This window comes from Anthonomus grandis, chromosome 8 (assembly GCF_022605725.1).
Source record: "Anthonomus grandis grandis chromosome 8, icAntGran1.3, whole genome shotgun sequence".
In the NCBI taxonomy this organism is placed as follows: Eukaryota; Metazoa; Arthropoda; class Insecta; order Coleoptera; family Curculionidae; genus Anthonomus; species Anthonomus grandis.
Window position 1 is genome coordinate 4,626,805 of NC_065553.1, and position 110,087 is coordinate 4,736,891.

General features: G+C 32.5%; 6 protein-coding genes across 10 annotated transcripts; 3 read left to right on the forward strand and 3 right to left on the reverse strand.

The window, feature by feature from the left end:
- The first annotated feature begins 8,969 nt into the window (after nt 1-8,969).
- LOC126739199 (uncharacterized) lies at nt 8,970-43,593 on the forward strand. Of its 4 annotated transcripts, none has more exons than XM_050444763.1 (17): nt 8,970-9,273; nt 10,064-10,181; nt 10,364-10,560; nt 11,060-11,253; nt 13,719-13,892; nt 14,215-14,398; nt 14,456-14,573; nt 14,759-14,917; nt 14,980-15,237; nt 19,781-19,936; nt 19,991-20,257; nt 20,317-20,449; nt 23,742-24,051; nt 24,113-24,242; nt 37,349-37,537; nt 37,603-37,784; nt 42,929-43,593. In XM_050444763.1, exons 1-17 carry the CDS (start codon nt 9,124-9,126, stop codon nt 43,100-43,102), a joined length of 3,093 nt encoding a protein of 1,030 aa, XP_050300720.1. In that variant the 5' UTR covers nt 8,970-9,123; the 3' UTR covers nt 43,103-43,593. The 4 variants fall into 4 exon arrangements, with proteins under 4 accessions (XP_050300720.1, XP_050300723.1, XP_050300722.1 ...); XM_050444766.1 differs by having other exon boundaries at nt 37,603-37,682; XM_050444765.1 differs by having other exon boundaries at nt 37,361-37,537.
- A 5,722-nt stretch (nt 43,594-49,315) lies between these two features.
- On the forward strand, nt 49,316-53,458 carry LOC126739655 (uncharacterized). The gene is made up of 3 exons (XM_050445430.1): nt 49,316-49,463; nt 52,536-52,657; nt 52,807-53,458. Exons 1-3 carry the CDS (start codon nt 49,395-49,397, stop codon nt 53,165-53,167), a joined length of 552 nt encoding a protein of 183 aa, XP_050301387.1. The 5' UTR covers nt 49,316-49,394; the 3' UTR covers nt 53,168-53,458.
- LOC126739656 (60S ribosomal protein L28) lies at nt 49,675-52,161 on the reverse strand. Its single transcript, XM_050445432.1, has 5 exons — nt 52,100-52,161; nt 51,611-51,705; nt 50,286-50,414; nt 49,940-50,053; nt 49,675-49,882 (listed from the first exon to the last, which is right to left on the reverse strand). The coding sequence occupies exons 2-5, from the start codon at nt 51,695-51,697 to the stop codon at nt 49,799-49,801; spliced, it is 414 nt and encodes a 137-aa protein (XP_050301389.1). The 5' UTR covers nt 51,698-51,705; nt 52,100-52,161; the 3' UTR covers nt 49,675-49,798.
- A 4,887-nt stretch (nt 53,459-58,345) lies between the features above and the next one.
- On the reverse strand, nt 58,346-63,164 carry LOC126739155 (beta-parvin). Its single transcript, XM_050444698.1, has 7 exons — nt 62,979-63,164; nt 62,788-62,877; nt 62,430-62,701; nt 62,251-62,366; nt 59,022-59,211; nt 58,722-58,965; nt 58,346-58,662 (listed from the first exon to the last, which is right to left on the reverse strand). Exons 1-7 carry the CDS (start codon nt 63,091-63,093, stop codon nt 58,586-58,588), a joined length of 1,104 nt encoding a protein of 367 aa, XP_050300655.1. The 5' UTR covers nt 63,094-63,164; the 3' UTR covers nt 58,346-58,585.
- Nucleotides 63,165-64,331: 1,167 nt separating this feature from the next.
- Nucleotides 64,332-89,808, forward strand: LOC126739153 (ubiquitin carboxyl-terminal hydrolase 36). Of its 2 annotated transcripts, none has more exons than XM_050444695.1 (11): nt 64,332-64,982; nt 67,758-68,002; nt 68,061-68,290; nt 68,344-68,556; nt 68,616-68,761; nt 68,819-68,948; nt 75,300-75,749; nt 81,748-82,025; nt 84,110-84,307; nt 89,165-89,322; nt 89,398-89,808. In XM_050444695.1, the coding sequence occupies exons 1-11, from the start codon at nt 64,756-64,758 to the stop codon at nt 89,430-89,432; spliced, it is 2,310 nt and encodes a 769-aa protein (XP_050300652.1). In that variant the 5' UTR covers nt 64,332-64,755; the 3' UTR covers nt 89,433-89,808. The 2 variants fall into 2 exon arrangements, with proteins under 2 accessions (XP_050300652.1, XP_050300651.1); XM_050444694.1 differs by having other exon boundaries at nt 89,165-89,318.
- Nucleotides 89,809-90,493: 685 nt separating this feature from the next.
- On the reverse strand, nt 90,494-102,777 carry LOC126739154 (protein ecdysoneless). Its single transcript, XM_050444696.1, has 5 exons — nt 102,353-102,777; nt 98,688-98,893; nt 96,069-96,433; nt 95,656-96,016; nt 90,494-94,685 (listed from the first exon to the last, which is right to left on the reverse strand). Exons 1-5 carry the CDS (start codon nt 102,585-102,587, stop codon nt 93,939-93,941), a joined length of 1,914 nt encoding a protein of 637 aa, XP_050300653.1. The 5' UTR covers nt 102,588-102,777; the 3' UTR covers nt 90,494-93,938.
- Between the last annotated feature and the right edge of the window lie 7,310 nt (nt 102,778-110,087).

Genomic DNA, 110,087 nt, shown 5'->3' on the forward strand with positions numbered 1-110,087 from the left:
TTTTAGTAAGAGCGCCCAAGAAATATGTGTAGCGGCAGCTGATGGTTTATTTTAGATTAAGGTGGAAGGAGAAATTTGTAAATGGTAAAAACACATAATCCGATTTATCAAAAGTTTTTTACCATCTTGAAGACAATTTTTATATATCCTAGACCTTGGATTAATTTTTTATTTTATTACAGGATTTTGATGCATGCGGGATCAACCCTAAGAAAATTAGCTAATTAAATGACGGGTCAGCAATTAACTTCTTTTTATCAATGTGACTGCTCAGCAATCTGGTGTGAGATGCAAGACTATTCTACCACCTACTATGATCCATGAGTTCGCAATCACCAAATAAAAACTCAGCTGACTCCTTTTTTAGACAGGGATATAAGATACTGTTTTTTACCTCTTATCTAGGTGGAGCTAAAGTTTTGTTTTGTGGTGACAACTGTTCTATATTGAAACCCTATTTCTACTTCCATTATACCACAGATCTTTTAAGTTTTATGGGTAATAACGATAGAGGTAATAAGGATAGAGGATTGAGCCTTATAGACTGGAGATCAAAGGGAGCATTGAGGCATTGAGCATTGAGGGGAAGGAAATTTCTCTGATTTGGATGAATTTTCTCCAGATCAAGCCATTGATAAGGTTTTGACTGAATGTATCAATAATTCTTTTTCTATTGGACTATTTCCCAAATGCCTTAAAACTGCTCTAGTAATTCTGCTTCACAAGGGAGGGGACCTTGATATCCCTCATAATTTTAGACCAATTTCTCTTCTATCGAGACTCTCAAAGGAAGAGTTCAAAAAGTGGTAAAATTCAGTTTGGATTTCGATTAAACAAAAATACTATTGATGCTATATATTATTTTTTGGAAAACTGTATGAAAATTTGGATTGTGGAACGGCTTCAGCGGCGGTATTTTGTGACTTAACTAATTCATTCGATTGCGTTAGTCATGAGGTACTGCTTAGGAAACTGGAGCATTGTGGATTTAAGGGGCGTGACCGTTGACTGGCCTTGTTCATACACCTATCTGGGAAATCCCAAATTGTGTCTGCTCAAGGAAAAGTATAAGAAAAATATATAGCTTCCAATATTAAACATGATATGCCTCAGGGGTCCATCTTATTCCTCCTGTATATAAATGACATGGCCAGACTGAGTATCCGTGGTAAATACACGATCTTTTGCGAATGATACCACAATCACACTAATGTAATGGAGTTTCGTTGCTTCCTGAATAATATCTGCTTAGGAAGTGATCTGATAAGATAGAGTGGTGGCAGGTTTTTGGGAGTACATGCTCCAAGAAGCTTGTCTCAGCTTTTTTTTACTATGGTGCTAATTTCTGGAGTTTTTGTAGCCAGTATTTGTTTCATATGTTGTTTTTTTGCAAAAGAGGGCAGTAAGATATTTGTCTAGAATGAGGCCAAGAAAACACTGTAAACCATTGCTTATTTCTCATGGAATTTTAAATTTGCCTTCAATCATAATTTTAGAATCTGTGTGCTTAACTCATAAACAAAACAAATATTTGTTATCGTCTATTTCAAATCCTTACCATAACAACACAAAGTATACAAATTATAAAATTATATAAATCAGTGGATCAGCTTTATACATAACAATATTCTTAGGGTAAAGTTTTGATTTATGTATTTGTGTATAAAACTGAAAATTATTGTTCATATATTGTTGTTAGGGTAGATAGATAATAATACATATTTCACTTATAATATACATTATACACTTTAAAACAACTCATGTCAACCAGATGTAAAAATCTTGCAAAAAACTTGACTAAAAAAAAAATTGTTTTGGTTTTGCATTCGAATGGTTATGATAAACTTACTGCCTTGTTAACCTTTTTTATAATAGCCTCTACTTTTTTATATTAGCGACAACAAGATTCTCGTGATTATATTATCCTTTTTAATTATCCAGTACAGCAGTACATGCATAATTTAAGACAAATAACATAGCATTTCGACGATACGCCATTAGTGGATTCCGCGTGGTGATCACTTGGCTTCAAAAGATGAGACAAGTATGAGTAGTGCGTGTATATCGGCCCTTAACGGAGACATATGACATATCTGACAGGCAGCAATCCCCACGTGATATGAGTCAGCTGATTTATCAAATTCAATTTTTTTAAATAATAAATAGTAAATACTAAATAGTTCATTATGGCTGGCTGTGTTCCTTGTTTCGTGATACCTCTGCTGCTCTTTATATTTCACCGTTATATACAGCCAATCCTTCTACGCATTTGGAACCCTTGGGAAAAACGAGAAACCAAAGAACCTTATGAGTTTTCATGTAAATGTCCTATGGGAAGCAAGAAAGGAGAAGGGGGCACCTGTCCAGTGTCCAGTAAATCTGACGACCAGTCCAAAAGTCAACTGGATGAGCAACAATCCTTATTGACAACTGAAGAGAAAAAAGATCTTTAGCATGTCTAATTTGCATTTAAAGTAAATGTCTTTCTTTTTCTGGATTTTATTTCGAGTAAATGTATGTCAGGAGCCTCTGTAACTTAGTGTTAAAAGTGCAATAAATAAAAAAAGGTTATAGCATAAGTTTTAAGACTATGCCTATATCACTTAATATACAAACTCTATGAGCACAGTTTCCAATTGTGATTGTTGATTAAACTTTAAACATGCATTTTTTTGCAGGCTATTTTGTTGATGTAAGTAGATCATAATTTGTTTTTTCCTAAATGAGACAATAGTAAATAGTATACTAATAAATTCTGACTAGGTGTATTTTTTAAATTTATAAAATTTTTGAGGTCCCTTATATTCATCTTGATATCTACATAATCCCATTATATTAAGAGTTTGGAAGACAATTATGGTTGAGAGCAGTGAACAATTGATTTTCAAATAAAGCATGTATTCCATCATTTAAAGAAAGTAAATAAATATCAATGGTTTATTTCATGTAGAAAGGCTTTTAATTTTTTCAGAATTTATTGAGCAAATTATAAAGTAAATTGTGTTTTATTCTATTTGCACAGTACAAAATAATAAAATCAGCAAATTCTGTGAATTTTCATTAGAATGAGCAATGTTGCCTATACCTGTTTCCTTCCTCTGCCATAAGAATATGCCTTAGTGTTTGGTATTACTTACCAAACACTACTGGGTAATTTTTTATTGATCAATTAAAATGCAATCAAACTTTAAGTGTGTTAAACCTTAAAACCAAAATGCTTGTTTCAAAATTATATTCAAAAACATCATTACATGCAGAGATCTATAAATAATGAATATTCTAGTATCATTAAAATCACAAAAAATTGGAACTTTCTAGGAATTCACCAGAGTCTTGTTTTCACCAGAGTGTACATGTTTGACACTTTTTTCAACAACATTTAATGGATAAATAAATGCTATTCAACCATAAACAAAAAAATAAATAAATTATACAGTGTTAATTAATTGAGAGTGTTACAAATTTCAGTGCAAATATTTTAAGAGAGTATTTTTGGAATTAAAATAAGACTTTTTTTCCTATAAACATGTGTACTAAACTTTTAGATTTTTAAACCGGTCTCCATATAACTCACTTATTAAGTAAATTTAGTTCTAGAAGTTTATAGCATTAGGATTAATATAGTAAGTATATGAATCAACAAACTGTAAATATTAGGTACTCTGCTAATTTTGAAGCTGTTTCCAAGTATGGTATTATATTCTCAAGAAATTGATTTGGAAGGAAATTGAAATTGTGGGAATTTGAAAATGTACTATCTCAAAAGCATAAGTATCGAGAGATTAAATATATAGAATTCTGTAAATTGGTCTTTAAGGAACTAAAAATAATGTTGCAATAATTAGGTTAATAATTCTAATTAAAAATTGAAATCTGTTGGTATTTTCTATGATGTTACTAAAGCATTTGGTGCTGTAAACCACACTATATGCTTCTAATGTAAGTTTTTTCATTAAGGTGTAAGAGGATCTGCAAATTAAATGCCTTCAATCACATTTGTCAAATCGGATCCAGGCTGTAAAGATGAGGGCAAATGGTCAGGTGGCATTTTCTGACAGGGTAGAGGTAGAAATTGCAGCACTCCAAAAGAAGGTGTTCTGTTGTGATATCACCTTATTTGCTGATGATACATCGGCAATTGTATCAGGTCACCACCAGTCTTTTCATATGCGAACTATCAAATTCATAGCCCATCTTTGTTACTGGTGTCAACAAAATAATGCTCTTTATCTTAACAGTTCAAAGACCAGTTTTATCCTTTTTACAGTCATTTGAGTTGTCCAAGATGGAAGCTTATGGCTCAGGGAGGGTTTAAATACCATAATTCAATAAGACTCATCTAAATTTTTTGGCATTATCATTGATAAGCATTTGTTTTTGAATGAGCAAGTGGACTAGCTTAGTATGTAGCAAATTAGCTTGTAGCAACTATACAATTTTTGAGCTCAGAGATTTTATAGATACTTAGACACTTTAAGACCTTTAATTATGCTGCAGGCTGCAGTACATTCAACTTTGGCTTATAGTTTGCTTGCTATTATGGCCCGTTTTAACGCTCATGCAATTTGCGCCAATTGACTTGTGCATGCCCAATTTGCGCAAGTAAACTGTTGCATGAAAAGCAAAATCGTTCACTTGCACAAGCCAAAAAGCTTGACTTGAGTGAATCTAGCGCGATCAGATATTTTGCATGTGGTTGGCACAAATGAATGAGCGTATAAACGACACTCCAACTTTTTAAACACAGTTTTCGATGCGCGCATGCACTTGGACGCCTTTTTCTTGTTTTGACAGGTTTCCGGCGGGTTTTAATTTTCGGTATTGTTTTATTGTTTTTGCTCTGTGTTATCCAAAATATCCGAAAAACCTCGCTGGGGTTTTCGGATATTTTGGGTAAATTTATGATGTCAACTAAAGAGAGAGAGTTTATGGGGGAGTTTATTGAGCTTTATAAATCGTTTCCATGTCTTTGGCAAGTAAAATCAAAAGAAAATCACAGGCATATGAAATTCTTGTTGAAAAAATGCAAACGGTTGATAGAAAGGCAACCAGGGATACGGTAGTTAAGAAAATGAATTCAATGAGAACCACATATAGAAAAGAACTAAAAAAGGTTCTTGAATCTGAGAGTGTCGGAACAGAAGAAATATATGTTCCAGTTGTTCCACATTTATGGTACTACGAGTTATTGAGCTTCCTACAGGACCAGGAAACTCCAAGAGACACTTTATCAAATATAGACGAAGAAAATGAAACTCAGGTAAAAACACATTCGTTTATTAATTTTTTTTAACGTTTTTTTTTTTAAGAACATTTACAATTTATTGTTAGTTATAGTATACTCGTATAAGTATATAGGGCTGCCGTATTTACCTATATAATATGTACTTATACCTATACCTAATTAATTTGCGTTATTATTTTGATTATATATCATTTTATGTTGCCACGATACACTACCATAACTACTATTAAAATAGTTTTTAAAACTTGTCCTCACATCTTTTGCTTCGGCACTGTGATGGCGACTGTGACTGCCCGCGAGATTTAATAAATTCTCAGGTTGTGTCCAGGGGTAGTGGTATTATACCAGTTGAAATATCTTCAAAGTCAAAGACGTCATTAGGTGTATATGAGTTAGCCGAATTTCTCCTTAAAAAATTGTGAAGAGCACAACATGCCAGAACAACTTTGTCGATATTCACCAGTTTCAAATTAATGGATGTATGGAATATTCTAAAACGGTTAGCCAAAATTCCAAAGGTGTATTTTATAATGCGTCTAGCTCTAGATAAACGGTAGTTGAATATTCTTTTTTCATTGTCAAGCTCTCTTTGATTATATGGCTTCAAAAAGTCGGGTCTCATTGCAAAAGCTTCGTCTCCCACAAAAACATAATTTAAAGGAGCTTGACCTGGTACAACTACTTCTAAAGCTGGTAAATTTAGTTTATTCCCGATTAAACCTTTAATAAATTTAGTATTTTCAATGATTGAATTCATAGTTAGCATTTGCAATGCCCATCAAAACAATACTAAAAGTTTTTTTATAATTATAAAGTAATGTGAGCCACTTCCAGGGGGCGCTGTAATTTGTACGTGCTTTCCGTCTACAGCACCTAAACAATGTGGAAAATTCCATTTCTCTTGAAAGTCCAACGCAATATTCTTCCATTCGGCTGTAGTTTTACGAAACTACAAAAAAGAGCATAATATTATTTATAATGTTGCGTGCTTCTAACTATAGCGTAATAAAACAAGTTAGAAGCTAATATAATAATTATTATAATATACATATAGGTAATCTGTACTTTTTTTGGTTTTAGGTTTCTAAAATACATGAAACTAATGAAACTCAACAGGACTTTATTGATGATCATCTATCCGAACCACACACGCCCATGCCAGTATCTGAATATTCTGAACCAAGTACACCTCGTCCAGCATCACAAGCGTCATCATCAAGAGCAGCAAAAAGGCGCAACCAAAAATATGATGACGTTTTGGATACCATTCAGAAACGTTTTGCAGTGCCTTCAAATATTGATGATAAGTTCAATCATATTGGATTGGCATGGGCATCAAAATTAAAAGAACTTTCTCATGAGCAACGCATTCACGCTGAGAAATTAATTAATGATGTTTTTTATGAGGCTCAGTTAGGAACTCTAAATCGCCACCGTGCCATAAATACACAACTGCAACAACAATCACAGGTGTCAAGACAATATTTTCACCAAATGCAACCTGCATCATCATATCAGCCACCTTCACCAGTGACATGGCATCCTCAGCAACAAATTCCACAACCAGTGTCTCATCAGAATCAAACAGGATTTAATTATCGTCAGCAACCTAAAGCTCCAAGAAATTCTGAATTAACTCTTCCTGAACAAGACGAAGACAGTGAATCGCAAACTGCTGCACAATTTTTAGCGAATTTTACTAATTCTAGCGTATAGTAGATATAATAATAATATGTTAATAATAAGTTTTACATACCTTTAAATATTCTTGTTTTAATACTGTGTAAACCTCGCACGTCTTAGGAATTATCTTGCTGAGGGCGGATTTAGAAATACACGTAGAAAACTTGAGACCCTCATCGGTTCTACCAGTTGCCAAAAACCTTAAAGTCGCCGTTAATCTTTCATGTGGCGTGATAGAACTTTTCATAATAGTATTAGTTTTTTGTATTATTGGTGTAACTAAATGTAATAAATTTCGATAAATCGTCTCGTCCATGCGCAACTAATTACGAAAATCGTCTGACTGATTAACTAATTCTCGAATTAAATTAATATGAGAGTAAGTTGCTCTCTTTTCAATCCAAGATTTATTTGGTCTCCGCTTTTTTGGCCTCCTCAACTTCTTGATTATTAAAACGGCAGCTACTGCAAGTACTAAGTACTTCGTCTTCCCGATTCATAGCTTTACTTTATTTTTATGTTTCTATGCTCACAAACTCACACCCTAATCACTGGTCACTACACATCAGAATACAACTGTTGTAACTACTTGTGCAATTTAAAATGAACGAAAATGAATACACCAAAGTTTTATTTGCGCATGAACGTGAAAACGGACCATTAGGGTAACTTACAATGTGTTATTGAAAGGGCATTGATCTGTCAAAAACGCATTATCCGCACCCTATTTAGAATTCCTTATAGATCTATAGAGAGTCTCTGAGGATTTTTAACCTACTGCCACACCATCTTAAAAGTCTTTTAAATTTTAAAAGGTCATTAACGACTACGCTGGCTGAATTTTTGATTCTGAAGATTTTTTCTTTTTGGTACCTACTTTGTATACTTTTAGTTGTACTACTATATAATTGCCAATCCTGATTCATTTAATTATGTCTATGGAAATAAATAAATAGAAATGCAACCTCATTACATGAGTTATGCAATAAATTAATTTTGAATATTCAATTCAAACACTAGAAACTATGGAGTCATTTACAACGGACATCAAAAACCTACTAGTTCAACTAGAGCCTTATAATTTAAATGAATATTTTAGATATGTAATTAAATGTTAAGGTAGATAGTTAATAATGGTAGAATATATTATATTGCTAAAGTTTTGTTGGTGGTGGTACCTATATTAAACACACTTTTTCTTTTTGCTATTTTTTGTAAGTATTATGAAATAAATTTGTTTACTATTATCATTATTATTGAAGGTGGTAGACAATGGTACAGTGAAAACATCTGAGGAAAACATCATGAGACAGAGAAGGACTCAGCTCTACCTTTCCTAGATGTCCTCGTTAAAAAGGTCGGCGGAAATCTACGAACTTCAGTTTATAGAAAACCAACACACACGGGCCAGTATCTGCACTATGAGTCCAACCATCCTGCAACCACCAAAGTAGGCATCATAAGATCCCTCTACAATAGAGCTCGAACCATCTGTAGAAACGACGAGGATCTCAAGACTGAAGTGGATACCATTTACAAAGACCTACAACAGAATGGATATCCAAAGAAGCTGCTAATAAGTAGGACCATCCAAAGGACGCGTCCAAATCAAATCAGAGACGAGGCCACCCAATAACACCTCTACACCTCTGTCTTTGAGTGGGTGTTGCTTCTACCCATACCTTACATTAGGGGTACATAGTATATAAGCCTATATAATAGTAGTTTGCTGTCAGTTTACACTTGATAACGGTTGGAGATACTTACCAACCGAAACGTCGTGTTACATTAAATAAATAAGACAATGCAAGTTCGACAAGATGTTTTTCATCATTATTATTATTAAAGAGTCACCAAGCCTGCTGAATTTGCAGTAGACCTGACAACGTTGCATGTATTTCAATTTTGCTTTCCTTTCTCAGCTTACTACAAAACAAAGATTACTGCGTAATTTCTGCAACGCATGCGCATTATTTTACCGTTTCCCATTGGTGGATCGATAACTTTTGACAGCGACGAACTGATTGTAGTGTTTTGATTGGTCAACGGTAAAAATCCCCTAGAGCCCAAATCCGCTGATCAAAATAAACATTAATTTGGTACTTAAAGTGAGTTTAAAATCTGCAGTGGTTATTATCGAAAGGAAAATCGTATTAATTGCATCGAACGAGAGTGAAATTTCTTGATTCGTTAAGATGAGCTTAGTAAAGAAAGACTTGGAAATCGTGTATAGTTTGCGGTGGAAAAACGGCCCGAAAAGGGAACACAAAAAGCAAGCATCCATTGTGGCCGTATACGACATACCTGCGACTACATTGAATTTCTCCGATTTTAAGAGTTATCTGGTAAATATCGTCAATTTTATCGTGTTTAAAACTCCTAAATTTCGTTATTGCTTCAATTTTTAGTCTGGTTAGCATTTATCTTTGTTTTGCTAGGCAATGTAAATATGGAATTTTTCCCTAGGGCGATTTCCGCCATATTTTTGTTTTTATTTTTACAGCTGATCGCGTTATGATATTTGTGTTTTTATTTTGATAAATCATTTCCTTCTAAATATTGGTATGTATAAACGTATTCATAGCCCGGTTCACCATGGCAAATGATTATTGTGAAATAGGCACTTTTACATTTACTTTGGAGAATGACTAATAATGATTTGAGATTAATTGTTACTTAATCTATATTTCATTTTGTGATAAATTGTTTTGTTATTATAATTGTGACTCATAAATAAAGGTATGTCATCATATTTGTTTTTTGCATTTTAATCACATGTCACTTGTAATTAAATGCCTTATGCAGTCTTATTGTGGGCCATAATGATGGTCCAAAGTCTAGGTTTTTGCAAACTCTAGGCCAGTCTCTACAACCAGATATCCTGAACTAGTTCGGTGTTGGGTTCATCCTATAGAAGTCAGAATATGTCTGTGATAGTCCTATCGATTCTTTTAAATTTATTAAAATGAGCATGAAACCTTATAAAACCTTAACCTCAGGCAGGCAACCAGACATTGAGATTTTCTTCACTTATCAACTGGGTGGTTTCTACATACACAATAGACTTTTAAATTAAATTAATACTTAAATGAAACATAAATGTTAAGAAATATATACTATATCTATTCAATATAGCTGAAAAATTCGGGAACTGCTGAACAGGATGTCACTGTATACTACATAACAGACCAAGGCAAAGAGTACCCCATTCAATCCCAAGTTGATTTTCAAGTGGTACTGTATGCATTCAGACGTAAGTATTTTTTGAATACTTAACACCTCAAAATATCTAATTAAAGGAACTTTTTTTAAAGATATTTCTTAAACTTAAGAGCAATATTAATAATATAATTTTTCTTAATTCTACAATTCTATTTCAATTTCACTATTTGATAAACCTGTCTTATTTACATAAAAAATTATTTCGAACACCAGGCAAAGCTAGAGCAAATGAGGTAATAAACCTCCTACTTGAAAGAAAAGAAGACCCATCAGTACATAAAAATTCCCGTATCTCCAACGACGTTGAGACCCAGTTTGACAGCATGGAGCCTCCCTCAGTCAGTGGGGCTTCCTCAATGTGTGGCCATCTAGAGACTCCACCTGAATGGTTTATTGCGGCACTGGCACAAGTAAGCCTCTTTATGTTTAAATATTCATTAGTTAAATGCACTTCTATATTGCAACTTTTGCCTATAATTAAAAACACTTATACCATATTGTTATAAACCATTCTAGCATTTACATGCATATTGATAAGAAATACAGTGTGGTGATTTGATTTTTTGCAAGTTTAAGTAAAATATGTCTCATCCACAAAGAAGTTTTTCTGACCCTTCGGTTTTGTTTAGTATAATTAATAAAATCTGAAGAGTGGGGAATAAGAAATGTAGGACTTTTTGTCATTTTGATTTAAGATGTTATAAAACAAAGATCTTTTGGGAATAACCAGATAGCACAAATCAATTTGTTGGAATCCAGTGCATGTTTATGAGTGCTAGCAATTATCCAGTTAATACATGACACATATACATGAACAGCATATAGCATTTGATCATTTTGTGGATATATGATAGATTTTTTTTTTATTGAAATTATAGTCATGGTTAAAAAGATATGAATTTCTTGTAGCTTAAAAGGGACATAAAGGAAGAGGTGACTGCCAATATTTCTGGCATCGTTGCCAGCGCCGTTGCCGAAATTAAGACACCACAGACCACTTTGCCTGTGTTGCCACAGCTTAATTTGGTTTATCCCCACAGATCTTTGAAGAAGCCAGAAAAACGCTTGAAGAAACATGGTTCTCATGGTGCCGAACATCATGAGTAAGTTTTTCATAATTCATTTTCTTATGTTTTTAACCTATTGACATACACTGGTGGCCAAAAGTAGATTGACAAATTCCATTTTTATGGATATATTTTATCTGAAGCAAAGGAAAAAAAAGTTTTATGCATTGGTTTCTGTTGATTTGACTTTCCTTACTATTAGTTTTGAAAAATATTCACAATGCCACGTGGTATAACTTTATCGATCGATATTAAGATGCGAATAATCGAAGATTACCGGAAAGGGGTTACACAGACGGATATTGCTCGAAAATTTTCTCTTTTGAGGGCAACAGTAAGTCAAATAATAAAAAAATTTAATCTCTGTGGAAGTGTTGTTCCTCTAAAAAAAACTGGCCGGCCAAAGAAGACCACTAGTCGTGTTGACAAATTAATTTTGAAAAAAGCATAACTTGACCCATTTGCAACTTCAAAAGAAATCAAGCTGCATTTGGAAGAAGAAGGTGTGGGTTCGAAGGTGTGGGTTCAGTTAGTTGTTGTACCATTAGAAGGAGACTTCAATATAGTGACTTAAAAACAAGGCGCCCTGCAAAGAAACCACTGCTAAGTTTAAAAAACGTACGGGGCGATTGAGCTTTGCTCGAGAACATAGTCACTGGACAGTCTCCGAACGGAAAAAGGTTATTTTTAGTGATGAATCAATGTTCAATTTGATTAATTCGGATGGCAAAAGATATGTTAGGCGTCCTGTGAATCAAAGGTATGATCCCAAATATACGGTGTCCACAGTCAAGCATGGAGGTGTTTCCGTGATGGTGTGATGGTGTTTTTCGGGCTATGGGATGGGTCCACTACACTTGATAGAAGGCACGATGGATCGTTTGATGTATAAAGACATGCTGCAGGATGTTATGGTACCTTACGCTGATGAAGTTATGCCACTCAATCACTACTTTCAACATGATAACGATCCGAAACACGCATCCGAGGTCGTTAAGCAATGGGTGACCTAAGAAAAAAAAAGTTATCAAATGGCCGTCACAGTCACCGGACGTAAATCCGATCGAGAACATTTGGGATTACATTGATCGTCACATCCGATGTAAAAATTTCAAAAATAAACAAGAACTTTTTGAAGCTTTGAAGGCATGCTGGATATCCATTGACACGTCCTATATTGACAATTTAATTAGGTCAATGCCCAAAAGGTTGGTGAAAATGAGAAGAAATAGAGACTATGCAACGCATTATTGAATAAAACCCTTTAAATTTTCTATACTTATTTTTATTGTAGTAAGCTTTGAATTTGTCAATTTAATTTTGGCCACTTGAAAATTGTTTAGTTTTTTAATTTTTTTTTAATAAAATTGGGTATTACTAATAAATAGTTTAAATATAATTAAACATTACAAATAGGCTCCATTGTTTTTTAATCAGGTACTGCCCCACCTAATTTATCATTTCCTAAACCGTGATATAAACAAATTTGAAAAATAAGTAGTTGTCAATCTACTTTTGGCCACCAGTGTAATTATTGATTAATAGTATATAATCTGTATATTTCTAATTAATAATTCTGATAATACCAGAAATTGCATAAACAAACACTTTACGTTTAGTTACTCCAAAAATTAAAACAAATTTGAGCAAGAGATCTTTTAACTATCTTGCACCAAAAATTTGTAATTTAATTCCAAACAACATTAAAAGAGTTTATAGTTTCAAAACATTTAAAAAATTAAATAAAAACTTTATTTTCGAAAATAGCATAAAACTTAAAGAACTCTTCCCGAGGTCAGATTTTTGTGTCAGTGAATTAGGGCTAGGGGCAGGATGATGTATATTTTGTTATTATGGTTCTTTTTTTTGTAAAAACAACTAGGAGCACATGCACATATTTGGTTATCTAGGTGATAATTTACAATTTTGTATGTCTATGTTATGCATTATATTTATGTATCTGGCTATATGAAGTAAGTATATAAATAAATACATTAATTAATTATCAACAAACATTCTTGAAAAACAGTTCCTTAATCCATTGGAAAAAGCTTATCTAAAGAATTCCCATCACAGGGGAGTAATGTTAGACCCTTTTTTTTGCAGTTTTTATAAATGATCTACTATAAGATTTAAAATATTCAGAATGTTGTTTGTTCAATAATGACCTCAGTTTAAACATATTAATTTTGTCTAATAACTTCAAAGTAAATTTAAGTTTAGCATTGCAGTAGTTTAATTCTAACAGGATGTCTTTGAATATTAGTAAATGCAATAATTTTAAATCAATAATCTAAGTATAAGTATACTTAGTGTTCTAGTCTAACCTGAAATTCCATTAGCACTATGAAAATATTGTAAATAAATCATCTAGGGTTTGTCAAAATGTTAGGTATAGCCTAAATTCCCTGTAAAGAAATAATCTTTTTATGCAGGATTGCCTAGACAGAATTGCCACATTTTTTATAATTAATTTCAGTTGTACTATTTCTCTTTTACAGTGCCAAAGAAATCCACAAAAAATCCATAAGATTGGAAAATAAACTGGAAAAACTGGAACTGAAAGCCTCCAAGTATCGCGAGAAACGCTTCGCATTACAACACGGTCTTAAATTGAGCGATCACGCCACAAAATCCAGCGATAGCGATACGGGACATACCAGCAGTGGAAGCCGGTATTAAACCGAATAATGTTCCCTTTGAAAACATCTTGTCGGACTTGCATTGTCTTATTTATTTAATGTAACACGACGTTTCGGTTGGTAAGTATCTCCAACCGTTATCAAGTGTAAACTGACCGTCAGTTATCAAGTGTAAACTGACCGTCAGTTTACACTTGATAACGGTTGGAGATACTTACCAACCGAAACGTCGTGTTACATTAAATAAATAAGACAATGCAAGTCCGACAAGATGTTTTCACTGTACCATTGTCTACCACCTTCAAAAACACAATGTTCCCTTTAGTGCTGAAAATTAAATTTATTCAAATTTTAGTTGCAAAAGTAAGAAAGAAAAGCCTAAAAAAGAGGAACGTCCTCAACAAATATCCGATGAAGGGCTGAAAATGGACGCTCAACCGATTGACGTACAGAAATCGGTTCCGCACATGTTAGGGGGCGAGATTTATTTGCATCAATGGGACGTACAGAATACCGGAGAGGTCGCTTGGACCAATTTGGTTTGTTTGCCTCGTTTTTAATTGTTGTATAATGTTTTTATTTTATATTACTTGTAGACACAACTGAACTATGCTTGGGGTTCCAAGCATTTGGTGCCTATGGATAAAGAAATTAAAGTTCCATTCTTGAAGCCTAGGGAGGTTGGAACTATTTCTGTTCGTTTCCAAATCCCAAGTAAGTGTAACAGTAAACAATTATTTTTCAGTTAATAGTATAATCAGTATAATAGTGTTTTTTCACTTTCAAGCTATTCTACAAAATTATTTAATTCTGGTTATTTTTAACTTTTATTTTTACGTATACAGAGCCTTAAAGCTAACTTTTTATTAATTCATTGATTGATTTTTTAAACATTTTAGCCCAACCTGGAACATACGAGTGTTACTGGCAATTCACCCACAACGGACGTCGTTTCGGCCATTGGCTCGGCGTTCAAGTTATTGTCGACCCTTTCGACTTAAAAGGACACGCCTCAGTTCTTACAAAATCCAATCCACTTGATATGACCCTACCATCAGGTAAAATACAACCCTCGATTTGAATGTTAAAACAATTTAAGAAAAATCAATTTTGTTTCCAGGTTCTCGGGCTATGAAAAGAGAATCATCTGAAAATCCAAATTCCGCAGAGGCTTTAGCTTCGATCTATAAATCGTTGCAAGGGGATAAAGAGGCAGAAGAGGCAAGTACCTCGGCGGTAAAAGCGATCACCGAAGAGTTAGTGCGTGAGGTGTCAAATGGAGTGACCGAGTTGCGTCTTTCGCCATTGTCACAGTCAGAATCTGCCGATGAAATGAATAAATGGCCGGTCGGATTGAAATATCACGCTAGCAGTTTGAGTAAGTGTGGACCGCAAACGATTTTTGTTATTTTAAATTTAAACGCCACTGATTAAAATTTTTCGTATATACAGTATTGGCCATAAAAGTTGGAACTTTTAAAAATTTTAAATTTTTCCAATGTTTTAAATTTATATTTTATTTTTGTACATCCAATCAATAAACATATTTATAAGTAAACAAAAAAGCATACCAGAATTCCAACCTTATTTTGTTTCAGACAATAAGAAATACTTTAAATTTTTGTGCTGGACAAAATGCTTGGAACTTTTTATAAAAGATGTATTTTACAGGCAGTTTTTGACACACCAGTGTGAAAGTGGGTTCTTTTTATTTTGTGTTACCATGGGAAAAGGCAAGGCCTATTCCAGCAACATTCGCCAAAGAATTTTAGATTTTTACAATCAGGGTGTTAGCAAAGAAAATAATAATTTGTATTACTTTTGCTATGGACATAATTTGTTATCTGATAAGTTTGTTTCATAGTATGTAACACGTGTTGTTATAGTTTTAATAACACAAAACTTGTATTTTCTAAATGGCTTTATTCATTTCCAGTTCTTTTCAAAATATAAAAGAAAAAAAACAGCAAAGAAACTCGCTGCTTTAAAATGAAATTGAAATAAACAGCAGTTAACTTTGAGGACCTTTAGCAATCAAGCTAATAATGTGGCTGAAGCCAATCTTGTTGCTCGTGCAAAACGTTCGTGTGGAGAGGAAGAGTTTATTTAAAAAAAAAATTGGACGATGTACTTAAAGCTTTAGATACAAATAGTGCAGCGTTGCACAAAGTTGTTTCGCAAATTCCGATCACGAGGCACACAACTGAACAACGCATAAGTGCAATTAATACATTTCTTGAATAAAATTTAAAAATAATGATTTGCAGATTTTAGCTTAGCTCTTGAAGATTCGACAGATATCACAGACCTTTCACAATTTTTTTTAATACGTTTTGTTTCACCTGACTTCGTTGTTAAAGAAAAATTATTAGATTTTGTAGCATTTCAAGTTCAATCTCGTCTCGTTACAAAATATTTAAAATAACCTGATGTTATGAAATACGTTGTAAATTACAGTCGCACCAATGCAAAAAATCATCGACAATTCATAAATTTCCTAAAGGACGAAGGGGTTCCAAATGACATTAATTTCTTTTGCATTGTTAGATGGTTATTTAGTTACAGCGTATTAAATCGTTTTGTAGATTTGTTAGATACGAAAACTGCATTAAAAAAAAGGAAATATATAGATACTATACTCTGAATTAGACGAGTAGTTACAAGATTTAATGTTTATTGATGTCATGGAACATTTGCTGAACACTGAATTTCCAATTTTAAGGGAAAGATAAAATACTATCTGATCTCTCACAGTGTATATTTCGTTTGCAAACCTGTACTTGCAACTTTTTCAAGAGGCATTAAAAATAAAAAAAATTGTCATTTTCCTTGAATTAAATCTCCAATACTAAACAAGAAAAACTTAACTAGTATATAAAAAAGTTAGAAGGAATATTAACGCAATTTCAGTAAAGAATTGAAACATTTTAAAAAGGAATCCATTTGAAATTACCATAATTCAAGGGGAGTTTTCCATTTCCAGTATATTTATAACCCAAAAAGAATGGGAAAATTTAAATTAATACAGGTGCAAGAAGATTAAGCTCTATAATTAAAATGTAAGTCGACGTCGGTTATCGAATTTTGGAAATATGTACCAAAATCGAAATATCCTGAATAAAAAAAGGCTGCTTGTCAAATATTTCAATATTCGGAACAGCGTACTTATGTCAATTATTTTATTCCATTTTATAATTCCGTGAAATCGAAACACCGATTAGTATTATCTCAAAAAAGTGCCATCACCAATTATTCACTAAATTTTAAATTATTAACAGAATTGGAGTAAATCTGTTTAATTTCTGGGGGTCTACTTTGACTCACTACTAAATTTTAAATATCATATCACATACACAAAACGAAAATGCAAAAAAGACTTGCAAGTTATGCGCATGCTATCACATACAAAGTGGGAAGCTGATCTATCTTCACTACTCATCATCTACAAAGCTTTAATAAAATCTAAAATAGACTACGGATCTATCGCCTATTCATCTGCTCCACAAAGTTATATTCAATCACTTAGATCTATAGAGAATGCAGCACTCAGAATAGCTCTTGGAGCTTTTCATACAATACTTATTTTGAAAAAACTTTCTCACTGACTAAATCATCAGAGATTCTTACAGCAGAACTATTCGCAATACATAAAGCAATTGAACATCTATTTACTTTAAAAACCCCAAATGGGTTAATAGCCACTGATTTCATGGGCGCATTACAATGTCTCAAATCATATCTTCCAAAACACCCACTTGCTCTTGAAATTAAGCACCAATTAGAAAACGCACATTCACATAAATATAATATCATGTTCATCTGGGTCCCCAGTCACATTAGAATAAAGGGAAATGAAAAAGCCGACTTACTCGCTAAAGAACAACTTAATGCAATTCCCATACATAAACATCTTTATGCAAAAGATACTAACTCGATTGGGACCTTCAAGACGAGAACAATAAACTATATAGAATCAAAGACAAATTTTTCTTGGGAAATAAAATATCAAACCTCACAAGAAAAGGCAGAGTAGTAATAACTAGACTTAGAATAGACCACACAAAAATCACCCACGAATATCTAATACAAAAAGGTAACCAGCCAAAGTGTGAAACATGCAATCTACCTCTGTCAGTCCAGCATATACTAATTGAATGTATTAAGTATAAAGACTCTAGGCTAAAATATAACTTAACTAACAATATCAAAACCCTACTCAGCCCTAAATACAATGAATTAATTATCTCATTTCTAAAAGAGACAAAAATATACTCAAGATTTGAAAACAAATTAAAGAAGGCACATTTTTTATTATTCAGATCATTGTACATAGATATTCTAGATTTATTTATTTGTTTTGTTGTATTTATCTGTCTGTCCACATACTCTTATATTGTACATAGACATTTTATAGATGTATTAACTTGCTTATTTATATAACTATTAAAAATTCTGATAGACGCCAAAAGGTCTAAGTTACCGGTACGTCTATAATAAATATCTCTCTCTCTCTGTTTAATTTTTAATACCTTTTTTGCATACATTATTTATTGTTTTAAAAATATTTGTTGCTCCCTTATAAAATAACTTTCGAAGTATGGAGCTAACATTTGATTTTTCCTACAATAAAGATCAGTCAAACAGGGTTCGACAAGTTCATTGTACCAATTTTAAGTGAAGACATTAGGTTTTCTTAATTTACCACTGGAAGAAATAAGTTTATTGGTTGATATACAGGGCTGTGATTTAATAACGCATAAATTCAATAAAAGGAGGGTATTTTTATATTATTTTTTTAAATCCTCATACACGTCGATACAGGTAAATTTAAAACCTAATAATTTAGTTTAGCCAAGGTTTAAGGATGATGAAAGGTTAGCATTGCACCACTGCTTAATCTTTATTAAATCTTCGCACCTATTTCTCATCAGTGATTGCTGATCAGTATCAAATGACAAAATTGTTTTATCGTCAGCAAATACTGTAAAGTATCCATTAATGTCCAGAGATGTCAAGCTATTGATATATAGCAAAAATATTATAGGGCCAAGCACAGAACCCTGTGGAACTTACTATGGAAAAGGCCGTGATAGGGACTGTATAATTTATAGAGAGCACTGCTTCAATTCAATTCGCTTGGCAAATCCTATAGTTTGAGTTCCAACCCCCAATGAGGGAAAATAATAAATCGCATATGTATATGCTAAGCAACGTAAAATGGATATTTAGCAATGAGAAGTATCTCGGCTTATCTTAAAATCCGAGGGAAGGAAATCACGTGTCTCTTTCAGACATGCAGTTGATTATTAGTGCACTCACTCCGGTTCTTTGTTAATTATTGATTTACAATTTGCCGCTACCGCAAAGCGTTGTAGTAGCTAGACAGCGCGACGTGAGGTCAATTTGGTACTATCTACTTTCGATTCTCTCGATGGAGTATGTAAGGGTAGGATTGGAAAGGGGTTTGTCGGTAATAAAAAGAGAATCGTCAAGCTTCTATTGACTTAAATAGTAAATTGCATTAGTTTTAATTTTCTTTAAATAGCAAGTAAACTAATTTTAATATGCAATATCGGTGGATCATTAATAAAAAATAAAATTGCATATTTTCCACTTGCATAGGGGCCAAAAAAAAATGTTAATTCTAGGAATACCCCAAATCATACTTAAAAAAGGGGTGAAAACAAACCACAATATTATATGGAGCATACATCAGAAACATTACCCAAGGATCTAACAATTTGTTTTCTATCATGATAAGAAAGATCCAAACCATTCCAGAGCAAGACTTTTAAAATCATAGTTAAAGAATTTGCCGAGCATTACCTCATGATTAACGCAATCGAATGCTTTCGAAAAATCACAAAGACTGCGACATAAAAAACTTTTATTTCATTAATTTATGAAAATTTATTTTATAGATTCAAGTTCCTTATCGTTAAAGAGCAACGTCGATGAAAACGGAGAACCTTTCGTTGTACCCAGATGCTTTATCGTGGACGACAATACCAAAAAATCGGACGGTATTCCTTTAGCCAATTGCTTTGGCCTGGAGGAAACTAAACTAGAAAGAAAAGGTACATTCAATGGTGTCACAATTCTTCAAATCATTTAATTTCTTTATAAATCAGAATCGATTCCCACGTCTGATCAAACCGACTTTGTGTTTGTTCCCATACCGTCAAAAGTACCCGAGGAAGACAAACAACCTGAACAACAAAATGCCGCTTCTACCGTGCAGAGGTCCGAAAGCAACGCTGTTAATTTTGATAGCAACAATAATAATAATAATAATGCTGAAAGCGGTGCGGCGAGCAATAATTCTTTCAAGCTGAGAGACGAGGAGCTGGATAATATTGTGGTTATTACTGTTCCCAAAGATGAGCAAATTAAAGAAGGTAAATGACATTGCTTATATATAGGAATCTTGAATTTATGTTTTTTTTTTGTTATATAGGATTTATTTATGTACACGTTGATGGCCAAAAAGTTCTTATCCCGAAGAACATCTTAAAATCAGAAGTGGTATCCGCAGCCCAAGAGCTTGAGAGGAGTCCTGATGCCCCTAATAGTGTTGGAGTCATTATTGAGTAAGAACTTTATTTTTTATTTTTTGTAATTCAAATATACTTTACAATAAGTCAAAAGATATCAAAATAGGTGCACAATGAATTCATAGAATTTGTGTGTGTCTCTATATTCATCGATGTTTAGCAAAAACTAATTAACCTATTTAGACAGTAACAAAAATTAGTAATAATTGTAAATACCAAGCTTAATATAATATGTTGGGTTATAATTTCTAATATATTTTCATTAAGATTTAATAACCAAAGGTATAAAGTTTTTTTTACCCTAGTAATTTTTAGGCTTCTTTGAACCATTAATTTGAGCTAACAATTCAATAGTCTTTATTTTGAACCCAATTTTAGTCTGAGTTCCATTCTACTAAAAATCTATTCAAATAGAGACTTTTAAACGGGGCAACTGTACTATAAAAATTGCAATCTTAGAACATTGAATACACTAGAATAAACATTGGCTGTTTTGGATTGAGCGCAACATCTTCACTACCGCTAAAAATTATTTGCCCACATATTACTGTTTTAAAAGTTATAACTAAAAATAATAAACCCCTCGGTTATTCTTATGAAACGGTTTATTTATAACAAAATGAATATAAACAATACATTTTTCAATTTATTAAATTTAAGAAAATCAAATTTTGGATTCATCTACATGTCTCGATTTTTAATAACAGCTTCACAGAGTTTCGGTAGTCTTCTAATTAATTTGTCCAAAATTTCCTGAGGTATCTTGTGCCACTCTTCTTGGATGATCCTCCACAAGTTTTCTTTTGATGTCAGGCATGATTTTCGCACTTGTCGATCCAGTTCATCCCACAGTAATTCGATAGGATTGAGGTCCGGTGATTGTGGGGGCCATACCATAACTTTCAGAAGATGTTGCCTTTGTAATTGACCTAAATATTGCTTGAACAATTTCGACGTGTGCATGGGGTCATTGTCATGTTGAAAGATGAAGTTTTCCCCAAGTATTCGAGTACCAGAAGGAAGTACATTGTTACTTAAAATTGTTTTGTAACCCTCTTTTAGAAGAACTCCCTCTTTTCTAATTAGATCGCCCACTGCAGATCCTCTGAAACAACCCCACACCGTCACCGAACCACCACCGTGTTTAACTGAGGCCACCGTACAGTTCTCAGCGACCCTTTCATTGGCATAACCGCGAACAAAAACTCGCCTCTTCGTTCCAAAATCCTCGAATTTCGACTCGTCACTTTAGAGAACTTTCTTCCAGTCATCAATGGTCCATTCTTTGTGTGATTGGGCCCACTCAAGTATTTTCTTTTTATTTACATCCTTCAGTAGCGCTTTTGATACAGCTAAACGTCCTTTAAGACCAGCATTATAAAGTCGCCATTTAATTGTCGAAACACTGACCGCTTTTTTACGCGCCTTGTTGATTTTTGCTGTGATTTCAGGGGCGGTAAGGCGTCTATTGCGTTTGCTTGTAATTATAATATTTAAATCCTCCTTTGAACTTTTTGCCTTTGGCCTTCCCGATCGAGGTTTGTTGCTAATAGTCCCTTCTCTGGTGAATTTCCTAACATTATAATCGACAGTCCGCCTTGGAATTCCCAAATCCGTCGAAATTTGACGGTTAGTCTTTCCAGCCTTATGAAGTCCAACGATAATACTTTTTGTTTCTTCCGATAACTCTTTTGTTTTAGCCATTTTAAAGAATGTTGAAAAACCAGAAAAGAAACGGTGACAATCGTCAATAAGCAAGCGAAATTATTTACTAATGTTACACAAAATCAATTCTTGAAGACTTAAACACCTTTAAATGTTTCAAATTTCATCGGAAACGTACTGTAAGCACATTACTGTAAACACATTAGTTTTTTAGAAGAAGTGCATATTTTCACTATATTGTTTGTTATTTGCAAGACTATTTTTAAATACTCAGTATTTTTCAACGAACCATAGTTGATATGTATGCAATTTACAAAAGAGATACAATCTAAATATAGGTATAAAGATATGATTTTTGTAACTAATTTAAAATATTAAAAAGAATACATGATGGGCAAATACTTTTGAGCGGTAGTGTACACAGGGGGAAGAATAAAGTAATATAATAAATTATTGTAATTAGTAGAAACTCAAATGCATTCTTTATTATAAAGCAAAAGAAAGAGTGAAATTCGTTTAATAACTAACACTATTAACATGTGGTTCTCCAATAGGTCCTTACTAATTTTAAAAATCAATTTTATTTTGTCGTTGTTATACATTATAATTACGTAATAACGACGTAAATTTTCAGACCATGTTTTCCACCCAAAAGTTTTGAATTTATCTAACTGTCAATTTTCTTCAATGGAGTTAAAATTATAGTCTTAAATATAGCCCAAAAATATGTTATGATGAAAAAAGCATTACTTCATTATTGGCTGACATAAAAGTAGCTTTAGTTTCTGATACGTTTGAATGAACAAATTCCATAAAAGGTTATTGTAGACAATTGATTAGCAAGATAGGCATGTCAGATAAGAGACACGCAGAAAATTGCAATGAAGATTCAAAAACACTTTTTTCAATTAAACGAAAGATTAAAACTCATGACTTAGTTTTAGGAAAAGCAGATAAGGGCAATTGTTTGGTTATTCTAGATAAAAAGGATTATCAAAATAAAGTATTAGATTTTATTTTATCTAGCAAAAATTGAGGGGTTAATTAAAGATCCTAACACGGCATATATTACCAATCTGAAAAAACTATAATTTCTGAAAACAACATCTTTCAAGAATTAATGGAAAATAAACCTTTAATTCCCATGGATTCAAAAACTCCTTTATTATATGGTGTAGTAAAAATTCACAAAAATAAGTTTCCAATTAGACCAGTTAGGTTTATAAACTCAGCTGTCTATTATTTAGCTATATGGCTAAAAGATTGCTTAAAAAATATATCGTCGTTTTCTAGTAAATTTAGCATTTAAAACACTTTTGAACTAATTGACGATCTTAAAACAATTTCTTTGCCAGACAGTTATCTTCTTGTCTCCTTTGACATAGTTAACCTTTTTCCCAGCATAGCTAGAAACGAAATAATAGCTATAATATAAAATGGCTTATATAAACATCAAAATCTAACAACCAGAACTAAAACAGCAATTATTTCTTTAATCTGTTTTGTTTGAATAAATAAATATAATTTTGTTGATTGGTTCATTGTTGAATCAGTCTTCTTGATAGGACGATTCTAAAAACACTGTATTAAATTTATGTTATTAATTTTTTTTATTGTATCTTTTATGTTGATTGTCCTATTATATAAAAATATCTCTCTATAGGTCCAACGATGGACCAAACAAATCTCCAAGTCCAGTTTCCTCCGCTTCAACCTCGAGCCTCAAACCGAAACCAAAAACCGATGAAGAACATCTCGGTAATACATTGGATTCCGTGCCGCCTAAAAACCTCGCCGAACCGATAATTCCCCTTCCAGCTAACTTACCGGATAATAAACCGGTTGATTTATCCACAAATATGCCCAAAGAAATGGCCGATTTCTTACATGAAGATGGGGCCGACAGAAGCAACTATTTCGAGGCGAATAATTTTATGTCGCATTGTTCCGCTGCCGGATCTTGTTTCTCTGAGGTATCCGAACTTTTATTGGTAGCTTATAACGATGTATTTACTCGTAAATAAATTATTTTAGGTAAACAGTCAAGCTGAAAAGCAAAGCCGTGTGTTTGTTTTTCCCCGCGACGTACCCGGATATGAAGTTGTTTACCCAGTTTTGAACATTGATGACCCTCAAGATCCTAATTTAACTACAGAAACCTATGGTAAGTAAAAGTCTCTTATTTCATAACAATGGCAATCAAAAGTATCCCTATTCAATTATTTTGGTTATTGATTTGATTAGTTATTATTGACAAGAAGAGCATTAAAATGAACAAATTACTTCAGACCCGCACTATTAATTTAAAAGAGAATTGCTCATTAATTTTTTTTTTAATTTTCAACGTCATTTCTTAGTCATTTTGTTCAAGGGTTTTAGAGCCACTTTTTAATCGTTTTAACAATTAAAATAAAGAAAGTAAAGTAAACAATTTTTTGTTACATTAAACAAATTTAATACAACGGTGGAATTTACTCACCAGTATATTTTAATAACCCCCTACATAAATACAATAATAATTTATGATTAAAATGCAAAAAGCAATAAATAATATTAAATACTTTAATTGCTTAAAAGTCTTTTCCAAAATTTTTTAAATGTTTTCTAGATAATTAGTTGCGGTAATTTTTTGATGTCTTCCAGGGATTTGAAGTTATTTTTCGGACTTTTGTATTGCAGACAATGATTTTTTTTCTTCATTTGTCATATGCTCCAGTGGCGAAGCGTGAACTTTTTTTTCGGGTAGACAAACAATAAAAATCGTTAATTAGAAAAAAATGTGTATTCAATATTATTCACTTTAATGAAACACAGAATGAAAGCGCATGAAATATTAACTCAAAGAGAAAAATTATGTAGTGATATAAAAAAGAAATAAATAATTACTACTAGCATAAAAAGATAGATAGATAAAAATAAATACTACTTACAAAAAAACACAACTAAAATACAATTGCCAATATCGAACAATCGTTCATAAATAACCAATAAAAAAACCTTTTCTATACACCCAAAAATAAAAATACTAATTATTAAATTACTATAGCACGCCCCCTACCAAATGCAGATTCATCAAAACAAAACAAAACTGAAGATGTATTGCGGCCGACCAGATCAAGCGTGTCCATAAACAATAACCCTCAACAGCATAATAAAATAGCTGGTCGACTTCGATAGACAAAAGCTCGAATGTCTTCCCCGCCAGTAAATTTTGCATACGTAATAGGCTGAATGCGGCCGGACCTCTGTAGCCTGCTTGATGCGTATTTGATTCGATATGCTCCAAATTTCGGAAGACAAATATCAATATGTCTTCCTGGGGCTCGTATACATTAATTGGGTGTCAGCCCTGTATTTTTATCTTAATCGGTGCGGCAGGTGGGGCGCGCCTTCGGATTAATCATGTTTAGATACTATATAATAATAGTAAGGATACGGATAGCGACTACGTTCTGTGTTAATTTTTTTTAAATTTTAATTCAACAATTACATGAAATAATTGCGTGATAAATTAATGACAAATAACTGGATAATTTTGGGTAGACAGTGTCTACCTTGTCTACTCGTACGCTTCGCCACTGATATGCTCTAGACTTTTAGAGTTATTCTTAAATTTATTGCAGCCATTTTACGCTATTTGAAGTTTCTTTCAGGTACCTTTTATATAATAATAATAATAATAAATCATTTTATTGTTCCAATTAATTATAACAATTTTGCAAATACAAAACAAATATATAAATGAAACAAATGGTCTTGATAGTCAGCTTCTCTCCAAAAGGAGAGGCTGTTAAAGCCGTAGAAAAATTCTAAGCCGTACTTAGGTTTAGTTACCTAACCTAAGCCTAATAAAAGAAAATTGTATGTATATAATATCTTATTTTCTCTGAAATGCATATAAACGCCCATCAAAACTCATTCACTGAGAAGCCGCTGTCTGATCCTTCTTTTGAAACAGGATAAAGATGTGTTAAAATCAGTAACTTGAAATTTATTTACGGTTGACGCTATGTTATAAGAGAATCCTCTTTTAAAAAGTTCCTTATTGTGCTTGGGGATCGTAAGGATGTGCTTTCTACGTATATTTATATTATGAACATCAGTTCTGTAAACAATTTTCCTACTGAGATAGATAGGACACTGAAATTTAATGATGTTATAAAACAGACAAGCCGAGTGCAGTACACGCCTATTGAACATTGACAACCAGCTAAGTTCTTTAAGCTTATGTGATACGTGTTGTCCACATCTTATGCCACATATAAAACGTATGCATGAGTTTTGAACCTTTTGCACTCTCCGGGCCTGTGTTGTATCCAGAAAAGGACCATAAACACTATCTGCGAAGTTAAAGTGTGATAGTACGAGTGCGTCACATAGTTCAATTTTGGTTTTCTTTTCTAAGTAATGCCTATGAGGAAAAAGAGATTTAAGGGCGCAGTAGGATTTTTTAATACAAGCTGTTATGTGTTCGGTAAATTTAAGTTTAGTGTCACAAGTTAAACCCAGGTTTTTAGTGGAATTTTTAAAAGAAATATTAGCATTTCCGATACTTAGATCCAACTGACTCAAGATATTCAAACGTTCCAGGCATTGCAAATCATTTTTATTGTTTTTTGGGGTAATTTTGTGTCCTGACATTTGAAACTATTTATCTGATTTAGACATTTCAAGCAATTTTTGACATATTTATTTATTTTATTTACTGTACTCTTGTCTCAATCCTCTCCCGATTTTGAATTTGTCTGTATACTGTTGCAGTTTTGTATATGTATTTAATCGCTGCAGAGTAGCGGTGGTCAAGGCGGCACTCGGCTAGTGTTTCTAAAAGTTTCTGTTGATATATGGAATCAAACGCCTTTTCGAAATCGACGTATTAATATGAGTGGTATGTTATATTCGCAGATTTTTTCGAAAAGAACCTTAGCTGTTAGCAAGTGATTGTTTCCCATATCGCATACGAAAACCTGCTTGTTCATTCGAAAGAAAGAACTCTAGTTTTATAATCAGACGGTTGGTTATGATGTTGCAAGTTGTTACCTTTTTTAGGTAAAATAGTAGGGAAGACCGGTGTCAGTTGTAACAAAATATGCTGTTTTATTTTTCGTTGGTTAATCTTGCGCTCTAAAAAACTAAATTTATTTTGCTAAGGATATGTTCTACGTTCGATAAAACTTGTCGGAATTTAAACTCATAAAATTTATACTAAAATAAAACTATACCACTTTTTAGGAGGTTATGACAACTGTTACAATTGGTACCTATCTGGTGTCAATAGTAACAAGCATGGTGTTAATTGTAACAACCATCTATACCGACCCAAAAAGTAAAGAAGGGGTTATAATAAAATACTTCACCTTAAAAAGGGTTTATTTTTTACGTAAAATAGGAAATATAAAAATATTAATCTTATAATTCATAATCAGAATTACTGTTTACTGTTTACATAAAATGGGTTTTTATCTGTGCAGGTTAAATGCGCCCATTCTCTGCAAGTTTTAGAGTTTGTCTATCTAAGGAAAGGTACACCATCTGTTTCAAAGTTGCGCCAAGTTTTGTCCCCTAATAACGCGCGATTAATGACAGTAGCGCCTTTTTTTTAATTTTAATTTTAGAGCACAGAACACAAATATAAGAATTAACGCAACGGCACTGTTTATATGCAAATCGGGGCGATCGATACCGTTGCTTTGGCAGCGGCGTAAACAAATTTACTGCGCAACCGAGCCGAACAACACGTGCTGTACCTTTCCTTAGCTAGACAAAGTCTACATTGTATCCATTCTTCTGAGCTTAAGGAATATGATCCAGAACGCAATAAACAGAGTGTCATCATTAGAAGAATCTGAAGAGTAATTTTCCACCGCTTTTTTCTTAACTGTTTTATTCACTTTCTTGCTCTTATTTTTATTTGTTTTGGTGGTGTCATCTTTGCCAATTTGCCGTTTTACTGAAACTTTCTTCTTTAAAGTTTGTTCTTTAATAGAGTTTTTTTCTGGTGTGTCAGTCAGTATAGCAGTTTTTCTTTTCATTCGACCCCCTTTTTTCGCTTTAGAAAGATCGGCTTTGGGCAAAGGTTTTAGAACATCAGGTGTAATAAATGCTACCGGTTGTAGTTGAGGCGAAGGAGTGGTGTCCCTGACAGTTGATGGTCCTGGCTGAGGTGAAGAATTAGTGTCTCTTGCCGTTGATTGTTTCAATTGACTTTCAGCTATTTCAGCAGGTTTAGCTGTAGGTGATTTTGTTGTAGATTGAGTTTGCTGTAGGGTTTCATCTAGTGGTCTATCAGTTACCTTTGATGGTAAAAAATCTGAATCTTGAAAAATTCCACGGTTAAAGGGATAAATGCCGGTGCAAGAAAATCCTGATAAAATATTTGTTGGTGTAGTGGCTAAAGGTAAAGATGATTTAACAATTGATGGTAAATCATATATTGTCATACGCTTTCCTGGATTGTTCTTCATCCATTGATCGGTGTAGTTGTTGAAATACTTTTTAAAAGGACCATATACACCACGATCCAGTGGTTGGAGACGGTGGGAAGTGTGTGGTGGAAAAGACAACAATGTTATGAAATTTGCTCTGCAATAATCTATTAATGAAATGGATACATGTGAAGAGTGATTGTCTAATAAAACCAATACTTTATTAGTCTCGCTGGGTTTAGCGTGTTTCACAAAGTGTTTTATAAAGTCAAGAAACTCATTTTCTTGCATCTACCCGGACTTATTTCCTTTTCCTACGCATCCAACAGGTCCATCTCTAATAAAATGATCCTTGAAATACAACCGGGGAAATACAAACATTGGCGGAATTGCGTTACCAAAAGCGTTTACAGCCACACACAGCGTAACAAGTGTTCCACGCTCCTGACTTGCTTGGTTCCTTTTTTTTTGCAATGACCTTGGTTGGCTTTTGCACCATGGACACACCAGTCTCGTCAATATTGTAAAAATTTTGTGGCTCAAAATTGTGTCTTTCCAAGGCAGTTGCCAATTTATCAAAAAAGTTGGAGACATTTTCTTTGTTGAAATTCATGACTCGTTTGGGGTTTGCGAAGTGTTAAATGAGGATTTCTTCTCAGGAAACTACAAGCCAATCTTCACTAGCCTGTTCTACTTTATTCCATTTTTGAGGATAGTTAAGCCGATTGGCAGATGCAAACTGAAAGGCTAGTTTACGAAGATCCCGTGTAGTGAGGTCAAAGTACAAATCGACAGTTTTTTCACAGTATTTTACTAGCTGTGACTTTTGCTCAACAGTAAATACCCTGTTGTAAGGATTGTACCCCACCTTAGGTTGTACATTATTACGTAGAGCATTTACAAAGCGATTTAATAAAACATGGCACATTCCATAACTTTTAGCTACTTTTCTTACAGACTGCTCATTATCAATAACCTTTCTTGCTGCTTCTTCATAAATAACTTTAGGTATCAGTCCCCTGTCGGTCTTTCTTGGTCTCGGTTTCACCATTTTTTATGACTATAAAGAAGAAAATATTTTTCAAAGAAATCGTTAAATATTCTAAAAGAGACTTGATAATTATTTGTTGTCGTATTGGCTTATAACAATAAGATAACAAATAATTTTGCCATAATAAGGAGTCAACAGATAAATAAATAAAATCGGCATAAAGTTAAAAAACAACTTTGATTTTAACACGTACTATGTGTCGATTGCAACACGTACTAGTACGTGTTACAATCGACACCTGATACCCTTCAAAAGTAAAGTGTACATTTCTGTTTACTTAAGACAAAACAGCCAACCGCTATCCACTAAAAAATAAAGCAAAAGCTTTATCAAAGCCTACCTTTACCTTAAAATATTGTCAATCTTAACACTTTGGGATTCACAATCAAAAATGTGACGACACGTTTATTTACTTTTTCGGCAGTTTATTAAAATTTGCCTACAGAACGAACGGCACGCACGAAAGATATATTCAAACTAATTACGGGTCAGCAGAACCGCATTTTGCTTTGGCCCATACGCGTGTTTCCATAAAATTGAAAAAGATGTCAAAATGATGATAAAATTGTTGTCGGTCGTGTTGCTTTTGACACCTGTTACAATCGACACTGGTCTCCCCTAATTATGCCATTTTCCATTGTGAGGGGTCGTCCCTTTCAGGAGACATTTATTAAAAAAGATTTTTAGATCTTTATGAGGCTGTGACCATCCTTTTTAATGGTTCCTATAACACGTCCGTCTTCGCCAGGGACTTTATTTTTTTTTATATCTCATTTATTTATTTTTATGCAACTTACGAACACTACCTACAAAACCGCCTAAAAACATCAAAACATCAAAAAAAGGAACAGAGTATATAGTGTACATAATCATTATTGGACATACTCGTGTTCCCTTTAACATCTTATTGTTAAAACAAAGACAATATCAACAAGTCACAATTACTGAAGTGCATGTTATACAATTTAACGATTTGGTGTGTTACTCCTCTAAACCCATAATTGGTTCGGTGACTCCATTTATGAAAGAGAATTCTTTGGCGTGTAGCTCTAGTTGAGATTTTTGATGAAACTGCTTAAAAGAAAGAAGGTATTGACTTCATTATTCAACAATTGACAGAGAAAATTAATTGATGCATTGTTTCTTCATCTTTCCAATATTTGCAGACCGATTAGCTGACACCTGATATCGTAGTTGACTGTATTTTTATATAGTAAACAATTTCAGAAGTTGTCCTAAACTTTTTCTATACGGTCAATGTGTAAATTATAAATTAGAGACCTATTATAATTATATTCTAAAACATTACTAACTAACTATTATATAAACATTTTATGGCCCTAACACTATTTGACACTCAAATGAAACATTTCATTAGAATGACTTCTAATAAAATCTAGCATTCTATTCAACATTAGTTTTTGTTGTAATCTTTCCGAAATGGGAGTGAAAAGTCTGATCTGGCTGGTCAAAAATTGCACCTAGATTATTCCCAGTATCAACAATTTGTAAGGCACACTCGTTTAATACATACTTATTATAAAAGAACTTTCTTACGATCAAATGATACATTTTTTAATATTAAGTTTATAAAGTTTTCGGATCACCATGTATTAAAGTTCTCAATATCCTGTTGTACTAAGGAATAGTGTTTTTCACACTCATTAGTCTCAAAGGATTTTAAATCATCAGCATACAAGAGCCAGTCATAATATTTAAATACAGATATAGCTTCATTTATACAGGGTGTGCCAACAAGGTGTACGGCTAAGATAGCGCCTTAACTATACGAGGTAGAGCAAAAAGTTCTACAGCAAAGTTGTAGGGTTGACAAAAACCTACGAACTAAGAATATTTTTATGTATACTGGGTGTGTCACAAAACAGTTACTATAAAATATGATTTTTTTTTAAATGGTACGCCCTGTGTATTATGGTACTAAAATATGAGGCAAAAAGAGTACTTTACTTTGGTATAACGTTTTTAAAATTTCCGTGCGGCGTTGCAACGTAATTAATTTTTTGATGTTATTTTTTGCCTTTTAGAGGGTTCGTTTAAAAAATCTTAAAGAATACCCGTTTATGCATAGTATTTTACAGAAAAGTTCAAATATCTCAAAAAGTACTTGGTTTAGCTATAGGACATTAAATAAAAAATTAAGGTATTTGAGGAACCAACTTAATTAGATAGAAATATACAGAGTGTTCCATTTGAAAAATGTGAGATATTGCGTATTAAATTTCAGCAAGTTTGAAAGTTCTTTAAAAACATCCTGTATTAAAAAATTACAAATTATCATAGTCAGCCTAGACTAACTGTGGTACAAGTTTCATAGGCGCAGAATAAATTTTAAGTTAATTATGATTTTTTAAACGAACCCTCTAAAAGGCAAAAAATAACGTAAAAAAATTAATTACGTTGCAACGCCGCACGGAAATTTTAAAAACGTTATACCAAAGTAAAGTGCTCTTTTTGCCTCATATTTTAGTACCATAATATACAGGGCGTACCATTTAAAAAAAAATCATATTTTATAGTAACTTTTTTGTGACACACCCAGTATACATAAAAATATTTTTAGTTCGTAGGTTTTTGTGAACCCTACAACTTTGCTGTTGAACTTTTTGCTCTACCTCATATAGTTTAAGGCGCTATCTTAGACGTACACCTTGTTGGCACACCCTGTATAAAAGGAATCAAAACCAGTCCAAGGTGAAAGATTTTCGTCCAAAAAGATTTTAATTAGTCGAATTAAGGTATGATCTGTGTATTCCTATTGATGAAAGTTTTTTTTATTAATAAATAGTCCATGAGACTCACTATCGAAGGCTTTTTGGAGATCGGTGTAAACGACATCAATCTGATAGCCTTCCTCAATCTTACTATTTAAAAATTCTTGAAACTCTGCCAGATTTGTAGTTCATCTGCCTTCGTACAATCCACGTTGTCTAGGAGAAATGTATGTTCTACAGAATCTTGGAATGGGACGCAAAGAGACTCCTCTATAGTTTTCAATTTCAGATCAGTTTTGCATTCGCTGTTGAATATAGGAAAAAGTGTTAATAGTTTCCATAGTAGATATTGAGGACGTAACAAATGACTTCTGAAAAATTCGCTGAGGAGACCTAACTAACGCAGTAGAATAATTATTGATAAGCAAAGGTGAAATTTCATCAGGTCCTGAGTCTATCCAGATTTAATAAGGAGTTCCAAACGATACCGTGCTAGAAATGTTGAATCTTTTTTATTTGGCACAAACTTACTGATCACAAGGGATATAATATGCTCATAAAATCCATCTACCATTTTATCCACTGTATTCTGAGGTAAAACTTGCTCCCAATCAATGGATGCAAGATATTTATTATTCTCTTTCTAATTTGTACGTTTAAATAGATGAAATTTGTATGTAGTAGAAGTCCATTCTTGAAGTGTAGTGACTATAATATAGCGGGTTAGGAAGGGCGAGAAGATTTTTTCCATAAATGAATATGCCAATCTTTTTGTCAAGAGTTAAGCATTTCAATGAATCCACTCATTATAAGGCTGTAAAATTTATTTTTTCTTTTGAGAGAAACACATTAAAATAACACACAGTAAGTCAAAATTATACATATACTATAGCAGCGCGGGGAAATGATTTGGTGGAAATGAAAATACTTGTAAAGGAGATTATTTAAGAAAAGGGCGAGTTAAGAAGAAAGGGGAGGAGGAGGAATGAATGATAATACCTTTTTTCTTAAGACGGATATTATTTATTTGTTGGAAGTCGGAAGGTTGCTTGTACTTAGAGTTAAAAAAAAGATTGCAATCAAACTTAGTATGTTCATTGACACAAAACAGAATTTGGTGATTTTCGAGCTTTATTAATGAGAGGATCTCTCAGACGTTCCAACCTTAAGCCTTTCTGACAAACATGAAGAACTTATGTATCTGCTTCCGGTACGAAGCCTCGATAATAGAACGTTTTTCTATGCAACCTTATAAACTAATACCCGTGAACCCCCTCACTCCTCTACTTTATTGCCTTCCTAAGATTCATAAAGAGAACTGTTCTATTAGGCCCATAGTATCTTATAGAAATTCGCCTGCATCAAAACTTTCTTCCTGATTAACATCATATTTACCCCAATTAACCTGCTTTTCCAACCCTTTTTCCAGTAAAACGTCCTTTCATCTAGCGCAGAACTTGTCTAATATCTGATATTATACCTCCAAATTACCTCTAATCTACTCCCAACTATGCCTCTCGATGAATGCTTATTCCATATAAGAGATTTATTGTTCGTAAGTTGTAATCTACCTACCCATATTATTTTAGAAATTTGTTCTCTTACAGATATCGTTTTAAAACAAAACTTCTTCCAAATTAATGAAAAGTTTTATTCTCAGAAGTCATTTCCACCAAATCCTTTCCCCGCGCTGCTATAGTAATTCTATCGACATTCAGTAATAATTCGAGCTTATTTGCCTTTATCGTTATAGATTTATGATCCAATGTTCAAACCTTTGTTTTAACTGCGTTCACTAGATGTTGCGACTTTTACCATTTGCTAATTTTATTATTGTTTTTCATATAAACATCACAGCTATGTAGTTTAAGGTAAGATTTTTTAAAACTTCTTTTTTAAATTTTATCTATAACTTTTAATTGTAATTTCGTTAATTTTTGTTGTACCTTTTGATTTTGACTTACTCGTCAAGAATAGGAAGAAACGTGGATCAAGCTCCACCTCCGATGCGCACAAATCGCGGCCAAATTCGACAATATTCCTTCATTATTTCATGCATTTTTGAGAACGAAACATTTGTACAGTCCGCAACAAATCAATATAAAAAAAAGATTATACCTAGTACTAGTGTGTTTGCTTGAAATATTATGGAATTAAATATTTTATAATTATTTTAATTTGTTGTCTATACTCTATAATGCTGCAAAAAATGATGTCATTACAAATAAGTATGATTTTTACTATATTTTTGTTTATTACTGTAATAGCAGTGGTCACTGGTCATTTATATTGTTTATAGGTATAAGGATTAAAAAATTATTAAGACACGTTTCCAGATATACCAAATAATGGTAATAAATAAATAAATACAACTAAATACAAACACTACCTACCTGTAAGTCTTAAAACCGAGAAAATTTTATGCAATAATCGTTGTTGATTTTATAGGGTATAATACCTACCTAGTTGATTTTATTTTTCTTTTCACAAATTGAGGATTAAGTTAATGCAATTTCAAATAAATACATTAGTTTTGCAAGAAAATTAAGAGATTAAAATAAAATTGAAGGTCGGCAATTTTGAGAATTTTTTGGGCAAATTCAAAGTTTAGGTAAAAAAGGTACCTATGTATAGTGGTCCGTGGCGCTGCACTCGCCAGTTTCGTATCTATGGTGTTAAGAGTGTGTTCAGTTTTTCAAGCGTTAAAGTTTTTGATCTTTATAAGATAGTTTTGGATAAGTGTTTTTTAATAGTTAACATGGAATTTCATTCGAAATTAAACCGAAAAGTAGACTGCACAAAATCAGCCTTTAAAAAGATTTTAAAAAAGTTCAGGAGCGTGCTGCTTTAGCAACAGGAATAAGTTTGGCTACCATCAAACGCATCTCTAGGGAAATGAAAAATATTGAAGAGGGTGCTTCAACATCATTTACAACGCCCAACAAAAACAGAATTAAAGCTGCATCAAAATCCAACTTGGACGATTTCTACCGCGGCCTTCTCCGTCGAATCATAATAAACTTTTATGTTACGGAAAAACGAGTGCCTACCTTGCGACAAATAACTAAAAAATTAAATGAAGCAAATAATTACGCAGGGTCCTATGAAACTATAAGAAAAGTAATGAGAGAAATGGGATTTCGATGGAAAAAAGCTAAAAATAACAGAAAAAATTTAATGGAAAAGCCTGACATACAAGTGCTCAGAAGTAATTTTCTTAGAAGCATCAAGCAATATAGAGAAGAAAAACGCCCCATAATTTATATGTATGAAACCTACTTTCATTCTTCGTACACCCATAAAAAAACATGGGGAGACAATACTAATGGCCGAAAACAAACAGAAGGCCTTCATAGTCCAGTATCAAAAGGGCAAAGAATGATTATTGTTCATGCAGGCGGTGAAATGGATTTTATAAAAAACGCGTATTTAAAATTTAAATCTGGAATTAAGTCGGGTGACTACCATGAACCATGAATGATATGAACTTTACAAATTATAAGAAATGGATTCAAGATAAACTCCTTCCGAACATTCCAGCCAACCTTCCGAACATTCCAGCCAATAGTGTGTTAATTATAGATAATGCCCCATATCATAACGTTTAAGTGGAAAAAAGTCCTACTATGGCCTCTAACAAAGATGTAATGAAGAACTGGTTCAGACAACGCAATATTTCATTTTTAGAACAAATGTTAAAAGCGGAATTATATAGTTTAATAAAAATATATAAACCTAAGTATAAAACCTATCAAATAGATAAGCTTATGGTCGATGCAGGTCATTCAGTCTTAAGACTACCGCCCTATCACCCGGACTTAAATCCAATTGAGTTGGTTTGGGCTGCTTTAAAACAATATATTGCTGATAAAAATATAGATTTTAAATTTGCAAATGTCTATCAGTATTGTGACGAATTTTTTTCTGAATATTCCCAAGAGAAGTGGAAAAAATGCTGTGATCATGCATTTCTTTTGAGCGTTATTTTATGCAACAAGAACCAGCTCTGGACCTAGTTGTGGATGAGCTACTTATAAATTTGCAAGAAGATGACAGCGATAGTGATTCGGATTTTTTGAATAATTTTTGAGAAGTAAAACGGTAATTTTTGTAAATAGTGTTCTTAGTGTTCTTATTTAATTTAAGTAATTAAGCCAAGAATAAAATAGTCCCAACAATTTTTTTTTTGTGTTTTTCTTTATTTGCCCTTTTTAAGTTAAGATAATAATTATAATTTAAAGCCGTTTGCAAAATTTAAAAAGTTAAAAAGTAGGTATCATCTTTTATTTCCATTTTAATTTTATTCCAAATTTTTACTCTTTTTAATAGGTATACAGGCCTACAAGTAATACTTCCTGAAATATAATATGTATGTGCCCATCAACATCAATGGAAAATAACAAAATTACACATAACAACATTTCTTTTCGTTTATTAGGCGATCGTATTATAAAATTTGGTTATTAAAAAAGTGTATATTTTCTTAAATAGTTTAAGATTATCTATACTATTTCTAAGTGGGTATAGATACTCTAACATGATATAATAGTAGGTATTAACTATCTACCTATTAGAATAAATTAAAACTAATAATTTTATTATTAGTAATAATTTACGAGCGTATAATACTTAAGTTTACACCCAAAGCGAAGTTTTTGTGGCAATAATATTTTACGCGGAATGTACTTACGCGAGCGTTGGCACCGTGTACGGCTAGGTATATGCATCCTTGTTCCTCCGAATGCGTTCTCGCTTTGGGCTCTACGCAGATTTTTTTTTTACCAAGTATCATCGTATTTTTGACGAGTTGTACTGTTTGTTATTTTAATGTGTTTCTCTCAAAGAAAATATTGAATTTTAGAGTCTGATGATGATGAATCATGGAAGTTGTGATGTAAATAAAAAACAAAAATATTAATACTCGTTATAATATCCTAATGGATTTTCTAGTGTTTGTTTGTACTCTTTTAACATTTTAGACCTATTAACTATTTACTAGATAATATATAATCTAAATCAATTAAATTACCTACTTTTATTTCTTCAAAATGACTAAATTTAGATATTCCAGAAGCCCAACCTCTGACAGCACCACAATTAGAAGGTGTCTCCTACACTCCACCAAACCCATTCATGGAATCAGTTCCAAACTACCAGCAAACCCCGCCCGAGTTACGCAGACCTCCTGTCGTCGAAGATCCTGTAACGGAACCGCTAAATCCCACTCAAGAGTCCACGCGCGCCTCTTACGGTACTAATGCTTACTGAAACCAATATTTTCTACTTGCTCAATGGCATTTTTGTATATACATATAGGCACCTCGGGGACACAACCGGAGCGCCAGCGCACCGAAGAAACAACCGAACCGGCCGAGGACCATGTTTTGCTACCGCAGGTACATATTCTGCCCGAAATGTTGGTTTCTGGGGCGGTAAATGCCGCCTCCACGGCATTTAGTACCGCCAGATCTGTTTTTAATAATATAATTCATCCCCAGGTATGTGGTGTGTGTCCGTGAGCATTGCTTTGACGCTTATTTTGTTTACTGCTTCGGCATTTCTTGCGTTTTTTTTTTACATTATTTTAAAGGATTAGTATTTCCGTAGTATTTACTTATCCATTCGGGATACAAATACTGTTTTAAATAGCCCCATAAAAAAATCGCAAGGCCTTACATCTGGAGGTCATGCAGGTCAAGAAATATGTCAACACCCAGTGGGCTCTAAAAATCTTGGTTTTGAAAACACAGGGTTAAATTTTGATTTTATTATGGTTTAAGATATTGAATGAAATTTTTGCACCTGATGAACTTCTATACGATACTGTCCATATTGATTGTAAGTTCTCATAATTTAATTAAATGGCAAATATATAGGCCATAGGGTAAATTTTGCATGATTAAAGGGCGACTCTATGTAAACTTTTTTTATCGAAAATGAGAATTACAGGAAATGTTTGAAATGAGGACTTGAATGTTAACTTTTTGTGGTCTTCCAGTTCCGATGTTCAAATTCACTTCTTGTTGCATGATTTAATAGTTTTGTCAGCAAAAAATATATGAAATAAATCAATGAGCACACGTAAATGGAAAAATAATTAAAAAAGTGTGTGTACCATATATGAAAGGCTTTTTATATATAAATATAAATTTTTAATTCCATACTGAATGAGCGGCACAAACTTTTGGAGTTTTACTTAAAATTTTTAAATTCGATGTCAAATTTTAACAGATAGTCAGTTTTTTCTAATGGAACACCCTGTTTATGTTTTAGTTAAAAGGAGCCGAATTTTCTGATTTCAAATATATATGGTTTAACTTCTTTTAATTAAACCGTTTTCCATTGTTTCCAACCGGCGGTCCATTGTTAGTGTTTGACATTTATTAGAAAATAAATAATCTTCTTCAATTTTTTTATCGTATCGTTTTAATAATCAATCATCTATGATTTTGCTTAATATCATTTATCGGGGCAATAATTTTTCTGTGGAACGCCTCGACGTTTTTAGTTTTCTGCTCGTAAACTTTATTTTGCTGGTAATCCTACAGAAACGGATCAAGGGGTGTCAGGTCTGGACTGTTCGCTAGCCAATCATTTGGCCTAGTGCGTTCGATACACAGATTATATTATATAACAATTTATTTATTTATTGCAAGATTTACGGGAAACTCCATTTTTACAAAAAAAAGAATAATCCTAATATACTAAACCTAAAGAACAACAAGATGTAAATAGTCCTGAAAACAACATGATGAGATATGTCTTAATTTATTCAGTTGACTTGCATTAAACAATATAGCCCTAGATAAAAATGTGAAGCTAGACACACATCAAAATGGTCTAGGGAACACATACATATATGTTAATATTTTTGAGAAGATTGGAAAAAAGTTAATTATTGCAATTTTTTTACATTATTCGAATAAAATAACAATATAATTATTAACTTTTTTTTGTAGATTATAATTTACTCATAATTTAGGGCCCAAATAAAAATAAAGAACAAAATCTCATTTATTACCGTTTATTAAAAAAAAATTATAAAAATAAAAATTTACCAAATACAAATTAAACTAGTAGCCAGATGGTCTACCTCTATTATTAATAACACTTTGGCTTCGCCTAGGCATACTTAAAATTAAATTATTAATTAATTCTTGGGGCAACTCCTCCCAAACATGTGTCACAGCAAGACGAAGCTCCAGAGCGCTTTGAAAAAAGTCAAATCGTTGAAGAAGTTGCCTTTTTAACCAATCCCAAACATGCTCAATTGGATTAAGGTCCGGTGAGGTAGAGGGCCAGGGTAGAAGATTGATTTGATTTTTCTCAATAGCGATTCGCACAAGCCGTGCTCGATGTGGTGGGGCATTATCTTGTGTTGCAACAACGAATTTGGACCCATTTCGCGTAAACATGGAACAATTACAGGCAGTAGTATATTATCCCTATAACTTATTCCAGTAATTGTATTTTCCACAAAGATGAGGTTCGTTTTTCCATCAAGTCTAATGCCACCCAAAATATTAGTGATCCACCACGTTGCCTTACTACTTCCCGGGCATGACGCAAACGACTTTCATTTCCTTCCTCTCTCCAGACACGAATTCTACCAGAATCAGGATAATATGAAAATCGAGACTCATCCGTAAAAAGAACTGTGGCCCATCTTTCTTGATTCCAATTAACATGTTCTTGGCACCACATTAATCTTGCACCTCGATTTCCTAAAGTTAACCGAGGAACCCTTAGGGGTCTCCTGGCATGAAGTCGTCCTTTCTCATGCAAACAGTTTCTAATAGTTTGACCTGAAACCTCGACGTTATACACTCGTGAGAGCTGCTGAACCAAAACAGAGGCTGTTACCGTGGGATTTCTTTAAGCTTGAAGTTATAAAACGCTCTTGGGCAAGGGTGGTAACTCGCGACAGGCCTTGGTGCCGTTCTCTAACGTCATTTGTCTCTCTATATCTTGTCCACAAACGGTTAATTACACTGGGAGATGTATCCAAAGCTCTTGCAGCGTCTCTTTGACTTGTTCCTGCCTCAAGCATTCCGACTGCTCTTAGCATTTCCTCTAGAGTTAAATGTCGTCTTTCCATTTTTATTGAATAAAAACTAAATCACAATTATTGTTCGGTTGGAACCAGAGAAAATGCGATATTGCGTTAGAATTTAAAAATTATAATCTGCGTTATTTCGACAAAATGTGCAAGTAGCAAAAAACGCTGTTCTGGCATGATTTTTTGTACCCAAATATTTATTTTACTTCGTTGGTATCTTAATTTTAAAGGTAGTATCTATTCCGTATGAAAATTTAAATATATAAAAATTTATAAGGCGAAAAAAACTATTTTTCTAAGTGTTCCTTAGACCATTTTGATGTGTATTAAAAACAGCTATTTCCCGACTAATTTAAGAATTTATTTCTAAAATTTAGCAATCTAAGAGATCTATCTAAGAGAGAGTGTTTCCCATAATTTGTCGAGTGATGTGGTATGAATAGATATGAGTGACGCAGGAATCAATTTGAAAGGTTTAAACAAATTTGAGACAATTGAAGACAATCCGATTTTCCATTAATTAATTTGAAAATAAAACATATGTTCCAAGCTATTCCACTCAAGAATATTTAACATATTTTCTCTATGATAGTTCTTAAAACTTATATGATATTTAAATGCCATAAATCTCAAAAATTTGTGCTGCACCCATTCCACCATATTCATAGCATATTCCAACCCTGACCTGACCAGTAACGTATAACGTATAACAATAACTTTTATGACAGATGGAGAGAAATCACCACATTTCCTCATCACCAGACCCAACATCTTCATACCCTTAAGAGAAATTGCTGAAACATGCTCATTAAAAGATAATCTTTCATCAAAATAAACACCAAGATCCCTTACAGCAGAGGAGTATGATAGATTAGTTTTATTAAGGGTGTATCGAGTTGGTATCCTAGCTTTAATGTGATAGAAACTAATAAAACAGCATTTTCCCACAAAAAAGCAAATTATTTTCCACAACCACAGAGAATTCAAATCTGATTGAAGCGCCAATGCATCAGATTCAGTTGAAATAGTTTTGAAAATTTTATTTTATATCAGCGAATAGTAGGCCAGTTGAATAACTTAGTAACTTGGGAAGATCATTGATGAACAATATAAATAACCGGGGAGTATAATGAAAACCCTGAGATACCCCAGACAGTTGTTGCAGGGAAAGAATTGGAAACCGAGTTATTGATTTTTGCAGCTTGGGTTCTACCCTTAAGCCCTTAACTTAGCTAAAAGAACCCTAAAGTTTACCCTGTCGAAATCGGTGTAGATCGCGTCTACCTGGTAGCCCTGCATTAAGGCATGTAGCAGAGCTATTTTGTAAGTGGCAAGGTTACCTGTAGTAGAACGGTTTCTGTAAAACCCCAACTGTTGATCACTCACAAGTCCTCTGCAAGATATTGTTAATTGATCCGCCACCAAACTGTCAAACAATTTAGCAAGTGCGGACTGAATACATACCCCTCTATAATTACTCCCATTATCCGCTTCCCCAGACTTTAAGACTGGTATAATGTAACTATGCTTCCATGATTCTGGAAATATCAGAAAAATACCAAAATACCAGAATTGATTGATTTATTAAATGATATGTAGAGGCTTAGTGATGGTAAATACGCAATTTTTAAGAAATATATTTGGAATATTATCAGGTCCTAGAGTAGTTTTATTGAGCAGTTTTTGAAGTTTGTTAAACACTTCTGATAATGATAGGTTATTAAGCAAAATATACCTATGATCTAAAACTTGGTTGTTGAATCTTAGTAGGGAACAGCGCAATCCAAATCTGTATAAACACCTGAAAAATGTCTGGCAAATAAATTGGCGCACAATTTTTTTATTGGAATTCCCTGCCATATTATCAAAATGCATGGAGTTAGGTAATCTATTTAAATCACGTTACATGTATACCGTACTACCAAAAGAATTTAGGGTTGAGACCAAGCGTACTTTGCAGATTGTTTACATATAAAATGTAACATTCTCCGGATGGAACCTTACAAGAAGACCTTAGATTTGAAAAGGTAATTTAATCATTGTAATTCTTAGAGATCATACATTTTTGTGTGCAATGTTCTTTTGAAAAACAAGCCTCTTGAGGTCAGAATCAAACCATTTGGGAAATAAGGAAGTTTTTATACGTTTGATAGGTACAAAGCCAGAAATGCTAGTATTCAATATTTCATAAAATGTAGCCAAAGCTGTGTTTACGTCCTCATAAAAAAGTTATTCCAGGCACAAGAAGCTAACAAATTAAACTCCAATTTTATCAAAATAACCAGTCACTATATTCACATTGAGATGCTGCATCTGTTCAGAAATAAAAATCTTCTTTACCATATATTCGATTAACTTGCGAATGATTAAGATGCCATTTGCCAAATGTCTTTATGTTTTGTTTACATAAATGTAGACTTTCATATTCAAGCATCGGTAAAAGTTTGGTGGTCGGCCATTAAGGTCATGTCATCTCTCATCAAACATACATAATTTGTCCTAATAACCAATCAATTAAAAAAGTAAAAAAAAAAAAAAATTCAAGATTCTCCGAGCCAAAAGCAATAAATCAAAATTTTCCAGGCACCAGGTACATGGATAAATGGACACTGGGTAAGCAACAACCCCACCACGCCTAGAGAAGCAAATCTACAAGCACTGGCCGAGATGGGTTTCTGGAACCGTGACCTTAACGCCACCCTTTTGGCAAGGTTCAATGATGACCTTAATAGAGTAGTCGCTGAATTAGTGCAATAAGGTCTGAAAGCCTTTTAATTTTGTTTTCATATATATGAGGTTTTGGAACCTAGGTTAGTATAATAATAAACTATATTACTTTTTATATTTAATGGGTTTTGAATTTAATTCTAGTGGTTTTAAACTAGATTAGAATATTAATGTTAGAATCTGGGTTCGATAATTGAATCTTTAGTTGGTAGCAGCACTTTTTGTGAGATCAGGTTTAGGATGCTATAAACATTTTTTAGGAATTTGTGATTTTTGTTTTTAAATTGCCATTTTAATTACTAGTTCAGAAATCAGATTTTACTTGAAATTATCTGTAAAAAGTAAGAATTAACGTTTCTGGTATAACCGCAATTATGTCATCGAAATATTTGGCATTTGTAGAATAACTTTTTGTGTTTCGTAGAGATAGTTTGACTTAAATTAGAGCAAGCTTCCTAGCTTGACATATAACTTTATGTGATAATCTTTTGTGTTAACAAAATATATATATTACTCCTTAATCTATGCATTTTTTTTCCTTTAACCTATTATTAGCGCTCAAGGTTAGAAAATACAAATTTGATGTTATTACTGTATTCGATTGCTAAATACGCAATAGAATTGGGGCCTGTCGAAAACATTTCAGCGAGGTATATGGCTTTGAATGTGAACATTTAAAAAAAATCTACATTTTATTTTCACGAGGGCATAGATTCAATCACTGCAAATTTTGTATTTAGCCTTATTTTTTTTAACATCATTTTTAAAAAATTTTTGAAAAAGCATTACATTTCCTTTAAAATAGCGCTTTACTTTTTAAATTAGAGCTAGATGTTGCCAAGAAATTGAATTGATGCAAATGTCCGCCGATTACCTGGAATCAATTATACTAACAAGGCACTGTTCCCGGACATTGTAAAAAATAGTCTAAATACCGTTCATTTTTTCTCGAGTGCGATTTGATACCACTCCTTCCATCTAGCAGCAAACTTTTCACTCAGAACCTGCCGTAAAGGTACATAATAGGTACGAGCTTCGTATTGCTGAAATATTCATTCATTGTTCGTATTGCTGAATTCTTCATGATGACGTCAGTTATTTTACATAATTTTGATTTGAGCTGAGTTTTCGGTATTCTCCAACAAGTCTAGGTAAGTATCTTCAATATTCAACTTCCATGTAAGTTGAATGGTCCAATTAAGAAAGCACCGAAACTACAAACCGGAAAGTTTAATTTCTCAGGATGTTGTGTATGAACCTCATGGTAGATCGAAGTCCAGAAATGCCAATTTATTTATTTTTTTATCAATCGTAAACCATTTTACAAAATATAATAAATTAAAATACAAAAACTTATTAACTACTTAGTAAGAACTTGCTCTAAATTTAATTTATATGAATACTATGTAATAACTTTAAACAATTTTATTACACTACAAATAACTTTAGGGACTGATCGAAGCCACCGTAATATAAAAAGCCAGAACCCTCGAGTCGTGACGTCACGTCGAACGTCTGAGTATCCCGTGTCGTTCCTATGTTATAGCCGTATTTATTCAATACTACCGCTGTTAAAATCATAATATTATCATTGTGTATCGTTTAAATGATAATATTGTTTAATAAAATTAATAGTGTGTTAGTAGAAAGAAGTACAAATAATAAAAACATATTCTTTATTAAAACAAAAATGATATAAAAATCAACAAATTCTTTAATGAGTTATAAATATAAGGCAAATGGGGCCTATATGATACAATAGTTTTTAATAACTACTGAAACATATATATATATTTATAATTATTAATTAAAACAAATACAAAACTCTTAAATATTTTTTTAATAAAATGGATAGATAGTTGGTAGTAGTACAAAAGAAACAAAATAATATTTTTTATTAAAACAAAACAACATAAAAAAATCTAAAATACTTCAACAAGCTATAAATATAAAATAAGAGCTATAAGACAAATAACCCATACAACTTTTTAATAGCTACCAAAGTATATTATATGTATGCACATATATAGAATAGAATAAATTGAAACATAAATACAAAACTCTTAGGAAAATAATAAATATAATATATTGTAAGATTGTTTAAAACAATTTTAATAAAATACTAAATAATTGTTTAAAATTGATAGAGTGCTGGTAGTAGTACAAAATACATAAAATCATATTTTTTTATTAAAATAAAAATATAAAAAAATATAACATTCTTTAACAAGGTATAAATATAAGGCAAATAACCCATACAAGCTTTTAATACCTCCCGAAATATATATTTATAATAAATTAAAACATAAATACAAAACTCTTAAAAAAATAAATATAATTATAATGAAATAATAAATATAATAATATGAAAGTTGGTTTAACACAAATTTAATAAAACACCAACAGAAATAAAACTCAAATAGCTAGATAAAAAAACTCGATAAAAACAGATTAAAAAATTTAATAAATTAATTTTATGAACTGGAAATTTTTTTATATATTCTGGTCTTTGGTTCTGGTTTTTGGTTTTCATCTTTTTTTATTTGGACACATTTTGTGTTTCCTTTCTCTCTATAATTTTTTTTAGTTTGGCGGCATGGATTGTATTATTTTGGACTTTTCGGTAATTATTTAATAAAATGTTTGAAAACTTAAATGCCGCATTTTTTACAAGATCTGACATAAGAATTCCACAGTTACATGTTATTTCAGGATTGATATCTGAATTGTCGAAAATAATTCCAACAGCAAGCTTGGTGAGGACGGCTCTCTGAGATGAGCATTTTAAATAATTTTCTTCATATCTGTCCGATATTAGAGATTTAAAGATGTTAAAAGTTATTATTAATACTTCGTGAAAAATTTCTTTTGAATATCGTAGTCCACCCCTATCACTTAATTTTAAATACATAATCATAATTTTTGTTTTGAATATCGGCAGGCATGCTTTTATCATACATTAAAACTGGCATACGGGCCGGGCGAGGAAGTCGAGTCCATAGAGTAATTAAAAGTATTTAATATTCATTTCTCTATGGTCGAGTCGTTCGGGCAATAGACGTTCGACGTGACGTAGCTGCTGGAGAGTGGGATGATGTTTCTGGCTTTCTATATTACGGTGGCTTCGGACTGATTGATTGAAAAATTATACTTGTCGAAGTTTTTGCATTCTATGAATTGAACTATGTATGCCATAGTTAGTACAATGAAACTGCAGGTTAAATAAATGATTTGAACGGGTTCTGTAAGATCCATGAAATGTCACTTTTTCCAAAAAAATAGCTGCAGTTAATTGAACCGTTCAACATTTTAAAAGGAATGTTTGTAATTACGCAGGGGAACCTTAAGTTTAAATGAAAAAGTTCTTAAAAAGATTTTTTTTAATTTCTTTAACATGAACATCATTAAACGGTGACCCCTGTATATTCCAAGGTAGATCGGACGAGAAATAAAAAACCTTAACGTTGCATGAAAAATCAGAACTAAATCTAGTAATAGAATATATACAGGGTGGCCATTTGAAAACGAAACAGAGCCTATTTTGGGTCCCTCAGAACATTTGCGAAAAAATCCTCGGACCCGTCAATTTTTGATTCAAGGGGGAACCCTGAGGGCAAAGCCCTAGCGGTGGTGACGAGGGCCCCCAAAATTTTAAATGGAACGGGGGGTCGAATGATACCTTATTTTGAAGGTATTTTTATGTGGATTATAACCCTAAAGTTTTAAATCGTTACTATTTGTCTAGTCGATACAGGGGCTAATAAAAGTTACAAAAACATGTCAACATTTTTTATGAAAAAAAATGCTTGTAAATTTAGCAGTTAAATAAATACAAAAAATTTTGTTCTCCTACATTGTGAACCGTACTTTCTGTTGTTTTTTTTTTAATACCCGTAGGTATCTATGCCAATTCTGCAAGGGAACTCTTGGTTATTGTTAAGACTGTTATTATAGCAACATTTTGAAGTTTAATAGTGGTTGTCAATTACTGCTGTGTGATAGTAGTGTGTCAAACTAGCTCTTTAAAGTTAGTTAGTTACAACATAGAGTGTAATAATGGTTTATTCACTTGCTGAAAGAGTTGAAATAATTTCTCTTTTCTTTGCGAACAATGAAAATGCTAATAGAACTGCCCAGCTCTTTAACACACTACAACACCCTAATTGACAGGTCCATCGCAAGTACCTTTTGGAATTGGTCCAAAAATTTAGGGAAACTGGGTCTGTGGCTAATAAAAAGCGCGAAATGGATAATCCAGTGGTGAATGAAGCTTCAGAAGTAGCTATCTTAGGCCATATTGTGCAAGATCCTACACTGAGCACAAGGAAGTTATCAACCGTGTCTGGTATTAAGAGAAGCATCATTCAGAAGATATTAAAAAAAATAAGTTTCATCCGTACAAAATGCATCTCGCACAAGAACTAAACGAAGACGATTTTGATAGGCGAGTACAATTTTGTGAAACTATATCTGAACAAGCCGCCAATGATCAACACTTTCTATTTAATGTATGTTTTTCTGACGACTGCTCTTTTTTCCTAAAAAGAGCAGTCGTCAGAGAAAAGAGAGATGTACCTGGAGTTATTAGAAAATACAATTCATCCAGCATTAGTGGAGATACTAGAAAATAACAACGAGTACTTGGAAAATAGTCTAGTATTTCAGCAAGATGGGGCGCCACCCCACTATGCTGCAAGGGTTCGTCAATATTTGGACCAAACGTTTCCAGGACAATGGATTGGAAGAAGAGGAGCTATTGAATGGCCTCCTCGTTCCCCGGACTTAAGCCCGTTAGATTTTTTTTATGGGGCCATTTAAAAACTAAAATTTATGCTAGTCGGCCAACATCGCTAGACCATTTGCGACAAAGAATAATTGATGAATGTCGTCAAATCACCCCAGAAATTTTGCAAAATGTACGGGAAATGTTTGAACAAAACCTGTATTATTGTATGGAAGTCGAAGGCCAACATTTTGAACATTTACTTCATTGATTTTATCTTTAAGCCCTTTATTTAAAATTATACTTTTTAACATTTTTTTGTAACTTTCATTAGCCCCTGTATCGACTAGGCAAATAGTAACGATTTAAAACTTTAGGGTTATAATCCACATAAAAATAACTTCAAAATAAGGTATCACTCGACCCCCCGTTCCATTTAAAATTTTGGGGGCCCTTGTCACTAGACGAAACTAGCAAAAAAATGTTTCCCCCTTGAATCAAAAATTTACGGGTCCGAGGATTTTTTCGCAAATGTTCTGAGGGACCCAAAATAGGCTCTGTTTTGTTTTCAAATGGCCACCCTGTATATAGTTTAATACATAAGTTTCTATAAGCACGTTGCAGAATATTATGACCAAAAAATAATAATTTAGAATCCAACACTACTCCAAGATCCTTTACCACTTCCACCCTTCTTAGAATATAAAAGTATATAGTCTTCTTGATAAATATAATTATATGGAATGCTTCCGTGCAAATTGCATGGCGCATCGTTCTTAAATTCACTTAGTCTTCAAAAACAAGGAAATTGGTCGTTGTACATTTGAATTGAATTGAGCCATGCTGCTCATCAACTATACCCGTAGATTTCCAAGCCAAAAACTTTGCAATAAGTGAAGTGCACCTGCTTTAAAAATAGGCGTAATAAAAAAAAGATTTTTTTCAAAACTCATTTGAAATGTATTTAATATTAATATTTTTTAAATCTTCATTTAATTTAGTCTTAATAACTTTTTCCCCTAGACCATTTTGACGTGTGTATTATGTTCTTAAATGTACCTGTCGTTCATATTTTGACCGCACACGGTAAGTAGTTTTTCTTTTTTAATAAATTGGTAACAGATTTAGCGGATCCTAATTTCGTCCAACTTTCACAATATTAGGATCACTGTTACGGGCGAATATTCCAAACTGCATGTTCTTTTCGTCAAAAACGTATTAGATTTGAAAATCAATCGATATTGTAAAATTGATTATTTGAACAACTTTTTTTGAAGGAAAGGAGTTTCATTGACAAATTTGTGCATGGCTATGATTAGCATTTTAAACTTTGGTGTTTTTGTATGTGATATCAAATGTATTAAGTACATAAGTTTTATCTACACAAGTTCTTATATTAATATGAAATAAAAAAAGAAATATTAATGTAGACAAAACGAATAGTCTCTTTCAAACTTAAAAAATGCTTTATTGTCAATATAAACAGCACTAATGAACACTACTTCACTCCTTTCACAGAATACTACTTCTTTGTTTTCTGTGTCTCAAATTTTTTAATTTACGAATTTTATACCATGATTTTGTTTCTCGATCTTTATAATGGCTGAACATAAAATAGCTTCTACTTTGTTAGTGGGCAACGATAATATCGACTTCGTTTTATTTCAAGTAGGCGCCCAAAATATCAAAAAATAATTTATAAGAAAATCATAACTTAAAATTTTTTAGTTTGCAATCGACAGAGCAAAAATGGGACAAAGAGTCTGGGTAATTGCCATTAAACCATTCAATGAAGTACCTGATGGTATTGAGCAGCCTTGCAAAGATGTTTTAAAACTTATTACATTCATGTAAGTAGGTGTCAGAAATGAATAAAAGATACAGTAATATTAGTTTAATTAGTTAAATAATGGATAAAAACACCTTTGTCCTCAAACATAAAAAGTAAAACAAACAAAACCTTTTTTTTAAACATTTATTTTAGCTTATTACATAGAAAAAACTTATTCTGGTTTCTTAGCCTTCTGTTTCTTGGCGGGCTGGGGTCTTTGGGACCTGAGTACAGCACTAGCTCTCCTGAGTGCAGCCTACAATGAGAAAACAATTAATATTTCCATACATATTCCAATATGTAAGGCTCTTACCTTTGTCAAATCTGTTCTGTATCTGTTGGCCTGCAACATAGTCTTAAGCTTGTATAGAGACCTCCTTGGTCCAGATTTGAAGGTTCTCTTCACCAAGTTATGCCTTGGCTTGTTCTAGAATAAAAGTGAAATTATTGTAAAATTAAATGGTAAAAATAATTAATTAATATTATTGAATTTTAATGGTGCCATTAAAAAAAAAACTAATTAAGTCTTCAATTAACTGAAAATTAACCATTTTGTTTCATTTTCAATCAACAAAAATACCCTAGAACCCCAAGGACCCTTAAACTATATGAAATTTACTAATGTATGCATATCAGACCCAAAAATATGCAAACTATACCTGTTTCTTTCCCTTCTTGTAAACAACTGTGAATCCCTTTTTGTCAGCAGCATCAACAATGGACAAAGTCTTTTTGTGGACAAGTCCATTGTATCTGTAGGAGCTCAGGTTGGTCAAGTTGTTGGCCTCCTAAAAAAAAGATTTTTTTTTTATTACAGGAATCAGTTTACAACCAGATAGAACTGTTTGTTAGACAATTTAGGGAAACTACTTTAAAAATGTCTTGGTACACAATTAATAGAGTTGCAGGGGGACTATCTATTTATCTATCTACCGAAACCACTCCTAAAGCCAACTAACTGAAAAAAGCTGCTTACATATCATGTAGGTAAATAGGAAAAATGCATAAGATCTGGAGGATAATAAACTTTAAACTGATTAATCCTTTGAAAGAAGCTGAAGTTATGTTTAATAAAATATACTTTGTACATAAATAGCCTCTCATATTTCATATAAAAACATTGATCACCATAATTGTTGTTTAGGACTTGAATCAGAGTCATAAGCATCATACCTATCTGTTGGTATTTTATAATAATAGTTTGAACTTTTTGACAATATTTTTTTTAATTCTTAACTTTTAAAATTTGCAAAACAGGTCCTTAAATGTTACTTCTGATAGTACATTTCTATTAATATTTAATTTTGAGTACTTCCCATCCTACATATTTGTGAATGGAAATACTGATTTATTCATGTCAACAAAATTACAAAATTTCCTACATATATCAAAAAATCTTAAAATACCAGTCCTAAGATATAAATGTAAAAATAGAAAACATATAGTATACAATACATTGCAATAAAACAAAATTGACTAAACAAGCAGTGCAGCACCCCTACCATAATTTACACTTAAATCATTTAAGTATTCATGTTGATCAATATTACAAACAGTTTTTCTTAGAAGATACTTTTTTATTAAATTTCAAATTGGCTTTTCACTCATACCCCTTATTTGACTAGGCAATTTATTGAAAAATTGTGTTCCAAAGTGGTTAACATTTATACATGACCTATTTATAATCTTAGAAACTTCTGATGTCATTTAAAAGCAGTGTAACGGTCATCAAATTCACTTTAAATATGATATTCATTTAATTTTTTTAAGTATAGACCAGACATTGCAACCTATATAGTGTGGTACTGCCCCCGAACTAACCCTCTTTAGTTGAGGACTACATTCCTAGGCAAGTCACAGTGTGAATGGAACAGGGAATTATAGTATGGTGGATAATATCATCCACAATAAATGTGTTCCCAATAATATATATAAATAAATATTCTATTCCATTTGTTGACTACAGAAATGAGTTTTTACTTACTGTGCTGAAAGGCTTTGAAATATTGCGCTTCTTAACAAGGAAGGCATTGTTGTTGCGAATGATGCTCCAAACCAAGTGGGAGGACATTTTGGCGCCTGTAAAAATATAAAACAAAGCTGTTAGTGGAGTTCCAAGCTTAATAATAGTTTGAGGTTAGGGTGGCATTGTCAAGAGATAGAAAGGTTGTTAGAAGCATGAAAGGTATTGAATCAAGTACGCCCCAAACGTATTTAATTTTTTCTGTTAAGTATGATGCTAACTAAAATTAAGTTTTTAGCATAAAAGCTAGGTAAATAGCACAAGACACGTGTGATAAGATCACCTTGCCCTCTTGTTTTCCATTGCTTCACTAATTACAAGCAATATATTATGATATTTTAGGCATTTTGTCGGCAGCTTAAGCATTTAAGCAAAGTATATAAAGTTTTCCACGTTTTTTCGTAAATAAATTAATAGGAAAATAATGGCTTTTGTGCTTTGAGTACTCACCTTTTCAAAAACTTTTCCGGAAAGAAAGATGGCGGACGTAACCAGATTGACAAGTGTCAAATATAAAACGTCAATCGATCCAAGGGGTGTGTAACGCTTTTCATTTGTATAACAAGTGTACGTCAATTTGAATTGCTGACCAAATGACAAATTTGAAATAAGCCGCCGAAATTATAAATTGACATTAGGTAAATAAAAACAATTTGTTCCCAATTTTAAACCACAGAATACTACTTCTTTGTTTTCTGTGTCTCAAATTTTTTAATTTACGAATTTTATACCATGATTTTGTTTCTCGATCTTTATAATGGCTGAACATAAAATAGCTTCTACTTTGTTAGTGGGCAACGATAATATCGACTTCGTTTTATTTCAAGTAGGCGCCCAAAATATCAGAAAATAATTTATAAGAAAATCATTACTTAAAATTTTTTAGTTTGCAATCGACAGAGCAAAAATGGGACAAAGAGTCTGGGTAATTGCCATTAAACCATTCAATGAAGTACCTGAGGGTATTGAGCAGCCTTGCAAAGATGTTTTAAAACTTATTACATTCATGTAAGTAGGTGTCAGAAATGAATAAAAGATACAGTAATATTAGTTAAATAAGAAGGAACTTCAATAAAATAATTCTTTGCAAATTATAATATTAAAAATATGTCAATGAATAAAGTTTTGAAAAAATATATATTTATTTTTTTTTTCAGATATCTAAGTGACTTTGTAGAGCTAATGCAGCATTTTAACAGCATACACAAGTGGAAACATACCCCTAACGTTATTATTCTTAAAGATTTTGTGCATTATTGTAATTTGTATGACACTAAATATGATTTGAGGCTTGCTGCATTTTTGTCCGCCTCTCTTATAGACTGTTTAAATTTCTTGGCACAAAAGCATGGTCCTAATGTGCTTTTGCTGGTTTCTTGTAAACAGGAAGAAAATAATGTGATACTATTAAGGAACAGATTGAAGGTGATACTTGACATGTATTTTGATGGCATTATCGATGGAACTGGTTTAAAAAGTGTAGATATATTGCAAAAAATTAAAACAATATGCCAGTAATTCTAGTTACTTTTTCACTTCTTCTGCCCCTGTCTAAAATTATAGAAAACCTAGTTAAGGTTAGAGTTCTTAGTTTTTTTAAAAGGCACTGTGTGCTGAATTGGAATCAGTTTGGCTTTCGGGAACACGTGGGGATAGATGATGCCCTTTTTTAATTTTTTTATACATGTGTTTAAATAGGGGTGAAGTTTCTGGAGTGGTGTTTTGCGATTTGACGGATGCTTTTGATTCGGTCAGCTATGAAATACTACAAAAACTGGAAATATATGAATTTAGGGATGTATCTCTGAACTAGTTCAAGTTGTATATTTTGGGTAGGATACAGAGTGTGTTAATGCTGGCCTGAGCTGGCAATGTTTCAGACAACAAATATATAAATTGGGATTCCATAGGGGTCAGTGGGGACCTCTGTTGTTTTTTTTATTTATCAATGAGATTTGTTTAGTGAGAATTATGAGCTGCTTGACTCTGACGATGATACAAGTATCTTCTGGAATCAATCTGACCCTCAAATTAAAATCAAAGAACTAAAACCGGGTTCATAGAAACTTACTGACATTCAATGGGTCTAAAACCAATGTGCTTACCTATAGTAACTTAACCGACGTTGTCCGTGAAAAAAGTAAATTAATTACGACTGAAAGTTCAAAATTCCTTGGTACTAAGATGGACGAAAAACTTAATTTTGAAAGTCATATTAGCAGTCTATCAAAAAATTATCTTCAAACTATGAGGCATTAAGAGTCATCTGTAGAGAATTAGCTTAAAGCGCAGTCAGAATGGACTATTTTGCCCTAATTGAGAGTAATTTAAGATTGAATTCTTTGTTCGTATTACAAAAATGGCCAATTCGAATTATGTACAATGTTGGTGGATTAAGAGAATCATGCAAACCTATATTTCTTCACAATATTTTGACTTTGCCATGCCTATTTATTCTTGACAGTGTGTTTAGTTTATAGAAAATATAGGCTTCTTATTATATAAGGACAATATATAACTCATCAAGCAGAACAGATACCTTTACCAATACCCACAAATAGCAAAGTAAAGAGGTCATATCAAAAAAATTTATAACAAGCCCTCACCCAGTCGAAAGTACAATTTGAAGAAGTTTCAATGTCAATGCAAACAAATTTTAGTTAATAGAGCATATTATTCTTTTGATGAATATTTTAATGATCAGTTTGCTGACTGATATAGTATTGGCTGTGATATACAGTGAGGGACAAAAGTATTGGCACACCATAATTTTATAAAGTAATTTATTAATGTTTACTATATTTATGTAACCCAATAATAACTATCCAACTAAAAACATATAAAAGATTTAGTACAATAATAATAATGAAAAATAAAACAGATTTCCTTAAGCATAACGAGAGCATAACAAAAAAATTAAAATTTCATTCTATTTAAAATGGACATAACTATTGGCACGCCAAATAAAAATAAAATTTAATCCTGAGTGAGCCTCCTTTTCATTGAATGGACCAGCTTTTGCGTATAGGAAGGCTCAAAACTATTCCATTCTTGCAGCAAAACACGTTTAAGCTCTTCCTTACTGGAAATATGGGGTTTCCTTATTCATTTTCCTAGCTCACTCCAAAGATTTTCGATCGGGTTGACATCTGGAGATTGAGGAGGTGTATTTAAAGTATTAGGGACATTAAACGCAATCCACTGCTTGACTATATAGGCTGTATGTTTCGGATCGTTGTCCTGTTGAAAGTAATAATCATTTGTCAATTTAAGTTTTTCCGCCCTAGCTCTTAAGTTTTTTTTTAGAATATTTAAATATACATTTTTGTCCATAATACCATCTATAAAAACCAGATTTCCGACCCCGCCCGATGACATACAGCCCCACACTAGTACACTACCACCACCATGTTTCACAGTCTTATGCAGATTTTGTGCATCTAGTTCACAATTGGGCTTCCTCCACACAGTCACTTTCCCATCTAAATGAAAAATGTTGAATTTACTTTCATCAGAGAATATTACTTTGTCCCAAAATATATTATCTTGATGAAAGTGTGCATTCGCAAATTCAAGACGCTTTTTTTGGTTAACCTTATTAATAAATGGTTTATTCCGAGCTACTCTCTGGCACTATATCCAGCCCTATGAAGAACTCTTCGTACTGTTTTTGAGCTCACGTTGATGCTATCTTCTTCTGTCAATATAGCCGCAATTTCAGAAGCGCTAGTTCGAGGATTTTGCTTAAGTTTATTCACAATTTTTCTTTCTTGCCTCTCCGTTAACTTTGGCGGACGTCCAGTTCTAGGCTTATTCTTGAAATTTTCTGCAGTTTCAAACCTTTTAAGACACTACGCACAGTAAATCGACTTTTCTTCACAATTCGGGCAATCGCTGAATACGATTTACCCTCTTTTCGCTGCTGTACAATTATTTTTCGCTCGGATTCCGTCGTTTCTTGGCCTTTGCGACCCATATTTGCAATGTATGCACTTAAAATAAGCACTAAACCTTAAGAAATATTTTACTTCATATAAATATTCTGTTAAAGAATGTAAAAAAACTGCTTCAAAATTCTCACATACAAGGAACCTATTTTTAAAGATTTTGTAAACGTGTGTGCCAATACTTTTGTCTATGGGATTTTTGATAGAATTTTAATATGGGTTCTTTTGTAAAGCCTTTATTTATTAAATTTGTATTAAATATTAAGAAATAACAAAAATTTTGAAACCTCTAGCAAAGGTAGCTGATCCAAAAGGGTTTAAAGACCTCAGACCCATTAGTATACTGCCTCTGGTTTCTAAAATTTTAGAAAGGTTCGTGCACCAACAAATATGCAGCTTTATTGATTTTTACAATATCATCCCGGACTGCCAATCGGGTTTTAGAAAGAACTTTAGCACTACCACGAGTCTAGTACACCTTCTTAATAACTGTAGGATAAATGAGGAAAAAAAGGAAATAACATGTCTTGGATTATTGGATTTTAGGAGAGCTTTCGATACTTTAAACCACGAAATGTTATTAGCAAAGCTTTATTATTTTGGTTTTTCGAATAACGCGATTGATTTCTTTAATAATAGAGCGAATTGCGTAGTAATCAACAAGGCTTCTACAACTGAAAAATCAAGTTATTATCTTGTATCTACCGGTGTTCCCCAGGGTTCTATTTTGGGGCCGTTGCTTTTTTCATTGTATGTTGCAGATATGAAATCCTGCATAAAGTACTCAATGTTTCAACAATATGCTGACGATTCCCAGCTGTATACTTCATTTTCACGTGAAACTCTACCCATAATAGAAGAACAATTTAATAAGGATTTAGAAAATATAGATAACTTTTCCTGCGACCATAATTTGAAATTAAATTCGTCTAAATCATGTATAATTTTTCTGGGTGGTGGAAAGAACGCCCTTAATGCAGCAACAACTTTAAATGCAAACATTCGTAATGAGCAGCTACCAGTAGTACGAGAGGTCAAAAACTTAGGAGTATACTTGATAACGGTATTTCATTTCAAACACATATAAAGAATAAGCTCAAAATTGCATACATGCGCTTAAGAAAACTTTACGGCTTAAAAAATCATTTACCTCCTAAAACTAAATATTTTTTATGTAACACACTTGTTTTAGCCTTATTTGATTATTGTGATGTGGTATATTCGGATTCATTGACTGAAGACTCCGCTTACTCAATACAAAAACTTCAGAATTGTTGTATGCGTTTTTCCTACAAAATTCCATTTAGAAGTCACATTTCTCCTTATTTAAACAATAACTTAATTCTAAATATGAAAAATCGTAGAAAATATCACATGTATTCCTTCGTGTATAAAGTTATAAAAACTAGGGAGCCATTATATTTAGCTAACAATTTTACAAATTTTCTTCATGAGCATAACACTAGATTTATAAATTTATTTAGGATACCACAACATAGAACAGCAAATTTTCAAAAATCTTTTGTTTTTGTCGCCTCTCAACTTTGGAATAGACTTCCGGTTAATTGCAAAAGTTTTCCGTTTACTGCATATAAAAAATATATTCGTAATAAACTGCTTGATTCTCAAAAAAAAAAAACTTAATCTACAATAAAAATTAAAAGAGCTGAGCCGCTCGATCTTCTATTGCTGTCTACTTATTATTGTTATAAATATTAATTAATTTACCTTTCCTGCATATCCAGAACCTCCGCCTGCTTCGCCTTACTTAAATACTTAAATATGATACTCAACACATGCATGTCTCGATTAATTAAAATCTTTTTTTTTACTTTTAAGGTTTTTGAAGGGCTATGCCACACAGGTTCTATCTTATGATGAACCTGTGTAAACGGTTCTCTATAATCGAGGCATGGTCCTATTTATCACGTATTTGGTAGGTTGTACAACATATGTATATTATTATGCTACAATTTTGTATATGATTATTTATTTACCTTCATGATAAATAAATTTGTTTTGAATTTGAAGAAACGAATGCTTTTGGGTATACACTTTAAATTAGAAAATATTTAAATGTAATAGGTCTAGTAGCTTAAGAGGACAGATATGAATTTTAATAAAAATCAATATGTGCCAATACTTTTGTCCCTCACTGTATGCATTTAATTATTTAGTTAAATCTTTGTAGATGTAATATGTAATTTTAATGTTATTTTTAACTATATGCTAGACGTGTTAAAGAATATATATTACGTGTTTTAAAAAAGCAAGAGCCTTCCTATTAACTTGTGTAATATTGCATTTACGTTTTTATTTTTAGATCATTCCTAATTTTAACCTATTGTATAATTATTATTTGCTATTATTACAGCTTTGTCAATAAGATCTTTGACTTAATACTTTTTATTATTTTAGTATTAAAACCATACAGATCACGACTTTGTTTTTGATATTGTTGAGTATGTCCTTTGAATAATTATGTTACTTATGCAAATGAGAACATTCTGTTAGTATAACATTGATTATTAAAAAAAAATTAAGTGGGTCATTCTTAGATTGTAGAATATTTTGTACAATATTTCTTGCAATATTGGAAATTCTAAGATCACCCGTTTATAAATTTTATTAAGCTTCTTGCTGTGAAGGGAGAACAGAACTTGCATTGTATGCAAAAATATCAAATACCTACTGCTTTTTTTTATTTACCATTAATACTGCTATTTCTTTTAATGCTAAATAACAAACATTTTTATCATTAATATTATTTTTATTCCTAGAAATTAAACACAATTATTCAACATTGTCAAAAATTAGTGTCAAGTAGGTACTAGACGAGTGTAAATAATTAATTTGTCACTACATAAAAATATATAAGTCTTTTTAAATAACACAATACATATAACAAGCACACTATATTTTAGTCATATTTAGTAAGGTCACTTGAATTACAATATTAAAGGCACCTATTTAGTTGTTAATATCAAAGTTACATAATCGATTTGTACTTTAAAAACAAATTATAAAGAACGCGCAGGGTCGATTTCAGATCCATATTGACAATATCTAAAATGGTAAGAATCGTTTTAATTAAAAATAATTTTGAATACCTAGAGATAACATACCCTCTGGCCTAGCTTTAGGCCTTTTCAGACCGCACTCTTCCATTAGTTCAAATGCAAAAGCCACATTGTGAACCTTTTGCTCAAACTCCTGAGGGGTCAAATGAAAAGCATAATGAGGTACAAAGAATCCCTCCAAAAGTCCCATCAAAATTACTAAGTAAACCCCATCATGGAACTGAGTTTCAAGTTCTGACACTTCAAAGTTCATTTTGTTCAGGTGTTTGTTGACGAATGTTACCAAAGACTTGAAACAATAAAAGACATTTTTTTTTTCATATTATGACCTGAAGTAAAAATTACCTTTTTAACAATTTGCAGTTTATCAGGGTGATCAAATAGAGCATCAAAGGCATCTTTTTCACATCTCATACCAACATCATCATAGGAGGTGGTGAGACTTTCTCTGACTTTTTGATGAGCCAACTGTCCTTGGTGTTTTTTCACAACAAATACATTGACAGATACATTTTCTGTTAGTCGGACTGGTGGCCTAAAATAGTTATAGTAGTCATTGTTTTTTTTTTTTTAATTAAAGGTTTGACACAATGGTCTATCCTTAATATAGTGGTTCTTAAATATAACTTATGATAATGATACTATAAAGAAAACAATATTTTCTTAAAAAACTGGTACACTTTATCTCATTTTGTGCAATTAAATACTTCAGTTTTAAAATATCAAATTTTTATTAGTGCTAAATTAAAAAGTAAATGTATGCTTGCTGATAAAGGAATTAACCCAAAATGATTTTAAAATGTGCCAATATTTTTTCCCCAATAGAGAAATAAAATGATAAATAAGGCCTGATAAAGTGAACAAAGAAGCAATAAAAAAATTTGATATAAACAATAAAAAGAAACAAATCTATATTCAGATACAGAAATGGGATAGAAATTATTATATGGTATAGAAGAACAGTTAACAAATCTCATTTAAATGAGTTAATCATACATAGAATATTAGTTTTTTTCTATAAGCAGCATTGTTTTTAACATTTTATTTTGCTCTTACATTTATAGGTATTGAGTTAAACAATTCAAGAGATCACACGGTATATTTCTTAAATTACGTTCAATTCTGATATTGTCAAACTCATCTATGAAAAAAGATCTGGCTTTTATTTGAAACTAACTGTTTCAATTTCATTAAGTCTATTAATTGAATCATAAAATACACAGGATTTTTAAAAATTGGATAACATTATAGCATGTTTCTCAGAAAATCTTATAAATTTCCCAAAAGTGATGATTTAAAGTTCTATGTAATTTTTTTATTTAATTAGGTACATAATCTTATAACTGATATGTGACAGACACATATCACTAATTGTGAGTGTGAGACTGATAAAAGCATGAATTATTGACAATAGTAATTTATAACTTAAAAATGATTTAATACATTGGAACAATATGTGTTTCCATATATTCGTCCTCCAAAGGCCGTTATGCAAAGCATGCCAACCGATTGGATGTTAGGGCGCTCTGATAGTGGTTGGATGAAGAGTGATGTTTTCTACGAATATATAGCAAATGGTTTTTCGAAATGGCTCGACAAGAAAGAGATACAACGTCCAGTCATATTGTTTATTGATGGTCACAAGTCGCATATGACTTTGGCTTTATCTGAATATTGCGACCAAAATCAAATCGTGCTGTATGCCTTGCCACCCAATACGACACACATGTTACAGCCTGCCGATGTAAGTGTCTTTAAGCCATTGAAGACCGAATGGAAAAAGACTGTTCGCAACTGGCAAACGCGTCCGGAAAACACAAATATGTGCATTACAAAATGAAACTTCTGTCAATTATTCCAAGAAACTCTCAATAATAGCGACATGAAAGGGCAGATAATTAACGGATTTCGGAAATGCGGGTTGTATCCTTTAAATCCAGATAATGTTGATTATACCAAATGTGTAAAAAATATACAGGAACAAACCGTGCATTTAGATATAGTAAATATCGAAGAAGATGTTACACCTGCAGAATTGATGGCAGCAAGAAAGGTAATTTTAAAATTAGCTCCTTTCTTGACAGAGTATGGCATCAATGGTGAAGTGATATTGAACGAAATTAAATCTGCTGAAGGAGATGCAAATAGGTTACAAACAGAACAAAATCAAATTCACATAGGAGACATTGTTAGTTTGCAAGACCTTACAATAGTTCCATTCGATGCTGTAACACTGGAAAACAATTTAGAAGCCATTGCTATAACTGAACCTGAAGCTCAAGATATAGGCGAAAACTATAGACTATCCGGCGAGAAGTTCCCCTGCCTTAACAGATAAAACAAACACAGAAAATACAGAGGGTAATAATAATGTTATTGAAGTTAGCGGCAATAATGAGCAATTATTATCTAATAAATGCGTAATTAATGATGTAAGCGCGTCAGTAACAATATCTGACATTCAGCATCCTCCCAAAGCAATGCGATTAAAATCCATCTTGGATAATCATTTGTCATACCCCAAGCCAGTAGAATATAGAGGTAAGAATAGGAATGTAAAGGATAAGTTTCCCAGTGCAATTTCTTCTCAAGCTTGGAGACTAAAGCTAACAAAACAAGAAGATGAGAAGCGACTAAAAAGGAAGCGAGAGGACAGGCAAATGAAAAATAAAAACAAAATAGTGAAAAAGAAGGCAGGAAAGAAAGATGAAAACTCTCTTCAACAACCAGAAGAGTTTGAAAAAGAAAATGATAATAACTTAATAATTGAATGAGGGCATCTGCAATGTTCATCTTGCAATGAAGATTTAATAAGTGATACTGAAGAGGAAGATGAAAAAAATGTCGGATGTGATAAGTGTTCTAGGTGGTACCACATGAAATGTACAGACTTCATTGGACTATCTTATGATGACATTTCTGATAGAAATATACTTGTTTGTTTTGTACATAATAACTCTTAAATTTTAGTTGTTGCGCTAATTACAATTTTACTGTTCTTACTCTTTTCTTAAGTATATTTTACTCATTTTTATTCATATATGCTTATGCATTTACTTAGTTTTCTAATAGCCAAAGAAATACCAATTTTTTTTGTAAATTTATGTATTATTTTTACATTATTTTATAAATACTTATAATAAATTTAGAAACAAACCTGATTGATTTATTTATTTAAAATGGTTTTTATATTATGGTCAATAAATAGACCACATAAATCCAGTTCTCTCGACCGCCGGTAGAAAACTGGGCTAAATGTGGTCGACAATATGTCACCTTTGGTCGAAAATTGGAAAAAGGTAGTTTTTTCCATTTTGCCTTGTCAATAATATTTCTTGAAACGATAAATATAATTAATATTTTGTAGCTAGTTTTAATAAATACAAATCAAATATTTTTAGAAACTAAATGTCAGCATTCTTAAATTAACTTTTTTTATCATTTATGGAAGGTGAGATTTACATTAACTGGTCGAGAATAGGCGCATTCACCCTATTTAAAACATATTTGTTTGGTAACCTTAGCATAGATACTATTTGAAAATATAATTAATCTTATTTTTAAAGATTCTTACCTAAAATGCCTTGCTAAAGCAACTAATAAATGAATAATGGCAACAATATTTTTTGAGTGGATTGCATCTACATTCCATTTGTTGTGTCCACCACCACGTCTATGAATACCTAATATCTACATATAAAAAAAAAAGTTAAATCCCAAAATGTGTGAACATCTTTTGTAACTTAATCAAACCTGATTGAAATGGGCCAATACAACTGCAAGTTTTTGTTTTTGACCTTCCTCACTTTGCGTCACCTCAGGCACATCCAGTTTGTCTCCAGTGAGTTTTTCCAAGAGTTTCTGCAAAACTTGCCCATCATAGAGATCCTCCATTAAATTTTGGACAATGATTCTCTGAGAGGCAAGTTCATCATTGATCCAGTCAATTAATACATCATTTAATTCACAGAATTTAGGATCACTGAAGGCATTTTGATCTATAAGGCACCTCTCTTCATTTTCCTCTAAAAATTATATCAATATACAATATAGTCTTTGAAACCCAACATTTGTGTACTTTATAGGAACATTAACCTTGGAGATTACTCACCCAAATTATAGTCTTCTGGAGGAATAACAGGGGCAGTGGCATATCCAGGAGAGTCAATGGCATATTTTCCTTCAGTTTGCACCTCTTGCACTAAAATACTTTCGAAAATAAGCCCAATTTTTCCAATATTTACCACACCTTTATTTAGCAGTAAACACGACCATATTTGGAAGTGATGTCACTATTTTTACCTTCTTTGATGCGTTTTTTACGTCCTAACGTTCCCAATTTATCCCAGATGGTTTCATCCTTGGGTTTCGGCTCTATTATGGGGCGAGGGCTCTTCGGCCTTAAAGTATTAGACATTTTATTTGCTTATAAATATAAATAGTTATTGGGTCAACAAAAGGGAAAGGCAATTTGTTTTGTCAACTGTCACCTATCACATTTGACGTTTATTATAGGAATGGGCTGTGTCCATAGCTGATTTTAAGTGAGTTAAAAGCAGCAAAATATTCTGCTGATTTTGTCTATAGCTTTATTCCGATTGAAAACAGGAGTTGTCTTCTTTCTACGTCCCTGGTCAAACGTTTCCGCAATTTTGGAATTTAACAAGATCTGATAAAATGGACTAATAGGCGGAAGGTCTAGGTATGTGTCTATTAGAATGTCTCATGGCAGGCTACCTTCGGAGTGCCTTGCTGTTGAGCTTACTCTTTAATGTCGCTCCATAACTATGCCAAATTCAGATTTGGAGCCTACTGGTCGTTCCACAGATCCTAGTCTACCAAAGAAATCCACTTCCTCGTTGTCAGCATTACGTGAGTGACCAGGCAGCCAGAGAAGCTGAATTCTTCAGCCTTCCTTTACCAGTTTCTCTAGCACCTTTATACACTACGGTACAAGGTTGGAGCTCACCTTTTCGGCCGTAATAGCGTTAATGGTGGCTCCACTATCCTAGCAGATTAAGATCACGTTGTTGCGATGTCCACAATTTAAAAATTTCTGTCTCACTCTAATATAGAGAATACTTCAGCTCATTAAATATCGCAAGAGAGGACATTCCTGTACCTCATTGCCTCGAGTTGTATTTAAAGGTCCAAGGGTATAGTTGTTCAGTTTGAAAGAACTACCCAGAGGTTCTGATTACAAAATGGCAAAAACAATCTGGGTTTCTTTTAAATACCTCGTAAGTGTTCTGTATCGTGTGACCTTTTCTCGAGGTATAATTCGATTTCCATATAATGTTAATAATGCAACTCTGACTAGATCAAATGAAGCTAAAGATTTGGGTGACGTGTTTGTTCAGAAACTTTTTAAATTTTCATAATCATATAAATACCATTTGTAACAAGACAGCTGAGTTTTATATAGAAAATATTTTTCTCCTGAAGTTTTGTATTATACAGACGTTCTCTCTTTTTTAGAGAAATTTCCATCGAAATAAATGTCATTTGAATTTTAGACTAATCTGAATTAATTAAGTGAGACTGAGTGTCACAAATGAAAATTGCCATGACCCCAAACACATTCCTATCTTGAGAAAAAAAAAATGACATTACTGACATTTCTCACGTCTCGACCAATCTCGTGGATCCGGCGGAAATAGCCGAAAATCCTTGAAAGCTTTTGGTGTGTGCTTGTGTTCATGTTCTGTAATTTTACGCGAAAATAGGAAAAAATCTATGTGGAATTCATTAGTTTGTGTGGTAAAAGATCACCTAAGGCATTGTTAGTGTTTAGAAATTAGATGCAACGCAGGAAATACCATGGAACGGTAAAACAAGAGCATCGGCCGAAAACAATACGGCGAGGAGCAAATTTCCCTGACAACTTTAAAGGAAATACGTTGATTAACATGTGGCAATGAGGCACGTTGAAGTGTATGTAAAGAACTTTTGAGGTTAAGCGGTGGACTTTACCAACAACGTTGCCAGACCTGACCTACATTTCCTGTAACTCGGGAAAAGTTTACTACTGGCAAACTCTAGGCGGTTTTTTTCAGTGTCAATTAATAATTAATTTCCAATGAAAATGCCGGCGTCTACTGTAGACGTTGTGGGAGCTGCCTTGAAAGCTTCCCTGTCGAAAAACGAAGAAAGTTCCAATTTAGATGCACAGCTGGCAGGAAGTACTAAAAAAGCCCTTCTGTCTAATACTGAATATGAACCAGCAGAAAGCTATCAGAGCTCCGTTTTAGATGTGTTGAAGTCTAAATATATTGTCCTTAAAAGCCCCCAGTCACAACAAAATCCGTGAGTAGCCTTTTTAATGCAAAAACTATTAATAATATAATAAATGAAAAGTCTACATAATAAGGCACCAACACAATTGCTATTTTTAAATTTAAAATTTTTTTTGAGTTACTGCAGATTAAAACATTTATGTTGTATAAGGGACTAGATCAGTATTTTTGAGGATCACAGATCAGAAATTTAATCAAAAACATCTTTTTGGAATTGTCTTCATTCAGTGCAATTAATACATTGCGGTCAAACACGGCAATCAATCATTCACAGAAAAACTAGTACTAGACAACAAGCCTTTGCTGGCTATGGGCTCTCCTCTTTCACCAATTTTAAGTAGCATATTTATGGAAATTTTTGCATATGAACATATTAATACATTTCTTGAAAAATCTTTAATGTAGTGATGATATTCTTTCCATATATCACCATATAAAATAGACCTTAACAATTTTTTAAATGACATTAACTCTTAAGTCCACTATAAAATTTATTCTTGAAAAGGAGACAGATTGTCAGCTTCTTTTTCTCGATATTTTAACAAAAAATAAGATTTACAAAATCTTGAACTACAATTTACTGTAAACCAACTTATACTAAAAGATATATTAGTTTTAATTCTAATCATCCAATAATAGTAAAGAGCGTAGTGGTAAAAAGTTTATATAATCAGGCAAATGCAGCTGATGATGCATTTGTGGTAATCAAAATTTAACAACTGAAAAAGCATGTTTTAACAACCACTGGTTGGTTTTTCTGATAAAAGAATTGCTAAACAATTTAACACAAGGAGTATTTTTAAATCTCAGGATATATTACAATATCTATTAACAAAAACTTAAAACAGAATAAATTAAATAAATTTATATATAATATATAAAATTCCTAGTACTTGTGGTAAATGTTACCAATGCCAAACATAGATGAAACCTGTAGACTGTTACCAAAAAGAATGAATGAGCATAAATTATACATTAAACACAATCATTACAAAAATCAAAAATTACACAACATGCATTTGACAATAACCATAGAATAAACTGCTCTGCTTCCTCAATTGTATCAAAGTAACCAATTTTAAAATTACACAATTAAAGGAAAGTTCATTTATAATGTTAAATGAAAATAAATGCATAGCTACTTGTTCAGTTGATTTTATTGATATAGGGTAGAATGAAGCATTCTTAAAATTAATTGAATATTAAAAATATATTTTATTTATGTATTTCCTATTATTAAATTATATTAGGATCACATCCTTTAACTATTGAAACATTGGTTCAAATTGAGATTTCTTATTCAATAAATAGACTTTTGTACTTTTTAATTTAAATAAAATGTAAAGTTAGGTAGGACATTGAAAGAAGAAACAAGGTCAGAGGTCAATAAATAAATCCTTAGTTACTGGGTATACCGGGTGGTGTGTCGCTGAGCAGAACATAGGAAAACCTATGTAAATTTTAAGGGGGTCAATTATTGGCTTCCCTGTACATGTTACAGAAAAAATGTAAGATAACTTTTTGAAGAGACCAATCTGGCAAACACTTTTAACACAAATTTTAATAAGCGAATCTTGAATTATTCAATTAAATGTAATTGTAAAATTAGCAAATTTTTGGTTCAGGTAAAACCAAACGGGCACCAGTAAAATGAATATTGTCACTGACGTGAGGAAAAGTGTTAATAAATCAGTGACAGTTGATATTTGAAAACAAGTATGAATTATTCAATTAATGAAAAAATAGCCATAATTAAGTGGCATTATGCGAGAAACAGTTTTGGAGCAGTATCTGAAATGTTTTCAGTTTATTTCCCCACTAAGCCCATTCCATCCATTTTGACTATTAAATGTCAATAAGTTCGAGTCCAAAGGTTTAAAATTTACATGGGATTTCCTATGTTCCTCTCTGCGAAGCACCACCCGGTATAAAAAATCTATTATACTTTATGTAATTTATTGTATTTCAGAATTATTGGATTTAAATTGAACTAAATATAGTGAAAGGTATTGTTTATTGATTTGATATTAATCACAGCATAAACTGCCAAAAGCTACTTACAGATACCAATCTAAAATAAAGAAACAAAGTATACTAAGCTAATAGGAAAAAAACAAACTAAAAACTAAAGTAAAATGTACCAAACAAATCTTCTCAGATATCTACATAACACACATATCAAAATAATAAGTTAACTATGTTTAAAATTTCAAGATTAAAAGTGTTTAAAATTTAAAAAAAAAACAAAAAACATACAGCTACTTAAAATGCTCTTACAAGAGGAAAAAAAATGTAAGGAAAACAGGAAGTTATGTGGATTTAAGTTTATTTGTGATTGACTTTCCTAAATTGATTGAGACTAGTTGTTTCAATATCTATATCTGGAGCATATAAATTAAAATAGCAGCAGAGTTACTCAATAGTCAATACTCGATAATTTATTCATGCTATCACATATAGAGTTTACATAATATGGGGATGAATTTTTGTCAAGGTTTGTAATAAAACATTCTGGAATTATGAGAATTTAATCTGCTAATGGCAAAGGGGAGTTGATGAATAATGTAAGGACAATCAATATTATTGTTCAATATTTGATAGGTAGTTAACCAGAATATCTTAATTCTCCTCTTACTGAAAGAGAGAATTAATGAAATGTATCGGTCAACTCTGAAACATAGCAACCTAACATTTTATTTTTAAAATGCCAAATTTCATATTTTAAGTGCAAAAAAGTTTATCCTTTAAAAGCGTCAAGCCAATATCTTTATTTTTCTCTTCACAGTACACCTCCTGAACAAGAAACTCGATCTGATGACACCTTGAAACTAGCTAAACAGGAGTTGTACCCATTGGACAAAATACAGCTTGGCTGGTCTAGCACGGGAGACTGGTCTGTAGGGGCAGGAATGGTCAATATGGGAAACACTTGTTACCTAAATTCTACCCTACAAGCTCTCTTCCATGTCCCTTCATTAGTTAATTGGCTTATGTCTGATAAAGAACATGCCTTAAAATGCCAGGATAATGGTATGGTAGGGAATTCTTTCATATATCTACTGATTCCAGAATATTCTATATCTTTTAGGAACTTGCATAATTTGCGCTATGAGAAAAACCCTTCAAGAATCCCAACAGAGGAACATAAGTTCCATTAGGCCTATTTTGATTTATAATAAATTAAGGCTTGTGTGTCGAAATTTGATTCCTGGACGGCAGGAGGATGCTCATGAGTTTCTTAGGTACCTTGTAGAAGCCATGGAAAAGTCTTTTCTGCAGAGGTTTAAAAATAATAATATGTTTGATTCAAAAGTGAAGGTAATTCAGTTTTTTTTTATAATTTGGATTATATGATGATTAAAACATTTTAGGAAACTACTCCACTTAATCAAATCCTAGGAGGTTATTTAAGGTCAGCAGTACGGTGTTTGAGGTGTGGACACGTCAGCACCACCTTTCAGCATTTCCAAGACTTATTATTAGATGTAAGAAAAGCTCAGACTTTGGAGGAGGCGCTAGAACTTTACTTTAGCAGGGAAAAACTGGATGATGAGAGCTATCATTGTGAAGCTTGTCAAAAAAAGGTGATGTCCTTGATATAGTTTTTTTTTTTACAATTAATTATGGTGTAAATTTTACTTAGGTTCCAGCAACAAAACAGTTTCAGTTAGAACGAGCACCCATGGTCTTATGTATTCAACTAAAAAGGTTTTCTGTTAGTAATAATAAAATTACTAAACACATTGCCTTTAGGCAAAGATTGGATCTTAGTCATTATGCTAGGCAAAAGTAAATAATTTCATATTAAATGAGTGTTTTTATATTGATTTTTATATGTATTTTTAGACCAAATGTGCCTCTTGTATACAGATTGGTTGCCTTGGTCACCCATATGGGTCCCACAGTTAGTTGTGGTCATTACACTGCCGTAGCTCAAGCACCTTCTGGTAATTTTTACCAGTTTGATGATAGTATGGTAAGTGATAATTGTTAAATATCTACAATAGTTTAGTATTTTAAATGATTTGTATTAATTTTTTTTTGCTTTCATCTTTTCAATTGATAAATTGCCGAATGATTGCAATATGATCACAAATTATATAAGAATAAAGAACAATTGAGAAAAAAAGTCCTAATAAGTTTTTCCAGAATGTTATTTAAATTGTCTAAAGAAGTAAAAGCTTGTAAAAATAAATGGGTCTGATGACTTAAATAGTGGAAATGGCAGTATTCAATTCATAAATGGTTTATTATACGGGGTAGCACATCGAAAATGAGACAGAGCTAATTACGGCCATAACCACAAAATCACTCAAATCAAAGTTAAATGTAAGATTTGGGAAATGTGCAAAATTAGTGGTATCTTCTTTGTTATCGTTTTTCTAAAATTTGGTAAATAGGGACATGTTTTTTTTTTAGCAAAAACTACTGCATTTAATATGCTTTCCAATGATATACTTACTTTTGTGATAGCAATTCATGAGCAAAACCACAAAAATTGAAAATTTTCAAATCTTATATTTCTTGATCTTTTGAGCACCCATGCGGTGATTACTTGTAGTTCTATCTTCCCTAACACAACAACTCCACAACTTTCCATTAGAGAAGCTGTAAACAAATAACCTATCGCGATATTCATTCTTTAAGAAAAAAGGCAGATTTTCCTTCTTTTGTAAATGGCAATGAATCCGCAAAAGAAGGAGATTCACAAACCATGTATTACTTGATTTTAAAACAAAAGCATAGATATTTACAATTTGACAAGAACTGTCATTAAGTTTTCACTTCGACTTAAAGAGTTTAGTAAGTAATTTGATTTAAACGTGCTTAAAAAAATATTGCCTAGTTTCACAAACATTGAATATCAGGACATATTATTTATTTACGGTGTCGCAAATGGAAACTCGCGGGAGGCAGCAAGGGAGTATGCGCTTCGTTTTCCTAATAGACGGCAACCCCATAGAAGTACATTTGCAGAAGTGTTCAGACGCTGTGGGGAAACTGGAGACAAGAACCTGCGATTATGCGCTGTTACAGAAGATAGATCTAGAAGTACTCGCTGCATTAAGGATTCACCATTCCACTGTACATAGAGTTCTTAAAAAAAAAATAATTTGCATCCGTTTCATTTGGAAAAAGTCCAGGATTTTAGCCTGTTGATGGTGACTTCAATTCTGTAGGTGGTACTTAAATAAGTTGCAAGTGGTGAACAGATCAAATATTTTGGACAGTTAAAGCAACATTTACAAGAGCCGGAATAATGAATTTAAGAAATAACCATATATGGCATACAGAAAACCCTCATGTGACTGTTGTTTCTCATTTTCAACATGAGAAAAGGATCAACGTATGGATAGGATTAATTAGAGGTCGCATTTTCGGGCCTATAATACTTCCTGAGCGGCTCAATTCCAATGAGTTTTCAAATTTATTAAATAATGACCTTGTTGACTTTCTGGAAGAAATCCCCTTAGCTGCTAGACAGGAACTTTGGTTTCAAATGGACGGATGCCCAGCCCATAATGGCAGAATTGTGCAAAATTCCTTGAATCAATGCTTTGGGGAGAAATGGATCGGAAGATACGGTCCGGTAAGATGGCCGCCCAGAAGCCCTGACCTTACGCCCCTTGTCTTTTATGTCTGGGGCACATTAAAATGTAATGTTTATAGTATTAACATTAATACTTGGGATGAACTAATTAATCGAATTAGTGTGTGTTGCAATGAAATGCAACAAAAACGCGTTGAACTTGAACGGGTTGTTGATAGTGTCAGAAGAAGATGCATCAAATGTATTGAACAAGAGGGAAGACATTTTGGTCAATCAGGTAATATTAAATTTGAAAATTTTCAATTTTTGTGGTTTTCTTTCTTTTGCCCATGATATTGATGTGAAAACAAATAGTTATCACAAAAGTAAGTATATCATTGGCAAGCATATTAAATGCAGTAGTTTTTGCTGAAAAAAAACATTTCCCTATTTACCGAATTTTAGAAAAACGACAACGAAGAAGATACCACTAATTTTGCACATTTCCCATATGTTACATTTAACTTCTGATAACACCCACTATAAAAAATTACTCAAAAACTTAAATATACCCTTCTTATAGCAAATTTAATTCTCTTTCAGATGGTATATCTAAATTTTATGTGATGGTAAGAATAACGAAGATATTCTTGTTTATATGAAAAAAAAAACAAAGAAATTTGATAAAATCAAAAAATGCTAAATACCAGAAGAACTAACAACTTTTCGAAAAAATGTTGTACGACTTTTTTGTTGCAAATGACTTGTTTAATCACCTCTTAAAGTTTGGCGGTTTTTATAGTAAACACCTTGTATATTATGATGTAGTTTAAGTTAGTACTTTTTAACATTTTCGCATTTGAACTTTAAAAGGTCATTTAAAATAATTACTTTATTACAGATTATTCCAGTTTCTAAACATTGACAGGAATTAGGGTAAAAATATACTCTAGGTCTAGACTTTCAAAAATTTATCGCAAAAATACATTTAAAAAGAATTGCTTGGGTATTATGTTAATAAATGACGGAAATGGTCACTTCCAATCTCCATACTATAATACAGATTTCGCTGTAATCGTTGTTCTGCAGTTCTTCGAGTGTGATTTGAAGGCATTTATTTACATTTCTATTCCGTAAATCTCCTAATGAAATGAGTCTCACAGTCAAGTCCAGAGGTAATAAATCTGACCGGGGCGGTTTCTTATTACAGAACGAATTATTTTTCCATTTCATAGAAATAATACACTCAATTTTCATTTCATTCAGGAAATTTTAAACTTTGTTCAAAAAAACAAATAATTTTGTAGCACAGGCTCTCATGTCTTTTGCAAACTTAAGACATATCGCAATTATGTATTTTAAGGCATTTGTTGTTAGGTAGCCGCCAACATAAACAAATGCATGTTTTGTTTCTTTCTTCCTATAACTGTCATAATGTTGAGAAATGTTGATCTACAAGTAGATACAAGGTTCTGGTCCAGATAATATTTCACCTGTTTTTTAAAAATTATAGCCCCACATTTTGCCATGCAAAGCATAAAAGATTCATTATGGAATTCTACATGTCACTCTTCTTTTCATTTATCAAAAACAAGTATTGTTTGTTTATAATATCGATGCAAAGTTTAGTATGCATGAGAAAATTGGAGCATACAAGTAATCAGTGGTAGTACCATAACTAGCATCAAAATTGTCGACCACAGGAATGACCTCTAACTGCACTTACGCTCTTCTTGTGTTGCGAGAGCTCCAAGAACCGCTCAAATATTAGAAGCTATAAACGACTGTATGTAGTTAATGATTTCTTAATTTGTAATTCGCGAAAATATGTGATAGTTCTTGCAGCATGACCTAACTGCAGTAAAACTAATTGTAAAATTGGATTTAGCGACTTGGTTTTCTCACGCTAAAAAATTAGTTCTACTTACTACCAAAATGAAATAGTAAAACTTGATTTTATCAGATTTAACTCAACCACTTTTATGCTTTGCACGGCAGCATTATCATATCTACATCTTACATTTATAATTACTCTCTCAAAACTAAGATATTTCCATAAATATGGAAAATTTCCAATACAAGAAAAAAAGGAAAGATAAAGGAAAGGAGGAGATAAATATCATATTACTAATTACAGGTCAATCTCAGGTCTAAATATTAGGCCAAAAATATTGAAATCAATTGTGAATGATGATTTGATCGCAACCTTTTACCACATAATCTCAGACAATCAACATGGTTTTTCTAAGGGTCAATCTTGCTTAATATATCTGGAAATTTTTTTCAAGATATCTTGCTAATGCCTTAGATCATGTAATTTACGTCATGTTGACGTAATTTATTTTGATTTAAAAAAAATCTTTAGTCAATCTCAATATCTTGTGTTAAATCAATCTATAAAAATTTCTGAAAAAAGTCTTGATCCATTATTATCTTAACGCTACAGCAATTTAACTCAGCGAAAACAAAGTGGAACTATCAATCAAGAGAAATGGAAGTTACCTCTCGTGTACCCAAGGAATCGCATGTGGTTTGCATTTCTATTTGCGTTGTTTGTTAATGACATTCCAAGTTATTATGCTTAAAATTTATTATGCTTACAATTAGCAGACGATCCAAACTGCTTTAAATGGATATATAATCACTGCAAAGAATGGCAGGCAGATATTAGGGAAGTTTGTTGTGAGTGGGACACCTTGTATCCCTCCACTGCAACCCTAGGTCTGTTTCGGCTCAGATATTGGGGGACAGAGAACCTCATAACTGGTATAGAAACCAACATGGAATTGGAATGGACAAATCTTACAAAATATTAAATTATTTTCAAAAAAGACAAATCAGATTAAATCTCCATATAAACTGAATAATGAATTGAACATCTAGACAAAAATAGTAAGTACCTTGTGGCATTCCTGGACTTATCAAAGGCATTTGATGCAGTCTGGCATTCAATCTTATTGGAAGTTCTGGAAAAATATGGTATACAAGGAAACATTTTGTTACTCTTAAAGAACTACCTATCAACTAGGGTACAATACACCAACATTCAGGATACTATTAGCTAGCCAGAGATTGTAAGGACTGGGGTGCCACTGGGCACTGTATAAATGAAATAGATTTACGTGGGAAGATAGTTTCCTACGCAGATGATACTTCAGTGGTTTTCCATGGGGACACATGGGAAGATGTTAAATCAAAATTTCAACATGGTCTGGCCTTAATAAAAAAAGATTTTTAGACACCTCACTCTTAATAGCAAAAAATTAAAGTTCATTACATTTTCTATAAAGGACACCGGTAGATCAGATTTCCAAAATAAAGTCAACAATATAGAAAATTCTATTGAACAGGTTGATTCAATTAAATACTTGGTTGTATACATAGATAAAAACTTAAAATGGGATCTCCATAAATATAATTTTTAATTGATAATCCATAATTTTTATATTCTTAGATAAATTCTTTCAAGAAAAATACTGATTTTAATATATAAGGCATTACTAAGATATGGAATATTGCTCTGGGGCGCAGCTTACAAAAACAGTATTGGTGCACTTAAAATTGTACAGAATTCAATCATAAAAATAATGTTTAAAAAACCCAGATTGTTTTCAACTAATGAATTGTATAAAGGTGATATAAGTGATATTTACAATTTTGATTGCAACATGTTGTTCCTATATACATAAACATCATCATCAATTCAGGTGCAATTTAAATAAAAATATACTCCTACCTAAAGTAAACCGAACATTAAGTCAGCAAACAATATTTTTCTTGAGCCCCAAATTTTATAACCTATTGCCAAATGAAATTAAGCAAGTAAAATTTTAAAAAAGTTTAATGTCTTAGTTACTAATTATATTAAAATAAATAAAACAAAATTTGTGGGCTAACATATACTTTATTTAATATCAATTTTTTCCAGTTAATTTCTTGGTTTTTGTAGGATAGATATAATGATCTACATATAATAAATATTATCTAGAATGTGATCAAGGGCCAATCTCTAGAGCTCATTATATATTATTAACTTGGTTCTGTGTGATATACCTATACATTATAAATTCAGTATTATATTATGTAATTATTAGATACCTATACTAACTAATCCAGCTTTGGTAAAATCAATTTTTACTGTATTTCTTTGTAGAGAGAATATTTGATGTATATTTAAGTTGAGGTATTGTTTTGAATCATGTGGCACACACAGATACCTCTGTATCTCGGTGTCATTTATGTCTATTGTATTTATATACTATGCATTATTACCTAATAAATTGAATTGAATTGAAAATTGAAAAAAAAATTAAGAAGGGGGAATATTTTAAATAGAAGGTGCCCAAGGTGCCAAGACCTTTAGGTGGGACCTTCCTCCTTTATTTCTTATTCCATTGATCATGAGGCTTCTGAGAAGTCTGCATCTTATAATATTCCTCATCGGATCACAAATAGTACAAATACATAAATTGCACCCCATCTTAACGATTAAATATTACTAGAAAAAACATCCACTATACAAATTTATTTTTACCAGACTAACATATGATCATGTCATCAACTAGTCACTTAAACTTAGTCCATCTAAACTAAGTAACAAATAAAACAATAAATCGCATACGAATAAATTGAACATAGAATTTTTGAATTACTACAGCTTAGTTCGATTTTCAAATTCATTTATTGGCCTTTTGATTACATAAAGTATCGATTCGAGGGCAGTTGAGAATGTTGTTCGTTAGATAAAGTTTATAATCTTACTATCACTGTAACAAATGGTAAAAATCAAATTTTCAGGTCAGGCCAATATCCCACCAAACAGTCTTCAACACGAACGCGTACATAATGCTCTACGAGCTCGAGCCTTCGTCTCTAGTCCCGAAACAATCCGTCCAAGCGAGCCAGAGAAGCAAAGCGAGCAGTACCATTACGGAACCGCGACCTTCCATAACCAAATCACCTCTTATAAGCCCTTCGACCCCCTCCACGTCGAGAACAGCGGAAAAAATGGTGCCGTCGTCCCCTGAAAGTTTGCCTAGTCCAAAGAGCGGCGCTCCCGTAACTCCCAAGTTGCCCTTAGGTGTCGGGTTCACTAGCGAAAAAGTTTACGGGCCCGAGTTGCCGCCGAGTAGAAACACCGGTAATGTCTCGTCGAGTAACGGCAAGACCGCGAAGGTGGTTAGTAGTTCGTCGTCGATATCGCCCAAACTTACGGATGAATCGAGTACGGAGTCCAGTGAGGAGGAGGTAAGACACAATACGTTTTAGAAATATATCAAAATCAAAATATGCTTTATTGTCATAAGAGATAATCTTGTCGACAAAGCTGTATGGGAAGAATTGCATTACCATACATAGGTACAAACAAAAAAAAACATATATACAATACACAAATCATACATAAGTATAAAATAGCAACTAAAATAATGCGCAAAAAAGAAAAACTTTTACAGCAAAACTTAAGTACTGCATACACATTTCTGACAGGGCACAGACAAATATTTGACAGAAAACATAAAATATATAATGTCATATGTTAAAATCTATCTAAAAAGAAGTCATTTACTTCATAGTAGCCTCCTGCAACCAACAATTTTTTAACCCTTTTCCTAAAGACTATATTACTTTGCACTTCCTTAATATCCGCTGGAAGATGATTAAACATTTTTTTACCATCAAATATAAATGACCTTTTTATTAATGGGTTTGAGGGTACAGGCAAGATCACATCATTAGCCCTTCTGCTGCTATAATGGTGCCTATCTGCATCATTGAGATCTCTGTACTTCTTGTGAATTAAGCACACCGTTTTCAGTATAAATAAAGAAGGCAATGTAAGGATTTTGTGAGTAATAAAAAGTTCTCTACATGAATCTCTTATACCTACTTTGCAAACATATCTGATAGCCCTCTTTTTTTCAAGATAAAAACACTCATAAATAATTGATTGGTACATGCACCCCAAAAACACAAACCATACCTCAGATCTGACTCAATCAGTGCAAAATAGGCATTCCTGGCCATACCAAACTCTACTTCTCTTGCTATGATTTTAAGGGCATAACAATTAGACGCCAACTTGTTGCACAATAATCTGATATGACTTTCAAACTTCAATTTGTTGTCAAGACTTATTCCCAATAACTTATTCTCATTTAAATGATTTAAATCAATGTTTCCAAGGCAAACTCTGCTCAAACTGCATTTAAAGTTCATGACATTTGTTTTAAGAACATTTAAAGTTAGCTTGTTGCTGCTTGTCAACCATTTTTTAATTTTGGCTAAATCCCTATTTGTATTATTTAGGTTTTTAACACTAACATCATGCCAAAGCACCGTTGCATCATCTGCAAATTGAATAAATATACCTTGTATAATAAGGTTTGCCATATTATGGGTCCCATTTTGTTTCTGATATATATAATATTTTATATATATAATCGAACATATATATATAACGAACCATTGCAGAGCCGGCTCCCGAAAACCATAACGCTCAAGCTTCTACAGCAGTATTCCGTGATCAACGCCATCAAAGGCCTTGGTCAGATCACAGAACACTGCTGTAGCCAACCCGCCACTGTTCAGTCCCAAAAAGAGGGACTCTAGGAATGAGAAAATAGCGTCAGACGTTCCCTTACCTTCCTGGAATCCAAGTTGTTCGCTTCCAATTATATTTTTTTGGGTCAAATAGGACGTCATGCGGCTCTTTACTAGTCTTTCAATAATTTTGGAAAGTGTTGACATCAGTGCTATGGGTCTATAATTAGAGGGAGACTCTGCATCACCTCCTGTAAATAATGGATTTACTTTAGCTATCTTAAGGCAATCCGGAAATGTACCTGTGGTAAAAGAGTGATTTATAGCATTAACCAAAAAAATGAATCAGGCTCAGCAGGACGATCAAGATACTGCTGATAATTAGACTCGCCCTGGATTTTATTTGCCAAGTTTCTACCAATAGTACAGTAGAAGTCATTTAGTTTGTCAGGCCCAATATTTGTTCCCAAACATGATGAATCTCCCTGCTTCCCCTTCAACTCATTAACCATCTTCCAAGCTTCTCTTTGAATATTGCTTGAATTACTTATATAATGCCCTATAAGCATTAAAATAATTTAAAAATGCATTATTATTAATTAAAAATTTATGAATATAGTGTAGGCACCTGAGGTTTCTTGCAGAGGTTCGAATACCTTTGGTAATCCATTTCTTTCTTGATTTTTGAAGGCTTTATTAATATGTTCACACAAAATTTTATGAAAAAATGTTAATGGATCATCAGTGGTTAAAATTCGCTGCCAGTCACAATAAATACTTAGTTGCAAGAATCTACAATAATTGCCCTTACTATATATTCTGCCCTTCTTCTTATCTTTTATTTCAGTTTTATGACATATGCTAAAGTTACCTGACACGGCTTCATGATCTGAAAGCCCAGAATTTACAAGGTATATACACAAAAAATTTTCTTCGTTAATATTAGAACAAACATAATCAATTTGAGTGGCAGAATGGGCAGTGATCCAGGTAGGACCCTCAAACATTACATTTAAACCGTAAGACTTTAATAGACAACACAGTAAATTGGTGTTGTTATTTGAAAGGTCTAGTAAGTCAACGTTAAAATCACCAAACAAAATTATCCTAGAACTAACATTTAAGCCACTCAATAAAACTTCTAACTTAAACAAGAAATCACCCACACTAGCGCCAGGAGTTCTATATAAACATATAATGTACAAGTTTGCAGTCTTACTATATATAATAGACAATTCAAACACATTGTCTTCGTTTAAATAGTCAAATTTACTTAATTCTACAAAATGCATTCTATCTCTTAGCCTTGAATGCATATAAATTATAGAACCCCCATGTAGCATATTTACACGACAATACCTATCCATTTCAACATAATTTTCTAAATACACTACTTCATGTTTATTTAACCAGTGCTCACAAAGTAAAACAAAGTATATAGAGTATAATACAAATATATAGAGAAATAAAACCTCTAGGTATGCAAATGGCTATTCACTAATAATTTATGACAAGGTTTGGCATTCGTTCATAAAGTGCAGATAGTATATCCTAGTTGTGGGTTAATTTATGATTATTGGATAAATTTAACCAAAGTTTATTAAAAAAAAAATTTTAAAAGACAAATTTTAAATATACATATACTCAATACTCTATTTATTTCATGTCAGTATGCATGAGTATTTACATTTGTTAGTAATATATGAAGAATAAAAATTACAAAGTAAAAGACAATTAAAATTAATGGTATTAAAAAAAGGGTATAAATAATTAAAAATATTTGCTTCTTTAAGCAAATTGATTTAATCTGTTATTTTTTGCTTCATTTCAAATCTTGTGGCGGTGAAGTGTATACCTTACTCTTAAGCTATCCCCGTAAGAAAAACATCTGCTGGTGTTAAATCGGGACTTCTCGGTGGCCAGTTAATGTCTCCTCTGCTACTGATAACCCTCTCTGGGAATAAGTGATGAAAAAAATTTAAGGAATCATTCGTAACTGACATGAGAAGTCGTCCCCATATTGCTGAAAAAACGTGTTTCTATTGTAGCCACCATAGTTCTGTATCGCAGGAGTTAAAAACGTCCTAATCATGTGTTACAGTTTAAGCTTGGTCACGATTGTTTTCAAAAAAATACGAGCCAATGATTCCTTGGTTTGACATAGCATCTCAAACGATTACTTTAGGCGACTGTAATGGCGCCGCGTAAATATTTTGCGGGTTCTTCTTGGCCCAGTGTTGGCAAGTCCGTCAATGTGAAAATTCGATTCTGCAGAAAACCAAATGTTGTTGTAACTGTTAAAATGCTCTTTCATTGTTCTACATAACTCTATTCGATTAATATTTTGGTTCGATCTTGCTGACCTTGGGCGTCCAGGCGGTCGGACACCTTTCATTCTTGCTATGTTATAATGATTTCTGTATTAACGAAGTACAAGAACATAATAATCATTGTTTTTATAACACTCGCGAACACACAAAAAGCACGTTTCGGCCTTGTAAAACGCTACATTGCCACTTAAATTTAACAATGTTGCCAAACGTTTTTCAACTATCTTGTTTTTCCGGAACGTGCGTATTCCGCCAGTGGACTGATCTAAAAACGAAAATATTTCTGAGACACTATACATAAAATATTTCTAAGGTGCTTCGTTATATAAAAGCATCATCAAACCTAAACATTTCATCAGAGCACCGGCTTTATACCAACACTATAAATTTTAGTAACAACTAAAAATATTATCTTTTATACTATTACAGTTTCATATACAGGGTGTCCGGAAAAAGGAGGCCACATGTAAGGTGAACCAAAATAATGCGACTTTCGTTATGCCATTTTTTAATGAGGCGCTTAGTATTCAATATATAGACCGTCAAAATGAGAAATATAAAATCGTTTGTTTAAAGTAAGTCGAGTGTTTCATAAGATATTAAATTAAAATTTGGTATGAGGGGTTTTTTTGTAACGAGAAATTAAAATCCGTTCACGGATTCGCTATACCTTGCAATATACCTGCGGTATATTGCATGTGTTAAACATACCAAAACCTTTTTGTACGCCTGTTTAATAAAGTTCTAGTAAAAAATTCTAATTATCCAATCTTTTCTTGTAAAAAAGTATTCTTAGTAAATCCCAGCCTGAGAATCCGTTTATTAGATATCTTAATTTTAAAATCTAGTTACATTTTAACAAGTTAACAAAATAAACGTAATATATTTTTTCTAAATTAATGCTAAATTACTTATTATAATAATAAAAATAATAGAATAATGACCCTAAACTATTTGTTCTACGTGACCTCCATTCATTTTTATGCAAATACGAGCCCTCTTTATTAAAGAAAATCTAAGGCATTGAAAAATATTTGGTTTCAACCTGAAATGCTCTCCAGCTGCAATGATTCTTTCCCTTAAATGATTCTCGTTTAAAATCGGAACCATACACACAAAGTATTTCATACATCCCCAGACTGAAAAATCCAAAGGTGTAAGGTCGGGCGAACGGTGTGGCCACGGAACAGGAGCATCTCGACCTCGACCAATCCAGCGATTAGGAAATACTTGATGTAAATAGTTCCTAACATTTATAGCAAAATGAGCCGGACCACCGTCGAGTTGAAACCAAAGATTTTGTCTTAAATTTAGAGGCAAATCATCGAGCAAAGACCCTGTACTTTTTGAAGACGAAATGGGTAGAAGTTGTTGACTCCGTAAAATATTATGTGTCTCGGTTTTCCCAATATTTCTCACCCGTTCAGCCAAAACCCTAGTACTAATGTTTGGTGATTCTTCGACAATTTTTAAAATTTCTTCCTCTTGCCCCGGTTAAACCGCACGAGGTCGACCGCAATTACCCTTCCGTCTTTCGCTGAAGCTTCCAGTCTCCCTTAGGCGGTTAATCAAATTAAAAAAATATTTTCTTTTGGGATGAAATCGGTTTGGGAATGTCTGGGCATAGCGTCTAGCGGCTAAACTAGCATTTTCCTAGTTGAGAATTTACAGGTATTTACTGTTTACAATAATATTTTAAACTTACCAAACATCAAAACCATATCCTCCATTTCAGAAAAGGGTACATTTCTTGGTTTATGAGCCATTATGGTTTTATAAGTTATAAGAAAACGCACAAAATACAAATATGTAATTAAAAAATGCAGATTTATTTGAGGAGTAATTGAGAAGCTTGTTAAGAGCGTCAGAAGCGTAAAAAATTACTGGTGCCGAGGTCACTATCAAGAGAAGTACCTAGATTTTAAAATTAAGATATTCAATAAACGGATCTCAGGCTAACATTTACTAAGAATACTTTTTTTACAAGAAAAGATTGGATAATTTTTTACTAGATCTTTAATATACAGGGGTACAAACAAGTTTTGGTATTTTTAACACATGCAATATACCGCAGGTGACGCCCTCTGCAACATATAGTGAATCCGTGAACGGATTCCAGTTTCTTGTTCCAAAAAACCTCCTCACACCAAATTTTATATTTCTCATTTTGACGCCCTGTATATTGAATACCGAGCGCCTAATTAAAAAATGGCATAACGAAGCTCGAATTATTTTGGTCCACCCTACATGTGGCCGGCAGATTGTCCTCCTTTTTCCGGACACCCTGTATTATGCGAGACAACCAACGCCTTTGTATTTCTCTCATAATAACACTTTTACCTTAACAAAGAGATAAAAAATTAATTATTTTTTAGGAATCAAGTAAACCTACTCCCACACCCTCCTCACCGCCAACAAAAGAAGCAGATAGTTCCACCGTAGTCGAGGATGATCCCTTGCGAATCGATCATCACACATCTCCGGAAGCGTCTCCAACTGCCTCTTCGGTTGTCTCGACGAGCGTCTCCAGTATGTCCAGTCCCGAAGTGCTGATTTCTAGGAAAAACAACTCACCCTCGAAGAGTCTGGTACCTTACGAGACGGGAGATACTAGCGGGAGCGAGGACTCGAACCATTCGGACACTAATAATCGGTAGGTGTTTTAAATTAATGAAAATCGTGGAAAGGGTCACACTTTTCAAATACGCCTTACTATATAAAACTTGGCATGCGTGTCAGTTATTTATTTGTTACATGTATCGACAACTATTTAGACCAGTAATTTACCTAACAAATTACTGGTCAGTTCAGTTCTGTTTCAGTTTACTTGGTAGTATTTTCTTAAACTGATTCAAACTAGCTGAATCGATGTTAATGTCGGGAGCATACAGGTTAGAATATACACAAAGTTTATAAATGGCAGAACTTTTATGAAGGTTTGTGAATAAGCCAGATAAAATAGGGATGGCGAGTGTTTATCAGTAAAAACTATTTTGTTTTTCAGTATTTTAAAAGCAGTGCACACAAATATATTAATTCTTCTTTTACCCGGAGACAGTCTATCAAAAATTCGTAACAAATGATTATTTCATTTATTACGAATCAGCCTCACTGGGGATGTATACCTAATTTCCTGAAATACTGCACTTCATGCACTTCAAAAACCTCTTTTAAACCACTTCAATCATTGCTATACATGCACTGTACTGAGGGGACCAAATAATAGACCCATATTTTAAGATTCCCAAAACCGAACTGTCAAAAATATGAAAACTCGCTTTAACATTTAGCTTCTCGATGGTAATAAAATCAGACATTTTTTAGGGCATTTTCTGCTTAAGATAAAATGTGTTTAGAATATGAAAGAGCGGGGTCAAAAATTACTTCTAGATCTTTTTGCCGGGCTACTTTTTGAAATTCACCATTCAAGGTGTAATTAAAAATTATGGGATTACCCTTTAGTGTGAATGACATAGAAGCACACTTACTAAAATTTAATCTGAAGCTATTTAATTCGCACCAGCTCGCAATATCACAAATTCATTTTGCAACGTTTGACAATCATTCTCTTATTGAATCTGAAGGAAATCCTTTGAAATCGTTGGCAAATAATAATCCCTTTGCATTTTTAATATTGCAAACCAAGCCATTGATAGTAGCCAAAAACAAGAGGTTGGTTCAAGATTGGACGCCTATGGAACACCAGAAATACTTTTAAAGACACGTGGCTTGGAACCTTTAGTCATAGTCATTGGATGATAATTTCATCTCTAGAACCAGATTTATATACAAATATTGATAATTTTCCACCTATTTGGATCAATTGAAGCTCTGAGGATAGCATTAAAAAGACCCTAATGGCCTCAACAAATAATTACGGCAACCTTTTAGCACATAAACTGGAATGCCATCTGGACCAATAGCCTTATTCCCTTTATTTTCGACGTTTAAAATTCGATCCTCAAAGATCAGCTGACCACAAAAAAATTACATGGGTTTAAATGGGAAGCAAGTTAAATCGTTGTTATTAATATAAACGGACTTAATATAATAGTGAATTATCTGCAATTTCTTAGAATCTGAATAAATTCAAAGTCTTCAAGCGTCATTTCCTCCATGACAACTGCCGAATTTCTGAAGGATTTCACAATCGACCAAAATATTTCGGGAATTGTTTGTAACCCAGATTCCACATTTCTTAGGTGTAGGCAGGTTTTATTTTAGTTTTAACAGAAGCTCTTGTTGAACAGTATCATCTGAATAGCCAGTAGAAGGATCTGGATTTTCTTGACTTAAGGCAAAGTTTATACTTAAGCTTAATAAGTTTGATTAATATCAATGGTAAATTACACTGGGGGTATTTTGTATTTGTTTGACGTGACTTAAGTACTGATTTATCGAAAATTTTATTAAGAGGAGAATAGAATTAAATTATATTCTGTGGATAGATTGGAAAAAAACCAGACATGTTAAATATAATTTCGCCAAAAAGTAACTTCTTTATTACGAGAATTATAACGAAAATTTTCGTGATTAAAATTTTGAACCCTAATGTATAAACCATACCATAGAATCGTAAATACCACTAAATGTAATAAAAGACCAATAATATTATTAGTTGGTGTAATTAAAATTAGCCGAAAATGTTAGTTACGTCACTTCGTGTTTTGGAAGACGATATGTGTGCCTACAGGAGTGAAAGGGGTAAAAATAATAACAGAATAAAAATTCTTTTAGGGTAACAACTAAAGCAACATTCGGGGACTGGCAGGTTACCTCTTCGACTGACGTAGCGACTACACAAAAAGAGGTCGAGACGCCTAAAAGTTTGCAGTGGGATAAAAAGAAAATCGACTCGGGAAATGTGGTAAATGAACTATTCAAAATGTCTACTTCCGGCTATTCTGCACCGGTTTCTACATGGAACGGAACTAGGTGAGGAAGTATTTATTTCATAAAGTAACATACGACAGATAATGATAGTTGACTATGATAGTTCATAATGATATCTTAAAAAGTGTTATTCCTCGAATTGATATTTTAACTTAACGGGAAAAAATTGCCCGTAAAATGACTTGAAAACCAAAAACACACAAATCTTGATATAATTTGTATATTAATCAAGAATGTCTTTAAAAATTTGAATTCAGGGTTTTTTTGGGATGCGAAACTCGAATACGCACACCGTTTCACTGTGGCCATCAGATGGCGCTTCACACTGCACTTCTAATAGTTTATGATGTCCATAACTTTTTTCTTAGTATAGTTTCTTAACTTTTTGTTAAAAAAAAAACAATTTCCTGATGTAAAGGAGGTTATTGCGCAAACAGATGCTCATTTTGCAGGCCGTGCTATTTTATTTCAATCGTCAGTATAAACAGGCATACTAAGCAAAATTGTTTATTTGCTTTTATGAGCTTTTGAACTAAGGCAAATATTGTTTAATCAAGTTATTTTGAGCCACTCTGTATCTGTCGAAGTGTTGTAACGACTTAATAGAGAATAATATATAAATATTGTATTTATATACAGGGTGTTTGGCGAAGGGTTAGCCAAACTTGGTGGGCATATAGATAGGCTCAGATAGAAGATATTTTCTTAATAAACTTGTGTTCTAAAAGTCTCGGGTTTTTTTATATCATTGATTTTGTGTTATTTTCAGGATTTTCAAAAAATTATGCCTTTTGACACCTTTAAATTTTTTCAGCATATTTTTCACGTTTTTTTTTTACATTTGTATTTAGTCTGTAATGTATCCTGAATTTAAAAAAATTAATATCAAGTACAAATAATACCGTAATAATTCGTTTTGAGCTCAAAAAGTTAATACAAGTAGCATTAGGTAACATTTTCAAAACACTGCAAGATGATCGCTTATGCTGATGATACGCAGTTGCATTTTTCATTTGACTCTAATAAATTAATTAAAACCAGTAATGAGGCTAATAATTAACTTGCACAAATTTTCCATTTATTGTCAGAAGATAATTTGAATTTAAACACCATTAGTTCTAACGTGATATTATTTGCAAGTAAGAGTAAGGTTGACTTTTTGAAAAACCACATAAAGCTTTGTATTGATCATATTTTCCTTGAGTATGTGGACGTGGCTCGCAATTTGGGTGCATTGTTGGAATCACAACTATCGTTTAACAACGAACGTCACGTTGCTGAAATGAGGAAGAAGCATTTTAAAGTTTAAAGTTGTTGGATTGTAATCGTCAATATCTTAATTTGAACCTAAGAAAGGTATTGTCTGAGTCTTCAGTTTTTTTAAGATTCAACTATTGTGACTTTAGATAATATCCTTGCCTTAATTTCCTTGAATGAAATAAAGTTCAATGCAAAATGCATGTTGTAGACTTATTCTTGGTGTAAACAGGCGCTACGACATGTCCCAAAAATTGGGTTTACTTCGATGGCTAAGAATGGAAAACCGCTGGATGCTTTTTTGCATCATTTTATCAACTTTTCTGGCGGAAACACGCAATTAGATAGTTTTTTTTTGTTACCAAGTTAACACTTCACAGTGTTAATACCATAAATAAATACTTGTACAATCTTTCTAAATTTAGAAGTTAATTTTTTCAAAAACCTGCTTTTACATCCGTTTCTCTTTTCTCTTTTTTCACTAGTTGCCAGTAAAGTTTAGAAGTGTTAATATTTTAGTGTTTAAGTATCAGTTTAAAACATTTCTTCTCCTAAATCAGATAATAGAAACTAATGAATATCGGCTACTATAATCTTTTATATATTACATGTGTTTACTGCAGTTTTAAACTACAATTTATGTATTTTTTGTTTAATACTATCAATTATTTGTAATTTAATGTGTGCCATTTTTCTGTTGCCACTTCATCTTCATTAATCTTAGGGTTAACTTTGGGGTTGGAATGTAGAAAGTAAACTTGTCTCCTATTATTATAATCATTAATGGTCTCATGGACTACTATAATTGTGTTTTGTGAAAGATAACCAATTTACCTACATAATGAGTTCGCCAATCTGATTTTTTTTTAGTGTTAAATCTAAGCTTAATGAAGGCCAAATTTATTTAAGAGTTAACTAATACAGACAACCCGGAATACACATACGTGATGTTGCGCGTTCTTTCGTCGCGTCTCTAAAATCACGAAAAAAATTAGAATACGTTAAAAACTTTTTGCCTACACATATACGGTTTTTTCGTTGGAAATGGCACGCCACGCGTAATCTTGTACTAAATCATATGGAACAGTAATCAATGGATATGGAGGGGTGTTGATCTTCCATATATTGTGTTGAATCAGGCAATGAAATCAGATATTAATATTTAATGTGTACTACAAGAATAGTCTTAAGTTGCCAAAATCTAATTCACTGGTCTTGGTAAACAAAATCTACGAAAAATTGTCCATCGTATCAAAATATTCGCTATTTTTGAAATTTCGTCTCGACAAATTACTTTCAGAACAATATTTTATTATATTTCTTAGATTTGTAGTACGGGGATAAAAATATATACCATCTACAAAACTTTTGGTGCCTTTTTGACATTGTCGATTCACCTCAAAATATAGTCAATACTTTTGCCGACTTGAAATATTTAAAATCGAGCATGTTAAATTAAGTATTTAGAAGTAATGCTATATTCGGAGTTAGTTTTGTGAACTTCTAAGTCTTTGAACTGTGAATATATAAAACACAAATAGCAAAAAACTGGCTATTTGATCAGGTTAAATTATTAGAATTATGCTGCATACTCTTAGTGTAATAAAATGCATAGCAAAGAACAACATATAGTATGCTCTGTTTTATTTTTAAATGTAAAATAATATGTTGCCTTGTTATTTGACAAATGAAGTTACATATGTACGTCATATTCGTAGATACCAAACAAGATCAGGCAGTGAGAATAATTTTTACATTACAAATATAAATAGTGACGATGTGTTTAGTGTAGGCTGTAAACTATTTAATAGCACTCCTAGACATTTAAGAGTGCAGTTGTTAAATCTCAATGTGCAATATATCATAAAACTATAAACTTTAAACGTTAACCCAATTGTAAAAGCTTCTTTTTGCTAATAAAAAAAGAAAGAAGAAAGAAAGAAAATGTGCTATATTACGTAAGAATAATCTTGTGTACAAGCATCCTACAAGCTATAAAAACAAAACACAAATACAATTTCAAAAATTGACGAAACAATGAACAAAATTAAACACAAAAAGACAAAACTTTTTGAACATACTTAAATTAAAGATAACTAAATAAAACAATCAATTACTAAATAAAGGTAAACTTGTTGACAAAACTAGAGAAGAAAAAAGGAAAAAAAGAAAACTTTCCAACATGTCCAAGGTTAAAACCTATCATTAAAAAAGTCATCCAGGTTATAATATGCCTTAGACAATAAAAGCGACTTTAATTCTCTTTTAAATTTCTTAATATCCGATATATGTCTAACACACAGAGGAACATGATTGTAAATCTTTTTACTTATGTAAATTCATGAGTTTTTGGTAAGGGAAGACGTAGGAATAGGTAGGGGAACATCATTTACACGACGAGTCAAATGGCCAGTGTCAGAGGGTAGTTTGGGAATTTTGTGAATAAGAGCAGCTGTTTCTAAGATAAAGAGTGAAAAAAGAGTTAGGATTTTTTCAGAAATGAAGAGGGGTTTGCAAGAATCTCTTAACTTAGCAGAACACAGGTATCTAACTGCTTTTTTTTGAATAACAAAGACAATGTTAAGTCCATACCGAATATGAGATTCAATAAGTGAAAAGTACACTGAACGTGCAACCACCCCTCCCAGCTCTTGTTTTGCCATTCTTACTGCGAAACATCCAGAAGATAATTTCCCAGCTAAATGTAAAATATGATCTTCAAACCGAAGGCGACCATCAATGGTAATTCCTAGGAACTTCCTAGTATTTAATGATTTCTTTAAAAGCGAATTTCACCAATTTATCATACCTGCTATTGGTTCAATCATTTATGTGATCGGAATAACATATCGATTCGATCTTTATTATAGTTCAATAGCAACGTTTAAAAAAAGATCAACCATTAATCTTTGAAGTGCCTATTTTTATTAATGACAATATTATTTTAGGATTTTAAACTTTGTTGGGTAGTTTGTCTTGTATTATATCTCTTTGGTGACACAAACTCTCATCAATTTTTTTGTAAATGTCAATATTTGTTTAACTTTTATCGATAGATGTTTTTGTATTAGGACTGTCGTGTCCTGTTAGACAATAAACTATTCCGTCTACCACCGTCGATTGAACGCTTAAGTTACTTTTTTCGCGCGGTGCATGTGCAATTTTACAACTAAGAGGGAGGGATTAAACTCTTAATTGCAGATTATGAGTACCCGGTGCATACGGGGCTCTAATTTAGGTATATTTACCTGTATGGAAAGAGGAGACTTTTTCGAAACGGAAGTAGCTACCAGATGTTCGTAGAAAATACCAAAGATTTAAATGTCAACGTGAAAGGCACATCCCAATCTCTTAAATCAATAACTTTAGCATATGATATTCTCTTATATACATAGACTTCTTTAGATATAGCCTTTCTTATTGTAGTTTATCATAATAATGATAATGAAGTACGTGGTATTAATACAGGCTAAATAAAATAACAGAATAGTAGTATAGACAAGTTTATCAAAAAACAAAAGTGGCTGAATCAAATAATCCAGTGTATGCCCCCACTAGATGGACATAATAAGTTATTTAAAACATACATTTCTACATCCAGTTTTTTCTTGTAGCGTTTTAACAATTTCCTATCTTTTCTAGGTCACAACTAGACAAGGAAGTAAACGAGGAAAAACGTATGGAGCGTAAGCGTAGTTTAGCAGACAGTTCCGTCGATCAGGGCCGAACAAAACATCCAAAAGTCAACTCGAACTACAACAAATCAAAATCGAACCCTGGTTATAATCCCGTTCAGGTCGGTAGGTGTTCGGCACTCGAAAAGTAGCCCATATTTTAACAAAACGTTAATATTTTTTTTTTTTAATTTTAAACAGGAATACCACAATATGAAAAATTGGAACAACAGTAACGGATCTGGCAACGGATACCATCACAAACCTTACTATCACAATAACAACAGACACAAACGAAACTTCCACAACAAGGGCGGAGGATTCCATAAAAACGGCTACAGATTTCGGTAATATCGCACGTTTGTTTTGTTTGCTCCAGTTGTTCGTTTTTTAAGCAATATGGTCCTTTCCTATTTTAAATAAGAAGAATTTGTAATAAAAACCTGTAAAATAGCTTTCTTGGCTTGAATAAATTTTACTTTTAAATTAAGGTAGAAAAAAAGATGTATAACTTTTATTTAAATCGAACGGTAATATTACCACGCGCGGAATCGGCTTCAAAATTGAAATTATTATTTAGCTGTATATATAATAAAGTGGTATTACTGTAAATTTTGTTTTTAATTTTGTGATTTTTGCAATTGTGGGCCTCCTGTATTAGATCATTGATTTAGGTCAAAAAACTTTAATTAGATTTAAAAATTAATAAGGGGTAAGTAATGTAAACCAAAACTAAGAATATTCATATTTAATTATTTACTTATTGTTACTGCAAAAAAGATAAAACTAAAAAATATATCGACTAGATTAAATTTAATAAATAACACACTTATAGCCTATAAAACTGGTAGAAAATAAAATGATATACCTCAAGATTAAAGGAAGGTGCCTGCTTATTGTTGGTATAAGAGATTTATTACCTTTATCTATTATTTAGTAGCTATTTTAATTTATCATATTTAAGTATTACTATAAATTGATCGTTCGCTCCTGTTGAAGCCCTCTTCAGTAACCCGTAATCTTTTTTTCTGTTTTCTTCGCCATAAAGAAGCAAATAAGAAGAAACAGGTATTGGCAAATATCTTTTCCTTTTATTACTTGCGGAAGATACCAATAATTCTATTATATATAGTGTTTATTGTATTTTTATACTTGTATTAAAAAAATGTGCGAACATTTCACTTTAAAATTGCACGTTAATTAAAGGGAGATTTTTAGCATCTTTTGAAATTAAGGAAAGCAGCAAAAGGTACCATCTTTAGGTACTTGTCGAGTATGTAAAACAAAACTAAGAATATTCATTTTTTTAAATATTTATTTATTGATACTGCAACAACGATACAACTAAAAATATATCGACTAGAGTAAATTCAATAATTAAGTCACCTATAGCCTAATAAATCTATAAAACTGGTAAAAAAGCTTATTAATAAGACATCAAATATAAGGAAAATCAAGTGACATGCCTCAAGACTAAAGGAAGGTACCTGCTTACTATATAAGAGAGATTTATTGCCTTTTATCTATTGTTTATTAACTTACGTTTCGCTACTATAGATATAATTCTTAACAGGAATCACATATTCTAAGCCTAAAGCGAGTTAGGCACTTGTAAGTCAGCCTATAACTAAATACTTTGGGTGAAGATTAGGAAATATAATTAAATTTAACTTTTAACCTGTAAATAATTTAAAAATTGAATAATTCACTACTGTTTTTACCATTATGTGGATGCGGAATTAAATGTCTAAAGAGGAAAAATGCACCAAAAATTTCATTTTTTCAAAAAGTCATTCTTAATAATTGTAAAAAGGGGATTTTTCGCAAGTAAGGAAAGCCGAAAACTTGTGGAGGCACAAGTTTCTACTCATTGGATTCCTTAGGGCAAGGAAACCAAAAAAAAGAATCACGAACAGGAGTAAACAATTACTTATCAGTAATACTAAATTGGTCTTTCGCTTCTTTTGCTGAACTCTGTAGCCACCTGTGGACATCTAACTATTTTTTTTTTTTTTTGGTTTTCTGGTTTCTTCCCTCTGAAGAAGCAAATAAACAGAAACTTTTACACATTTATACTTTTTTTCTACTTTTCTAATTATTTGCGGAATATCCCAATAATTCTATTTAGGAAAATGGTTACGGGAACATTAGATTAGATAAAATAGTATTTATTACTCGAGAAAAATAGTTGTTGGGGAAAAATAACAGTCGAGAAAAAAATATTCCGGAAAATGATCGTTCGGGAAATGATAATTCACTTCAAAGTGCAAGTTACTTAAAGGAGTACATTTCGAAATATTTTGGAAGTAAGGAAAGCAGAAGAAAGTAAAGATAGTACTTGTCGATAGGAGTTTCTGTTTATCAACTTCCTCAGGGCAAGGAAACCCGGCAATTAAAAGAAAGGACAAAATGGATCACTTGCAGTTGCAAATAAACCGATCTGTACTAAAGGAAAAAAATAAAACATTGAAAATCAGAGATGCTAGAATTGCCTGAATACTAAAACAGATTGAATGTTCGCTCCCGTTTGTGAATCCTTAAGTATTCATTCATTTCAGTTTTCTTGATTTTCTGAAAAAGACTTATTACTTAGGGAACTTCTTAAAACTGAAGTAACAAAGCTAGATTTTTAAACTTTCGGAACTTAATATAAAATTTTTATTTTTTGTTGCATTGATAATCGTATTTGCTCAGCAAGTAAAAATACTTATATTGAGTGACTTGAAAAATTAAATTTTTGGTTTGTTTGCAAATACGCCGTCGAAAAAATACGTTTTTGAAAATAATGTTTTCTTTTCATCTAAGAAAAATGAATTATAACCTTTTCAACACGGAATTTTTTTTCATATGATGGACTTTAGAAATCCTATTGGGAAACATGTCTCACGAGTTTTCTAGTGACTTTTCGGGTGCAGAGTATTGCTAGTATCGCCTAAGACTGTCCTATTAGTATATTATGGGTCGTCGTTAAAATTCTTGGTCGTTTGTTTTTATGTTGCACGCGGTAAAGTGCCCGTTTGTTGCAATTACTTATTTGTTCTTTGTGGAGAAAATATTTAAAAATGCCAAGGTAAGTTAGTTTGTAAATGTTACTAATATTTGATATACTTTGGAAAACATGTTGTAATCGAATAAATGGTGACTGATCCATATTTGTCTTTTTGGTCATTCGTCTTAAAAGTATACAAAAAACTTCTGACTACAACAAAGATGGAAGATCTTGCAAACAACTTATCCGACCTGAAAGACCCATTTGCAGATAGTGGATCTGATTATCAACTAGACTTAGAGGGCTTTAGCAAAGATAGTGATATTGATTATACTGGAAGAGAAAAAAAAGAATCCAGCAGTGCTACAAAAAACAAGCAAAAAATGTACCATCATTTTAAAGCCAAGAACGACAAAGAAAGTGATTGACATGGATTCCTCGAGTGATTCAGAAGTGGAGTCCGATAATATGAGTGATAAAGTAATGTGTAGGTCTTGGTGAGCAACAAAAGTTGTGTTTGGATGAAAGTAACTGAAAACAGACTTGCATAATACTTCTTGACTTGAATCGAAGTTCTTCTGCAGTGGAAGTTTAAGTATTTTCATTTATATCCTGGCAATCAAGCAATAAGACTTGCAATGACGAAGGATTATTTCAAATTCTTAATTAGCAAATTATATTTTATTAATAAAAAAAAAACTATTCGGCGTTCGCAAGATTTATTACGTCGAAGACTTAGTTCGATGTCTGAAGGATACATTTCAAAAAGCTCGATCAGAAAGCACCAATCAGTTGATTGACAAGATCGTGCAAAATTCAAAGATAGATCCAACCTCAAAAAAAATTTTCCTCTGACACCGATAAAATGAGGAATACACATTTGGGAGAAAGAAACGTAAATAAAAAAGCAAGAACATTAAAGGAAAAAGACGTGTCTTTTTGTTTCGATAGGTTTTTTTACATCAGTTAATGCTGTAGGGACCTGTATTACGACTTGCAAAAACGTGGAATGTTTTTCTAATCAGGAAGGCACGTTAGCTTGTTTCTGAATGAATACAAAGATGACAGTAAAGTAAATCTCAGTTGTCCCGAATTAATACACTTTTATAAACTCAATATGGACATCAGTTGACTGGCTTATATGATATAGACAGAAAATCTTTGAGTAGTGGAAAAAGGTATTTAAAAAAATTCTTCTTAGTCATAGTAAAGTCCTAGATCAGATATAAAAAGATACCTACATATTCACTAACCCACGCACCCTGATGAATGTGGGTGATCACTTACCGACTCAAAACTGAACTAGAAAAAAAATGTACAATGTACATGTATGTCGTAGATGTGCTCGCAAAATTGAAAAACGCACAGAAACCTTTTGTAATGCTTGTTTTACACCTTTATGCCAACAATGTTGTGCACTGTATAGGTGCAGGTATTTTATAACCTAGGAGGTTATAAAATACCTTTCTACAGATTAAATATTTATTTTGCTTATCAGAATCTGATATTTACCTTTACAATATAAAGTTAAAATATGTGACTGAGACATATATGACCCAATAGGCTCGAAAGGGTTAAACCAAAATACTTCCGCTAAAAAACCATTTCCTCATAGAAGTGAATCAATGCATAATAAATAAACATGAATGATTTCTTCACTACAAATATATACTATTTTTAATATTTTCTTCTCATTAGAGTAAGCATTTTAAATAAAAAACAGCATACATAAACCATAAATAATAGCAACATTTTACTTTTTAGAATCCAAATGGATTCCCATAGGTCCCAGCATGGTACTAGAAGGACCCGCCTCACCCATTTGACTTTGATAACTCGCCAACATATTTTTCAAAGCATTAACATCAATATCGACCGGTTCAAAGTCCTCAATGTCGTCGAAGGAGTTATCTCCGTTTTTCGCCTTCTTCTCGAAACTTTTTCCTATGGTGGTACCGGCAAGTTCCGCATCCATTTGCTTCATGTACTCTTGCATTTTGTTTTTAACTCCTTTGGCCTCCTCTCCCATATCCTCGTCCTTTACAAACTCATCGTTTTCATACTCGCTCATATCGGAATCACTTTCCAAATCCCAAGAGTCGTCCTCCGGTATCACGAAGTTTAAGATGTTCTGTATGGCACTGGCAAAGGAATTCGGATCGAAATTAACCTTATTTTTGTTCGAGTCGTCATTGCGGGTATCTTGGCTGAAAGAAACCCCCTTTTTCGAGCTCTTTTTGCTTCTCGGCGGTTTAACTGGGCTCACACCCTCGTCGGGGGGAAATTCGGCCCCTTCTACGTCCGATATGTGGTTTAAGAATGTGTTGACTTTTTGGGCAAAGTTACTCGGATCTGTCGATTCGGTTACTTTGAACATTTTCTTTTGTCCGTAACGTTCTTGCAACATTTTGTCCAGATCGTCCACTGATATGTCCAACCAAGAGTCGTCGTCATCAGGTGGTAAATGTTGGCTTTCTTTTTCTAGTAGATCATGGTCAACCTAAAATGTAGGTAAAAAAGTGTTTTTTGTACTTTTAGTCCCATTAAAATTAACTAGAAGTAGAAACAGAAATATCATAACTAAAATCTTTTGTTAAAGGAAGTCTTTTCCGTCTTTTCTTCACAAAATAAATGCCAGTATTGTTTTAAGAGTTATTTTTTCTTATGTTTACGTTTCTCATTGTTTTTAATCGTTGTTTTTAATCGTCCAATCATGATGTGTTATCTCAGCGAAATGCATACCTTGGGTTTTGTAATATGGGCTTCCTGAAATGGCACATGTTTGTCAACTAAAGATGTCAGAAGCGTGTTAAAAATAGTGATTGTTGTTAATATTTCTTTCAAAAATAGATTTTGCCAAGGACGTTGACGTAAATTACTTAGAAAGTATTATTGAGATTTTTGAAGCTGCGATATTTAATTATTTTAGGTGTAAACCTATACCCAAAATAGAATAGTTGAAAGCCAGCTTATGATAAACAAGATTCAGTCAGCAGAAATAGTTCCGAAAGAGTGAAATTACATTAAGATCTCCTAAGCACATTAACAAATCGAATGTTAAGGCTTCACTTAAAATATTATCAATATCCGAAATCAAAGTATTTATGTTTACAAGATTGGAGTCAATATGCTCATTTAACCGTGTTTCAGTTATCATAACTATATTACATTCATTCTCCAGAATTAACATTTTAAAGTCTTTAAGGCTATTAATCTGTTAAACTTAGGTATAACATATGTTACATGAAGTTGTGTTAAAATTTTGCGTAGAATCGGATAATGCATAAAAAATATACCATTCTATTTAAAAAAAGGTAACTTTGGTCTCTACTACTGTTATGATGCCACCTGAATGTGCATAGTTATCGTCCTAACTTCATATGTACATTCGAACAAAGAATAAATGTTAGTGTCTAAAGCCCACTTTTCGTTAGGTTCTTTACTCGACAAATATTCACATTTTCACTTACCTCAGAGCTTCTCAAAAGTTCCAATATCTGCTGTCCAATGGCGGAGCTATAATGCATAGAATCCCTGTGCTCCACGTAGTATTCCTTAGCCTTCCCCAATCTATAGTTATAATCCCTAGAGCCTTCCAAAAGACCCTGGAAATATCCCTTTTCCATAAGACTTTTCAAATATTGGGCCCATCCCCTGTCTCCCTCAATATCCTGGCTGGGTTTAGCTTGAACTGCCAATATTTCAAAGCCACACGCGACCTTAATGCCGAGAATATGTTGCTTGTATTCTTTACTTGCGGCAGGTGGTAGATTCCAGCCGATTTTTTTATCTGGAAGGTATTTACTGCGCAAAAGCATGGCATATAGACATCTAAAATAAAAAAAATATATATAAAATGTAGATAAGCAAGTTGAGAACTCACTTAGTAAATTTAACTCTGGTTTTCACCCTTTGTTCCGGCGGAAAGTATTTCATAGCCCTACACGCCTTCATGTCCACTGTATCTCTGTTACAAAATGCCTGCACTGCCCAACTAATTAGGTTCGGTTTCACTTTAAGTATAGCCGCAACGGCTGTTGGCACATATATTGTGGCATAATGGAAATTATCTTTAATATTATCGGGATATTGGCTTAGTCTGTTGCGAATCGAGTTCTGGATGTCTTGATGGGCAATAGTCTGTTGGGGGTTTGTCCAGATTTGTTCCACGGCATCTTCAATTGATATGTTGGGATTTTCTGGGTCTGTTAGGGGCAGTAGATGAATGTTGCCCTCATAAATAAACACCTAAAAAGTTTTCAAATCGATAGGAATTATGAGATTTCAATACTTCTTTATTCAAAGAGCCATACAATGTAAAACTTAAGTATATACATCGCACAGTTAAATGAGTTGTTGTCAAAGTACAAATTAATTTTGTCAAATTTTCTAATTAATGTAATCTAATTTAAGTCAAACCATTTTTGTTCTAGAAATAATAATAAATAAGAAGAAACACATTAAATTATTATTAAGTATACAAAAGTCAAAGCAAGTAAATTTTTCAACAAACAAATAATTAACAAACAATTTAAAATGAAAATTGCAATAAAAATCACAAGTTTAGATAATATTATAATTCATGAATTTCTCAATGCCTTATAACATTGGATGTTAAGTAATATGTTAAAGATTTATTAAAAAATGAAATGTTTTATACTTTTTTAATTTTGCCGGTAACTTATTGAAATAAGCAAGTATTTTTTGGTAATTTCTCAGTAGATGTAAATCTGTGTGGAGGGTAATTATAGTTTATTATATTATAGTAATTTTGGTGTAAATTTTGAAATTTTTAAAATGTTGATTTTTTACAAGGAAAACAATACACAGTTAATAAATTCATTTCTTTGAATGTTCCTCCCCAGGGCTCTCGAAACGCCATTTTTTGTTGAATTGAAATTTTTGTTTGAATTGTTCGAATTGCTCTTTTTTTTGAAGAAAAATAACCTTCAACATACTGGCCACCCCAAACCTTGCTGAAGATTGAAAATTTGCAAAATATATTCTTTTCAACGTTTCTAGGCTTCAATGCTTTTTCAGAATTCCTAAAGTATCGCGGTTACAGAGCTTTTTTTGTTTAGTTCATGTACATGCATCTTCCAATTTATGTTTTGATTTATGCACATTCCCAGGAATTTTGTAATGTCAGTTAGAGTTACCTCACCAGTCTGTAACTATGCAGAGTCCGGAATATTCTTTTTTGAAATATTCGAAAGCAGATAAATTGTGTTTTATCCTGATTTAATGTGAGTTTATTGGAGTTGGAGTTGCAACTCCAATCTAACAAAGAGAAAGCCAGCTAGTGAGAAAGATGTGTCGCCCGTTAAGGATACTGGGTATAACGTTCCGAACTATGTATTGACTGCATAGCTACTAGTATCTGGCAATATGTAAGGAATGTCGCACCTTAATAAATGCTTAAGGCTAAATATTTCTTCGGACATATTACGCCTAATCGAAACATGAAGTCCGTCAGGTACTCTGTAGATCCTTAGGATTACATTATTTCTTCCTCCCAAGTAAAGTTCAATAACTGAGCATTCAAACACATTTCATTCCTTGACAGCCGACATAAATCTGGTCTTGAGGACCATTTTAACTAATTTTTCACAAAAATGATTGATGCAGCCCTCTTTCGCACATTTCTACAGAAACACGAGGCTAGCGTAAAACCACTTAGATTGAATAAACAAAGTTCTTCTTCTCATTAAGTTCTAATCTAATTTAATTAAATAAAACTAATCTAATTAGATTAATTGTTGATGACTGGTTAATTAAATCAGGTTACTTCTGTATATGCTTATTTATGTACAAAAATGAAATTTTCTGCCAAGAAATAATTTTCCAATAAAAGGCTTTAAATGTAATTAATAACAAACGTGAAAGAAAACAACTTTCCGTTCGAACCAAGAGTCAATGTCCACCTTGATTGAAATTACATACAAGTCAGTATATTATCTTACAATACTTAATCCGATTAGTATCTATTGTCTGTCCGTATTTATATGCTGCTACATAGGTTGAATGCTAATGACCTCCAATATGGAAGATATATTTTCTTAAAGAAGCAATAATACTGATTTTACAAGATCTCTTCCTTAGAATTCCTTATCTAGGTCACATAATTAATTAATTGTAAAATATTTCTTACATGACTCATAATGGTATAGGTATACAATAAATTGACCTTACCATTACTTCGAAATACCATATAATGAAATGTAGCATGAAGGTTTACTTATATGAAGATACAAATTTTTAAGATTTTTTTGCACCCAAAGAAGACCAAACATGTAGGTAATTATAATTAATTGTTATTTATTGTGGTGAATTATAATAAAATAAATGAATTATTAATTTTTTTAGTGGTAGTTTAAAGTGTAAACTAACAGTCAGTCTACACTGAGATAATGGTTGGAGTTCCTAACCAAAACGTGCTCAATTTTAAATAAAGACCATGGAAGTTCGAAAATTAGATTTTACTAAATAAGATGTTTCTTACCCGATTCTCGCAGGTTTCAGGGCTGGCCCACCCTGGCAAATAATCTGCAGCTTCAATAAGTAAAAATTCTCCATCCGAGTCATAAACCCTTGCAATGACTCCTGGAATTTCTTTAGTTATTTCTTGCAAGAGAAAAACTATGAACCATTCATCTTCAATGTTGTCGCCATAGTGAGAGACTCCATAGAGATGTGGAGGTTGATTCTCTATGTTGGTAAAAAATTACCAATTACACACTAAATAAAAACTATTTTTCATTGAAAAAAGTCTAGTTTATACATTTTTTTTGTGATTCTCTCTATTTGATATTTATTTATTGGTATTGTATAGTGGTACACAATGAACTTACAAGTCAAAAACAAAATAAAATGAAAAAATCATGAAGTCTTTTAAAACAAAGATACAAAGTTTTGCCAACCCATTGCTTGTAATTACTGGTTTGCAATATGTACTAAATAAATAAGTAAATCTAGTCAAATTCAAGTTTAAGAGTAGCTTTATTATCATAGATTGTTAACAAAGCCATTCTAAACTAAACCTAAGATATATGCAAAAGTTAACATTAATAATTTAATCAAACATGTGAATATGGCTGGCAAGTGCATACTCAGATTATAGCAATAAAGAAAAACTGTTAGTAGGTCAGATCATCACTAAAATAGTCCTCAAGTGTATAATACCAGTTACCATCTAATATCTCTTTTAAATCTATTGAGGCCATGTGAGGTTCTTATTTCAAGAGCAAGGTGATTAAACATTTTCTTATCCATATAAATAAAAGAAGAATCTGCTCATAGTGTGGAATAGGTAACCAGAGGCTGTAAGTCAGCCTTGTGCCTATAAGAACTAGATTTAATAATTTCATGCTTGTGTTTTTTAAGATTCATAGTAGCTCCTTACAAAATATATAAAAAATACAGTGTTAAAAATCTTATACCTAACAAGACTCGAATTGCTCTTTCTGTAATAAAAAAGTGACTTGAAAATAGGTACCAAGCACATTAGCACCAAAAACAAATCAGATGGGATTCTACTAGCGCATAATATGCATTTTTTGCTATGGAAAAGTTCAAATGTTTACAGATGACTCTCTTTATCAAGTCAGATTCTATAGTTACATTTAGTTGCTCAATCAAATCTCATTTTTTTCATGCCATATAATGGAACTGTCATCTGCAACATTGTCACTTTTTCTTTCACAGATAGTAAGGGCAAGTCATTGATGTACAAGAGAAATAATGGCAGACAAGAACTTGTGGGACTCCTCAAAAAATCTGCACATCCATTACTGAACATGGCCTGATAGTATGATCTAAGCCAGCACAAGGAAGAACCTCTAAATCCATATTTCTCCAACAGAATTCTGTGATCCACACAATCAAATGCCTTTGATATATCACAGGACACTGCAAAATGCAACATCAGCACAGTTGAGTCTGCTATAGAGCTGCTCAGGCAACTTTTTATTATAAAACAAGACCATTTTAGAGAGTGTGAGTAAAGGTGTCATGGGACAAAAATTGGATGGAGTATCATTGTCGCTACCCTTCTGAAGAGGTACAATTACTGCTCTTTTATGGCAACCAGGAAATATGTTTGTTACAAATTACACATTTATTGATTCTACAAGTGCCCTCAATGCATTGGTCGGTAGAGCTGAAAATTTTTTTAATGAGTTGATCCCATCCTGCAGAGGCTTTATTTTTAATTTTTTTAATTACATCCTTATCTCCAAAATGTTAGTTGGATTAAAGAAAAAACGAATTATTTATTATCATTTGCATCTTCTATATTGTTTGTATACCAGGGCTTGACTCTGATTTGATGTACAGACTAACTCATTTTATCTTGGCTGGTTTCAGACTCTTAAAGAGTGACAGCTGGGACAAGACAGCCCTGCACCAGAGCATTGAGACACAAAGTTTTCCCTACCCAGGTTTGTACATACAGAATCAATTAATGAGCATCAATGCTGTGTTATTCAGGTTGGCTCAGAAACATGCATAGACAAATTGAAAAATAGCAGAAGGCTGTACAAATACACAGTTTGAGTGTTGCATTGGTCAAGAAAGTTAATATCAAAAATCATTACACGAAATAAGCTATTAGCCATAACTGAGATACTAGACAATAAAGTTTCCAAATTCATTGCATACCAATATAAAAGTACCTCTATGAGAAAATTTTTTATGAGAAAACTTGGACACCATGGAATAATCAGTTAAATTAAGATGCTCACCATGCCTCAACCAATGTTCAGTGAGAATTGGAATATCTAATAAAATTTAGCAGCTGGAATATAAAAGTTATGTAAGATTCTGGTGTGATAGGCATTTACTTTTCCAAACATTTTGAATGAACTAAAGTTTTTGTAAACATGTAGTGCAAACTAGAAAATGCATGCTGCAGATGGTCAATATTTCTTCTTGGATAAAGGCAGGTTTGCAAGAAGTTGTTGGGGAAAGTCTATACATCCTTTTTGGTTGGATGTTTAACTTGGCTGAATAATATTGAAGAATTGTCATTCAAATTGTAAAGATGCATATTCATTTTCTATAATTTGTCCAGCTCTGTCTCAATGGACACACTCATGGTTGCTTATATCAGCTATTTTTTTATTCTATAATTGCCTTATCAGTTGTGGACAGTCAGTGCACTCATCTAAGATATTTGTTTTGTAAAGAAGATGTGTGAGGGTGATTGCTTGTTTAAATTGCACATAGTATAGTATATATAAGTAAATCCCCCTTTAGGGAATTCAAAATTCTCACTCTACTGTGTATTTATTCTAATGTGACTATTATATGTTAGGGAAAGTGTGGCTATGGGGAAATGTGTACCCACCAGCATTTTACCAGAAGTAATAAATTCTTAATTCCACCTTTTTTAATCTACTTTCCAGATAAAAAACTGTGGTTTCTTACTACACAGTGAAATTATGTGGCTCATATGTATTTCTGTTTAAGTTGCTTTGTGCTTGTTAGTTTTACCTAGTGTTCACTGTATTTTTCCTTTTTCAATTATATAATTAGGCCTGAATAAGTTTTATTATTGTAATTGAAATTATAATACTTTTTTTCATATTTTGATTTGTGAAAGAGTATGTAGTTCTTGGCATAAATAAATAAATAAATGAAATTACCAGGAGACTTGGACTTAAATCAGCTTCTTTTGCTACACTCCAAGAAATTTTAAAAAACAAATATAATAATAAACCTTAAAAAACAAATGTATTTGTTGTATAGCTTGCTGGTGGCTACCTATAGAGTACTTAAAACTCTTGAAAATCAAACAATAAAGGCCATAGAAATTCCTTCTAATAAAATTCTGGGTCAAATGCAGAGAGTAGCTAAAACTGACTTTTGAATATTTAACTCTGTGACTTTACCATGTAGGAATTTTTTTTAAAATTTGTCATCATATTTCATTAAACTTCCTTGCATTCAATTATTAGACTGATCAGTAGCATCAATTGCCAAATAACCTACATGATAAAGTACCTCAGTGACTTTATCATGTACCTAGGTTATTTTTTAACATTTGTCTCCATATTTCGAAGAACTCTCTTACATTCAATTAGACTGATTAGTAGCAGCAATTAGCAAATAACTCAATAACAATTAAACACCTACTTAGATATAAATTAAGAAAAGGTTTTTATTTACCTTGTCTGCCTTCATTATGAATGAGAAAATTACTCAAAGAAGTCCTGGAAACAAATTGTATGGGGTCCTTGTGCCATAAATAATCCTGGGTATATTTTTCAATCACCCGATTTGCCTTGGACAAAACGGTTTCCAGAAGAGCCTCTTGTTCTTTTTCATCAGTGGATTGCAAGGAAGGAAACAAATAATATTCAACGAAGTCGTCTTCGCGAAACGTTTGCAGTAAATTAGTCATTTTCTGTTAAGATTAAGTACTTTTCAGGTGTGATTGGAAATTCGAATGAGCCCGCACGTTGAAGACGGTAAACAGAAACTGCATCTACCAGTTTTTCATATTGTGACGAATTAATGAATAAACGTAATCGAATCTTTATTTACCACGCATGGTAAATAGTAAACATAAAACAGTTTATGTTTCGCCTTAACCTAAACGTCACGATAACGTTAAAATGACATTTAAAGCGAGCCGTGCAGGCAGCATATTGCACCGTATTAGGCCGTTATTGCCAAACGTTTTAGGACTAATGGCTGAGATAAACAGTTTTATTTTAAAAGTGTGTTTTCTGTGGTTTTATTTATTTTATGCCGTTAAAAAAAACAAAATCGAGTCTTTATTAACGATGCATGGTAAATAGTCAACACTATAAAGTGTTTAATAACTAAATCCTCGAACATGCAATGCCTTTATTTTTGAATTTAACAGGACGATTCGGTTAGCGTAGTACTGTACCAATGCCTACTATCTTCAAAACCATAGATAAACAGTTTATAGGGGTTGTTCAAAACTAAACGTGCATTCACATTTCACAATCAATCCGCGAGTCAAGTTCGACGTCAAGTGTAAACTCTAGAGATGTGCGGATAGTATCTACTCGATACTTTAATATCTGATACATGCGAAGATTCAAAGAAGTAATCGAATCCTTCGACCACAACTACTCGTTACTCGAATACTTTTCTAAATCCCAAATTTCCACGTCACCGGTAGCTGCTTATGCGTACTAAATATATTTTATAAGTAAAATATGGTAATATTGTTAATAAAACGAAATAAAGCGCCGCCGATCGGCCCAACAATAATTAATCAATAATACCTATTTATGTTTACCCGGCGTAGCCCCCAGTCGCCACGCAGCACAGTGTTGCGTGGTATAGGGGTAATTGGACAAAATTAAAATAAGCTGTTAAAATAAAAAAGTAAACTTTGTATTTTATTTTTTTTTAACTCTTTTGAAGTTTTTTACTAAAATAATGTTAAAAATATAACAAGAAGAGTTTGCTCACAACTTTCCTCGCCCAAATTAGAAAAGCAATTAATAATAAAATAACTGAATTAATTTATATTTGTCTCATAACAAACAATAAAATAAAAGTATTTGCTCAAAAAACAAGCTTTCAATAATTATATGCTAAATATTACACACTACAAATTAAACAAAAGTATTTGCTTAAAAATATTGAAAAAAAAACAAGTCTTCAGTGTACTAAATATTACATTACCTCTATTTTTCATAAATGACAAAAAGTTCAGAAAAATAAGTCAAAAATCTAGTCAGACTGATCATCATCACTACTTGAGGAACTAGATAGCTCTAAGCCAAAAACAGATTCTACCAGTGTGTTCTGAGAATTCTCAATAATTATATACTCTTTTATTTTATTATCATACAAAATATTTTTATTTTTTTTAGTAGATTGTCTATAAGAAGATAATTCTGGGTCAGAGGTCAGTAAAAGAGTTGAAATTATATCGGTGTTGGCATTTACCCGTGAAGTTTTTCGGCTGTTACATAATCTGATTTTTCTGAATTCTTTGTGCCTTGCTTCTAAAGCATCTTCCGCAAGTTGCCCAATAGGCAATTCAAAAAAATCAATTATGTCACAGCCATGCACAAGAACTTTGTGCACCGAACTTGGCATATAGTACCAGCTATATAAATGTAAGTATAACCTACGAGTGTCATTTAGCAAAATGCGAAAATTGGTTATATCGATGTTACAACCAGACGAGACGCCAAAATTCTTAAAATTAAATGAAATTTTTCAATTAGTTCTTTATCGATTCCGGTTATTTAAGAGCTTAAAACAGGATTTTGAAAAAAACGCCTGGCAGCATTGCCATCATTTGTAGAGCCATATCCTGGCTTTGGCTTATCAACTATAAGACCCATTTTGCTCTTAAAATTCTCCTGGATGGTCCTTTTTGTGTTTTCTGTAATTGCTTTATTTTCTGCGCCTTTCACTTGCCAAGTTTTAATTGGCAACCGGTATGCAATATGCAACAAACACTCAAAGAACCTGATCCAGCAATGGAGAGTTGATATGCCAAAACGATAGTTTTGGGTTACTGGAGATTTATCTAAAACCGTATCAGAGTTCATTTCTTTGGGAGTGGCTCCACAAATGATGCATTTTGAACATGAGTTTGTTTCGGACAAAATATTTGCTATACTTTCATCAAACATAGTCAAAATCATCTCGTAGGAAATACTTAAATCTTTATTTTCAATTGAAGTAGTATAAACTTTCAACTCGTTTACAGACATAACCATGGCATTTTCTTCTTGACGAACAACTTCAGGATTTTCTTTTATAAAAGCGAACTTGATGGGTCTGCAGTAAAACGTAGAATTTGTTTTTGGGTTAGACCAGCTTACATTATTGCAGCTATCAACTAATTTTATTGGAACCAATGCTGTTAAAAACATATATTCATCTGTATTAGATGCCGATTCAAATTTTTGCTTATACAGACTGTGTCCCGAGCTGCCATCGAAACCCCACTTACAAATAAGTTTTAGATTGAACACTTGACAAATATTTAAATTTGAAATATTAAGGATACTGTCTGTTGTTTTTTGTAACAATTCTTGAAGACCAACTTCTGCAGATATTTCTGTTACGGTAATATTATTAGGTAAATATTTTTTTTTTGTTTGCAGTAAGGCACGGTAACTCGGGAAGCAATCAGGATGTAGCGCATTTACAACAGAACGTAAAGTGTTGTATTTTCTAACTGACAGATCAATATCATAAAAAAGAGCCAGTGCTTGCTTAGTACTCAAACATTTTTTTTCAGAAGAAAATTTTTCATTAGAAGAATCCATACAGTGTTCTGTAGCGAAACGCAATTCTTCAACGGTATAGTTTTTTAGCAAAGGCTCTACTCTCCGTTTCTTTGTTTTTAAAGAAGAGTCTTCGAATGATTTTCGAGGCCTTCCGACTAGGTTTCTTTCTTCTACATGACTAAGTGAAGGCCCTTGGTTAACTTCAGTTATATCAACAGTGATAGATCCACTTAGCCATTGGCTGTGATTTTTTTCTAACTGGCGGCGGGTTCGATGACTTTTCTGCCATAAATCCTTCATTTTTATACAAAACAAATGACTTTGGTCAATTAAATGGCTTTCTGTTTCACTGCAGATATCTTTATCAAGATTTAATATTGATTTGATTTTCAAAAAAATATTTTTTTCCTTATCATTTTGATTGCTTACCAACCATTCTTCAAATAAAACTCTTTTTGGTATAGTGTAAGCCATATCTAAAAAAATTAAGAACTAAAAAAGGGGCAGTTTGGGGCAGGAAAACAACATAGTGTAATAAAGTACACTAGTTGAGGTACTAATATACAAAAAATTGTCGAGGACATATGCGGACATTTTTTTAAAAGTTTTCTCAAAGATAGCTTAATATTAAAATATTGCTATTTTTTCATTTATTTAGTATTTAATATATTAAATAAGTGAGTATAAATCAGTACATACCTATATGTAACTAAGCACCCTTGGTCACTATAACACAATATAATATTTTCTACTTATACGCACAGAACCGGAGAAATACTTATTTTAAAGTGTGGGTATTTTATATGGCGACAAAATAAACAAATTAAATGATAAAGTTTCGGAGCTCCGTTGCGTTGTTTACACGCATTTTATAAAAAAAAAATATTTGTGATAAGTGTCTGCAGCCTTTTTTGTAAATAGTACGGTACTTAATTTTATTATCGACCGACTTTTATTTTTGGACTTTTGTCCATTAGGCGCAACACTGTGGCAGTTGCTTGATACTTCGATACTCGATACCTTGTTCTAGGTAAAAGTATTTGAATTCCTCGCTGGATAAATTTTCTGGATGTCCAGGTGCATTATCAAGAAGTAGCAATGCTTTTTCAGGTAAACCCAAGTCATGCATTTTTTGACGTACGGCGGGGACAAAGCACGTGTGAAACCATTCTGTGAAAATTTCTCTTGTTACCCATGCTTTTTTTTGACTCATGTAAACTACAGGAATGTAATGGTTTTTAAATGAACGTTTGATTTACCAAGAACCAGTAATTTTAACTTGTGGCTACCTGAAGCATTTGAACAAGGCATAAATGTTATCCGTTCTTCATTTTGTTTTCTGCCTGGAGCTGAATTTTTCTGCTTATAAAACAATGTTTTTTGAGGCAACATTTTCCAAAATAGCCCACTTTCATCAGCATTATAAAGTTGATGGGCATTTAAGCCTAACTCCTTAATTTTATCATGAAGTTTTAGTTTGAAAGGATCTACTGCAGAGAGGTCACTGGAAAGTTTTTCCCTGGAAATAGAAAGCTGTTGAATTCCAAATCTCTGCTTAAAATTTTGGAGCCACCCTGAGCTTTAAACGTATTATTACCATGCAGTTGCTGGTAAAAATACTTTGCCTTTTCACAAATAATTTCTCCAGACACTGGTGTACCTGTAATTTAATTTAAAAAAAATCGTAAGTTTGAGAAACATTTATGCATTGATATTTTACCTCTAGACCTCTCCTGCAAGAACCAGGTGTAAACCGCCTTCTCTAAGTCAGGATTAGCACTTAACTTAAGACTTCGATTTCCAGGGCCACTATCCAAGCTACCAAAGTAGGCCAAAAGTTTTGTGCGGTTCTTCTTTATATCACAGATCGTAGATTTACCAACACCATACTTAGTAGCTAAATTTGACACATTGTCACCAGCGTCAATACTTTTTAAAATTGTGACCTTATCACTCAACTTTAAACAAATGTTTTCTCTTTGACATATTTGCAGTGCATATACCTAATTGTGTTACCTCAGGAACATAGTCTTTTTATTAAACACTGTATGTACTAAAACCGTCTAGAACATGTACGTAACATGCCTAAACGGAGCTATTTATTACGTGCGGAGCTATTTACATCTGTGGTTCGGATAATGACCAAAAATTTGTTGGTTCGGCTAATCGGATATTCGGATAAACGCGTGTTCGGATAGTCGAGGTTATACTGTAATATTCTTTGTTTTTAACATTTCCTAAGAAATTTTCAGAAAATACAAAAATGTAGTTAAATTAAGAAAAAAAAAAAAGAAAATTAAACAATAGCTATTTACAAATAATGTGTAGATACTTTGCACCTAGGTACCATAATAATAAGCCTAAATAAGAGTCCAAACATTTTAGGCCAAGAAAAAGTAGCAAAATCAATAAATAAAAAGTAATACACACATATAAATAATAAAGAAACAATCTCTTAATGGATTCCAGCGAATCTGAAAATATATCAATTTTTACTTCTAAATACATTAAATGCTTGGCATAAATAATATCAGTACAGTCAATCTAGTCATTGATAAGACCCTAAATTGTAAAAAATGGTCCCTGATCTCATACTTTGGGCTCGATTTTATGCATTTACTACATTATCAGATTTATTTTTTCTATAGTACGAGATACCTGTTAAGTTGATACCTGGTTCGGTTTATCTGGTTTAACGAAATAAAAAAATATATACAGGGTATCCCAAACGTAGACGTCCAAACGAGAGGAGGTGATAGAGGAGATCATTTGCAATCAAAAAAACCCTATACAGGGTGTCATTGAAATGGTGTAAAAAAATTCGGGGGGTGATAGAACTCCTAAAAATTTTAAAAAAAGTTCCTATAACTATAGGGCGGAAAATGCATATTAAGGGAGTTAGGGGCACTGAAAGGGTAAATACTAAAGGTATTTTTATACTAGGTATTAAACAACGGTTTTTTGAAATTGTAGGCTTAAAAAACGAGATAAAATTTCGAAAAAAAATCCTCTGCCATAAATTTTGACCCAAAATCAAATGGTGATACTGAAAAATAATTTGGAAAATCGGAAAGGGTAGTTTTTGCAAGGGTAGGGGGTTAATTCGTGAATAACTTTTTTTAGGTTATTTTTTTCGCAACGTGGGTTCATTTTTTAAAAACTACATACTTTTTCCTACAAAAAAGGTACTCTTGTTGCACATCGCCCAGAACGATGGTTTTCGAGAAAATTGAAGGCAAAAAGTTTGCTCTGATGGGTTGCTAACTGGTTAAACAACATAAACCTATGAAAGTTATGGGGTTTCAAAAGTAAACACGTAGTTATTAAATAATTAATTGAAAAATCTAAATTTTATGATTTTTAAAACATCTTATTGCTTTAAAAAACGAAATAAACCAATTACCAAAATTCCTTATTCATAAGTTTATGTTGTTTAACCAGTTAGCAGCCCATCAGAGCAAACTTTTTGCCTTTAATTTTCTCGAAAACCATCGTTCTGGGCGATGTGCAACAAGAGTACCTTTTTTGTAGGAAAAAGTATGTAGTTTTTAAAAAATGAACCCACGTTGCGAAGAAAATAACCTAAAAAAAGTTATTCACGAATTAACCCCCTACCCTTGCAAAAACTACCCTTTCCGATTTTCCAAATTATTTTTCAGTATCACCATTTGATTTTGGGTCAAAATTTATGGCAGAGGATTTTTTTTCGAAATTTTATCTCGTTTTTTAAGCCTACAATTTCAAAAAACCGTTTTTTAAATTTACCCTTTCAGTGCCCCTAACTCCCTTAATATGCATTTTCCACCCTATAGTTATAGGAACTTTTTTTAAAATTTTTAGGAGTACTATCACCCCCCGAATTTTTTTACACCATTTCAATGACACCCTGTATACTATTATCCGATTGTTGATGGTTTAAAAGTTATTTCCATTTTTCTCATTTTTGTAAAAATCGCTTCATGCATCATGCACAAAATTTATTACAAAAATATCATAATTTATTTACTTAGTATTTAGTGCGAGTGTGACCCTAAGGAGTGCACCCTTTCATAAATATGATTTGGATCAATAATTGTTTCTTTTACTAGTAAGAAAAAAATAATTTCTCAATATGTTTAATTGTTATTTAAAAATTATTTGCCTTTTAAGTGAACCTGGCAGAAACAAATTTAATACAAAAAGTTAAAAATTATCAGGAAAAGTTACTTATTGAATGAAGATTCTCATATGGTGAAATACTTTCAGATAAGTGATACGAGTCTTTTTTGATTGACATTTTTATTAAACTAATCGTTTTTGGACAAAAATCAAAATATTGTAATACTAAATAATCTAATTCTAAATAATGAAAAAAAAAAGAATTTATTGCTATTAAACATCACAATAAATGTCCAAAATGCGAACCACCTGCCCTAATACACATTCGGCAACGGCGGATGAAATTACTTTTTATGCGCCGAAAGGCTCTGTCATTGTTGGTAATAACGTTGGCCGCTTGTCTTATTTTTCTTCGCAGTTCTACTTCAGTCTGGCTTTCATTGTAAAAACAAGTTCTTTGAAGTATCCCCATAAAAAAAGTGCGGCGGCCATTGGATGGTTCCTCCCCTTCCAATCCATCGATTATTAAAAGTAGTATCAAGATGTTGCTTTACGATTCGGGCAGAGTG

Coding starts and splice junctions, on each gene's coding strand:
- LOC126739656 (XM_050445432.1), bottom strand. CDS start 51,697: ATGTCCTCCCACTTGGTTTGGAGCATCATTCGCAACAACAATGCCTTC. Junction 50,054..50,285: donor ACAAGAAGGGAAAGAAACAG/GTATAGTTTGCA, acceptor CTTTTATTCTAG/AACAAGCCAAGGCATAACTT. Junction 49,883..49,939: donor ACAGAACAGATTTGACAAAG/GTAAGAGCCTTA, acceptor TTCTCATTGTAG/GCTGCACTCAGGAGAGCTAG.
- LOC126739199 (XM_050444763.1), top strand. CDS start 9,124: ATGAGCTTAGTAAAGAAAGACTTGGAAATCGTGTATAGTTTGCGGTGG. Junction 24,243..37,348: donor TTTAACTACAGAAACCTATG/GTAAGTAAAAGT, acceptor GACTAAATTTAG/ATATTCCAGAAGCCCAACCT. Junction 37,538..37,602: donor GTCCACGCGCGCCTCTTACG/GTACTAATGCTT, acceptor ATATACATATAG/GCACCTCGGGGACACAACCG.
- LOC126739154 (XM_050444696.1), bottom strand. CDS start 102,587: ATGACTAATTTACTGCAAACGTTTCGCGAAGACGACTTCGTTGAATAT. Junction 98,894..102,352: donor TCATAATGAAGGCAGACAAG/GTAAATAAAAAC, acceptor TTACCAACATAG/AGAATCAACCTCCACATCTC. Junction 96,017..96,068: donor ACCAGAGTTAAATTTACTAA/GTGAGTTCTCAA, acceptor TTTTTATTTTAG/ATGTCTATATGCCATGCTTT.
- LOC126739155 (XM_050444698.1), bottom strand. CDS start 63,093: ATGTCTAATACTTTAAGGCCGAAGAGCCCTCGCCCCATAATAGAGCCG. Junction 62,878..62,978: donor TAAAAAACGCATCAAAGAAG/GTAAAAATAGTG, acceptor AAAGTATTTTAG/TGCAAGAGGTGCAAACTGAA. Junction 59,212..62,250: donor GCTTTAGCAAGGCATTTTAG/GTAAGAATCTTT, acceptor TAACTATTTTAG/GCCACCAGTCCGACTAACAG.
- LOC126739153 (XM_050444694.1), top strand. CDS start 64,756: ATGAAAATGCCGGCGTCTACTGTAGACGTTGTGGGAGCTGCCTTGAAA. Junction 68,762..68,818: donor AGTCATTATGCTAGGCAAAA/GTAAATAATTTC, acceptor ATGTATTTTTAG/ACCAAATGTGCCTCTTGTAT. Junction 82,026..84,109: donor CATTCGGACACTAATAATCG/GTAGGTGTTTTA, acceptor AAATTCTTTTAG/GGTAACAACTAAAGCAACAT.
- LOC126739655 (XM_050445430.1), top strand. CDS start 49,395: ATGGCTGAACATAAAATAGCTTCTACTTTGTTAGTGGGCAACGATAAT. Junction 49,464..52,535: donor TCGACTTCGTTTTATTTCAA/GTAGGCGCCCAA, acceptor AAAATTTTTTAG/TTTGCAATCGACAGAGCAAA. Junction 52,658..52,806: donor TTAAAACTTATTACATTCAT/GTAAGTAGGTGT, acceptor TTTTTTTTTCAG/ATATCTAAGTGACTTTGTAG.